At 39.2% G+C, this 144179-nt stretch overlaps 3 protein-coding genes and 1 long non-coding RNA gene across 7 annotated transcripts; 1 reads left to right on the top strand and 3 right to left on the bottom strand.

Moving 5' to 3' along the window:
• Positions 1–10198: 10198 nt before the first annotated feature.
• On the top strand, positions 10199–17434 carry LOC107830555 (proteasome subunit beta type-4). The gene is made up of 7 exons (XM_016658157.2): positions 10199–10338; positions 10415–10479; positions 11566–11642; positions 15131–15260; positions 15390–15549; positions 15714–15899; positions 16991–17434. Exons 2-7 carry the CDS (start codon positions 10418–10420, stop codon positions 17102–17104), a joined length of 729 nt encoding a protein of 242 aa, XP_016513643.1. The 5' UTR covers positions 10199–10338; positions 10415–10417; the 3' UTR covers positions 17105–17434.
• Positions 17435–18621: 1187 nt separating this feature from the next.
• LOC142171388 (uncharacterized) lies at positions 18622–19465 on the bottom strand. Its single transcript, XR_012700952.1, has 2 exons — positions 19167–19465; positions 18622–19076 (listed from the first exon to the last, which is right to left on the bottom strand). It is a non-coding gene; the product is annotated as an uncharacterized LOC142171388 (long non-coding RNA).
• A 49609-nt stretch (positions 19466–69074) lies between these two features.
• On the bottom strand, positions 69075–121708 carry LOC107764785 (elongation factor 1-alpha-like). 4 transcript variants are annotated; one of them, XM_075234076.1, is made up of 3 exons: positions 121553–121641; positions 70311–70785; positions 69075–70232 (listed from the first exon to the last, which is right to left on the bottom strand). In XM_075234076.1, exons 2-3 carry the CDS (start codon positions 70770–70772, stop codon positions 69351–69353), a joined length of 1344 nt encoding a protein of 447 aa, XP_075090177.1. In that variant the 5' UTR covers positions 70773–70785; positions 121553–121641; the 3' UTR covers positions 69075–69350. The 4 variants fall into 4 exon arrangements, with proteins under 4 accessions (XP_075090177.1, XP_016513642.1, XP_075090178.1 ...); XM_016658156.2 differs by lacking the exon at positions 121553–121641 and adding an exon at positions 71642–71775; XM_075234077.1 differs by lacking the exon at positions 121553–121641 and adding an exon at positions 71637–71749.
• A 16513-nt stretch (positions 121709–138221) lies between these two features.
• Positions 138222–138671, bottom strand: LOC142171724 (uncharacterized). Its single transcript, XM_075235418.1, has one exon. It carries the CDS (start codon positions 138669–138671, stop codon positions 138222–138224), a length of 450 nt encoding a protein of 149 aa, XP_075091519.1.
• Between the last annotated feature and the right edge of the window lie 5508 nt (positions 138672–144179).

The following is a 144179-nucleotide window of genomic DNA, read 5'->3' as shown; positions in this document are numbered from 1 at the left end:
TCCGTAGGCTTGATAGTCGAGTGAGTGATTTCGAACTCGAAGTAATTTAGCCCGTAGGCTCAATAGTCGAGTGAGTGATTTCGAACTCGAAGTAATGTAGCTCATAGGCTTAATAGTCGAGTGTGTGCTTTCGAACTAGAAGTAATGTAGCCCGTAGGCTTAAAAGTCGAGTGAGAGTTAGGCTCAATAGTCGAGTGAGTGATTTCGAACTCGAAGTAATGTAGCCCGCAGGCTTAATAGTCAAGTGAGTGATTACGAACTTGAAGTAATGTAGCTCGTAGGCTTAGCAGTCGAGTGAGTGATTTCGAACTTGAAGCAATGTAGCTCGTAGGCTTAATAGTCGAATGAGTGATTTCGAACTCGAAGTAATGTAGCCAGTAAGCTTAATAGTCGAGTGAGTTATTTCGAACTCGAAGTAATGTAGCCCGTAGACTTAATAGTCGAGTGAGTGATTTCGAACTCGAATTAATGTAGCCCGTTGGCTTGATTGTCGAGTGAGTGATTTCGAACTCAAAGTAATGTAGCCCGTAAGCTTAATAGTCAAGTGAGTGGTTTCGAACTCGAAGTAATGTAGCCCGTAGGCTTAATAGTCGAGTGAGTGATTTCGAACTCGAAGTAATGTAGCCCGTAGGCTTAATAGTCGAGTGAGTGATTTCGAACTCGAAGTAATGTATCCCATAGGCTTAAATAGTCGAGTGAGTGATTTTGAACTCGAAGTAATGTAGCCTGTAGGCTTATCAGTCGAGTGAGTGATTTCGAACTGACACAATGTGGCCCGTAGGCTTAATAGTCGAGTGAGTTATTTTGAACTCGAAGTAATGTAGCCTATAGTCTTAATAGTCGAGTGAGTGATTTCGAACTCGAAGTAATGTAGCCCTTAGGCTTAATAGTCGAGTGAGTGATTTCGAACTCGAAGTAATATAACCCGTAGGCTTGATAGTCGAGTGAGTGATTTTGAACTCAAAGTAATGTAGCTCGTAGGCTCAATAGTCGAGTGAGTGATTTCAAACTCGAAGTAATTTAGCCCGTAGGCTTAATAGTCGAGTGAGTGATTTCAAACTCAAAGTAATATAGCCGTAGGCTTAATAGTCGAGTGTGTGATTTCGAACTCGAAGTAATGTGGCACGTAGGCTCAATAGTCAAGTGAGTGATTTCGAACTCGAAGTAATGTAGCCCGTAGGCTTAATAGTTGAGTGAGTGATTTCGAACGAGAAGTAATATGGCCCGTAGGCTTAATAGTCGAGTGAATGATTTCAAACTCGAAGTAATGTGGCTCGTAGGCTCATTAGTCGAGTGAGTGATTTCGAACTCGAAGTAGTGTAGCCCGTAGGCTTAATAGTCGAGTGAGTGATTTAGAACTCGAAGTATTGTGGCCCGTAGGCTCAATAGTCGAGTGAGTGATTTCGAACTCGAAGTAATGTAGCCCGTAGGCTTAATAGTCGAGTGAGTGATTTCGAACTCGAAGTATTATGGCCCGTAGGCTTAATAGTCGAGTGAGTGATTTCAAGCTCGAAGTAATGTAACACATAGGCTCAATAGTCGAGTGAGTGATTTCGAACTTGAAGTAATGCAGCCCATAGGCTTAATAGTCGAGTGAGTGAGTTCGAACTCGAAGCAATGTAGCTCATAGATTTAATAGTCGAGTGAGTGATTTCGAACTCGAAGTAATGTAGCCTGTAGGCTTGATATTCGAGTGAGTGATTTCGAACTCGAAGTAATGTAGCACGTAGGCTTAATAGTCGAGTGAGCGATCTCGAACTCGAAGTAATGTAGCCCGTAGAATTAATAGTCGAGTGAGTGATTTCGAACTCGAAATAATGTGGCCCGTAGGCTTAATAGTTGAGCGAGTGTTGCTCGAACTCATTGATTTTCTTTTGGCATAATAAATCTCGAAATAGGTGAATCTTTCTTGGATATAAGATATCGGTAAATAAGAAGTTTTTTCTTTGTAAGTCTTTATACATGTGTCCATGTTTCGTATCAGGGCTCGGGCCAACTACATGAGCATGGATGGTTTTGACCGTTTGTCTCTTACAATTTTTCCTATCGGAACCCTGTTGTTATTAAGTAACTTTCTTGCATCGAACTTGATATATTTGAGGGCTAATGCCCCCAATATTCGAGGTCGATTGTAAAGAGGCCTCGGATACTGTCGAATTGTTTCTAAGTTAGCACGATCAATTGTTACCTTATTAAAAACCTTGCCGAAAAACCTATTTGGGATAAAACCGATCTAAGGGAAAAAGAGTGCAACGCGTGCTTTCAGACCTAGGGCTTCGTATTGAAGGATCCATCCTAGCTCCTGATCGGACTCCTGCAGGGGTTAGTTTCGAAATATAAACGAATATGGGAGGGTCGTAGCTTAGCAGTAGTATCGTTTTAGGTGCGACGTATTCCAATTGCTTGATAGTTGTTTGACGTTTATAATACCGAGCTTGTAGGACCCTTTTCCGACGTTTTCGATAACCTGATACGGTCCTTCCCAGTTTGGACCTAATTTTCCTTTGTTTGGATTTCGGGTACTGAGGGTGACTTTCCTTAGCACTAAGTCCCCGAGTTTAAAATGGCGAAGCTTGGTTCTTGGATTATAGTATCTTTCGATTCGCTGCTTTTGGGCGGCCAATTGGACGAGAGCAGCTTCTCGTTTTTCATCCGATAATTCGAGGCTAGTGTTCATAGCCTCGTTATTTGACTCTTCTGTTGTATATCGAAACCTGGCACTGGGTTTCCTGACTTCGACTGGAATCAAGGCTTTGGAGCCATATACTAAGGAGAATGGGGTTGCCCCCGTACTAGATTTTGATGTTGTTCGATATGCCCAAAGAAGTTCGGGTAGGATTTCTCTCCATTTTCCCTTAGCGTCGTTCAACCCTTTCTTTAGGTTTTGAATGATAGTTTTATTCGTTGATTTGGCCTGTCTGTTCCCACTGGGGTGATACGGTGTTGATAATATCCTTTTTATTTTATGGTCTTCGAGGAATTTTGTCACTTTGCTGCCGACAAACTGTTTCCTATTGTCACACACTATTTCGGCGGGTATCCCGAATCGACATACGCTATGATCCCAGATAAAGTCTATAACCTCTTTCTCTCTTACTTTCACGAACGCCTGTGCTTCAACCCATTTAGGGAAATAGTCAGTCATAAATAAAATGAACTTAGCTTTACCTGGGGCCGATGGCAAAGGGCCTACAATATCCATTCCCCATTTCATGAATGGCCATGAGGATAGGACTGAGTGAAGTTGCTCTCCGGGCTGATGGATCATTGGTGAAAACCTTTGACATTTGTCACATTTTCGAACAAACTACTTTGCATCTTTGTCCATATTGATCCAATAATACCTTGCCCTGATTATTTTTTGGACTAATGAATCAGCACCAGAGTGATTTCCACAAGTGCCTTGTGTACCTCACGTAGGACATAGTTGGTGTCTCCTGGACCTAAGCATACTGCCAATGGTCCATCGAATGTCCTTCGGTATAACGTTCTATCTGCAATTAATGTGAATCGAGCAGCTTTGGTTCATAGGGCCCTCAAATTTTTAGGGTCCGATTGGAGCTTTCCATTCTTTAAGTATTCAATATACTTATTCCTCTAATCCCATGTTAAGCTTGTAGAATTTATCTCGGCATGACCTTCTTCGATCACAGATCTCGAAAGTTGAACGACAGTCCCCGAGCTTATCTCGCCTTCTTCGACCAATGATCCTAAATTTGCAAGTGCATCGGCCTCACTGTTTTGTTCTCGTGGAACATGCTGTAAAGTCCATTCTTTAAAATGGTGCAAAGTGACCTGCAGTTTTCCAAATACCTTTGCATTCTATCTTCTCGAACTTCGAAGGTTTTGTTTACTTGATTTACCACTAGCAAAGAGTCACACTTGGCTTCAATGACTTCTGTTTCCAAGCTTTTAGCTAGCTCGAGACCTGCAATCATGGCCTCATACTCGGCCCCGTTGTTAGTCAACCTAGTAGTTTTGATAGATTGCCTAATAGTGTTACTCGTGGGTGGCTTTAAAACGATGCCTAGCCATGACCCCTTCACGTTCGAAGCCCCATCCGTAAAAAGGGTCCATACCCCCGATGACATACCCGATTTCAATAAGAGTTCTTTTTCAACTTCGGGTACGAGTGTCGGCGTGAAATCGGCCACGAAGTTCGCTAAAATTTGAGATTTGATGGCCGTACGAGGTTGATATTTGATATCGTACCCACTGAGTTCGATGACCCATTTGGACAATCGACCTGATAGTTCGGGCTTGTGCAAAATATTACGAAGTGGGTAAGTGGTTAATACGCATATGTGGTGACATTGAAAGTACGGTCTTAACTTTCTAGAGACGCTTATCAGTGCAAGTGCCAATTTTTCTAAGTGTGAATATCTGGTTTCCGCTTCTCCTAAGGATTGACTTACATAATAAATGGGAAATTGCGTACCTTGCTCTTCTCGAACTAGGACACCAGTTAAGCAGTGGTGGGCTCGATAGATATCGCTTTAATTCTTCTAATGCCTGTTGGCATTCCGGGGTCCAAGCGAAATCGTTCTTCTTCTTGAGTAGAGAGAAAAATCTATGACTTCGATCTGACGACCTTGAAATGAATCGGCCTAAGGCAACAATCCGTCCCGTTAGCCTCTGTACGACTTTTACACTGTCCACGATGATGATGTCTTCATTGGCCTTGATTTTATCTGGGTTAATTTCGATCCTCCGATTTGATACCATGAAGCCGAGGACCTTGCCCGAACCGACACCGAAAGCACATTTCTCGGGGTTGAGCTTCATGTTGTATTTCCTTAAAATCTCGAATATTTCCTGCAAATGAGCCAAATAGTCCTCTGCGCGCAGGGACTTAAACTAGCATATCATCAATATAAACTTCCATTGATTTACCTATTTGTTCCTCGAACATTTTATTTACTAGGCAGTAACTCCTGCATTTTTTAGCCCGAAGGGCATCACATTATAACAATATGTTCCATACTTGGTGACAAATGAAGTCTTTTTTTGGTCTTCCGGGTACATTTGGATTTGATTATACCCGGAATAGGCATCGAGAAAAGTATGGACCTCGTAGCCGGACGTGGCATCGATCATGCGATCGATGTTAGGTAGTGGAAAAGAATCTTTGGGGCATGCCTTGTTTAAATCCTTGTAATCTACACACATTCTAAGTTTGTTCCCTTTTTTAGGGACTATAATTACATTGCCTAACCATTCTGGATATTTCACCTCCCGAACGGACCATATCTTGAGAAGCTTAGTTACCTCGTCCTTTATGAATGCGTGCTTTACCTCGGACTGGGGTCTTTTTTTTGCTTCACCAATTTGAATCTAGGGTCCAGGCTTAGCCGATGCGTCGTTATATCCGGTGAGATCCCTGTTATATCTAAATGGGATCAAGCAAAACAATCTATGTTATCGATAGGAAATTGAATAAGCCTTTTCCTGAGTTCGGGGGTTAATCCCGTTCCTAGGTATACCTTTCGTTCGGGCAAATGCTCGATTAGTATGACTTGCTCTAATTCTTCAATCGTTGATTGGGTAGCGTCGGAATTATCCTGAAGCACGAAGGATCGAGGGATCCTTTGATCATCATCTTCGTCGATCTTCTGATTTTCTGGTTGGGTTAAAGCTGATATCTGTGATTGCTATTTGGCATCTCGTTCCCCTTTTGAATCTGATCCTTTTATTGACTAAGGTAAGGATATCGGATTCGCTTCCTCTACGGCAAACATTTCTCTTACGGCCGGTTGTTCTTCATATAGTATTTTGACTCCCCTTGATGTTGGGAATTTAAGAACCCGATGTAGGGTCGAAGGTACAGATCTCATGTTGTGGATCCATGGCCTTCCAAAAAGGGAGTTGTACCTCATGTCGCCTTCGATTACGTGGAACTTCATTTCCTGGATGGTCCCGGCCACGTTTATCGGCAGAATTATCTCGCCTTTGGTGGTTTCACATGCCATATTGAATCCGTTTAAATACAGGGTTACAGGTAAGACCTGATCCTATAGACCGAGATGTTCTACAACCTTCAATCTAATGATGTTGGCTGAGCTACCTGGATCAATTAACACACGTTTAACTTTAGTTTTATTCATAAGTACGGATATTACCGCTGCATCGTTATGAGGTTGTATGAATCCTTCTGCATCTTTATCATTGAAGGACAAAGTTCCTATAGGTGCATAATTCTGAGTTCGAGATCTCTTTTCTCTCATAATCGATGTCTTAGTGCGTTTAAGCACCGACCCTTAAGGGGTATCGACGTCGCCGATAATCATGTGGATGACGTGTTGTAGTTCTTCTTGTTCATTTTGTTTGCCGAAATGCCTATTTTTGAAATGGTTCTTCGCCCTGTCGCTTAAAAATTCTCGAAGGTTCCCTTTATTAAATAACCAGGCTACCTCCTCTCTTAGTTGCCTGCAATCCTCCGTTCTGTGGCTATGGGTGCCATGGTATTCACATATTTGATTGGGATTCCTCTTGGCAGGATCGGTCTACATGGGTCGAGGCCATTTAGTGTCTTTGATGCGTCCGATAGCCGACACGATGGCGGATGCATCAATGCTGAAGTTATATTCCGATAACCGAGGCGTTTCCTTAGATCCGGCAGGCCTATCGAACCTATTTCTGTTCATCGGCCACTGGGACCCTTGACCTCGATCACTTCTTTTGTTATTTTGCCCGGGGTTATGTCTCGATTCACTGACTCTGCCGGTTTCCATTATACGGTCGGCATCGATCCCTGATCGGAACTTGTTCTCGATTGATATCCCTTCGAGCAACGGGTTCAGACCCCAACTGATCATCTCAGACTCTAAATTTTGGTGGTACCGATTGTGCACGTCGGCCCAAGTGATAGTTGGGTACTCGATTAGGTTATGCTTCAACCGCCGTGAAGCCGTCGAACTTCGTTCGTTCAAACCTTGAGTGAAAGCCTGAACAGCCCAATCGTTTGTGACTTGGGGTAGATCCATTCGTTCCATTTGAAAACGAGACACGAACTCCCTTAGCATCTCGTTTTTCTTTTGTCTTACCTTGAACAGGTCCGACTTCCTGGTCTCGACTTTTATGGCCTTGGCGTGTGCTTTTACGAAGGAATCCGCAAGCATAGCAAAAGAATCGATAGAATTAGATGGTAAATTATGATACCATATCATTGCTCCCTTTGACAGGGTTTCACCGAATTTCTTCAATAATACGGATTCGATCTCATCATCCTCTAGATCATTCCCTTTGATGGCACATGTGTATGAGGTGACATGTTCTTTGGGGTCGGTAGTTTCGTTATATTGAGGAATCTCGGGCATGCGGAACTTCTTTGGGATCGGTTTAGGAGCCGCGCTTGGGGAGAAAGGCTTTTGTATGAATTTTTTGGAATCTAAGCCCTTCATTATTGGTGGTGCCCCGGGATCTGATCAATCTTGGAGTTGTATGTTTTCACCTTTTTGTCGTTTGCTTAGATCCTCCTTTCTCCCGATTCTATTCGTTTGGTCAGTTCTTCGAACATCTTAGCAATTTCGGGATTAGACCCCGACTCCTGCTCATTTGATTTCACTATAGCTGGTTTCATTGTATGGGCAATTTCTCGGGGTTGACTAGGCTCCGGCCTACTCGGTATCTGGGTTTGACTCTGCAACTGAGCTATTGCTGCCTGTTGTGCTTGCAACATTTCGAAAATCATACGCAAGCTGACGCAGTTTTCCTCGACGTTATGGGTATCTCGAGCTGCAGATCGAGTGCCACCATGAATGCTATTTTCAGGTTCAAAATGTAGGTTCGCCTCAATGGCCACATGCGAATTAATGTCTATCAGCACTTTAATTCGAGCTCCAACGGAGTTGACAGGCGGTCTTTCAGTACTGGGTGTCAAGTTGTTGTTCTCATCTTGAAGACCAACTTCGTTGTCGATATGTAAGGCCATTTGATTGATAGTTAGTCGTTGCTAATCCAAAATCCAAGATACTTTCGGAAATAAGTGCAAAACGATGTGTTTTTGCAGATTCGTATCAAATAACCACTGTTATCCTTAGCTCCACGGTGGGCGCCAAACTGTTTACCCAAAAAATGGATAGAGTTGAATTTGTACGCAATTCTAAGGATATGTGGTATAGCTTAATACAAATCGTAAGGATAAATAGAAATATCAAATACGGATTGCAAATAATGCAAAATAAACAAGGTTGGAAAGAAGATAATTTTTAGGACTAAGCAAGATGAATCCATTTATAAAGTTTAAAAGAATAACTCTTCAATATAGGAGTGTATGGTGCTTGAGTTACAATGTAAGCAAAGAACTGTCCATTTACAAAAATGTAGCCATCCTCTTTATAGTGGAGGATTCTACTTTTAGATATAATTAAAAATATATAGTGGGAGACCCATGATAAATCAACTTTTCCATAATTCCTGCCAGGATTCTCTCCTCTAGTGGGATTGCAACGACTCTTGTCTATGAGCTCGATATTGACTTGAGTTTTCGGTCTTGACTCGAGCTCTCAATCTTGACTTGAGTTCGATTCTGACTCGGATCCTTGTATTGATTCAGGGTCAGTGTTGGTCGGTCTCTGAATCATAAGCTCGATAACTTTACTTTGCATCATAGTTTGACTTGGATTCGAGCTTGATAATAACATCGAGCTCGACATTGATCGGTCCTTTGGGCTCGAAGCTTAGTGACCTGACTTCGGACCTCAACCCGATACTATGAGGATGCTTCTCCGATCCAATATATTACCATTTAAACCAGTTTATACGAAGGACTAACCGATTTTTACCGTATACAGTTCCTCTTAGTTAAGTTTGGTTCTCGAAAGAATTAAGCACATAAATTCTAATATTCTGGATTAAAATAGGGTATATGTTACTATATGCTTTAATTTTTCCATTGTTTGTGTTCGTTACGAGTTACGACTAAGAAACGACCGTGACTACTGCCTCACAATTGGAGGAATATTTAGAGGAGTTTATTTAAAGATTATCCAATTAAAATAATACGTAATAGTAGCATTTGATTAATATTATTATTATTTTATGAATTGACTAATGTTGACAGTATTTTAAAGGTACATTGGGAAGTTTTCTCTTTTAAGTACAGATCGTGGAGTCTAAAGTTGATTATGAGACACTAAACCTTAAAAGCCTTTTAAATTTGAGAATTTTACAGAAATGTTCAAAATAAGTTTAAACTTACCAATATCTTTTTTTTTTTTTGAAAAAGTTTTCCGTCCGGTGTCCGGTACTCATATCGGGGCCTGAATAAATTTGTATTTACGCCGGAAATTTCCACACTGGGGGGTAAAACATTCCCTAACAAAGACAACTTCATACCCAGGGACTCGAACCTCAAACCTCTGGTTAATGATGAAGGAGTATTTACCATTCCACCACAACCTTTGTTGGTAACTTACCAATATTTAAACACTCGTATAAATAAGGATTCTTTCTCTCCAAGAATCACACGCAAAAGATCTCCTTCCATATTTTTAAGCGTGATCAGCAACAATAGACACAATACGGAAAGAAAATTTCAGGGATTAGGTAGCAAACAAGGTGATGAAGTACAAAGGAAAAAAATATACAAGATTCTAAAAACCTAAGAAAAAGGGAACTTTTTTCAACGAGTATGATTGAAATTAATTGAAAACATATAAATGAGTCAAATTACAAAATTTGAGGAAGATTGGAAATGATTTGGATTGATTTGGTATCATCCTAGCTAAAATCGAGTTAAAAAAATTCTTATGCGACACATGTATTATGCTTGTATCTCACACACAGGTATATATGGATATGCATGTAATACATATTTGATACATGTATGATACATATGTGTTACACAAATAAGACAGTATGATACGCATATCAATCTTTTTTTATGTTTCTCTTATACTTAAATTTTCAACTAAAACCACATCAAAACTTCACCAAATCATCCAAAATCTGAGATACAAACTTTTTAAAATGTACCCAATCTATTCCAACAACACCCACTTAAAAGGAAAAAAAATTGATTTTTTTTTACTATAAATAGTTAATTGGCTAATATTGATAATATCTTAAAATTAATTAATTTTGTACTAATTTGCTTGTGGGTTGATATAACTGGTAGTTTCCTTTAAATTTTCTATTCAGGTCCTAAAAACGGCTATTTGTGCAACTTCTCACAACTCTCTTGATTTCGGCCCAAAACCTCAATACATATAAAGTCTGCTAACTTTTCTTGTTCAAAGGGAAAACGGAAGAAAACAAAATTCTCAGTGAAGTTTATAGCTTCGGAGCGATTAAAAAATTGCTGTTATCGATCAAAAATCGAAGAGTTTGACAGTGAACGTAAGATTTCAATCTCCTCGCACATTTCTCTTTCCAATTATTCTAATCTGGCATTGATTAATTAAAATTTTCGCAGTTGATGGAATCTGCACCGGCAAAGTGTAGTTTATTGAGCCCTGAAGCTGATATTCAGAGAACACAGTATGAATTCTCTCTTCTCTCATCTTTGGGCGTGTTATGAAATTGTACAGATCTGATTAGCAAAGTACATTCTGTATTTCTGTTCTTTTTAATTGTAGTTTTTTTTTTGGTTGGGAACTATAGGTTTTTCTAGCTATGGGTGTTTGGAACCAATTTTTTTTAACCGAGAAATCCCGAGGCCAGTGGCGCACGATTCAAAGCTACGTGGATAATGGGCCCGCCCCTGTCATTTTCGACTTGAATTTTTTTCCTCAAAGTGGGAACTTATAATTCACCGAATCTTGCCCATATCTATGGTCTCAGACCTAGATTAGAACATATAGAATTCAAAGAAAAAGTTTGAGATTATGTACTATATATTAAGTGGCATTTGCTGCGGATTTGCCCGTGCACTCTCCACTAATCAGCCTGGGAGATGTTTCTAATAATGTTACGGCTTCCTATTTGATGTGCTTATTCCTTTACAATATAAGCAAAATGAAGGAGCTTCCTTGATTAGTTCCTCGTAAGTGTTTAATAGTGGAACTCAATTGTCCCAGCTGGAAGCTTTTATAACAAAAATTGTACCAGCCAATAGTTGGTAGTTGGGAATGACTTGTTGGATACAGTTTGACAACCGATTAATGAATGACAGTGGATCACTCGTTTAATTCTAGTTTTCCTATTTGATGTGGTAACTAAGAACAGAGTAAAGATTCTTTTTGTTGAAAATCAAGAGACTGTTAGAGAATAGAGGCTGTTAAATATAAATCCCTGAGGTTTACAGAGAAGAGGAGCAAATGATATACTTTGCTAGAACTTATGTACCAAGAATGATGTCAAAGATAAGAAAATGTGGAGGGCTGCAAGAGATTCAGATTATTGACTAGGTTACTATGTGTTGGCTGTGAACAACATGGTTTGAGTTTGTATACAAAACTTTCCTCTTTGCATGGGAAAAAGGTTCAATTTTGTTGTTTTAAAAGTATATTGTACAATACAGCAGCTTGAAGACCTATTTGCATATTTGTGAATTGTCTCTTCTTTTGCTCTTTGCTTTCTGTACTCTGGTTCTTTGCAATTTTAACTTGTGTGCTTCTTGGTTAGGTATCCATATGTGACGGGGACATCAGTTATCGGCATCAAGTACAAGGATGGTGTTCTGTTGGCTGCTGATATGGGAGGTTAGTTTCTAACTTTAGATTTTGTGGATATATTATTTTGAAAATCATTTGGTCTCTGTTTGTTTGTTACTATAATTATATGGTCCAATTGGCCTAATCGTAACTGAAGTCATACGTCTGGCTACACGCCCAAAATATATTATGGAACGGCAACATGATCATCAACATGAAATAACAAAAATATGAATTCCATGTATACATCTAGACCTCCCACAGAAAGTACATGGAACCTCTAAAGGTATACATGAGAACAATGCACGGGACATGTCCCCGGCTCAACAAAAGAATAAAGCCTAATCTAGCTCTCACCGATAAATAAGAATGGAAGCTGAAGGAGAAGATGCCTAGCTCGTACATCAACTCCGTGTGCAACAGTGACTGCAATAATCAACAAGAACAATGTCTGGAGATCTGAGTACAGTTTATGAGTTGTATTCAGCAAGTGTCATTGGCTCCGCCCGATAAGGTTGAAGCAAGACTTGAAAATATGGGTAATGCTAATAAGCAAAACATCATGATTCATGAAACATTTCATAAAACCCATTTATGAAAATCATAAACATATAAACATTTAAAAAACATGATATATGAAAACTGTGCCATTAAGCCGTAAACTTTGTAGACACTGGCATAATCATCACTACGCCATGTGTACATCATGATCGACTACCAACATCCGATCGACAAGGCTGTCTCACCACAATGTTGTATGGTTTCAACGATAAGAGCTAGCACCAATAATACATCCTTTTTGGGATGGTACGAATAGCTGCTAATTTAAAATGGATCTAACTGCTATCTTACACGTGCATGTATAGTTTTTAGATAAACGCCCTTTCCCTAGGAAGCGGATATCCTCTCAGTTACTAAGGTTACTCTCAAAACATACAAATTGAATCATATGACCATATTTAGGTTGGGATTACCTGAATCACGTCATTAGATATGTAATTAGCCCAAATAGTTATTAAGGACATATGGGGCATTACATAGTTTGGCTTTCCTGTATTTCTAGCATTTGGCGTTTCATAGTTGGTATTGTTTATCTAGGAAATGTAAAGAATCTGACTAATATTGATTTATACTCTATCCGTTTCAATTTATGTGAACCTATTTCCTTTTTAGTCCGTGCCAAAAAGAATGGCCCCTTTCCTTATTTGGAAACAATTTATCTTTATGCAATGATTTATAGCCACACAAAATATATATGCCTCATTTTACACCACAAATTCAAAAGTCTTCTATGTTTTCTTAAACTCCGTGCCCAATCAAATGAGTTCAAATAAATTAAAACGGAGGGAGTAATTTATAAGATCCTGTTCCTTTGGAGCAGATGCAGTTCAAGGACTCTAGATATTTGAAATTGCTCAAGCAATAATTCACTCACCAGATCATGGGATCAATAAATGGCTTTCTTGGCAATCTTTGAAAATAAAAGACGTGAAGAAGTGATTCAAGAGAAGCAGAATGGGAATGTCTTCCATATTAATTGTTTAACTAGCAGGTACTAGCTATAGAAGACCTCTCCTCCAAAAGATTATTTTACAATTGATAAGAATGTACCTTGGGCCTAACTCAACCCCAAAAGCTAGCTTATGAGGTGAGGATTGCTCAAGACCATATAAGGAGACCAAGACACCCATTACCTACCGATGTGGGACACAATTCAACACTCCCTCTCACGCCCATGCCTGCAAATTGGAGCGTGGATAATATAAATGGGGGCCCCAACATTGGTAACAATAAATTGGGATGGGCCTGGCTCTGATACCGTGATAAGAATGGACCTTGGGCCTAACACCCCAAAAGCTAGCTTATGAGGTGAGGATTGATCAAGACCATATAAGGAGACCAAGACACCCATTACCCACCGATGTGGGACACAATTCAACAACAATTACATACAAGAATTTTGAGTACTCTGAAATAGCAAAGTACAAGGCAAAATATGAGGGCTTTCATGCGTCCAAGGTGCATCTTAGCATATTCGAAACCCCTTATACATTTTCATCTTAAAAAAATGAACTAATATTTATTGGATCGTATCCACTTCTTCTTCGTTCTTTGCTTTGCTTGCCTAAAGAAATATTATATCAGAAGAAAATCTGTAATGGAGTGACTGTTTACGAAAAAATAATAAATGATTGAAACACATTCCTTTGTAGCATGAACAGTACCTTTAGTGTGATCACCTTGAGCCGTTTTATTTAGTTTATCTCTGGCTTGGAGACTAGTTTTCTGCAGGGTATTTCTCAGCTGTGATTGGTACTATACTATTTCAAGCTTGAGTGATTCATGAATATGAAGTGATTTAACTGCTTTATGTAAAATACATGGCGAAAAAGGTTGCATAATTCATTTCATTGTTATAAGTTGTCATGCCTGGAAGTCGAAACACAGTACATCTAATGAAACATTCACTTAACTTTTACCTTTAAATAAAAAATCAGATCATACTTTTTTCTTTGATAGGTTAAAATCACATAACTATACTTGAACATGGATGCTTCAGGTCTGATATTATTTTGCATCTTGTGTTTATAAGAGAATATCTAGGATTCTTTCACTGCCTCCTCCCAGAAAGTTAGGGGAAAAAGAAGAATGCAAGAAATTGTTGGAGGAAGCCCTTGTGAACGTAGAGAAACTAAACTTTTTTTTGACACTAGGCAGTTTGTGTGTGTTGCATCTGATTTAGATGTATACACTGTCATACTGACTTTACCAAAGAATTGTTATATTTTGGCACTGATACCGGGTGAGCCCTTATGATCGTGAAGAAACTAAGAGGGTGTTTGGATTGGTTTATTTTAAGTACTTATTGGCTTTTAAGCACTTTTCTAGTTTTTGTGGCGTTTGACAATGACTTACTTTTAGGCATGAAAAGTACAAAAATAAGCCAAAAGCCAAAAGTTGGGTATTACCAACTTATGGCTTTTAGCTTTTAACTTATAAGCTACTTTTTAAAAGCCAATCCAAACACCCTCTAAGTATTTTTGGAACTAGACATTTATGCGTCAACGCGTGTGTGTTGCACCTGACTTTGCTGAAGAAAAATGTTATATTTTGTGCTGTTGCCCAGCCTCTAGTATTTTTCTACTCCAACTACAGCTTGTTGAAGTTGTTTGACTTGCAATTTTTAAAGAAAAGAGAAACTAAAGTTTCGGTCGCACTCAAATTAAAAGTTAAGGTCTAAATTGTCGAGACAGTGCCTCATATGTTTCAATATAGTCGGTTCTGGACTGCTTTCAGAAATCAGAACTGCAGCCTTTTCTCCCAGGGGTTAACAGTTTAGATTTACATTGTTAGCAGCTGTACTTAAGACAGTAACGGGAAGTAAGTAGCAAGATAGGAGAATGGCCTTGAAACAGTGTGTTTTGAATCTTTTGATTGGTTTTGTACCTTGCAACTCTGTTTAGTTTAGCTCGTTCATGCTTAAAACTGTATAATATTTCTGAGTTATGTTGGTCATTTCTTTTTGTCCTTTTCAGGTTCCTATGGTTCAACGTTGCGTTACAAGAGTGTGGAGCGATTGAAGTCAGTGGGAAAGCACTCCCTTCTTGGCGCAAGTGGTGAAATTAGTGATTTTCAGGAGATATCGCGGAACCTTGACGAGCTTATGTAAGTTTTTCCCTGTAGAAGTTACTACTGAAGGTTTTAGTTTTGCTGTTGCATGATGAGCTTTGGTTTGCTAGTACTTTCGCTTATATGATTAGTGACTTATGGTACTTGATGCTTCATTAATGCCAGCTTGTATGACAACATGTGGGATGATGGAAACTCCTTGGGTCCCAAAGAAGTGCATAATTATCTAACTCGCATGATGTATAATCGAAGGAACAAGTTCAACCCACTATGGAATTCCCTTGTACTTGGTGGGGTGAAAAATGGGCAGAAGTATCTTGGAACGGTAAAAGCTATTACATTTGTCTTGCTCATTCTCTTCATGCTTTGCCATTGTTAAGTGCTTAGTTATAGATGTTATATCTTTCTTTATTTTCTTCTCATCAAACAAATGTCTTTTCTTTTTATTTCAATTTTCTGATCACCAATATCTTTCCTTTATCTCTTTAGGTTAGTATGATTGGTGTCCATTACGAGGATAATCACGTGGCAACTGGATTTGGAAATCACCTCGCAAAGCCCATTATCCGTGATGAATGGCGCGAAGACTTGAGCTATGAAGAAGGTGTTAAGTTATTGGAGAAATGTATGCGTGTTCTTCTGTATAGGGATAGATCTGCAGTCAACAAGCTTCAGGTATAGCCCTCCTGATAGATATGCATAACTTCTAGGAAGATTTTCTTACCGTAGACTAAGCAGAAGCAGAAGAACTTATATTTTTATCTTCAAAGTTCATAGCATTTTCTTCGAAGCTAATGCCACATGTTGGTAGCGGTGGTTTCAATTCCAAGATGTTGGAAATGCTGCAACTATTGTTAGCTGAAACATGTCAAACGACTCGGAATTGGACGAAACCAGTTTCTATGAGTCACAAATAATGATACGGAGCCAACCATGTGGTCAAATTACCATTTGGACCACATATGCAAAATATGAGGGGCCGGGTTCTTTATTTTTTGTTCTCCTAAAAATGCTATTTATGCATAATGCATTCCAAGGTCGCCCAAATCACGTTGGAATCTAACCAAATTTTGCAGACAAGTCCCAAATAGCTATCCCGAGCTACCAGAAGTCTCGGAAAATGATTCGAACTTCTAAAACTAAAAATGGTCGGGTCATCACAATTTTCTTCGAAGCTAATGCCACATGTTGGTACCGGTGGTTTCTATTCCAAGATGTTGGAAATGTAGGAAAGATGCTGGTTTGCATTAGTCCAAGTACCGGAAATTAGTAAAAACAAACAAAGGTATGAAATGGAGCTTGGTAACTTCAAATATAAAATTAATAGAACTTGCAGCAGATATTGCATTTGGAGTTGAATGTGATGGTAGATGCATGGACTGCCTTAGGTTTTTACTCTTTCATATTCGACTTTTGGTTGATTCCTCCTCTTTAGACTTCCTTTAAGATGGTTCAGTGGGCAGCGGAAGATTGTGATTTCCCTTAATGACTGTGATCCAGCCCAATGACAGATAGGGGGAGAGATGTTTTATCCTATTAGGTTCTTTTAACTTGATTAAAAAAAAATTAGGTTCTTTTAAGCGAAGTTGAAGATTTATGTATTGCCTGATGTAAATTTAGTTTTTCATTGATATCTGGAGTCCTGACTATATAACATTATTCATTACATGTTAACAAGTTTATTGTGTTTGCAAAATAACAAACAAATGACATCTGTGTGCTCGGTGATTGAACTTCCATTTTGTCAATGTTGCATGGACTTGCAGATTGCAAAAATCACGGAAGAGGGAGTGACAATTTCTCAGCCATACTCATTAAAGACTTTCTGGAATTTCTCTGCTTTCCAGAATCCAACTGCTGGTGCGGTGGGATCATGGTAACTAGCTCCTGTACTGTCAAGGTTCGAGGCATGTTGCTGATATCAAAACTCAAATGTGCTGCATAGTTATGGTGGCGATATTGACTGAATCTGTATTGTGGAAATTGTCTTTATGTAACTTAATAGATAAGCCACGCGATGCAGTACGTCCCTCTTATTTTCCCAAATGTTCGCCTCCGTGTACTCTGTTAGCTTTGCAGATTTATTTGGTATGCTATTGTTCACCATCGGTTAAACAAGCGTTTGTATTCGCCCTTTTGTTGTCTTGTTACACAGCAAATGCGCCCTTCTTATCCCATGTTGCTAGATATCTGAACTTTGATAGTTGGCACTGAAATCCTAATTGCTTTCATTTCCTCAAGGGGTAGGTTCTCTCTTATTTTCCATCGTACAGTAAGACAAAGTTGATCAATGTAGCAGGAACCAAGAACACAAATCACAAGTCTAGGATCCTCATGAACTTTGATATATTTTACTGTCCTAAACAACTGGTGATATACTTCATTTACAAACTTGGAAATGAAGTTGGATTCTTAATGTATTTCTTAAGAATCCAGCAAGAAAAGAGATGATATAATATTGGTGCACCAGGATTAAACTGATTGACTACAAAAAATGACAAATAAAAAATTCTGCAGTTGCTCTTCGATACGGTGATTCCTATTTCATCAGTCCTCTCCATGTCCACATAGCTTTAAAACTCTTTCCTCATCTGAATCTTAAAGATGGGATCTTACCCTCACAATGACGCGAATCTAGGATTTTAAATCTATGCATTCAACATGAATTTTTTTAGCAATGAACCCATTAATTTTTTTAAGTTAACTTTATATCTATTACTCCTACTTATTGCAATGTTAGTAATTTTTACATATAACTTTATGCTTCATGTTGAAAGTTGCTTTTTTTCTTTCTGGAAAATGTCACGCATGGATGCAAGGTCGGCTCTACTGCTATGAGTAGTAAGGCTTGTGCCTTAGGCCCTCAAATTTTGGGGGCCCCATTTCATTTTTTAAAAATAATAGGCTTATATGTATTAAAAAAAATAATATTTATTACTTTTAATATTAAAGTAGAGTTTTTAATATAAAAGAAATAATTTTTTTAGATATATAAATAAAGTAATAACTTAACTTACTTAAAAATTGGTAGATGAATAGTGTTCCCGACGTTTCAATTTTTCACATCTTATTCCTTCATTAGATAATGTGTAAAAAATTTATTCTTCGTGTCTTAATTTGTTCAAGTCAATCTTTCTTTTACCCAATTTCTTCATATTTCAGAAACTCCTATATACTTTTTGTCTGCTCTTTAATATTCTTATTCACTTTATTTCTCCAAAATTTCATTACTCACCTTCTTTCTTTAAGATTTCATTAGTTCAAGTGCTCAACAATACTTTTAAACTTTCAATAGTTTTATATTTCTATTGTTCTATAAAATTTTATCTAATATCAACTATATCTTAAAAAAAGATTAAATGAGTTGGCTATATTATCAATTAAAAGGAATTATTAGAAAAACTCGATTATAAAAAAGATTATTAACAACTTGATATCTCAAAAAGTTAGAAAGATAAACTTCAAATAAAAACATAACATATCTTACAGTAACTTTAAAAAAAAAAATTTAGGCCGCATATACTTAGCCGATAACCCTATATTTAAACTCTCCGCCGAGCTCTATTCCGCCTGCATTTCCTGGTGTTATCAAGAGGAAAGTAAAATCTCTCTACTTGCTACCAACATTCGTCGAAAAACTTAGGAATTGTTTGCCTCTCATATAGCTTCCACTGATTGATCAAATCATTCTACAAAATGCATATATACTTACACAAGCTTCTCTTTTTACTTGCTTCTGGGAAACAGGTTCTGTCATCTTGGCAAGAATTGCTTTAAAATTGGAAACCTATACATGTTGCAAATTTTCAATACCCATGTTTCTGTCATTTGCTTCCTGAAAGCTGAAAGAACCTGTTAAAAAACCAAGTAATAGTGTGAGCACAAATATGTGAATTAACTACCAACTATATAGTCTATAAACAAGACAAATAAAGTATCTACTTTTACATTCCACCGTATTATCCACACAGGCCCCTAATTAATTAACTTGATTTATAGTAGCATCTTTTGAGGCTTAATATGCAGGAGTATGATGCTGGCTAAACAATCAAAGCCCCCCTCCAATCTCTTGAGATAGCTAAGTAGGGATGCTCCATTATCCAGCATCATCTCTCCTGCGTAGCAAGCCTTCTCATGCTTCTCATTTCCTATTTTCTTATTCTATTCGAAATTTGTGACTAACTCTATTCTATATCTCTCTCCTTATAAACAAGAAAAATAGGGATGTACTTGTCAATGTCGAACTAGCTACTTGTTCCTTTCTCACGTTCTAAGAGTTATATTATATGTTTTTATCTTTTTATTATGGTAGGGTTCAGATCAGCTTTACTGTACGTCAATTATTCCGCTGGGTAACTTTTACCTTTTACAAAAAAATTATTGGGTAATCTGACCACTAATATTTAGGTAGACTAAAAAGATCCCCTAATTTTATCTCTACTATAATTTGAGTCTTGATCTTTCTATGTCTTTTACTCGCTTCATTAACTACTAATAAAATTCCACTCGTTAACTTTTTCCAATTCTTTCTTTGTGTAAAAAAAGCAGTTCACATTTTATTTCAATTCGAAAGAAATAAAAAAAAAATTATGACATATATACCTTTAAAAAATAATATTTTATTAATATACATAATATAATTTTTTAACAAAAGGTGATCAGGCCCTATGGTGACCATATGGCTTCGCCGCTGGCAACTATATAGATCAATCATCTTCAACCAAACAAACCAAAAATTGGACAGAAGAGAAAATACAGAAAATTGAGAGGAGGAAACCATCTGAAAAGTGGCATTTAATGTTTTCTATGCAACTTGTTGGTTCCCATATAAGTGGCTTGAAATTCATTCTCGTTATGAGCCTCATCTCCTAGGTATGGTGATGTCAATACTCCTGCGTCATTACTCCCTAATTATGAGGTAGAGGACTCTTTTTTCTTCTATTTAAAACATGTATGTATTAGCTTTGGTATTATTAATTTCTTTTATTAGTGTTTTTAATATTAATTATATATCCTATTCAATACTCCTTCTAGTCCATTTTAATTGATTTTTTTGGTAATTTTCTGTGGTCCAGAATATTAATTTTTTCAGTATCAAGAATGAATTAGCTTCTTTTTTTTCAAAGTTGTCATTGAAATAAAGAGTCTAGGAGTATTTGTTATATTTTCAATGAACAAATTAAGATTAATATAGTCAATATTTTTGTTAATTAATGCTAAAATATTGATTCCTTAATTTACGTGAAAACAATCAAAATCAATTAAAGTGGACCGGAGAGAGTAATATCATGGTTTTAATATATGAATAAGCATGTATAAGACATAACTATCCTTTCAAAACCTTTTCCAATGCACGTGGAAGGTATTTTTGTAATCAAATAATTTTTAAAAAGAATTATGCAATGTATATTATTTTAAAATATATCAAATCAGTCAATAAGAAATAATTTTAGCATTGCTAATCTTAACATTACTAATATACCATATTCAGTACTATTCTTATAACAAATTAATGTTTCAACAAGCGGTATAATCTTACTAAGGAGTTTAATTTTTATATATAGATCATAATCAAGTTGCTTGAAAGATAAATGATAATCATGCAATTATCATTCAGAAAAAGTGAGATCATTAGTAATTTAAAAGTTTAAGATAGGTTATCCATTATAATAGATTAGAATATGTTGATAGTGTAATAACTTCGTATACAATCAATATTTAAGTTAAATCTTATACTACTGCACATTGTTGTACCATTACAGTAGTTTATTGATCAGGACTCAGGAGTATCTTATGTTTTTTGTTTTTTTTTATGAGTGATGGGGCCTTAGGTAAGCTGGCCAGCATTCTTGTTTTTGAGAAGTAATTTATAAACACTCGCGTGACAAGTGTTGACATAGTAAATCTTAGGCCCCGTTAGTCCAAAAAAGAAATAATTCCTTTTTTTAATAATTTTTTAAAAATGGGTTTGTCAATTAAATTTTGCAAGTTTTTGAAAAAAATTTGAAATTGAATTTTTCAGAAAACCACTTTTTCAAAATTTTCAGATTTGTTTTTCCCCACTCATAAAACTGTAATATTTTTCAAGTGAAATACATATTCAAACATAATTTCAAATTTCATATATCATTTTTTAACTTAACTCCAAATATTTGTTTTTAAATGTTACTCCATCCATTTCAATTTAGATGAGCTAGTTTGACTTGGCACGAAATTTAAGAAAAAAGAAGAAGACTTTTAAAACTTGTGGTCTTAAAAACTTAAGGGGTAAAAGTTTTGTGGGGCCATGACATTTGTGTGGTTATCGAAACTTTTCATTAAGGGTAAAATTGATAAAATGAAGAGTTTAAAGTTGAATTATTTCCAAATTTAGAAACGTGTTATTTATTTTGGAACAGACCAAAAAGGAAAGTATCTCGTCTAATTTGAAACGATGGAGTATAATTTTTATGTCCAAATCCCTACTTAATAGTATTTGATAATACCTAAATATATATACTCCAGTTAGTGTATTTATGTCCAAACCGTAGCGTCTGGCACCGTCCTTTTCTTTCATAGGTCTGTCAGGCCTTTAAATAGGCAGTTTGACTTCTCTCCTAGTGTGACAAATAATTATTCACCTCATTTAGAAGTATATGTTGTTTGACAAAAAAAAAAAAAAAAATTGGCTCAAATAATTAAATTTATGTGATAATGAGTTAAATCTAGTTAATTATAATATTTTTAGATGCGAATTCCGAAAACGTGACTAGCGTCAAATGGATCTGGGGGAAGAATGACAGCAACATGCAATAACTATTCCAAAAAGTATGAGCAATAATGTAGCATTTAATAGCAATGAATAATAATAAATGACATTTAAGTAAATAGGAGGAGTGATTCACCCAATAAAGGATGAACTAGATGGTTGTTCCTCATAACAATGATAAGTGACAGATAAATCCTAAAATGTTTGAACTATTTTCGGATCCGATGGAAAAATATGGAATAATATGAATGAGAATTTTGATGAAAAGATAATGTTTGTAGCTTAGTAAGAGAAAGAGGGAGAATCTTTTGTCAAAAGTCTGCTCTTACAAAATGAATGTCACATGTCCTATATCATTGTCTTTTTTTCTATTTATATGAGACATTTTCCTAGTAAACCCTAATAGTACAAGTGTAGAGAATATCCACTAGAATATTTTCTTTAATATCCTAATTCAAAAACTAATCATTACAGCTTCATCAACGGTGCTCGACCTCGACCATTGTTGACATCTCGACCACGAGTCTCGCTGCTTCCTGGTCGACCTCGACTAACGATGGCTCGAGGACTCTTTCTTTAGTGTTATCTTATCTTAAATATTCTATGGCAGATTTTGACCCATACAGTTAGTCCCTCCGTTTATTGAGATCGACCTCAGGCATGCTTGATGAGCGGATTCCGTTTATTGCGGTCGAAACGATTGGACAAGCCGATGGGGTCGTGATGATTGGGGCGAGCTGGCAAACGTGGCCCTTTGTGAGCCGCAAACTCTAGAGTTGTGTTGTCCATGAATCAAGGTGACGTCATGCGTCATTATAACTCGTTTTCCCAATGCGTTGATTCGTTTCGCGTGCATCTTTTGGTTGAATCTGCCAACTCGGTTACAGTGCTAGGTAATGATGAATCAATTTCTCGGTTACGATGCTTGAGTTCCTATAAATAGGGGTGTGTGGGTATAATTTCAACATTTACAAAATCCTTGCACAAAAACCCTGTATCTTCTTCTTCCTCTTCCATTGTTGTGCATATGTTCCTTTTGTTCCAACGATCCTTATGGTTCTTAATTCTTCGTTGTTTGATACCTTCCTCTTTTTTGTTGAAAATATGTCTAACATGCCTTCTGGGCCCAGTGAGAGAAGTGATCGGGTCCCTCTGGCGATTCCTCTTCCTCCTCATGCGAAGAACGTTCCCACTGCCGCAGAGGACGAAAGCTTCCCGACTGTGGAAGTGATAGTTCCTCGTAATCCCGATGTCAGGTCTGATTTCTCAAAATTGCCTGAAGCCGAACCCAGAACCTTTAAGTCGGCGATGAAGGAGGCTGATTTGTTAGAGCTCAAGGTGAAGTACGGCCTTCCCGATCACGTCGAATTGATCCCTGCCGGTTGGGATGCGGTGCAGCAACACCGTCCTGCGTATTACGCATTCTATGCCTATCCATTTCACGTCGGCTACACTCTTCCTCTCCTTTCGCTGGCGGATGAATTCTATCGCTTCTACAGCGTTTGCCTGGCTTAACTCGTGCCGTATGTTTACAAGCTCTTAAGGATGCACCAAGTTCGCAGAGTTGGCCGGGGTCGATATCACACTTCGACACCTGATGCACCTGTTCTCTCCTAGCTTTTACAGGGGGATGATGCTGAATCTCCGCCACCGAGGAGGCAAATGCCTGGTGGTGAAGATGGACGACAAGGCTAACCGCCAGTTCTGGCTTAACATTTTCTTTGTTAGAACTAAGGACGTGGTAGCCAACGTCGACGTCTTCCCTGAAGCTTGGAATTGCACTCGTAAGCGCCTCACTCCCTTGCATGTAGGTACTTGGTTTATTTTGCTTAGTTGTGGATTCTGAGCTCTTGTCCTTTTCTTATGCAGCCAAGACCTCGCCTCTTCCTTTATCGAGGACATTTTCGGTTGGGGCGGTCAGCTCCTCCCTCACATCGTGGGGATTCGTGAGTGGTCGGGCTTCTTTAAGAGGTTTGGATCGGCTCCCCCCTCGACTTGTAAGTTACTCTCGTCTTTGTCTTGTTAGTTATTTCTCTTTTGTGGTTTGTTTTGGCTGACTTTCTTATCCTTTTGTACTTCTCTTAATTTCAGCTAGGGGGTCCTCGAGGAGGTCGAGAGCTCCTGCACTTGCGTTCGGTAAGAGGAAAGGTTCTACCTCTTCGGCTCATGCCCCTTCTATGACCGCGACTGATTTTGCTCACTCCTCGGTCCCGCCTGTTGCTACTTTCGCATCAACCCCTTCTTTATCCATATAGACTTCGGCAGCGGAAGCTTCAACTTCTCCCTTATATTATCTCATAGATGAGGAAGAGGGGTTGTTACCAGGTGATGGGGACCTGATGGCCCGTAACACGAGATCAGTGGACGTTGGCGACGGGATTACCCGGGTTGTTGACTCGGTGATGGGTGACTTTACGCTTTGTGAGACAGCGACTATTGTCATTAAAGACGATGTCAGGTCGGCGTCTAAGATTCCGAGGTCGGCGGAGGCCGACGAGGGCGTGTCTCTCCCTTTTTCGAGGACGAAAGCCGAAGGGCCGCCCACTAGGGCTTCTGACACTTCGCGGCAAGAGGGGCCGTCAACTTCGCAGCCAGTTGATGATACTTCTTTGCCGGCTGATGGGAGAGTCAAAGGCATTGCCGAAGATGGCTACGAGACGGGTTCAGACATTGATGTTGCTGACCTGAGGATGATGGAGGAAGGGTTTACCCAGATCGAGGTGAGGCTGGAAGGATCTACGAGGACCATTGTGATCCCCATGGATCGTGATCTATTGAATAATACGGCGAGCGTAGTCCCTACCCTCGGCCCTCTTTGCTCCGACGTGGAGGGTGAAACACTCGAAGAGCTGGACGATGTTACCTTGTCGAGGAGCGTAGCTGGCCTTGCTCTCAGGGTGAGTATTTTAGGGCTTCATTTTTCTGTCTGTTTTTTTTGTTTAGTGCTTTACCTTTGTTAGCTGGGGCGTTCTCATTTTTACTTTCCTTTTTTTTCTTTTTATAACCGCAGGCCATAGTTTTGGAGATTTAAAGCGCCCGAAGGGAGTAGAAGTGTAAGGCAATATTTGAGAGGTTACAACGCAAATACTTTTAGTACTGAGGCAAGACCGGGAGTTTCACAGGCATTTTGGTGAGGGCGGAAATTTGCAGGCACTTCATGATGAATTGAAGGAGAAGGATGACGAGATGGTGAGAGTCATCGAGAAATGTAGTGTCCTTGAGGGGACGTTGAGAAGTAAGGAGGAAGAGCTCGAAGTCAGTAGAGCCGTAGAGGCCCAATGTGGCGACCTTCAGACGCAAGTGATCGAGATGCACATGCAATTGGAAGAGTGTCAGCTACAGATGGAGGTCTTTTATGGCGAAGTCACCGAGAAGCAGAGCGAGCTTGAGAAGGCGGAGTCTTCCCGTTTGGAGGCTCGGAGAAAATCGGAGATGTTAGAGTTGGCGAATACCCGAGCGGGAGATTGACAAGTCTACGACGAAGGCAAAAGAAAATAGATTAGAGAAGAGACCATAGAGCTGGAAAAAGACAACTCCCTCTTCCAGGACCGGGTGGCCGCCTTAGAGGTTGAAAGGGCTCAATTGCTTGCACAACCTTCTTCCTCTCGCACTTCAAATTTCCCAAATTTTCCTCGGGACCTGTACGAGGAATGGATTCATGCTGAAGCTCAGTTGGACGTGTTTCCAGATTTGTATAAGGTGTGGTTTGTTTCTACGGCCGCCCTTGATGATATTCGTGTTGAGGCCCGCAAGGCTCGGGTCGCTTGTGGATATTATCCCGCCATGCCTGAGGCTGGTGATGATGAAGGGGACGGGGGCGTGGACCAGCTTGAAGAGAACACCTGGTACGATGCTGCATACCCTGAGGGTGATGGTGATGGTGAAGATGAGGATTAAGACGGCCCAGGTATTGGCGGTCAGGGCGATGGTGCTGAAGGTCCCGATGGCGGCGACCAATAGCTTTTTCCTTCTTTTTTATTTTGTTGTAAGCTTGTGTATTTTTGTCGGCGACTTCATGAGACTTTGTTAAAAATGTTTAAGTAGGAAATGGAATGGCCATATTGTTTTCTACATCTGTTTCCTTTTATGTGGTTAGTTTTTCTATACTTGCGTGTATCTTGCTTCTTGTTTCTTGTTTGAGCGGGGTCGAACATATTTGAACTTAGTCGTGGCCGAGGGCCGGTAGATGTTAATTCGAACGAAGTCGAATACATCCTGAGTTTAGTTATGGTCGAGGGCCGGTAGGTGTTAGTTCGAGCGAGGTCGAATACATCCTGAATTTAGTTATGACTGAGGGCCGGTAGGTATTAGTTTGAGCGAGGTCAAACATAACCTAAATTAATTATGGCTCAGGGCCGGTAGGTGTTAGTTTAAGAGAAGTCGAACATAACCTAAATTAATTATGGCCGAGGGCCGATAGTTGTTAGTTCGAGCGAGGTCGAACATAACCTAACTTTAAGAGAAATGCGTTGGTAAGTGTAAAGTTTATTGCCTTGACGTTGTTGCATTTGTTACATACTTGGAGAAATTTATAGATTTTGGGTGTTGGTTGGCGTTCCAGTCCCAATCCCGGTCTATCTAGTCCCTTCATTGGTCGATCTGGAGAGTAGTGAGAGGTCGAGCAATGAAATAGTAACCAGGGCTTAGCCTTCGCGTACTTTGACTTGGAGTGTTCCTTTTGTCTCCTCGTTAAAAACCACCTTGAGAAAACCTACCTGGGACAAAACTCAAGTGAGAGGGAAAAAATACGACTAGGGGGACACTCTTTCCTTTAGAAGTTGAAGTATTTGAGGTGGCTGATATTCCAGTTGTTTGGTAGTAGCTTTCCTTCCATTGTTTCTAGCTGAAATGATCCTTTATTTGCTTTTGCTGTGATTTTGTACGGACCGTCCCAATTCGTTCCCAGCTTACCTTCCCTGGGATATTTGCTTGCTTGGGTTTTATCTTTTAGTATGTAGTCTCCGATTTTGAGCGGCTTGACCTTTGCTTTCTTGTTATAATAACGTTCTGCTTGCTGATTTTGGGTGATCCATTTTTGCTTTCAGCAAGTAGGCGACGCGAATCTATGCTTTCTATCTTTCAATCGGATACCAATTGCTTGGATGCATTTGAAAGCCTCGAGATGACTTTAAGAATAAATTGTTTCTAGGTTTGTCTTGTGTTTCCGAAACAAACGGTCCATTTATTGATGGGCGAACGGCGGGGATTGAACCCGTGCATGGCGGATTCACAATCTACTGCCTTGATCCACTTGGCTACATCCTCCCCTACCCCCGCATAGGTTGAAGTCTCTATCTACGATCAGATCCTTTTTGAACTCTTATATTTCGTTCGTCGACTTCATCTAGTTCCTATCGTCAACCTTCGTCGTTGCTTGTGCAGATCTCATGGGATTACTTTAGACTGGTCTCTCCGACCTCGATTGGTATTACTGCTCGGTCCTTTAGACCAAAGAGTAGGGCGTTTCTCCTGTGCTTGTTTTTAGAGTTATTTCGTATGCCCACAATACTTCTGGTAGTACTTCCGGCCACAGTCCCTTGGCATCCTGGAGCTTCTTTTTCATGATGTTTAGTATTGATTTGTTGGAGAACTCTGCTTGCCCGTTTCCCACGGGGCGGTATGGGTTGAGAGTATTCTTTTGATATGCCATTTCTCGAAAAATTCAGAGGTTTTCTTTCTCGTGAACTGGGTTCTGTTATCGCTGCTGATTTCTTTGGGAAGGCCGAACTGATATAGGATATTTCTCCATATAAAAGTGATTACTTCCTGTTCCCGTATTTGGGCGAATGCTCCTGCTTCCACCTACTTAGAGAAATAGTCAGTTAAAACTAAAAGGAATCGTATGTTACCTCGTCCTGCCGGGAGGGGGACTACAATATCCATTCCCCATTTGATGAACGGTTAAGGTGAGGTGACCGAGTGGAGGTGTTCGCCCGCTTGGTGAATCACTGGGGCGTACTTCTGTCATTGCTCGTATATTTTTATGAAGTCTCCGGCCTCCTTTTTCATGGTGGGCTAATAATATCCTGCCCGTATGAGGCATCTGACCAGCGCTCGATTGCTGGAATGAGCCCCACAATGGCTTTCGTGGATCTCCTCAAGGACGCGCTGAGTTTGATTTGGACCAAGGCACTTTGCTAAAGGGCCACCATAGATTCTTTTGTATAGGTCATTGTGGAGGATACTGTATCTGGCTGCTTGCATTCTCAGTTTTCTAGCCTCTTTTTTATCGCCTGCGAGTGTACTATCCTACAAGTATGCGATAATACGATTGATCCAGTCCCAAGTTAAGTTAATGGTTCTTACCTAGACTTGGTCTAGAGAGCAGCTTGCAGATTTTAGTCTGGTATTTTTACCATCTTTGTTCCTTGATTTGGAAATTCCTGTGACTTGGTTGACTACAAGCTGAGAATCACAATGCAGTTTTAACCGTTTTGCCCCATACTTGAGCACTAGTCTCAAACCTGCAATGAAGTTCTATACTCGGGCTTGCTGTTAGTCATGTCCGGGCACCTTATGGACTGGCAAATTACTTCGCCTATTGGGACTTTGAGTATGAATCTTAGTCCGGACCTCGACGCGTTAGACGCGCCATCGGTGTATAAAACCAAGATGTTTTGTGTTTGGGGGGAAGTTCAGAGGGCATCCCTTTCGACTTCAAGCATTATTTTTGCGCTGAAGTCGGCGACGAAGTCAGCGAGCACTTGTGACTTTATCGGCGTTCGCGGCTGGTATGTGATATCGTGCTCGCTGAGCTCAATGGCCCATTTGTCCAGCCTCCCCGACAGCTCGGGTTTATGCAAAATGCTTCTTAGGGGGAAACTTGTGACGACCAAGATGGGGTGGCACTGGAAATATAGTCTAAGCTTTCGTGAAGCTACGACTAAGGCCAAAGCTAGTTTATCGAGGTGCATGTATCTTGTTTCGGCATCGACTAATGTTTTGCTAATGTAATAGATAGGAGATTTCGTACCTTTGTTTTCTCGAATTAGGACAGCGCTCACAGTTACCTCGGATACAACTAGATAAACGAGGAGACGTTCCCTCTTATCGGGTTTTAAAAGCAAGGGCGGCGACGACAAGTATTCCCTTAATTCCCTCAGTGCCTGGACGCACTCCGAAGTCCATTGGAAACCATTGTCTTTCTTGAGTACGTCAAAGAATTTATGGTATCTATCCGATGACCGCGAGTTGAACCTTGATAGGCGGCGATGTGGCCAGTCAATCTTTGGACCTATTTTTTTGTGGTCAAGAGTTCAGGTATCCCTTCAATGGATTTAATTTGGTCAGGGTTGACCTCGATCCCTCGCTGTGATACGAGGAACCCTAGAAAGCTTCCTGAGGCTACGCCAAACGCACACTTCTCCGGGTTCAGTTTCATTCCTTATTGTCTGAGTATGTCGAAAGTCTGTTTCAAATGATTGATATGATCTTCTCCTCTTTTCGATTTGACCAGGATGTCATCTATATATACTTCCATTTTCTTTTCGAGCTTATCCTTGAACATTCTCGTCACCAACCTTTGATAGGTTGCCCCCGTGTTCTTTAGTCCAAAGGGCATGACCCTGTAACAGTACTTTCCTTCGTGGGTGATGAATGTGGTTTTTCCCTAATCCTTCTCTTCCATGAGGATCTGATTATAGCCTAAGTAAGCGTCCAAGAAACTTAGCAGCTCGTATCCGGCTGTGGCATCAATGAGTTGGTCGATGTGAGGTAGCGGGAATAAATCCTTTGGGCATGCTTTGTTCAAGTCTGTGAAGTCTACACACATCCGCCATTTCCCATTATTCTTTTTAACCTTTACCATGTTGGCAACCCATTTGGGGTACTTTGATTCCCTTATGGAACCATTTTCTAACAGTTTTTCCACTTTTTTGCGCAATGCGTCATTGATTACGGAGTTAAATTTACGCCTGACCTGCCTCACCAAGGGGTGGTAGGGGTCGACGTTTAATTTGTGTGTGGCGATCTCGGGGATGCCTGAAATATCTGCATGGCTGAAAGTAAACGAATCCGCGTTAGCTTTTAAGAATTGACTAAATTTACCTAGATCCTAGAGCTTGCAACCGATATAGGCCTTTTTGCTGTGGTCATTGGAGTCTAATTGAACGAGGTCGAGGTCTTCTATGGTCGACCCTGCAGCTTCGACTATGTAGAGATCTTTGATGCCTTCCACGACCTCATTGTGCCCCGACCTCGACATTGCTATTGATCTCATCCAATTTCACTCCTCTATTTGAGGATATGAAAACGGTCGATGCAATAGTAATACCCAACAAGGAGTCGGTGTCGATTTTTTCACAAGGAGCTATGAATGGGTCTTAGGGATATATATTATAGTGCATGAGCTTGAATTATCTCAAATTGCACTTCCACAAACTTTGGTTGTTTCTAGGTTTAATTTTAAACTAAGATTACAAACTCTTAAACTAGGAAATTGTTTTTGGTTGTTTTTCAAATGATATAAAAATCCTAGGGCTCTGACCTTCACCTAGGTGTTCGCCTAATGGGTTGTAAGCCTTAAAGCTTGTTTTATTGGTCGGGGTGTATTATAGCCATCAACACTCAAATACCCACTCAATACCTCTCGGTCAGAGAGTCATTTTTCCCAATTTGGCTTTCTCAAGTCCAAATGGGTATTGAACAAAGTAGTTAATAATAAGCTCAAGTCGGGTTTTACTATCTCTAGATTCAACCCTTTAATTGGGTTTATCAATCTATCAATTGACCCAATACCTTGCTAGCCAAGTTTTTCTAGACTAAGTCTCTCTTTCTCAAGTAGAAACCCAGTTGATTAGGCATGAAATAATGTTTGCAACCATTAAATCTTCAATTAAAAGCAAGAACAAGGCTAGATAATCAACACCCAACCATAAACAAGCAATAAATCAAATACCCATCAAGTTCATACACTAGGGTTGGGTCACAACCTAGTGAAAATCCAGCTACTCATGCTTAAATTAGAAGATAAAGAAGAAGAAGTGATAATTAAAACCATATTAATGACTAAAATGATAATACTAATATTCAAAAAGCTCAAAATAGTTAAAACTAATAAAAAAAGCAAAGTAAACGGCTACTGATGTCAAAAGTTACAAAAGTTGCCTTAAAAAAGTGAAACTATTTTATTTATACAATGCTGGAATTTTCGGACAAAATTTCCCTTTCGGAGGTTCTGCGGCCGCACAATTCTGAACCGCGGCCGCATCTCTCTCTTTCTGCGGTCCGCACATGGCTCTTCTGCGGATCGCACAAATGCAGTTGCGGCCGCACAACTGATATTCTACGGTCGCACAATAATTGTGCGGTCCGCACTTCCTTTTAGCTTGAAATGAGAACTCTATGAACTTCTGATATTGCTTAGCTTCTGCGGCCGCACATTTCATGTGCGGACCGCACTTTGCACTTGTCTCTGATAAGCTTGCCTTCATAATCTGCGGCTGCATATGATATTCTGTTGTCCGCACTTTGAGCTTTTGTGCCTGTTTTTGTTCTTGAGTTCAGATCACTCCTTCATGAGTTGGATTTCAACTTAGCGGCTCATTTTCCAATACTCCTGCAATTAAGCATATTGTATCAGCTTTTGGGAACACAATTAAACACTTTTGGGCTAAAATGAAAGCTAAAAGGCGCTAATAAGTTTTCAAAATCCCCACTTATCAACTTCCCAAACTTAAGCTTTTGCTTGTCCTCAAGCAAATAAGGTAATTCCTACCTCCACAAGTTAAGAGTTATTCCAGCATATCTAAGATGCATCAATCACACATCAATTAGGACCAACAATTACCCACAACACTTATGAATTATCAACAAGACAACAAGTTAAACTTTCATGCATAAATAGTTCTAATGTGACACTTGAGTATCAAGAGTTGACTTTATTCATCAAGGAAGCTCGCTCTTTCATGTAGGTCATTGTGGATCCCAAACTCCTCCTCCTCTACTCTCTATTTGCCTATCTCACTTAAGAATGTAGCACTCAATTCAAAGATTTATGAAAAGTTCGCTCATCTCTCTCAAAAGAATGTCACAAGTACGACTCTAAGTACCATATGCTTGCCCCTCATGTAGATCACCACTAATATAAGTTCACTCAGCTAGAAATCATGTAGGTCTTTTTCGGAATGTAATGAAGGCTTTTGGACTAAGGTTGGATATGTTGGAATAGAACAGGTTCATCTTTCCTTAAGCACTCCATATTCTCTTTTCGGCTCATGCTTTGCCTACTCTTTGAGGCATTTTCTTTTTCCTTAGGGGAACTAGAGAGACTTAGCATCACTCTTTCTTGGTCATGATATTTATTTTCTCCTTCTTTACTTTCTCCATGCTTTGCATCATTACTATTTCTTTGAATCCCTTCGACTCTTCAACTTATTCACTTTCTTTTTGCATTTTTGTTCTTTCTTTCTTTTTTCTTGCCTTTCCTTTTTTTCATTTCTTTTCTCTTTTTGTGCTTTGATACCTTTTTCAAACTTCTCGTCTCTCCCCCAAACTTACATTTTAGCCAATTGTTTCTCAAGAGTGTTAAGGGAAGCTCGGGTGCCAAGAGAGGGTCACTACAAAAACGGGTAAAGGCTTGTAACATGGTTATTAAATGATAAAAGTTTTAGGCTAAAATGGGTTGACTAGGTATAACAACATTGGTGGGTCATGGAAAATTTCAAACGGGTAAAGGAGAGCCTACAATCACTTCTCAAGACAAACAAAACTTAAATTTTCGCATAAAAATACATTCGGGACAAGTTCTAGACCATTTGCACGGGTACTTGGACTTACAACAAAAATATCTCACCTCTCACACAGCTGGATTATTAATGAAAAATAGAGTCGAGGGCCCCCAAGGACCATATTCAAGATTGAAAATCACTATGGCTCGACTAAACTACTCGATGATTGCCTAAGTCAACACAAGAGTCACAAGGTCACTGACTAGAGCTATTTCTTTTTCAAAAACCTTATTTTTAACCATAAGCACATAGTTAAGTGTGTTGGTACCAAGTGAAGCATGTTTGATTCTTCGAGCTTAGCTCAATTATGTTTTTTATTATTACTATTATTCTTACCTAAACACCAAAAACGAACTCAATCCCTTAAGAAGGTTGTCACGCCATCCATCATTGGGAAGAATCACCCGGTTCATACAAAAACTACCTTTGGAAAGAACTGTGGCATTAATAAAATCAAATACTTATTGACCACTAGAAACATAAAAAGAAGCTACAAAATTAAAAAGAAGTTATTAGACTAAACAAGAAGCTATTGAATTAAACATTGACTAATAAGAAAATAAAATAAAGAAGCTACAAAGCATAAATGAATATACATAATGAGAGAGGAAAAGAGAAAATATATACATCAATAGAGAGAGAGAATAATATATACATAATGCAAGGGAAAAAAAATGAAAATGTTATCAGTTATTATAAACCAAATGTCAAATTATCCAAATATCAAATAGACCCCCCCCTCCCCCCCCCTCCCCCGAATAAAAATAAGCATTGTTCTCAATGCTTAACAAAATAAGAATAAAGAAAGGTAAGAGTAAAAAAGACTCCCTATGTGGCCTTGGACATCTCTGTGTCCATAGCAGCATCACCGCCCTCAGTCTCCTCTAACTGGATCTCATCATCCCTGGTTCTGGGAGTAACTGGGTTGGTGAACATATGGTGCATCGCCTCAGCAGTGTCGGCAGCCATGTCTGGCTCCTCAGACTGGCCAGATGGTGCCACTGGAACAAGTGGTGCTACTGGAGCTGCTGATGCTGGTGGGTCTGACCCTATGAGCAAATCGAATGGAAGCTCCCCAGCTGTTGCGATCTTGGTCACCTCTATCCTCAAAGAATACCATGAGAAAGGCTTCTTCGCCCTCACCTTGGTGTCAAAATCTATTGGTTCCACCCCCGCATCTGTAAGGTACTAAGTGATAGTGTTGGGATATGGGTAGGAGGTGTCACCTTGCCTGGGAACCAAGGAAATGTTGACCGACATCACGGTAACCATATTGATTGGGTACCTGGCCATGATCGAGTCAACTAGCACTGCTCGCGAGATTGGTAGATTTGTTTCATTCCGGCATGGGTCTATTCTGCTACACACAAACGTCTGTCATCCCTTTGCCTCAAAATTCAGGGTATTCCGCTGGATTGGGATCCCTGTTGTGATCAATGATGGTGGTGGTCCCGGAGCTGCCAGAAGCTCAGCTAGCCATGGGCGAGCTGCATCGCCCATAGCCAGCTTTTTCAAGTATTGCACTGGCTCTACATCCTCCATTCCTAAGTTGTGTTCAGGGTGGTCTGGTCAAACCTCACTTTCAGATTTCTCACTTTTGTCACTTTGGTTCCCTTTTTTATGTGCGCCACATTGACATAAAATTCCTAGATCAAGTACTCTTTGGGATCTACCACATCTTGAGTGAACCATGTCCACCCTTTCCTCTCTCTGAACTGCCTCAACACTGCTGGGTTGTATTTCTCAAGGTCTTTCAACAAGAACTGACACTCAAGAGTGAGCGATCTCGACGGCCACCACTTTCAAAACCTATTGAATACAGTTAGACTGGCAAACCTATCTTCCCAGATTTCTTTCTTCTTCGATCTATCAAGGCCGATAACTCTGGTATCGCCCCTGGCCATCATCCGGGATATTATCCACATCCACTGTAGTAGCTGGTGCATTGGGGGCATGTGTAGATGAAGGCTCTGAAGCCTGACTGTTCCCTTCCGACCCCTCAGAAGTACTCTCATAAGAGGTATGCTCATTTCTCATTTGGTATCTGTCTTGAGGCTGTTGTGGCTGTGATTGCACAGCAAGCTGCTCTTGCACTGAATTGCCCTCTGATGCTTCGTAAGAAGGGGCATTTGAACTTGATTCGGAGGGCTCCGACTGTCTACCTCGGTCTGCTATGGTTTTCTTACTGCTTACTTTTTGGAGGGTGAGGGGTAAAGTGTTTTTTCCTTTGTCTCTTGAAGGTTCACCCCTCCCCTTTGATGTATCACCACGACCACGTGATCTAACCATATTCTCAAAACAGTAGTAAGAGTCAGTTCTATTTCATATGCAGGTAAGCAGAAAATTTGTAGAACAAAACATGTTACAGGGTGGGGAAGTGTGGTCCGCACAATTACAAGTGCGGCCGCAGGTCTGGTTCTGCGGACCGCACAATTTTGAGTGCGGTCGCACATCTAAAGTGCGGACCGCATATTTTTGAGTGCGGCCACACATTGAAGTCCTTAAAACTGATAACTCTTTAAAGACAGAAAATGCCCCGATCTGCGGCCGCACATACTTTTATACGGCCATGATTGAATTTTTACGGACGCACTTTTTCAAGTGTGGTCCGCACCTTTGCCTAACCAAATGCCCTACGCATGCAATTCTGCGGACCGCACAATTTTATGTGCGGCCGTACATTTCAAAATCAAATCGGGCACAGTGCTTTAGGGTTTCAATTATTATGCACAAATTGGACATGGTAGAAGCAATTAAACATGATAAACCAATTACCCATTCCCCAAATAGCAACTAAGAGTTTACCCAACACAATCTACAACCCACATGGATATGAATTTGACAGATAGTCTAAAATAACTAACAAACTATGAACTAAATTAAGAAAATTGAAAAATTCTAGAGATGATTTGAACATACCAGTGATGAAGTGGTGTTAAGAAAGGATCAACAGTGTTGAATTAAGGGTGAGATGAGTGAATCAGTCGAGTGCACTATTTTTGCCTTTGTTTTAAATTCTCAGAGTTTGTAAAGTTTCAACAGTAGAGTGAATCCTACTATTTATATTTACAGGGTTAGCCAAAAGTTCAAGAGACGAGTGTGGACGCAGAATTTCTTCTGCGGTCTGCACTCTTTTACCTGATGTGCATTTACCCTTTGTTGATCTGTGGTCCGCGAAATTTCTTGTGCGACCGCAAATTCTAGTGCGGACCGCAGATTTCCTTGTGCGGCCGCACAATGGCCATTTCGCTGACAAATAAACTTTAGAGAGTGTGCAATTTTTTCATGTCAAGTTGTGCGGTCCGCACAAGAATTGTGCGGCCGCAGATCCCTTTCTGTTGTGGCGTTCAAAATTATGCGGTCTGCACTTTTGCCATACTTAACCAATTTTCCTAAGCATAGTCCCTGTAAAGCACAATAATTCCTGTAACATACTTCAAAACCAGTTAGCACAAAATAAGACCTATCAAAAGAAGAAGAAAAAGGAGAAATAAACATGTGTTGCCTCCCAAGAAGCGCCTGATTTAACGTCGCGGCATGACGCAGATTACCATAACTTCAAATGAATCACTGCCACCACGTGTCTATCATCAACTTGTCTCAAATAATGCTTCATCCGGTGACCATTGACTCAGAATACCTCATCATTTTTGTTCTTAAAGTCCAATGCACCAAAAGGTGTCATACCCACTATTTCAAAGGGATCACTCCATTTGGATTTCAACTTTAAGGGAAACATCTTCAATCGTGAGTTGAACAACAAAACAAGATCATCTACCTTAAATTCCCTGTTTCGGATGTATTTGTCATGAAGGTACTTCACTTTTTCTTTGTACAAGGAGGAATGGAATGATTTAGCAAACGTTCCTACCAATCTAAAGCTTTTTCCCGTAGAGAGAAGGGAAAATCCTTAGCCTCAAAGCGTCCTCGGAGACATTTGTTTGTTTGCTCCCCCAACACGTATCAACGAACCCCTTCAAATATTTATATGCATTTTGACCCGGTGCACCAGTGAAGAACCCTCGTTGCTTGAGCAAAGTGAGCATCACATTGGTTATTTGAAAGTTGTCTGCCCAAATACGGGGTTGGACTATAGCACTTGCATACCCTTCATTCGGAAACACCCGGTGTGGAGCCACTCGTGGTGGAGGTGGGGGCAGAATGGGCACATTGTTTGTCTTGAGGCGGTCGGCCTAGTCTATTGGCTTGAGGTTCAAGAGGGACCTCATCCATTACATCATCATCAACATCCACATCCCCAACGGCTATGTTTCTGAACTCGTTGTTTGCCATGATTGCACCTACAATACTCACACGTTAGTAACAAGGAAGGAAAAGAAGATATTCCAAAAACACACCTAAATATATAGCTAACACCGTTTTTTAGCTCCCCGGCAACCGCGCCAAAAATTGATCTCGTCCAATTTCACTCCTCTATTTGAGGATATGAAAACGGTCGATAGTAATACCCAACAAGGAGTCGGGGTCGATTTTCCACAGGGAGCTATGAATAGGTCTTAGGGATATATATTATAGTGTATGAGCTTGGATTATCTCAAATTGTACTTTCACAAACTTTGGTTGTTTCTAGGTTTAATTTTAAACTAAGATTACAAACTCTTAAACTAGGAAATTGTTTTTGGTTGTTTTTCAAATGATATAAAAGGCCGTCTATGACCTTCACCTAGGTGTTCGCTTAATGGGTTGTAAGTCTTAAAGCTTATTTTATTGGTCGGGGTGTATTATAGCCATCAACACTCACATACCCACTCAATACCTCTCGGTCAGAGAGTGATTTTTCCCAATTTGGCTTTTTCAAGTCCAAATGGGTATTGAACAAAGCAGTTGATAATAAGCTCAAGTTAGGTTTTACTATCTCTAGATTCAACCCTTTAATTGGGTTTATCAATCTCTCGATTGACCCAATTCCTTGCTAGCCAAGTTTTCCTAGACTAAGTCTCTCTTTCTCAATTAGAGACCAGTAAATTAGGCATGAAATAATGTTTGCAACCTGTTAAATCTTCAATTAAAAGCAAGAACAAAGCTAGATAATCAATACCCAATCATAAACAAGCAATAAATCAAACACCCATCAAGTTCACACACTAGGGTTGGGTCATAACCCTAGTGAAAAACAACTACTCATACTTTAATTAGAAGATAAAGAAGAATAAGTGATAATTAAAACCATATTAATGACTAAAATGATCAAACTAATATTCAAAAAGCTCAAAATAGCTAAAACTAACAAAAAAGTAAAGTAAACGGATGCTGATGTCAAAAGTTACAAAATTTGCCCTAAAAAGTGAAAGTATTCTATTTATATAGTGCTGGAATTTTTGGATAAAATTGCCCTTTCGGAGGTTCTGCGGCCGCATAATTCCATGTGCGGTCTGCACTTTTCTTCAGCTTAGCAGGATTGGACTTTTGACGCAGCATAATTCTGAACCGTGGACGCATCTCTCTCTTTTTGCGGTCCGCACAATTCTGAGTGCGGCCGCACACGACTCTTCTGCGGACCGTACAAATACAGTTGCGGCCACACAACTGATTTTCTGCGGCCGCACAATAATTGTGCGGTCCGCACTTCCTTTTAGCTTGAAATGAGAACTCTCTCAACTTCTGATCTTGCTTAGCAGTTGTGGCCGCACATTTCATGTGCTGACCGCACTTTGCACTTGTCACTGATAAGCTTGCCTTCACAATCTGCAGCTGCAGATGATATTTTGCGGTCCGTACTTTGAGCTTCTATGCCTGTTTTTGTTCTTGAGTTAAGATCACTCCTTTATGAGTTGGATTTCATCTTAGTGGCTAATTTTCCAATACTCCTGTAATTAAGCATATTGTATCAGTTTTCGGGAATACAATTAAACGTTTTTGGGCCAAAACGAAAGCTAAAAGGAGCTAATAAGTAGCCAAAATCCCCACTTATCGGGTATACATCTTTTTCTTTGTCCTTCCTTTGTTGGGAGGTCATGTTGTCTAAAGCATTTCGGTAGCATTCCCAGGATGTACGATGCTCTCCTCGTATGCTGAATATTCCCCATGGAGTTGGGAATTTGATGACTTGGTATAAGCTGGAGGGGACGACTTTCATGGGGTGTATCCACGGTCGTCCCATTATGGCATTGTACGCGGTGTCTTGGTCCATGATGTGGAATGTCATTTGCAGAGTTACGCCGCCGGCCAAAATGAGGAGAGTAATTTCCCCGGATGTCCATTCAACTGCATTGTTAAAACCAATTAGTGTGATGCAGCGCGACACTATCTTATCTTCGAGTCTCATTTTGGCAAGTACTCAGGGATGGATAATGCACGTGCCACTCCCGTCATCAATCATAATACGTTTAACATCACTATCCAAAATTCACTAAGTAATAACGAGAGCGTCATGATGAGGAAAAACCAAATTGTCGGCATCCGACTTCTTGAAGATGATACTTTCTTCGAGTTCGTCATACCGTTCGTGGGTGATGGATCGCTTGAGTTTGTGTGTAGTGGTGAACTTCACGTTGTTGATAGAGGCGTCGTCTCCGATGATCATGTTGATGGCACGGGCTGGTGAGGGTGGTTTGGGTGGACCTTGATGTTCGTGCCCTCTGGAGAAATTGGTTCTTCCCTTATCGTTTAGCAGCTCTTTATGATGTCCTTGACATAGCATATTCATGACCTCCTGCATTAGTGCGATGTAGTCTTCCATTTTGTGCCCTCGTTCCTAGTGGAACTCACACATGGCGTCAGACTTTCTGGTGTTGGGGTCTGATCTCATCTTTGGCGGCCACTTCACTTTTGGTCTGAGCTTCTCCAGGGAGTAGACTATCTCTGTAGGTGACACACAAAAATTGTGAGCAAACAGTAAGGGGGCATACCTATATCGTTAAATGAGTTGTCGTCCTTGATCTAGATGGGCTTTCTTCATAGCGAGTGGATGGGGCGGCAGTCGTCCTGATGTATGGTTGGTGTCATTCCCTGTTAGGTCGTTGGATCGGGTGATCTCTTCTGGCATTGTCTCTTCGATCCTTTCTTGACTCCGCTTGTACTGAGGTTAGCTGATGAGTTAGCCCGTTGAGTTCATCTTCGTGTGCACGGACTTCGGTACAATAAGCATTGTGAATTTCATCCCAAGTGGTTGGAGGGTACTTCATCAACCGGCTTAACAGTTTCCTCGTTGCTCTTGAACCATCCCTGCTCAACCCGTTCTGAAAGGCTGCGACCGCCATCCCTTCGGACACGTTTGGTAAAGTCATCCTTACTCAGTTAAACTGGCGAGGAAGTCCTTCAATCCCTCTCCCACAGATTGTTTGATGGCAAATATGTTGTTCACTCTTGCCTCGGCCTTTTTGGCTCCGGCGTGGGCCGTTACGAACATGTCAGCCATTTCTTCAAAGGTTTCAATGGAGCGTGCTAGTAGCTGCAAATACCATGTTAACGCTCCTCTAATGAGGGTTTTGCCGAACTTTTTCAGCAAAATAGAAGACACCTCGTCCTTGGCGAGGTTGTTGCCTTTTACGACGGTGACGTAATGAGTCACATGATATTCAGGGTCGGTTATGCCTTCATATATCCCGAGGAAAGGCGGAATTTTAAAGGTTTTTGGTATAGCATGTGGGACTGCGTCGTCACTGTATGGTTGTTCGACGAACCAGCCGACATCCCTCTATGGCAACAGCTTGGGGGAGCCCAGTATTTTATCAACCCTTTCCTGGTGTTCTTTCATTTGATCTCGGAGTGCCTTGTTCTCATTCTCCATTTCCTCCATCCTTTTCAAAATGGCTGTGAGGGCATTGTCACCTGCACTATTAATGACATTGTGAGTAATACATGTCGTTGGAGGAAGAGGGAGTTGGTTGAACTGCTCGTCTGCTGGTTGTATATTACAAGTCCTTGCATTTTCTGTAGCCGTGTCCAGGGCGGGCTTGTTGAGGACGCTAGTTAGCGTGTCAATTAGCCATGCTTCGAGGAGCTATTTACAGCTGGGGGCGTCTTCTCTCCCACGGATGTGTAGACTCCCTTATCAAGAGATTTTGTGATGCTACAGTGGGGAGGCGGCGACCCATCTTGCCTAGGGGCGTTGCGTCTTCGCCTGCTGTTTCATAGCTTTCGTTGATGACGTTCATGAGGTTAGTTGGGAGGTCACTTATTATTCTCGTCCTTTCTTCTCGGTTATCTGCCATGTTGGGATTTGTGCACACAAAGAAAGGAGATCTTGTTTTTGCTCTTTTTTTTTTATGTTAGTAACCCATGTTAGTTGTAGATCTAGAAGAACCTAAAAGCTTAACTAAGAAAACCCCACATTTGGCGCCAAATTGTTTGATAAAAAAATATAACCCTTGGTTCAAATAATTAATTTATGTGATAATGGGTTATACCTAGTTAATAATAATATTTCTAGATGCGAATTCCGAAAACGTGACTAGCGTCAAATGGATCTGGTGGAAGAATGACAGCAGCGTGCAATAACTATTCCAAAAAGTATGCGCAATAATATAGCATTTAATAGCGATGAATAACAATAAATGGTATTTAAGTAAATAGGAGGGGTGATTCACCCAATAAATGATGAACTAGATGGTTGCTCCTCCTAACAATGATGAGTGGCAGACAAATCCTAAAATGTTCGAACTATTCTCGGATCTGATGGAAAAGTATGGAATAATATGAATGAGAATTTTGATGAAAAGATAATGTTTGTAGCTTAGCAAGAGAAAGATGGAGAATCTTTTGTCAGAAGTCTGTTCTTACAAAATGAATGTCACATGCCCCATATCATTGTCTTTTTTTCTATTTATATGAGGCATTTTCTTAGTAAATCCTAATAGTACAAGTGCAAAGAATATCCACTTTAAGATCCTATTTCGAAAACTAGCCGTTACAACTTCGTCAACGGTGCTCGACCTCGACCATTGTTGACATCTCGACCACGAGTCTCGCTGCTTCCTGGTCGACCTCGACTAACGATGGCTCGAGGACTCTTTCTTTAGTGTTATCTTATCTTAAATATTCTATGGCAGATTTTGACCCATACAGTTAGTCCCTCCGTTTATTGAGATCGACCTCAGGCATGCTTAATTATTTTTAATATATACCTTGTAATGGCTAATACAAAGTTTGTTAGGAACGATTATTCGATATTTTTTAGTTAATTCGGGTCAACTTAATATATATTTTTATTTAATAATATAAAAATTACATCGTAGATTTAAAGAAACACACGTAATTAGCATTTTAAATAAGGAATCACACCTATATTATAACAACACAAGCAAAATTAATATTTTCACTAGAAAATTATATTTTTTCTGTATATATTACACAAGAAAGATAATATCTTTATTAAGGTAATTGCACCAGAATAAGAAAATTAAAAAAATGACAAGGATAGGCGCTTGTTGTAAAAATTAATTTGTTTTTAAATCTATAACATACTAGTATTAGATATTGAACCTTCTTGTAAAAATCTTAGTTTTCGCCACTACCTACCTCAAGTTATAGGTTATTAGACCTTAGCTATGTTGCTTTTCGGTAATAAAAAGAATACCGCTTTTCAGAAAAATACGAGTGCAAAAAAAAGTTAGAATATTTTTATTTTTCGGTGTGTGCACGGGTTGGGTGGTGGTTTGTGGGGGTAACTGGCTTCTGTACCATGGACCACCATTGTTGAACTTACTGCAGAAATAAGGCCATCCTTTTATAAACTATGCTTTGTCGGCATAAAGCTATTTGATGCAGATATTTTTCAAGAATATAAGGATCAATAGTAGCTTCCGTTAGGGGTGTTCACAAAAACCCCGAAAAATCGAACCAAATCGAAAACCGAATCAAACCGACCGAACAAACCGATACTTTTTAGGTTTGGTTTAGTTTTAATTTTGAATTTTAAAAACCGATCAAATTTGGTTTGATTTTGGTTTAAATTAAAAAATAATAAAAAAAACGAACCAAACCGACTATAGAAGTAGCTATTTAAATTATTATTTACACAATTAGTCGTTTGTATTTTTAGTCCAGTTCTTTGCTATTATAATAATTTAATTCTTTACTTTTACATTCTAGTTTGAATGGTAATTTTCTTTTGCTAAATACAAAAATTTATTTTTTTGTTAAAAATAATCAATTTTTAATTGAGTAATTAAATTATTCATCACTATTTGATCCAATTATCATCAATACATCTTGGTAAATGATAGATTTCTCAAAGAGCAATTGGTTTGGTAATGTTACGTTGAAAATGTAGTAGGCGGAATATGTGTTTGGTAGTGTATGTCTCATATTTAACAAAAAACCCGATAAATAACCGAAAAAATGAAAAAACGACAAAAACCGAATCGATAAAAAACTAATTTAATTGGTTTGGTTTGGTTCCAATATTTAAAGAACCGACTAACTTGGTTTGGTTTCTTTTTAAGAAAAATCGATCCAAATCGAACCATAAACACCCCTACCCTCTGTTATACTATTGATGCAAATATACCCCGACGTTATACAATTAACTTAAATATACCCCTCGTCCGTTAAAATTATCCAATGTGAATACTCAATCCCACATGATACTGAATTATGGTGAGATGAACGCCATGTGGCATTGCACCTCACCTTCCCAACCCATTTTACCCCTCCCTCCCACTTCTTCTCCCACCCCTAGCATCTTCTCCCCCTGCACCTCTCATATGAAATGGTACGTACCAACATAAGCTTAAGAGCATCGAGTTCAAAGAGGATAAGAATTTAAGGACCCCACTAGCCTAAAACTTCAACTCAAATCACTTAAACAGAGGAACTTGACCTACCAATTGTAGGCTCCGGAGTGATAACATATCAACCCACAATAAATCTTTACTATGATTTCTCACACTAGAAGCTGTACATTTACTCATTACCAAGGAAAAATAACCACAAAATTTTAATTCTAAAACAAAACCAAAGTCGAAACGATTTGCCACGAGATTGGATATCAACCAGTAATGTATTTACTATGATTACTCACATAAATCTTTCTATAATTATATGTTTTTACTCTAAAAGAATGAATAACAATTGAATTTATATGCAATTTTAAGGATACGTGAACTAATTCAATACAAGTGATCAATAATGTTAGATAAGCAAATTAAAGATAAAATAAATAGCCAAACCAGTTGTAGTATTGAGTTCGGGCTCAATTGTGAGCATATGCATGTTACAGTGTCCCTAATGAATAATAAATTTTTCCTTTATATAGTAGGAGAGTTTTACCTTAAGTACAATTCTAAGAAGGGTAAAAATCTTCCTCTTTCGCTAATCACTGATCTGCTGCCAATACGGGCCAAGATCCACGTCGTGATATCCGGTTGGGCACGGATATCACAACCCTTTGTTAATCATGTGCGGACGTCTGGTAATGCCTTCCGAAGTCTTGGAGTTCGAACCGGATCTGGGGGGCATAGTCTCGATGACTCTGAGAGCAGGTGTTTTGTTCGGGCCTTGATACGAGAGGCTCCCAACTTCGATTTCGATTCCTTGTAATTACATCCTTGCTTCGTTAGCCCACTGGGAAATTGAGGTACTCATTAGCCCCGGTTTTACCCGTATATAAATAGTCCCCCCGTTTCTCAAAGAGTAGGTTTTCCGAAACGATAGATATTCTTCGGTTCCTTCCTCCGTACGTTACGACAGAAACAACGAAGAAGTCGAAATGTCCCATCAGTCGTGTCGTTCTGACTTCGGACACCTGTCAACCATCGGCTAGTTGCCTCCGAATGCGAAGCGTCGAGAATTTCCCCTATAAAAGCTTATATCCCCTGTTCTTTTTCCACTTTCCGATCAAGCTTCTACCTTCGAATTCCCTAGCTATCACCAACTTCCTTCAAACCTTCATATCTTTATCCTTGATCTTTAAATTCTCATAGTTGTTCTTAGGCTCTTACCCAGATTTTCTTCAAATGTTCATACTCTGTTCTTCAGCCTTCAAACTTGTTCTTTCAAACCTTCGTATTTTTTCTTTAAATTTTCAAACTTTTCCAGATAGCAATGGCTAAAACGTCTAAATCAGTTCCTCAACAGGCTGCCTCTTCCTCTACCCAACCGGCCGCCGGTATAGAGGTGGTTACTCCCGAAAAAGTTATCCTCGAGGCGGCCGCTCCCGAAGTGGCTGCCACCGAGTCGGCTGCCACTGAATCGGCCCCCGAGCCCACCTGTTCAATTATAGACGACTTCAAGGTCGAGAAGCCCTCATTCAAACAGGATCAGGGTGAAGAAGCATCGAGGTCTATATGCTCTGTTACCGAAGATGTCCTTCCCGTGGTCCTAGAGGACTGTAAATGGAAAGGCAAGGACGTAGTAGTCCCCAGAGCCGAGGATGCTATTACTACCCACATGGAGGGGTATTTAAGTTTTTACACTTACCCTTTCACACTGGGCCCTGTAGACCCAGTCATTTTAGATTTTTGCAAGAGATACGAGGTATGCCTGGGGCAAATCCACCCGTTTCTTTGAAGGATCGTAATCCTCCTCTATTATTTTGTGAATAACACCGAGTCTCATCAGTTTACCCTCGACCACCTGCTCCGTCTATAGTGTCCCCAAATTTTCTGAGGGGGACTAATCAAGCTTACTCGACGGGCCAGCAAGGCCCCCTTTTCGAGTATTGACGAAGATCGAGATCGAGGCTAGCAGGGACGCTTCTCTTCGGGTGAAGACCGAAGACTTGATCCCTCCCTAGTTCATGCCATTCCCCAAGAAGTGGAATGCATCTCGTAAGTGTAGCCTTTCCTTAAGTGTCAATTTTTCTTCATTTTCTTTCTCACCATTCGTATTTGTGATGGTGCAACTGTTGCCCGGGTTCAAATGCTGTCTCCCGGCTCAAGGAGTGGATCGAAGGCATCTGTAAGCATATGTCATACTTCGAGCGCTTATGGTGCAAGCTTTAGAAGGGCTGATGGGAGGCCCGTTCTCATGGTAAGGTTCTCCCTCAAATAGTTATTATCGTGCTCTTAACTCACATCATACGGACCTTTCTTCTTTTCGTTGATCCCTCCATTACGGGGCAGCCCGGGGCTGCAGGGGAAAAGAAGAAGAAAACAAAGGCTTCAAGCTTCCCGAGCTCCGAGGTGACTCGTACATCCAAGAAGAGCTCCAGCTCTCGGGTGCCGGATTCTAATTCGCTTCTTCACTCAGGGATAAGTCTGAAGAAGATGATATTTTTGTTGCCCGTGGATCGACCCCTCTCGGGGAGCAGGCCACACCCGAGGGGGCTAGCCGTGAGATCGACCCCCCTTCAACTCAAGGGGTCGAGATGGAGACGGGGGCTGAGACCCATCGAGATGCTAGTTTTTCTCGAAGGAATAGACCAATGTAATAGAAATCATGGGGACGACCTCTTACACCGAGTCCATGCTCGAGGAGGCCGAGGAAGGAAAAGAGAAATCAAGTGAAGGAGTCACGGGGCAGACGACCCCCTTTATTCCTTCTTCGACGGTGTGGATTCGTCTACTTTGGAACCTTTTTCTGGGTTGGGCGACCTGGAAGTCCTGAAGAAGGTTGTATCTTCAGAAGCCGGTGGGCTGAGTTCGAGCCCAAAGTTGGTTAATCAGTTTCCCGCCACGAGTGTGGACCCTGGTCACAAGAAAGCGGTTATTCTTACTGTCCTAGAGGATGCCCGGGTTCTATCTGCTCCGGTGGGAATAACCAGCTAACTCTAATGCCTGGTGACCGAGGAGAACTAGCCAAAAATGAACGAGGTGGATGTGCCGTGTCTTTTCAATGAGGCGCAGCAGGCGCTGAACCGGGTAAGGCATCATTATGTATTTTGAATTTTACTTAGGTTTTGATATCTCTCACGACTTTCACTATTTTGCAGGCCTCGGTACTTCATCATGAGAGATTCCTCCGGTACCGTGTCAAGGTCAATCAGCTCGAGCTCGAGCTCAATAAGCAGGCTCAAAAAACGGATATGTACAAGCTCCATAGCGAGCAACAAGACGGGGACATCAAGGACCTTCGAGCCGAGTTGGATAGGGCTCAGAAGGAAGATTCGACCCTGAGGCAGGAACATGCTGACCTGGTCGAAAAGGTAAAGGTATTTGAGTTTAGAAACGAGGAACTAGTCATGGAGACTGATGGAAAAACCCTGCAGGTACAGCAGAAGATCGACCTGATCGACCAACTCCGAGTTGAAATGAACGAGGTCCAAGCCATGGCTGATAGGTGGAAAAGCAAAATGGACCAGCTGGCTTCGGAGAAGGAAACCACCCAGGCAAAGCTGGCATCGGTAGAGGTTCAACTTCGGGTGGCGAATGCGAAAACTAACAAGCGATCCCAGCTGAACGATGATCTCCGAGCATAACTGAGCTCGACTCTAGTAGAGCAGGACGCCTTCGAAAGATAATACGAAGCAATAAAGTCCAAGTTGGACACAACCTCCAGCGATGCCGAAGAAATGGTGGCCTAGTACAAGGCCAATGTTCAAGCAGTCGAGGCCGCCTGAAGACCAACGTCGAATATATGAGGCGACTATCTTGAAGGGAGACCTTCGAAGAGATCCACACCCAAGGCTTCGACCTGTCGGACGAGATCGAGGAAGCAAAAAGGCTTGAGTCCAAGGCGAAGAAACTTTCCAAGCCCGAAGGTGTAGAAGGCTCTGAGGGTTCCGAGGGATCCGACGGTTCTCGCGATGAATCGGCTCCGGTGAAGATCAGGCATAAATGCCTTAGAACTTTTTAAGTTTTTGTCTTGTGTATATTTTTGTTTATTTTGAGGCCGTTTTTGTTAGGCCTTTGTAAATACATTCCGGAATATATAAAATTTCCCTTTCTATCAATTTTGAATCTCTACTTTTTTAGCATCTTTTCAAAATTTCTATTCTTGCAAATATTTCTAATGCCTTAGCATAGAATCAAATGTAGTAATAAGTCGTTCATTTTTTGGAGGTCCGAGCAGAGCCTGACTTCGACGAAACTTTATTTGCTCGAGGCTTTGAAAACTCTGAGTGATCGAAAGTTTTCCTAAGATGCTTAAGTGATTTTAGACGATGCTTTTGCCGAGGGTAACATTTTAGCAGGTTTTGAATTTTTATGAAGGCCTTATTCTTTGATTACGAGCTTTGGACGTCTCCGAGCCGTATTTTAGGGTGACCGTAGCCTTTTGTGTTTAGGAACTACCTAATAGATTTTGTGCTACCGAGATTTGGTAGCCCGAGTTGCCCAAACTTATTTCGGACGATAATCCCCGAGTAGGGGTAGCCCTTAGGCTCGATAGTCCCCGAATAGGGGTAGACCTTAGGCTCTATGTTTTAAGAGGCAAAAATACATAATAACAAGGTGGAAACTTTCTCTCATTTCGGTGTGTAAAGTACATGATCGAAAACATGTAAAAACTTGTATTATGGCTAAGGTTGCCTGCGTGGGCACAGTTCACTTGACCGTTTGGCCCGTACAATAAATCCTAACCACCGATACTAAGTTGTTCAAGTACAAAGTTTCCTTATTTCCTTGTTAAGAACCTTAACCCGAGGGTGATAGCCCCCAGTATTCGAGGTCGATCTTGAGAGGGCTCTGATACTGTTGATGCGACCATTGACTCCTATTTAAAACCGGTCTTCAAATCTATTTTAGCATTATTTACTATTGCCTCGTTAATAACCTTGCCCGAAAGCCCATTTGGGACAAAACCGGTTCAAGGAAAAAAGAGTGCAACGCGTGCTTTCAGACCTAATAGTCACATTCTCTTTTGTTTTTTACCTACAAGTGTTAGCCCGATTCATAATATTATAAAAAAGTAAATGAGATCGTACCTTAACAGTAGTACAACTTTAGGTGCATCACGTTCCAGTTATTCGGTAGTTGTGTGTTGTTTCCTACTTCAAGTTTGTATGAGCCTTTGTCAGTAACTCTGATGACTCGATATGGTCCTTCCCAATTGGTCCCAAATTCTCCTCATTCGGGTTTCGGGTATGCATAGTTACTTCTCTTAACATTAAGTCCCCGATCTTGAAATATCAGAGGTTGGACCTACGGTTGTAATATCTTTCTATCCGATATTTCTGGGCGGCCAACCGAACTAGGGCGGTCTCACGCCTTTCATCCAATAGTTCCAGGCTCGTGATCATGGCCTCACCGTTCAATTCTTTGGTCGCATATCAAAACCTGTTGCTCGAGTCTCCCACTTCGACTGGTATTAGGGCTTCATCACAGTTAACCAATGAAAACGAGGTGGCCCCGGTACTAGATTTTAAAGTTGTACGGTATGCCCACAAGACTTCGGACAGAATTTCCTTCCATTTCCTTTTGGCATCGGTCAACCTCTTTTACAGCTTTTGGAGTATGATCTTATTTATAGACTTTTCTTATCCATTCCCACTAGGGTGATAGGGTGTTGATAGTATCTTTTTAATCTTATGGTCTTCGAAAAACTTATTCACCTTGCTGCCGATGAATTGCTTCCCATTATCACACAAGATCTCGACTGGTATCCCGAACCGGCATTTTACGTGTTCTCAAATGAAGTCAATGACTTTTTTCTTGGACTTTCTCGAATGCTTGAGCTTCGACCCATTTAGAAAAATAATCGATCATAAACAGTATGAATTGAGCCTTACCAGGTGCCCACGGCAGGAGACCGACGATGTCTATTCCCTATTTCTTGAACGGCCATGGGGACAAGACCAAATAAAGTATCTCTCTGGGTTGATGAATCATCGGTGCATATCTTTGACAGCCGTCACATCTTTGTACAAAGTGCTTTGTATCTTTCTCCATGTCGATCTAGTAATAGTCGGCCCTGATTATCTTCTGAACCAAAGATTCCGCCCCTGAATAGTTTTCGCAGGTGCCTTCATGAACTTCTCTCAAGACATATAAGGTATCTCCCGGCCCCAAGCATATGGAGAGTAGGCCATCGAATTTTCTTCTGAACAGAGTCCCTTCGGACAGGCTAAACCTGGCCTCCTTCATGCGCAGAGCTCTCGATTCTTTAGGATCCGAGGGCAATTTTCCAGTCTTCAAATAGTATATGTATTTGTTCTTCCAATCCCAAGTTAAACTTGTTGAGTTTATTTCGGCATGGCCCTCTTCTACTACCGATTTAATGAGTTGCACGACTATTCCTGAGTCGAATTCATCGTCATCGACCAATGGCCCCAAGTTAACCAGAGTATCGGGCTCGCTATTTTGATCTCGGGGCACGTGCTGTAAGGTCCATTACTTGAATCAATGCAGTATTACCTATAATTTGTTTAAATACCTTTGCATTCATTCCTTTTTTACTTCGAACATCCCATTGACTCGATTTAGTACAAGGAGGAAATCACACTTATCTTCGACCACCTTGGCCCAAGGATTTTAGCCAATTCGAGACCATCAATAATGGCCTCATACTCAGCCTCATTGTTAGTCAATTTCATAGTTCTAATAGACTGTCTAACTACATTACCAGTAGGTGGCTTTAATACGATGCCAAGTCCGAACCCCTTTGCATTCAAAGCACCGTCAGTAAAGTGGGTCTAGATTCCCGAGAAAGTCCCCGAGGTTAATAACAATTCCTTTTCGCCTTCGGGTATTAAGGCTGGCGTAAAGTCCGCCACGAATTTTGTCAAAATTTGTGATTTGATGGAGGGTCGGGGACGGTATTCGATACCGTACCCGCTAATTTCTACGGCCCATTTGGCCAATCGACCCGAGAGCTCGAGTTTGTGCATAACGCTCCTTAGTGGATAAGAGGTTACGACACATATGGGGTGGCATTAAAAGTATGGTTTCTAGCAAATCGATCGCCAATTATTCCAAGTAAGGATACCTCGTTTCGGCCTCGCCTAGAGTTCTACTAACATAGTAAATGGTAAATTGCGTACCTTCCTCTTCTCGGACTAAGACCCCACTTACTGCCACCTCGGATACCACCAAGTAAAGGTACAGCTGCTCATCTGCCTTTGGAGTATGGAGCAAGGGTGGACTCAAAAGGTACCACTTGTGTTCTTCCAAAGCTTGTTGGCACTCCGGGGTCCAAGAAAAGTTATTATTCTTCTTTATAGAGAGAATAACCGATGGCTTTTATTAGAGAACCTCGATATGAATCGGCCCAGGGCGGTGATGAGTTCGGTTAGTCTCTGAATAGCCTTGACACTGTCCACTACGGTGATATTTTCTATAGTTTTGATTTTATCGGGATTGATACTGATCCCTCAGTTGGACACCATGAACCCAAGCAATTTTCTGGATCCGACCCCGAATGCGCATTTCTCGGGTTTCAGGTTCATATTTTATCTCTTCAGTATGTCAAAGGTTTCCTGCAATTGTTTCAAATGGTCCTCTGCTCGCAGGGACTTAACTAACATGTCATCAATATAAACTTTCCTTGATTTTCCTATATGTTCTTCGAACATCCAGTTTACGAGGAGTTGATAAATAGCACCGGCATTCTTTAGTCCGAACGACATTACATTATAATAATAAGTGCCAAATTTAGTGATGACAGAAGTTTTTTCTTGATTGCTCAGGTCCATCCGAATTTGGTTGTATCGTGAATAAGCGTCGAGAAAGATGAGTATCTTGTGCTCGGTCGTCGCATCGATCATGCGATCGATGTTAGGCAAAGGAAAAGAGTCCTTAGGTCATGCCTTGTTCTAGTCTTTGTAATCTATACACATTCTTAATTTGTTTCCCTTTTTAGGCATTGCCACTATGTTATCTAACCAGTCCGGGTATTTAACTTCCCGAATGGAACATATTTTAAGGAGTTTAGATACCTCATCTTTGATGAAGGCATTCTTGACTTCAAACTGAGGCCTCCTCTTCTGTTTAACCGGGTGGAACTTCATATCCAAACTCAGCTTGTGAGTGGTTATCTCCGGCGGGATCCCTGTCATATAAAGATGGGACCAGGAAAAACAAGATATGTTAGTTTTAAGGAAACTAATAAGTTCTTTCCTGAACTCGGGGGTCAACCCCGTGCTCAGGTATACCTTTTGATTCGGCAGGTGTTCGGTCAATATAACCTGGTCCAGTTCTTCGACCATAGATTTGGTGGCGTCGGTATCATCAGGAGCTATGAACGATCTAGGAACGTCATAATCATCTTCCTCATCGGCTTCCCATATCTCCGGTCCGACCGGGATCGTCATCGGTGATTGCTATTTAACTTCGGCCTTTCTGGCCAGCTCCCTACTTTTTTACGTCCAAACGGCGGGTACTGGGAGTACTTCATCGACTGCGAACATTTTCTTTGTGGCCGACTACTCTTCGTATACTGTCTTGATCCCTCCCGGTGTAAGGAACCCATAGTCTTCTGAATTGAGTATTGTATCTCATATCCCCTTCGATCACATAGAATTTTGTTTCCTGAATGGTCCCGGCGGTGTTCACTGGTATCTCCCTTTTAGTAGTTTCACATGCCATGTTAAATCCGTTCAACACCCGGACTGCTGGCACTATTTGTTCTTGTATACCCAACTGCTCTACGACCCTCGATCTGATGATGTTGGCTGAGCTACCTGGATCAATCAACACATGTTTAACTCGAGAATTATTTATAAGTACAGATATTACCAGTGCATCATTACGCGGTTGTACGATTCCTTCGGTGTCCTCAGTCTTGAACAAAATAGTTCCCTCCGGGATATATCTCGGGTTCATTTTTCCCTTGTGATTAACACCTTAGTGCGCTTTAGCATTGGTCCCTGGGGGAGTCGACTCCTCCAATGATCATATTGATGATGTGTTGAGGTTCCTCTTGTTCGGTCTGTTTGTTGGAGTCCCTGTTCCTGAAGTGATTTTTGGCTCGATCACTCAGAAATTCCTGGAGATACTAGTTATTGAATAACCGGGCCACTTCTTCTCTTAACTGTCGGCAATCCTCGGTTCTATGGACATGAGTGCCATGATACTTACACATCAAGTTAGGGTCTCTTTGGGTAGGGTCGAACTGCAATGGTCGTGGCCACTTGGTATCTTTGATGCACTCGATGGCAGATACGATGCTGGTAGCATCGACATATCGACATTGAAGTTATATTCTGATAACCTTGGTGCCTCACTGGCCCCGAATGGACTATCAAATCCATTTTTGTTCATGAGTCCCCGGCTATTGTGGCCTCGATCGCTCCTCTTCTTGTTTCTTGTAGGGTTACGCCCAAATCCGCTACTCTCTTAGACCTATCATTAGTTCTGATGGGATAAACGGACCTAGGGGGCCCGAGATGATCGTCCTCGACTCTAATTTTTTACTGTACCTGTTATGGACGTCGGCCCAAGTTACCGTCGGGTACTCTATCGAATTTTATTTTAACTGCTACGAATCCAAGGAGCTTCGGGGGTTAAGTCCTTGAGTGAATGCCTAAACGGCCCAATTATCTGCAACCGGAGGCAAGTCTATCTGTTCCATTTGAAACCTCGATACGAACTCTCTGAGCATTTCATTATCTCTTTGTTTTACCTTGAAAAGGTCTGATTTTCTGGTCTCGACCTTGATGGCCCCGGCATGCGCTTTTACAAAGGCATCTGCAAGCATAGCAAATGAATTAATAGAATTTGGGGGTAAGTTGTGATACCATATCATCTCTCCCTTTGACAGGGTCTCTCCGAATGTTTTTAACAAAACTGACTCGATCTCGTCATCTTCTATGTCATTTCCCTTGATGGCACACGTATAGGAGGTCACGTGCTTGTTTGGATTCGTGGTTTCGTTATACTTCAAAATATCGGACATACGAAACTTCTTCGAGATTGGCTTCGGTGTCGCGTTTGGAGGAAAAGGCTTTTGGACAAATTTCTTAGAGTCCAGGCCTTTCAATATCGGGGGCGCTCCTAGAATTTAATCAACTCTGAAGTTATAAGTCTCCACTTTTTAGTCGTTGGCCTCAATTATCTTCTCCCCCGATTCCACCCGCTTTGTCAGTTCCTCAAGCATTCTTATTTTTTCAGGGTTGGTTCCGGGCTCAGCTTCACCCGGCCTTTATGTGACTTGCTCATTTCTTCGGGTGTTTTCCTGGGATGGTTCAAGCTCAACTCTGTTAGGGGCGCGACTTTGATTGTCCAGATGTGTTATCGAAGATCACCCCAGATTGAGCTTGTCACTTTCACCTTCGGTCGTACCTCGAGTCATTGGTCGGGCTCCTCCGCGAATGTTGTTCTCAGTGTCGGTTGGCAGGTTGGCGTCGATGGCCACATGTGAGTTGACATCAATCGTGTAACGACCCGGTCGGTCATTTTAAAAATTTAAGCTTCGTTCGGCGGCACAAGGTGTTGAACAACTTCATATTATGTGTATTCACTTGCGTACGTGGTTGAATTCAGTTACCGGATGATCCTGAGTGATTTGGGACACTTAGTCCCTAAAAAAGAAGCTTAAGTCTTAGAATTTTGACTGTAGTCGAAACTGTGTGAAGACGACTCCGGAATGGAATTTCGTCGGTTCCGTTAGATCCGTTGGGTAATTTTGGACTTAGGAGCATGTCCGGACTGTGAATTTGAGGTATGTAGCTGATTTAGGCTTGAAATGGCAAAAGTTACATTTTTGGAGATTTTGACTGGAAGTGGACCTTTTGATATCGGGGTCGAAATGCGATTCCGAGAATTGGAACAGCTTCGTTATGTTATTTGGGACTTGCCTGCAAAATTTGACGTCATTCCGGGTTTGTTAGATTAGTTTCGGCACGAGTTTTCAAAGTTGGAAGTTTTGGAAGTTCATAAGTTTGATTCGTGGTGCGATTTGTATTTTTGGCATTGTCTGATGTGATTTGAGACCTCGGGCGAGTCTGTGTTAGGTTATGGGACTTGTTGGTATGTTTAGATAGGGCCTCGGGTGAGTTTCGGATGGGCTATGGGTCATTTCCCCCTATTTTGAACTGTTGTCATCTAGTTTCCTTCATCACGTTCGCGTCCTTTCCTTCTCGTTCGCGTAGTGTTATTTTGGAGGGTGAAATATTTCCTCTTCACGTTCGCAGTCACCCTCTCGCGTTCGCGAAGTTCTGCCACCCCCTTCTTCGCGTTCGCATTCCCTATCTCGCGTTCGCGAAGTGCAAACCAAGTCCTAGGTACTGGTGATCATTTTCCTCTTCGTGTTCGTGTACTACTTCACGCGTTCGCGAAGAGCAGTCATTGGGCCATCATATTTTTCCTCTCCGCGTTCGCGAACGTGTTGTCGCATTCGCGAAGAACAACTGGGCAGCTTTTGTTTTCCTTCTTCGCAAACGCGTCCCTTTCTCCGCGTTCGCGGTGCACAAAACACCTGGGCAGAATATAAAGTCCTCTATTCCGAGGGTTTGCCATTTTCACCATTTTTTGGAGTTCTAGAGCTCGGTTTTGAGCGATTCTTTGTGGGTTTTTCAAGCAAATCGATTGGGTAAGTGTTCTTCACCTAGAATTTATTATATTCCGTGATTTTATCTTTGTGTTTTATCATTTAATTTGTGTTTTGAGTTGAGAAAAATGTTGGTTTTTGAAGAAAATTTCCAAAATGAAAAATCATGATTTGAGGGACGAAATGGTATCAGAATTTGATAATTTTTATATGATTGGACTCATATCAGAATGAGTGTTCGGGTTTTGTAAAATTTGTTGGGTTCCGAGGTGCGGGCCCGGAGGTCGACTTTTGGACCGATTTTTAGATTTTGATAAAGATTGAGACTTTATAATCCGGAATAGTCTCTTATGAGTTTTATTTGTGCTTTGAAGTTATTTTGATTAGATTTGAGCCGCCCGGAGGTCATTTCATCCGAGAAGTTCATTTTTGAGTATCGGTCTGTCTTCTTTGAGGTAAGTATCTTGCCTAACCTTGTGTGGGAGATTTTTCCCTTAGGATTTGAGTCTTCTATGTTGATTGTAGTCCATGTACGCGAGGTGACGAGTGCGTGCTCGGACTTATTTGTGAAAAGTTGGCCTTTTAGGATTTTTAGGTCCTTATATTCACCGAATATGGAGTTGTTCTTGATATGATTAAGTTCCTATTTACTAGTTTCAACTCTACATGCTTTAATTAGAATTAATCGTTCTCGGGATTTAATCTTATTGCATATTTGACTCTTATTTGACTTAACTGAAGATTTTACCTCCTCTATTGTCATGCTATCTTTTTATAACTGCTTATCTTTAATTGAAATTATTATTTTTCATTATATAATTATTTAGTCTTAATTGGAGTTATGATTATCTTCCGCTGCTTATCCTTACTTGAATTGTTGAATATTCCTCGTAATTGCTCAACCTCAAAAGGAGTATAGATAACCTATATCTTAGTTGACTTGCCATTATTTGGAACTATTTGACTCGTGTTGGCTTCTTATTGTTGACTTGAATATTGTGGAATAGTTGCTATATTTTTATTTTGTTTTTCCTTGTTAAGTTGTTCTCCTTGTGCCTAGCATTCTTTACTGTGGTTATTCCTTGTGAATGAGTTCTACCGTTCTTGTGATTTAAATTCTTGAGTTGATTTTCTCGTCGTACTTTGCATTTCTGTCATTGTTGCTTTTGTACTCGTTGTGGTGATGTACGAGGTTTCTGTTGTGTTATAGTTGTTATCTCTGTTGTTTGCGCTGCATATTTAAATTGGGACTACGGACTATTCCGGGAGATCCCCCAGCACTGTATATTTATTTTGGGACTACGGACGTATTTCAGGAGATCCCCCAGCACTGCATATTTATTTTGGGACTACGGACGTATTCCGGGAGATTCCCCTCCCCTCCCTCCCCCGTACTGCATAATTAATTCGGGACTACGGGACGGTATCCCGGTAGATTTCTCCTGTGATTATATCTGTGTTCGGAGCTGCTAATCTTTCATGCTTAGGTGTCACAGGGTGACTTATATTCGAAGGATATTACTTGAAAAGTTTATATTTGAAAGGTTTTATCTTGAAAGAACTATGTTTGAAAGATATTTATTTGAAGGAAGTATATTTCAAAAATAATTTCTTATTGAAAAGGATTATATTCTAAAGACCTCAATTTAAAAACTTACGGGTGAAAGTTTACACTTGAAGGATTTGACTAATTTATTGGGGTTGTTGGCTGAGACCTGATGTGAAAACTATTGCAGCTGCTGAGTTACTACTTGCCTTTACTGTATTGTGATTTTTGGATTTGGGTTGTGTTTTCGTTCATTCTTCTGTGACTTATTCTGGTGTTCCGCTGTTACTTCCTGTTTTTCCTTCCTTATCGTCGTTGCTATGTCGTTAGCCATATCGCGGGGTCCTTAGATAGATGTCATGTTCTGTCATCCCTATACTTATGCGTGTTCAGTTTATTAGACCAGTGGGTGTCTTGACTAGTCCTCGTCACTACTTCACCGAAGTTAGTCTTGATACTTATTGGGCACCGCTGTGGTGTGCTCATGCTACTCTTCTGCATAATTTTTTTTATTTTTGTGCAGACCCAGGTATTTGTTCGTTAGCTAGCTGTGTGGACTGTCGCTGCGGAGACTCGAGATAAACCTGTCGCTGCGTTCGCAGGTTTTGGAGTCACCTTCAAATTTTTGTTTTGCACTGTTTATTCTTATTTTTGGACAGTTGTATTTAGAAGTTTTCTAGCAAACACTCTGTAGAGCTTATGAATTGTACTACTGGTTTTGGAAATTGCAAGAGATTTCTATTTAACTTGTTAGATGTTATTTAAATAATGTTGTTTCAATTAATGTTAGGCTTACCTAGTCCCTAAGACTAGGTGCCATCACGATACCAAACAGAGGAAAAATTGGGTCGTGACAGATCGAGTTTGCAACCGGGACTCTGTTGGGATCAACAAGAGGCACCTCGTTGCTAGGTACTATATTGTTGTTTTCGCCATGCTGGCCAGACTCAGCATCAACGTTCAAGTGAGCAGACTGAGAGTTTGACATTCTTAGGTAGGTCTGAAATTAAAATCTCAAAGAACAAGCATAAAATATATTGTGTTATGGAAATTTATATCAAACTACCACTATTATCCTTAGCCCCACGGTGGGCGCCAAACTGTTTACCTTAAAAGAATGGATAACAATTAAATTTATACGTTATTTTAAGGATACGTAGACTAATTTAATACAAGTGATCAATAACGTTAGATAAGAAAATTAAAGATAGAATAAACAACCAAACTAGTAGTAGTATTGAGTTCGGGCTCGGTTATGAGCTTAACAATTAGCCTGCCTTCGGTTCGGAGCCAAACACTTATGAAAAATATGTACGAAAAGTTATGAACAAGAATAAGAACCTTTGAATAGCTTAGAAACAGAGAAAATAAGTTTATATTGCCTTGATATACATGTTACAGAGTGTTTATTGAATAATAAACTTCCTCTTTATATAGTAGGAGAGTATTACCATAAGTACAATTCTAAGATAGGTAAAATTCTTCCTTTCAGTAATCACTAATCTGCTGCCGATACGGGCCGAGATCCACGTCGTGATATCCGATCGGACACGGATATCACGGCCATTTGTTAATCGTGTGCGGGCATCTGGTAATACTTTCCGAGGTCTTGGAGCTCGAACCGGATTCGGGGGGCATGGTCTTGATGGCTCCGAAGGCAGGTGTTTTATTCGGGCCTCGATACGAGAGGCTCCCAGCTTCGATTTCGATTCTTTATAGTTACATCCTTGCTTCGTTTGCCCCATCGAAAAATCGGGGTGCTCATTAGCCCCGATTTTACCACTATACAATATGAAGTGGACTATTGTTGGAATATAAAGCAAGATATAAGCAAAGGAATAAATGAGATATGAATATACTGCTCATGATATTTTATTCAATAATCAAAGCCATATTTATACAAGAATTTATAACTGAAAAGCTCTAAAGAACAGCAGAAAATCAACTGCAGATTATCCCTAACAGCTATATTCTAACAAATAGTAACAGAGAGATAAGATTCTCCTAACAGTTATAGACTTATTTATCTCAACAACTTCCTTGCTTTGAGCATATTATAAACTTCAGCAGTTATACAAAATTTCCAGCTATTGAGACAGTAATTTCAACACTTCTCCTTGACTCAAGAGCAGCAACACCAACTTTTTCTCTAAGAAATTCAAATCTGGATCTAGGTAGAGCCTTAGTTAAAATATCAGCGATCTGAAATTCGCTTTTGCAATATAGTAAAGCTACCTCTCCATTCTTCTGCACTGCTCTTAAGAAATAAAGCTTGATTTTGAAATGTTTTGTTTTCCCATGGAACACAAGATTACTTGCAATAGAAATTGCAACTTGATTATCAGCAAAGATTTCACTGCTCTTCTTTTGCTTCGTGTATAGATCTGTCAGCAGTTTCCTAACCCAAAGAGCTTGATTCACAGCTGATGCAACTGCAACATACTCTGATTCAGCTGTAGATTAAGCAACTACATCTTGCTTCTTTGAACACCAAGAGAATGCACCAGAACCAAAACTGAAACAATAACCTGAAGTGCTTCTCATATCATCTAAGCAGCCAGCCCAATCGCTATCAGAATATCCATGAAACTAAAAGTCTAAGGCTCTTTTGAACATGATGCCAAAATTAACAGTACCTTTAACATATCTAATAACACGTTTAGCTGCTTGAAAATGAATTTCACTGGCACAGTGCATATACCTCGAAAGTAAACTCACAGAATGAACAATATCTGGCCTCGTTGCAGTCAAGTACATCATGCAACCTATCAAGCTCCTATAAAGTCCTTCATCAATCTTTTTAGCTCCATCTTCTTTGCAAAACTTCTCCTTTTGATTTATAGGAGTTTTCATAGGCTTGCAATCCTCCATTTTGAACTTTTTCAGAATTTCTTTGGCATATTTCTGCTGACATATAAAAATCTAATTTTATTTTTGCTGAACTTCCATCCCAAGGAAGTAGAACATCTCACCAAGGTCTGTCATCTCAAAGACCTCCTTCATTTCAGTTAAGGCCGTCAAGTGGGCTGGTCCAGGCCCGAGACCGGTCTGGGACCGCGATCCAAACGGGCCAAACGGCTAAACGGGCCAGGACCGTTTGGTCCGATTTTAGCGGGCCTGGTCCGGTCTCGTGGGCCGGTCCTATGATTGGGCCCGTCAGGCTCGGGACCGTTTGGCCCGCCAGGGCCCGGGACCGTACCGAAACTAGCCCGGTCCCTTAGCTGGCCTAGCGGGCCCAACGGCTATTTGTTTTTTAAAACAAAACCGTTGGACTGTCAAAAATAGTCGTTGGGCTGTCAAAAATAGCCGTTGGCTATTTATGATATAGTCATTTAACCCCTCAACTTTGTTTTAATCCCAAACTTTTTATAATTACACTTTTTTCCTATTTTCAACTATAAATACCCCATCATTATTTTAGTTTTCTTACAAAATCATCAATCTATCACAATCTCTCTCTAATTTACTTCTATAATTGCTACTATTGCTTACTTTATTGTTACAATTTGTAAAACAATTGTGAAGTTGGTGAATTGAAGTCTTCAACGATAATCAATTTCCAACAAGTTGTTCGTCAATTCGGTAAACTCGTTCCAACTCTTAAGTTTTAATATTATAATTTTGTTTGTTTTATTTACTTTGCTTGATTAATTAAGATGGCTTATTCCTTAAAAAATATGTTTAGTAAAAATAAGGGAAAATCGAAGAGTCGTGAATCTAGTAGCCAATATGTTCCTCCTCCACTTCCCCCGGCTCCCCGACCCAAACACGTTACCCGTCCTACACCTCCTATTCTTGATAGCGATAATAGTTTATTACAATTTAACGAGAGTCAATTTTTCCATAATATTGCACCCGGTGAACAATTAAACCATGAATATATGAATGTTCTTTATGGTAATCCAACTATTGATGAAAATGATGATGAAGAAATAGATTTTGATGAAATGCAACCGGATGATGATACACCCACTAGTCCTGCTCCTGAAGTTAACCCAACTAATAATAATCTAGATGATCCCCCGTCTAACCCTCCTATTAGTGCCCCTACTTTTTTTAGACAACCTCCTAAACGGGCAGAAATATCTCTTGTTTGGCAATTTTTTACTCAACTAAGAGAAAAAAATAGGGCTAAGTGTAAAACTTGTGGCAAAGAGTTAGTTTTTCAATATGTTGGAAGTCGGGGGGGACGGGAAGTTTGACTAGACACATATTGCTACACCCTCAAGATAAAGCTAGATATTTTCGTATGAAAGCTTTGGCTGAGGAGACAAGTGCACCTAGTCAGGCTGACCTTAGTACCGGGTCAAATCAATTTAAAGTGAATCCCGACGGCTCCTTTAATATTTTGGAATGGTAGAAGGACAAAGCAAAACACTTTTCGATTCTTTCAAGGATGGCCCTAGATATTTTAACTATTCAAGCTTCAACAGTGGCATCAGAGAGCGCTTTCAGTCAAGCAAGACTTCAACTCGGTGATTATAGAGCGTCTATGAGGGAGAACTTGGAAAAATCAGTACTTTTCAGAGATTGGATCCGTTCGGAAAGAAGAAATTTTGGACTTGCTGAATCACAACCAGAGGTAGACGAAGCTTACGAAGAAATGCTAGCTGAACTTGCGGAGGATGATGCTTCGCCTGGAAGCGGTGATGAGCAAGCTTCATTTCCGCCACCACCAACGGAAATTCCTCCGGACCTTGAAGGATTTATGAAATTTGTAAGAGATACCATATAAATTAATATGTAACTTGTATTTTGGCACATCTTGATTAGTTTTTTTTTCTTCTCAATGGTGGTATTAGCACCTTGTTGTGCTCATTCCATAGGGGGGAGGAAGACTAAGAAGATATTGCCATAATTTTTAATGCTATAATAAAAATATAACGCATTGATTTGAATATCTCTTTACAATATTTTTGTTCTTTTATATATCTTAAGCTATACATATAGTATAATATAGTATAGTATAGTATAGTATATTTTTTTTTATAGAAGTTAGAGAAAAAAAATAGTAATAAAGATATATAAGCTATATTCGATTTATATACTATATATACATCTTAAAATATATATATACTATATTATATATACATAGTATACATCTTAAAATATACTATATATACATCTTAAGATATACTATATATATATATAGTATAGTATAGTAGATCTTAAGATATATATACATTATATCTTAAGATCTACTATACTATACTATATATATATAGTATATCTTAAGATGTATATATAGTATATTTTAAGATGTATACTATGTATATATAATATAGTATATATATATATATATTTTAAGATGTATATATAGTATATAAATCGAATATAGCTTATATATCTTTATTACTATTTTTTTCTCTAACTTCTATAAAAAAAAGTAAAAATAGAAAGTTTCTGTTGGGCCCATTTAGGCCCGTTTGGGCCTGTTTAGGCCCACTTAACCCGGACCCGTTAGTTCGTGGTCCCGGTCCCTAGCCGGTTCCAGCAATAAGCCCACGAAGCCCAGGACCGTTTAGGACCGGACCGCATAGGACCGGCCCACTTAGGACCGGGCCCGCGAAGCCCACTTAAGACCGGGCTCGGCCCACTTGTCACCCCTAATTTCAGTCTTAAACTGACTGATTAAGTCGGAACTGCTACCTGTAACTAATAAATCATCAACATATAAAGAGATAATAGTTTAATATATTTCTTCCTTACGGATATACAGTGTGGACTCACTCAAACTTTTCTAAAAGCCTAAACTGGGAAGATGAGCATCAATCCTACTATACCAAGCTCTAGGAGCTTGCTTCAAACCATATAATGCCTTTTTTAATAGATATACCTTGTCTTATTTACCTTTCACAGAAAAACCTTCAGGTTGTTCTACAAAGATTTATTCTTCAAGGTGACCATTGAGGAAAGCGAATTTCACATCAAGTTGGTGGATCTTCCATCTATGTTGAGCTGATAAAGCTAGTAGCATTCTCATTGTATCCCAGCGAGAAACAGGAGCGAACGTTTCTGACAAATTCACTCCAAACATTTGCGCATACCCTTTCACAACTAGTCTGGCCTTGTATTTGTTTACGGAACCATCAGGGTTGAGCTTGGTTCTATAAACCCACTTGACTCCAATAGCTTTCTTATGTTATGGTCTATCCACCAACTCCCATGTGTTGTTCTTTTCTATCATTTTCAGTTCCCCCGGCATTGCATTCCTCCATTTCTCATCTTTGGCAGCTTCTGGAAATCCTGCATATTCTAAAATAGCAACATTACACCTTTGATATATATCAGAAAGTGGTCTTGTGCCTCGGACAGGTACATCATCAACATCTTCATCTAGAAACTCTAGATTTTTCTTTTTTTCACCATCTTTCTAGTTCCAGGTGTCATTCTCCAAGAACTTGACATCCATGCTAACAACAACTTTGTCATTTTGAGGTTGATAGATCCTGTAAGATTTTGAGATGTTGTTGTATCCTACAAAAATTCTAGGTTCAGCCTTTTTATCTAGTTTATATCTTTCCACCTGAGGTACATAAGAGAAACAAAGACAACCAAAAACTTTCAGATTTGTTAGCATAGGTTTGTAACCAAACCAAGCCTCAAAGGGTGTCTTCTTCTGCAAAGCTTTGGTTGGCAATCTATTTAGCAAAAATACTGCAGTATTTGCAGCTTCTGCCCAAAATTTCTTAGGTAATTCTTTTTCATGGAGTAAACACCTTGCCATTTCCATTAAGGTCCTATTTTTCCTCTCTACTACTCTATTTTCTTGAGGAGTGTATGGTGTCGTTAGCTGATGCTCAATTCCTACTTCATCACAAAACTTGTTAAACTATTCCGAAGTATACTCAGTTCCATTATTTGTTCTTACCATCTGAATTTTGTAGCCACTCTGATTTTCCACCAAAGCCTTATATTTTCAAAATACACCAGCAACCGCAGATTTAAAATTCAAAAAATAGATCCAACAATATCTGGTGCAATCATCAATAAAGGCAATGTAGTACTTACTGCCATTCAAAGATGGTATTTTTTGAGGTCCACCTACATCTGTGTGAATAAGTTACAGCTTCTGTTTTGCCCTCCAAGATGACTTCTGAAAAGGAAGCCTAGTTTGTTTTCCATACTGGCAAGCTTCACAAGCAGGTAGATTTTTCTCAATGTTAGGAAGGCCTTCTGCTAGGTGATTTTCTTTCATGAAAAGTATTGCATCATGATGGAAATGTCCAAGTCTTTTGTGCCATAGTTCTGAGTTATTGGCTAACTGGACAACTGCGGCTTGTTCCTCCTCCAGCAGGTTCAAGGAAAAGCTTTTGCCTCTCATCTTGACCTTGAACAACTCCTTGTTATCAGCATCCTTGATCAAACACGTTTTATCTTCAAACAACAACTTGAAACCATTTTCAAGTAGGTGCCCAACGCTTAAGAGGTTTCGATCAAGATCGGGAACAAAAAGAACATTAGTTGTAAGTTTCAAACTTGTAAGGCTTTCAATTGCGACGGTTCCTCTGCCTTTCGCATCGAGTAATTCTCCATTTCTAATCCTGACTTTGCCAATAACAGCGATCTATCTCTCGAAATAGCTCTTGATCATTGGTCATATTATTTGTGCATCCGCTATCAATTAACCAGCTTTCAGAACTGTTGTTGCTAGCAAAACAAGTTGCTACAAATAACTGTTCTTCTTGATGTTGATTTGTAGCGGCATTGGCTTCCTCATGTTGTGGTTGTGACTTGCATACCCTCTCGACATGGCCTAGTTGACCACATTTGTTGCACTTGACATCTGGTCTCCACCAACATTTTTGTTAAAGATGATTTGTCTTTTTTACAATGAGGGCAGGGTAGATGAGCTCCTCCCTGATTGTTATTGTTATTGCTTGGCCTTTGCTTCTTGTTCTTCTTTCTGCCTTTGTTTGAATCATTGTTCTGTGATTTAGCTTGAAAATCTCCTTCAACAGAACTTTCCTTCCTCATGATTCTCCTTTGCTACAATGCGTGCAAATCTTTAACAAGTTCTGCCAAGGTGATACTTGACAGATCTTTGGAATTCTCTAAAGAAGAGATCGTGGCTTCATATTTCACAAGCAGTGTTACAAGAATTTTTTGAACAATTCTTTCATCATTAAATTCCTTACCAAACAATCTCACCTTGTTGGCTATGTCGAGCAGTTGGTCTGAATAATCCTTTATAGTTTCTGATTCTTTCATTTTCTTCATTTCAAATTCTCGAATTAGATTCATCACTTGCATATTCTGCACTCTTTCATTTCCTTTGTATTCTTCTTTGAGATACTCACAAATTGTTGTTGCAGACTGCATTTACATAATTCTGGTTAGAATTGAAGGTGATACTGTAGAGAAAATATATGCTTTGGCTTTGGCTTTCCTTGTCTTTTTCTCCTTGTGAATTTTTATCTGATTAATTGTTGGATTATTTCCAAGATGAGGTACTTCGTAGTCCTCTTCTACTGCTTCCCAGAGAGCCAGTGTTTCAAGATGAACTGTCATTCTAATTGCCCAAGCTTGATAATTCTCACCATTGAAGACTGCTGGAATTAAGAAGCTCGATTCAGAATCCATTTTCTATAAATTGTTTAAGATAAAAGTTTAAAGAATGTATTGTGATGTGCTTTGGGTGGAAGAATTGGTATTTGGTTCACTCTCTGCTCACAAGTCCCTCAAGATGGAAATGAGATATGAATATACTGCTCATGATATTTATTCAATAATCAAAGCCAATACAAGAATTTATAAAGAAAAGCAGAAAAATCAGCTGCAGATCATCCGTAACAGCTATATCCTAACAAATAGCAACAGAAAGATAAGATTTTGCTAACAACAGTTATAGGCTTATTTATCTCAACAACTTCCTTGCTTTGAGCAGATTTTAAACTTCAGCAGTTATGCAAAATTTCCAGCTGTTGAGGCAGTAATTTCAACAACTATGGAGACCATATTTCCTTTGTAAAAGGGGACTGTGAAAAGGAAGATGATTTAGTACTAGTACTTTAACTAGAAAAGAAAAGAAAAGAAAAGAGGACATTGAATCCTCCAAAGAGTTAATCTGATTAGTTAGTTATTAACTGACCATAGAACGCTATTTTGGGTTTTTATTATAGGAAGTGCATAAAAGAAATGACTTCTGTATGTCTAACACAGCTTTAAAGATCTATATAAAGTGTGAAAGCCATTATCAGTTGATACCTCACCCTCGACCTTCATATGGGAAAGAAAACAATAATTCATTCCCACAGTGGCAACTATAAATATATCTTTTCATAGACTTCTTTTTTCACCTGGGCAGTAAGTAAATGATACCTCTCACTTCTGAAGAATCTTATAAAGCAAAATAATTTGAATCCTTGGTCAAATTATGGGCATAAAACTGAAGTTTTGAATCTTGCTTCGGCTCAAAAAAAGCAAAAATTAAAAAAAAAAATGTCACGTGGCGTCCATCTCACCAGAATTCAATGGCACTTGATATTGGATGTCCACCTTGGACAATACTAATGGAAGAGGGATATATTTAAGCCACTTGTATAACGTCAGGGGTATATTTGCACGGATAATATAACGCAGGGTAATATTGATCATTTTCTCACAGTAAATAAACTTAGGTCTATTGCACATTAAACTTTCAAATTTACAATCTCTCTCAAAACTTGTGATAACACGTTTTTATCGGATTAAATCCCGAGTTACTCTGGCTTCGAGACAAAATGTTCTAAAATGTGCTTAACGTCTTGAGACGCTTGTTTTTTTGAGTTTAAGTTTTATATACTGACGATACAAATACATTTATACAATTATATTATTTTATCAAATAATTATATTTAAATCTCTATAATAAGCTCTAATTGGTAACATGATAAGGATGATAACTAACATACAATTACAGGTAAATTTTCAATGATATATAACGTAATCTTATGTTTTTAAAGTGTTCAAACATTAACTTCTCCAAAGAACTCGAGAAACTTTTCAAAAACAACAGTTAAAACACCATATTCTTAGCACTCGTTTGGCTATATATTTTGGCTATTTTTTTCAATTTTTTTTTGAAAACATTGCATGGAATATGATCAGTTTTTTAAAAGAATTTGAATTTTTTTTTTCAAGTTCCCAAAAACTGATTTATGGCAGTTTTTGGGTGGAAGTTTTTCTTCCACTTACAAAACTTCAATTTTTTTTCTAAATAAAATGCATGTTCAAACACAACTCAACTTTCAAAAATTATTTTTCAACACAACTTCAAAAATTCTTTTTCCAAGTTTCAATCAAATTTATGTCCAAACACTAGTTTAGTGATTAAGGTTAAAGCCGCGAAGTGCAGTAATAGCCACTTTTAAGCCCACTATTTAAAATATATCCACAATTTATAATGTATGTGAAGATTAGGCAATTCACCTAAACTTAGGACTATATCGTGAATTTTTGAGTTGCTAATTTGAAATTCAGGATTAAGTGTCCTGAATTTCTGAACTACTAATTTAAAATTCAGAAAATAAAATCGAACTTTTGGACACATTTTCGAGCTTTAGGACACGATGTCCTGAAGTTTGAACTTTGAGGTTTAAACTCTAGGATACGGTGTCCTGAAGTTTGAGCGAAATTGGCTAATATTTAAATACATTATAAATTATGGATATATTTTAAATAAAGTGCTTAAAAGTCACTAACTAGTGTCATTTCCACCGGAATTAATTCTCTAGATGGTCATTCAACTTATGTGAATATTCCGCCAAAGTCATTTTTGTTTAGTTTAGGACTACAAAGTCACCAAACTATTATTTTTTCACTTAGAAAATAAAGAACACTTATTTGGTATGCCATGTCATATTTTTATTTATAATGATAAAACTCATTTAACCTAGGTCCCTTGTATCCATTTATTCCACCCGATGAGAAAACGGGTCATCTAAACCAAGTATTTGAAACTTAAAAATCCAAAATTAAATTATAATACATACTCTATTCGTTAAGCATGGTTAAGTGGAAAAAAATTTACAAGGAAGAGACATTTTAAAATTCATCGACCGGGCATATTTTTTCCAAATATTTTGTCCCCCAATACACAATTTTGCACAACAGGATATATGCATGTACACTCGAAAAAATTATTAATCTGAATTCAATCTCTACGTTTGTGTTTTTTAAGGTGAAAAAGAAAGAGTAATATGAGGGAAAGTAGAAAATTTATTTGTATACATCAAAATGCCAATATATGAATCATTTCGTTGTGATAGATACATGCAATAACAGAATCGTTAATTGGATAACTAGTTAATTATCAGGCATAGCAATTCGAAAAATACTTATCCGTGCATAGTTTTTATATTCTTAGTATTTTAAACTTAAAAGTCCCATATTAAAGTCCCATAGAGATATTTTAAAATTCATAGAGTGGACATGAGGGAAAGTAAAAGAGAGGGTATTATATTTCAAAGTAGACTTGTTTTCTTATCGGGGGGGATAAATGGATCTAATGGACATGGGTTAAATGAATTTTATCATTAAGTATTTTTTACTATGTCATAACATGCTAAATGAGTGTTCTTTATTTTTTGAGTCAAAAAGTAATAGTTGGGTGACTTTGTTGTCCTAAATCAAATAAAAATAACTTTGGTGGGATATTTCTATAAGTTGAGTGACCTCGTAAAAGCTATAACACTGGATAAATATCAGTTTTTCATGCTACTCTATGCTCGTCACACTTGAAACTTCTTGTAGTAAAATATAAGGGTACAATAGGATCATTTTGGAAATAATTTGGTAAAAATGACAAAGTTAAAACCAATGAAAAGGACGTGTTGCCCCACCCCTTTATCCAATCCAAAGAAAAGGAAAGGTTGTAACATCTGCTTTTAAAGCTGTACTTCCCCTCTTGTCTAATCTCCATCCATAGCATTTCACTTTTTCTTCTGGGCGGCCTTGGTGAATTTTGAATTAACAACTACTTGTGTGTGTCCTTTTTTGTTCAATCAAGAAAATGCAACTATCTACAAAAAAAAAACTCTCAATCCAACTGTGCCTCAGTATGAGCATTGTTCAACTATCTTATCCTCAAAGTTTTAAAATTTTATGACTAAGCAAGAATTCGCCACGACTTATATTCTAGTATACAAGTCTTTATCACTTAAAACTGTTCTGTCAAAAAAGGTATGCACTTAAAACAAACTTCACGTATTATCACTAAATAGTTCAACTTCCAGTAAATTTTCTTAACCAAAAAAATAATTTTGTCCTTGGCAAATTACTGAACAAAATTTTCACTTTGTAAGCAACAACAAAAGATAAACCCTACAAAGAAAAGAAAGACAGAGAACGAAACATCAACTACTTACTTTGACAAAGGTAACAAAACCTGGAAGTATTTGCCAAGGAGAATGATTAGGTAATAATTCATCATAGTATGGGACAATTCTACTCGGAAAAACAGTCCAACAAAGTTGAATCTAATGCAAAAACAATTATGATTCTCCTATGGCAATTTAGGAGAATCATAATAAGCTCACAATCTTTATACTATATCAGCAACATTAAGATAAATAAACTGCTGCTAACAAATGACAGACACGAAGGCCCTACTATTAAATAATATTGAGGAGAACAGCCAAAAGTGACATGTTGCGAAACGAAATATGAGAAGGGAACAGGAATACGAAGAAAAGCTGCTCAAAAATTACTCCACTATCCTCAAAAGAGGCTAGAGAACCATGACAATAGCTTCTTGAGCCATATCCAGCACTGGTTAAATGTCCAAAACAAAATTGGAAAAAACTGAAGCAAATAAACAAAACTAGTTCATCCAAACAGAATCCCATCAAAGCACAACCTCACTTCTTCTTCTGAGCAGCTTTGGTGACCTTGGCACCGGTTGGGTCCTTCTTGTCGACATTCTTGATGACACCAACAGCAACAGTCTGACGCATGTCCCTCACAGCGAAACGACCCAATGGTGGGTACTCGGAGAAGGTCTCAACAACCATAGGCTTGGTAGGAATCATCTTAACCATACCAGCATCACCATTCTTCAAGAACTTAGGCTCCTTCTCAAGTTCCTTACCAGAACGTCTGTCAATCTTGGTCAAGATCTCAGCGAACTTGACAGCAATGTGGGAAGTGTGGCAGTCGAGAACTGGTGCATATCCATTTCCGATCTGACCAGGATGGTTCATGATGATGACCTGGGAGGTGAAACTGGCAGCCCCTTTGGCTGGGTCATCCTTGGAGTTTGAGGCAACATAACCACGCTTGAGATCCTTAACAGCAACATTCTTAACATTGAACCCAACATTGTCACCAGGGAGTGCCTCCTGGAGAGCTTCGTGATGCATCTCTACAGACTTGACTTCAGTTGTCAGACCAGTAGGCCCAAAGGTCACGAGCATACCAGGCTTGAGGACACCTGTTTCAACACGACCAACAGGGACGGTACCAATACCACCAATCTTGTAAACGTCCTGAAGTGGAAGACGTAGGGGTTTGTCTGTGGGCCTCTTGGGCTCATTAATCTGGTCAAGAGCCTCAAGGAGGGTTGGCCCCTTGTACCAGTCAAGGTTGGTAGACCTCTCAATCATATTGTCCCCCTCGAAACCAGAGATGGGGACAAAGGGAATCTTGTCAGGGTTGTAACCAACCTTCTTGAGATAGGAAGAAACTTCCTTCACAATTTCATCATACCTAGCCTTGGAGTACTTTGGGGTGGTAGCATCCATCTGCCAAAAATAACAGAATTAGCATGGCATGAAATGTTTAAAATAATAATTAATTATAAGCTATCGAAAAAAGTAAACCTTGTTGCAGCAGCAAATCATTTGCTTGACACCAAGGGTGAAAGCAAGCAATGCGTGCTCACGGGTCTGACCATCCTTGGAAATACCAGCTTCAAAACCACCAGTGGTAGAGTCAATAATAAGAACAGCACAATCAGCCTGGGAAGTACCAGTGATCATGTTCTTGATAAAGTCCCTGTGTCCAGGGGCATCAATCACAGTGCAGTAGTACTTAGTGGTCTCAAACTTCCACAAGGCAATATCAATGGTGATACCACGCTCACGTTCAGCCTTAAGCTTGTCAAGCACCCAGGCATACTTGAATGACCTCTTGTTCATCTCAGCAGCTTCCTTCTCGAACCTCTCAATAACACGCTTGTCAATACCACCAAGCTTGTAGATCAAATGGCCAGTGGTGGTCGACTTTCCAGAGTCGACGTGGCCAATGACCACAATGTTGATGTGAACCTTCTCTTTACCCATGATTCCTTAAAAACTGAAGATCATCACAAGAACAGAAAACCAAGAATTAAATTTTGATAGTCATTGAAACCAAAATAATTTCTACAAAGACACAAACTTTCAATTAGACTCTTGTCTAATGGTTCTCTTTGAAATATGTGAAACTTAACTCTAGACCATGTAATACGTAAATTTTGGGGGTGGAATGAGGGACTACGAAGATATTTATCTTTTGGTGTTTGATTAACCAAAAACATTTCCAAGGAAAAGATGTTCCAGGAATGTAACTTCCATAGACAGAATTCATTTTCCTTTTCAACAATCAGCCATCAATCTGGACATCTATAAATTTTCATCAAAACGATACTATCAATCTTTCACAAATTCTTAGCAAAAAGTTCAGTTACAAATCAAACACGGAATAAAAAGGAAAACATTTTCTATCATACCAAACATACCAGAACCTATAGAGTTTCTAATAGTCATAGATTCATTATTCAATTGACTTCCAAGTGTACATATCATAAAAATCCGTTTTAAAAATTCATCAATAGATCAAAATCTAAGTGTAGCAAATCAAATCGAATTAACAAATAAAAAAAATAAATCGTATAGGCTGCAACCAATTAGTAGAACAGTTGAAATCTAATATACAAAAACAAAAGGACAATACCACATAGACGAGATTAAAAAAGGGAAGAAAAAGTTATGATATCAATTAATTAGTAAATAAAAACAAATAAATCTCATAATTCAAACTCAAGTAAAATCAATTCACAAGGTAATTAGATTGTGTTTTTCAACAAATCACTGACAAAACACCAACTAGAATACAATTGATTTGTATGAATATATATAAATAATAGGCAGAAAAATAGAACAGACCTAACCTTAAAAAGACGAGAGAGCTTCGCTAAAACCCTGGCTGCGCAGAATAAAAGAAGCGAAGCGTTAGGGTTTTAGAAATGCACCGAGTGATGTTTTTAAAGCTCAGAAACCGTACCCGGGTTGGGCTTCTTGGGCCCCCACTGAATTAGATTTAACTAAGGCCAACTTGTGCTGCCCCTTAAACTTGGCTCCAGTTTTTATTTTGACACTTTAACTAAGGGCGGTACCTATTGAACACTCCAACTTATTTAAAAGTATATTTATTAAACACCTCACTTACTGCCAGTCAAAAAAATAAAGTGTGTGTTAGTCACACGCGAATGCGGTGGCAAAGTGACGAATGAGACAAAGACACGTCGCATTTGGGTCCAAATAATCTTAAGGAAAAAAAAAATTTTATTTCCACATAAAATCCCCTCCCCCACCTAAGTAGTTCCATCGTCTCTCCGCCCTCATCTTCCCAGCTCCTCCTCATTCACCATTCATTGTTAGGCAATCCTCACCTGTGTACAGATAAAAACTACTCAATCACTTTCGACCGTAACTACCATCAACATTGTCTTCACCAAAAATTATGCTTAATTTGATACTTGGACGAGGCAGAAAGATAAGAGGACTCACTCGAATATACTGATGTTTTCCCCAAATTTATGGTTCCCTTTCCCTTTGAGAACGTAAATAAATATCCCAAGCTTTTCTCAAATTTCTTGGGTTTCCTCTCTTTTTTTTCTTTTTTCTTTTCCTTTATGGGTTTTAATTATTTTATGATTTAAGTTTTTTTTGTTAACAAAAATTCAAAATCTTATTTTTTGATTGAAATTTAAGAAAAATTCAAGTTCCAATGACTTTTATTGAGGGGAAGAATGTGAATTGTTTAAATAGTTGTGTATACTTTTGATTCCTCTGTTTATGTTTGACGAAATTGAAGAATTTGAAAGGGAGGTTTTTGTTTTGTGTTAATGGTAATTTTTTCTGTGCATGAGATTTTTGGGTGAAGGTGAGGTAAGACGATTGTCGAGTTTTGGTGAAACTGGTGGTGCAGCTGTATGTGTTTTGTGTTGTTGAAGATAGTTCTGATTTTTGTAAGGAAAGATAGAGACATTGAAGCTGGTGGTTATGGCGTTTTGGGTTCACGCTACCGGTGGTTCACAGTGTTATGTCGTGGAGTTGGTGAGGTCCTTTCGGATTAAAAATGTGTTTTCAAATAATTAAAAAAAGAAAAAAATATGGTTTGGTATGAGTTCACTCGCTTTGAGAAAGTGAGAAATACTTGTTTTTGTCATGGCATACTTTGTGTTTAATAGGCACACTTTCAAATAAGTTGGAGTGCTCAATAGGTACTGGCCTTAGTTGAAGTGTCAAAATGGAAACTGGAGCCAAGTTTAATGGGTCGCACAGGTATTTGGCCTTTACGTAAATATACTTATCTTTTCTCTAATTATCAGGGCAACATTTGTTAGATTTTGAGTTCTGGCCAAAATGTATACAAAAAGTAAATAAAAGGGGTAGGAAAGACACGTTTATTTTGTGAGAAGCCCTGAATTTTAGAGATAACTAATTTTATAGGTTATTTGCTTAGCCTTAAACTACAAAAGAAACTTTCTTATAAGGAAAGTACATATTTAATGCATGATGAAAATAAAAATTACCTTCTCAATTCTTTAGTCATACTGTAAAGTACCATAAAATAAAATATTACTAAAAGAAAACAAGCATACTGAGAAAGAACCTATGTTTAAGCAACCTATTTCAAGTATTAGTATGGCTTGTTTATCTCAACACCAGATAATATATTTTACTCAATGGGATATATATGAAATATGAATAAAATTAAACTACCAGGTTGGTATTCTCTTGTTTCTCTCCTTATCCAAGCTGGTATTTTTTTTAATTTCGGAACGACCCTTTGCCCATATACCTTTCGCTACATCTGGAAGCGTAGAAAAAACAGTGCAGACATCAAAAACTTCAGCTTACACACTAAGTTAAAAAGTATGCTATGAAAATCTTACATAAGAATGAAATCAAATATAATAAAGAGTAAGCAACTTGGATTCATTTATGGCAAATGAAAAGAGTAAAGGAACAAAGATGATGAAAAATAGTAGCTTCTGAAAAAGTTAAAGTCCCAACATAATTGGATCAAGGAAGATTTCAGTTACCAGTTCGTCCTCAAATGGTAAAGCTTTAAATCAGAATTAAGCATCATTTCAAGAATTCAAACAACCCATCATTCTGCTTGGTGAATGGACTTAAGGAGTATCAAGTTGCCTACATCATATAGTGTTTGAGTTTGTAAAGCACATCTAAATTGTAATATGAAACCTTAAGAGTTTGTTTGGAAAGCCATCTAAAAATTGAATTTTAATGTAACTAGGTGTAATTTTACAATTTGACGTGTTTGTCTAGCATTACTTGGTCGGCGTGGTAATTACACTGTGCAATTACGCAATCACTTTTTTTTTATTTTAAAATTTTAAAATATATTTTTCTTTGTACATTATTTATCTTTTATTTTTCTACCTTTACTTTTTGTGATTTCATGTAATTGCTCGTATATTTTATTTCTTATTTGTTTTATTTTTTTATTTTACGTAACTGCGTTATTGTTCTAGTTTTTGAAACTACACCCCCTAATATTAGAAATAATGAGTCATTAATAAACTTGCCATATAATGAGTGATGTCCTTAAAGTACAATTTCGTTGTTGAATGAGGTTATAAACTTATTATGTTTCCTAATTTTAAGTTGTATTGGAACTTATTTTTATTATTGCGGTTTTTGACATATGTTAGACTTTTTTTTGGATTTTAAAATTGTGTTATATTTTGTTAATTCACATTGCATGTTGTTCATTTTTTTATTAGAATTCATAGATTAGTTTTGTCAAATATTTGAATAATGTTATGATATTATATTTATAAATATTAATTTATTTTATCAAACATGCATTCCATGATGCTCTTACAAAACATATTTATTTAGGCCACCTCACCAACTCTCTCAAGGATCTCAAAAGAGCCAATATACCTAGGGCTCAACTTGCCCTTCTTCCCGAACCTCATCACACCCTTCATGGGTGAAATCCGCAACAAAACTCTCTCTCCTACCATAAATGCTACATCACGAGGCCTCCGATTAGCGCAACTCTTCTGTCTAGACTGAGCTGTACGAAGACGATCCTGAATCAACTTGACTTTATCAAAGGCATCCCAAACCAAATCAGTGTCCAACAACCTAGCCTCTCCCGGCTCAAACCAACCAATTGGAGAATGATATTGTCTCCCATATAAGGCCTCATAAGGAGCCATTTGAATACTCGATTGGTAGTTGTTGTTGTAGGCAAACTCTGCAAGAGACAATAACTGATCCCAAGAATCCCAGAAATCCATAACACAAGCACGAAGCATATCCTCTAAGATCTGAATGGTGTGCTCGGATTGCCCGTCCATCTGGGGGTGAAATGATGTACTCAACTCAACCCGGTGCCTAACTCGTATTGCACGGCCCTCCAAAAATGTGTGTGAACTGCATGCCTCGATCGAAGATAATGGACATCGGCACACCGTAGAGACGAATAATCTCACGAATATAGATCAGAGCCAACTGCTCAGAAGAATAGATAGTCACCACTAGAATAAAATGAGCCGACTTGGTCAACCTGTCCACAATCACCCATGTTGCGCGTCAAATTTCTTCAAAGTCTGTGGGAGCCCAACAATGAAATCCATGGTAACACGCTCCCACTTCCACTCGAGAATCTTAACTCTCTGAAACAAACTGCCTGACCTCTACTGCCCGTACTTCACCTGCTGACAGTTCAGGCACCAAGCCACACACGCCACTATATCTTTCTTGATTCTCCTCCACCAATAATGTTATCTCAAATCCTAATACATCTTAGCGGCACCCGGATGAATGGAGTACCGCGAACTATGGGCCTCCTCAAGAATCAACTCATGCAACCCATCCATATTGGGCACACATAACCGGCACTGCATCCGCAACACCTCGTCATCTCCAATAGAAACCACATTGGCATCGCCATGATGTACCGTGTCCTTAAGGAAGACCGAGAAACCACGCAAGCAAGAACCTGACTAGGCTCCGAAATATCTAATCTAACAAATTGATGGGCCAAAGCCTGAACATCCATGGCTAGGGGCCTCTCAGTTGCCGGTAATATGCCAAACTACCCAAACTCTCTGCCTTTCTACTCAAGGCATCGGCCACCACATTGGAAATCGAAAGTTCAAAAGTTCATTGAGTTCGATTTGAGGTGCGATTCATCATTTAAATATTATTATGCGTATTTTGAGGCCTCGAGTAGGTCCGTGTTATTTCATGGGACTTGTTGGTATATTTGGACGGGGTCCCGAGGGGCTCGAATGAGTTTCGGATGAGGTTCATATCATTTTTGTCGTATGTTGCATTTGGTGAATGAGGCTGGATCTGGGCAAAGTCTGGTATGGTTGCACCTGCAAACTACTGGGCGCATGTGTGAGAGTCGCGGGTATAAGGAATGAGGCATAGAAGCGGAACTGGAGGGCTGGCACTGTGGTCGCAGCAGCGAGAAGATTGGCGCACCTGCGACACCACATGTGCGATGAATTGGAGTGCAGACGCGACGAGCTTCGCAAGAGCGAAATGGTTTTATCGCAGGTGAGAGGGGTACTAGGACAAGCTGCTTTCGCATAAGCGAAGAATTTTTCCACATAAGTGAACGTCGCAGAAGCGACCTACTATCCGCAAATACGAACAATGTTGGGCAGAATGCTTTAAGTTTGAGGGTTTGATATTTTTTTACCTATTTTTGGATTTTTGGAGCTCGGTTTGGGTGGCTTGGGAGAGAAAATTCATCATGTGGATTGGGGTAAGCATTCTTAACTCGTTTGTGATTATATTTCACGAATTAATCTTCATTTTTGGTAATTGAATTGTGAATTTTAAAGAGAAAATTGGGGTTTTTTTGTCTAAATTCATAAAGTGAATTTTTGAGTTTTGAACATCGATTCGGAGTTGGATTTGAGTGAAACTAGTATGGTTGGACTCGTAATTGAATAGCTTGTCGGATTTTGTGAGTTTTGTTGGATTTCGAGGTGCGGGCCTAGGTTTAACTTTTTGGTTGACTTTGGGCTTTTGATTAAAGATTTGACCTTTATAATTTGAATTTTTTTCTTAGGCATTATTTGATGTATTTGAGTTGGTTTTGGCTAGTTTCGAGCCGTTCGGAGGTCGGTTGGCGCGGGATGGCATGTTGGAGTATCGTTTGGCTTGTTCGATATTGGATTTGGCTTGTTCGAAGTAAGTAACACTTCTAAACTTGGTGTTGAGGGTATGAACCCCTGAATACATGTGATATGTATTTGGTGTTGAGGTGACGCACATGTAGGTGACAGGCGTGTGGGCGTGCACCGTGTGTATTGTGACTCGGTTATTTCTATGGTACTATGTAGTTACCTAATCTTATTTGTATCCATGAAATCTCTACGTGCTAAAGTAATTGAGCTGTGATCCATGTTAGAAACCATGTTTAGGCTTCATACATTATTCTGTCGGGACCCACTGAGGTCATATCTGTTGTGAGTTATTTGCTTAAATTGCAGTTACATACTCAGTCATACTCGTTCATTTGCATATCATATCTCAGTCTCTGTTGCTATTTATTGATACATCATATCATCATTTTGGGCTGATTTTCATGACATTGTGAGCCCGAGAGACTGGAGAGATTGGTGACTGAGTGAGGCCGAGGGCCTGATTGTGAGAATAATTATGGGATCGGGTTGCACGTCGTAGCAGGATTTATTATTCTTGGGGTTAGATCTGCCCTGTATTATTGATTCATGATGAGATCGGCTTGCACGTTGCAACATGTTTTATTTATTCATGCCATGATTGGCTTATTATAGCGCTTGGGCAGGATATGCCCCTCTGGAGTCTGCACACCCACAGTGAGCACAGTTACTATTGATTTATTTATGCTGGATCTACCCTGTACAGTGCTGAGTTACTGAGAGTGGTAAGGCTTGGATCTGCCATGTTCAGTGCTAAGTGACTGAGTGTGTTGAGCGATTGAGCGTGATGAGTGAAAAGTATGAGATAGTGAGATTGAGTACTCTGAGAGTATGCATATGGTTTTATCACTGAGTTGCATTGCATTCAACATGCGCACTTGACATACATGCATAGAGATGCATTTTCCTCATGATGTACAGTATTGCGTCATTCATGACTTCACATACACATTGACATGTAGGCATAGAGATGTATTTTCCCCATGCCATTTGAAAATGAAACATTTACTTATTGAAAGTTTTGGGAAAAATCACAAGTTTACAAACTTACTCATATTTTGGTGATTTCGGTAAAAGATTTTGGTTTTCACTGATATACTTGAAAAGCATGCCTATTTTTCGGAACTGTGAACGAGCTGAGCATTATATCTCTTATTTCTTTTATTACTTTTATTATGTTGTTACGAACTATTGTTGGCTATTAGTGTTGGACTCTAACCTTTGTTCCATATTGTCACTACTTTTAACCTAAGGTTATGTTTATTACTTATTGAGTGCATGAGGTCAGTTGTACTCATACTATACTTCTGCACCTTGCGTGCAGATGTTGGATGATGATGTTGCTGTGTACGGCGGGAGCTGGATTTGAAGATGTACCTGCCTCCCGGTCATAGCTGCCTCTTGATCTTTGTAGCTTTAGAATTTTAATTTGTTTATGTATATTTCAAACAGATGATGTACTTTATTTCATACCAGCTTTGTAAATTCTAAATCTTAAAAGCTCATAATTTGTACTATCAGTTCTTGGAAATTATTGTATAAAAGCAATTGTAGTTTCATTTCTTTTCTTAAAAAATCTTAATTAAATTGGATAGTTATTAATTGGCTTACCTGACAGGTTTGGTTAGGTGCCATAATGACTAGGTGGATTTTGTGTCGTGATAAGTTAGTATCAGAGAGACAAAATAGTGATATCATATTCTTTCAACAACTCTAACCACCTCAACTGTCGCAAATTAAGATCTTTCTGCTTGGATAGATGTTGGAGACTCCGATGGTCGGTATAGACCTCGCATGGGACATCGTATAGATAATACCTCCAATTCTTCAATGCATGAACAATAGCTACCTATTCCAAGTCATGGACCAAATAATTCTTCTCATGTACCTTCAAATGCCAAGACGCATAGGCAATCACCCTACCGTCTTGCATCAACACTGCGCCAAGCCCAACACGCGATGCGTCACAATACATAGTGTAAGACCCCGAACCCGTAGGCAACACCAACACTAGGACTGTAGTCAATGCAATCTTGATCTTTTGAAAGTTCGCCTCAAACTCCTTAGACCATTTGAAATGAGCACCTTTCTGGGTCAGTCTAGTCAAAGATGCTATAATGGATAAGAAACCCTCTACCAAACAATGATAATATTCGGCCAAACCAAGGAAACTCCGAATCTCAGTAGCTGAAGACAGTCAAGGCCAACTCTAAACTGCCTCAATCTTCTTGTGATCTACTTTGATTCCCTCACTAGATACCACATGACCCAAAAACGCCACCGAATCAAGCCATAATTCACACTTAGAGAATTTTGCGTACAACTTCTTCTCCCTCAAGATTTGGGGCACGATCCTCAGTTGATGCTCATGATCCTCCCGAATGCGGGAGTACACCAAGATGTCATCGATAAACACAATGGCAAATGAGTCAAGATATGGCTGGAATACGATGTTTATCAGGTGCATAAATATTGTTGGGGTGTTGGTCAACCCAAATGACATCACTAGAAACTCATAATGACCATATCGAGTCCTGAAGGAAATCTTCTGCATATTCGGATCCTGAATCTTCAGCTGATGATACCCTGACCTCAAATCAATCTTCGAGAACACTCTAGCACCCTAAAGCTGGTCAAATAAGTCATCAATGCTAGGTAATGGGTACTTATTCTTCCCTGTAACCTTGTTCAACTGCCTATAATCAATACGCATCCGCATCGAGCCATTCTTCTTCTTTACAAACAGAATCAGAGCACCCCAAGGTGACACACCAGGCTGGATGAAACCCTTATCAAGCAACTTTTGCAGTTGTTCATTTAACTCATTCAACTCCACTGGTGCCATACGATATGGTGGAATAGAAATGAGTTGAGTGACAGGCACCAGGCCAATACCAAAATCGATATCTCTATCGGGGGGCATGCGTGGAAGATCCGTTGGGAATACATCTGGGGAGTCTCTCACTATAGGAACTGACTCAACGGTGGGAGTGTCAGTATTGACATCCCTCACAAAGGCTAGATATGCATCACACCCTTTCTCAACCATCCGTTGCGCCTTCAGAAAGGGCACAACTTTACTAGGAATGTAATCCAATGTACCCATCCACTCTAACCGCGGCAAACCTGGCATAGCCAATGTCACAGTCTTGGCGTGACAATCCAAAATAGCATGATGGGGAGACAACCAGTTCATGCCCAAGATCACATCAAAGCCTACCATATTGAGTAATATTAGATCAACTCTGGTCTCAAAACCACCAATAACAAATAAACATGACCGGTAAACACGGTCCACAATAATAAAATCTCCCACATGTATGGACACATATACAGGAAAACTCACACGAGATATATCCAAATACGAGGCAAAGTAAGATGACATATATGAATAAATAGAGCCTGGATCAAATAATATTGATGCATCTCTATGACAAACCGGAACAATATCTGTGATAATTGCGTCTGATGCGACCGTCTTCGTCCTACCCAGAAAAGCATAAAATCTGGCCTGGCCTCCCCCTCTATGGAAACCTCTACCCGCTTGCCTCCATATCTAGCTAGTTGGGCGGGTGGAGTGGCAATTGGAGCAGCAACTATGGCTTGTGAAGTCTGTGGACCCTGTGGAATACGTGGAGCATGTGTGGTCTATGGAGTTGCACCCCTCCTGGGTCGGGGTAGTCCCTCACCATATGTCTAGTATCCCCACAATCAAAATAAGCTCTCGGTGGGAATGGCTGCTGAAACTGACCCTGGCCTGGTCAAGCTAGACTGACCACTAAAGGCACCCCATGTAGGAGGTGCACTAGAAATGGCTGAGCAAAATGGGTAACCTGGGACTTAGAATAGCAGGAGCACCGCTAGTAACTGAAAGTGTTGCATGAACTGGGCGGCTCACATAGCCTCTGCCGTGATGAGCTGCAACTGGAGCACGTGCACCACTATATCCTCACAAGTCTCGAGGCCTTTTGGCCTCCTCGTCCTCTCTCTCATAGCCCCTCATATCCTCCAACATCCGCGTAATCTCTACCACCTATTGATACAGAGTATCCATCTCCAACTCTCGATCCATGCTGAATCTAATACCATAGTTAAGCCCTCGATGAATTTGTAGACTCGCTCTCTGACTGTAGAAACCAAAGTAGGTATATGTCGGGATAACTCACTGAATCTGATAGCATACTCTGACACTGTCATAGTCCCCTGGCGCAGCTGTTGAAACTCTGTGCGCCATTCATCCTGAAGGGTCTAGGAACAAACTCTCTCAAAAATATCTCTAAAAATTGAGCCCAAGTGAGTTGGGATACATCAGCTGGTCTACCCTCCTCTAACCCTTCCACTACTGATACGCTGCTTCTGAGAGCTGAAATATGGTAAAAGCGACTCTGTTCACCTCCACAATACCCATGGTGTGGAGAATACGGTCGCATTTCTCTAGAAACCCCTATAGTTCCTCGGTAGTTGCGCTACTAAAAGTAGGAGGATCATACTTCTTGAGCCTCTCAAGCCTCATTTTCTCCTCCTCAGAAGCCGTTGGCCTAATCTCAGGCTGAACTGGAATAACTGGTTGTGCTGGCATGACACCCAAGACCTGATCAATATGGACCCGCTGCTCTGGAGTGTAGGCCGCGGGAGTCTGAGCTCCTCCTCCAACCTGATATGTGGCTGGTGCAAGGGGAATCAATCCCGCCTGAGCTAGAGTGCACAACATGCTCAAGAACTATGCTATGGTCTCCTGAAGTCCAGGGGCAACAACAGGCGTCTCGGGTTCCTGTCCCCCAACCGGAGCTAGTGGTGGCTCCTCAGTTGCTGCTCGGGCAGGTGCTCTGGCTGCACCATGTGCCCCTCTTTGGCCTCTACCCCGTCTACGTTCTCGCGCGGCTCTAGCAAGGGAGCGTGTGTCTGATCATCAGATCCAGCAGTGCGTGTCCTCACTACATATGAGAGAATAAAAAGACAAAGACTCAGATTTTGAAATCAACAAATTCGCACGATAAGGAATCAAAGAAGTGGAATTTCGTAGTAGTTTTGTAGCGTCTCGAAAATAAGTACAGACGTCTCCGTACCGATCCACAAGACTCTAATAAGCTTTCTTATGACTCGTAACACCTATAAACCTAGAGCTCTGATACCAACTTGTCAGGACCTCAATCTCCCACCTTAGGATATCGTGATGACACTTAGTCTTTAAGACTAGGTAAGCCTAACATACATTGAAAAATAACAGAAATAATAATAAAACCTCAATTTAACCATTAAACTATCATAATAAAACTCAACAGTACAACTGTGAACAACTCCCCAAAACATGGTGGAACCGAGTCATAAGCTCTACAAGAATGTACTAATAGTCTCGGACTACAATACTGTTTTAGGACAAGAAATAAACAATAGAATATCTAAAAGCATAAGGTGACTTCGGGGCCTGCGAATGTCGGGTAGGTATATCTTGAAGTCTCCAAAAGTAACTAATCAATCACTGGCTTCCAGCACAGGCAGATGTACCTGGATCTGCATAAAATATGCAGAAGCAGAGTATGAGTATACCACAACAGTACCTAGTAAATATCAAGCCTAACCTCGGTAGAGTAATGACAAGGCCAGGTCAAGACACCTACTAGGAGAAAAGAAACTAAACAGAGTATAGCGTAGTCTAAATATGGGAAAACAAGGAAGTAAATGGCAAGTAAACAATTCAATAATATAAGCTAACAACGGAGATTTAAGAAGTAAAGGCAACTAGGAGTAAACATATGATGAAACAAAAAGAAGGCAATACGAATTTAATGAAAGTCATGTTGACAAATACCAACAATTATAATTCAATTACCAACATCAAACACCACTCGCAACCTGTCTACGGAGCCTCTAAGTACAACTGAAGAGTAATATGAAAATACCAGCAATAAGGCCCCGACTATACCTCAAAACACAGTACAAAGATACATGACCCCGAAATGAAGGGGGTTCACCAAGTCAGCTGAAGAGAGTGTACCGCTATCACAGATCATTACTTCTGCTATGAAACCACCTGCATCCATTAAAGATGCAGTGCCCCCGGCAAAAGGGATGTTATTACTATCGAATAGTACTAGTATGTAAAGCTAAAAGTCCTCTTTCAAAATAGAATGACCATATAAGAAAAGGAAATCCATAGAAACAACAAGTCACAATCAACTATATCCAAATGCCCAATTGAAACATAACAATTTTCAAAATACGAAAATAATATATATTTTTGGTTAGGAGATCATTAGCACCGATATACCACCATCTTTGTTAGCACGGAGTCCGATCACGCCCGATCGACTAGGCTATCTCCCCACGAACAATGTGGTTTGACATGTGATGCGAAAGAAAGTTGTTATCAAGAGTAGTACCACCATGTACGCAACATAGCGTCCGATCTCCACCCGATCAGCTAGGCCGCCTTCCCACATATGCTGTGTGGGTTGACTTTTCCAATTCATAGCTATTACCAGTTTCATCCCACTTAAGGAAAATAATCACAATTTCATCAATATTTCAATTTCATTCCAAATAAGGGGAATAATCACAATCCACCCCTACACCGGCACGTGTAGTTTCAGGTGTGGGACTTATGACCCACCCTTCCTCGGTTTTGCTAATGATACTCCCAAAAATATTTTTATTAATTGATTTGCACACAAAGGTAATATAAATACATATGTACTCACCTCAACCTCTTTCACATTGTATAAATGCTCACTAGTATTTCTAGTCACTCACAACAATAATATTTCTTTGGCTCATTTGGCCATTCACAAGATTCTTTATTCTTGGCATGGTGGCCATATTTCATGTTCCGTACTTTCACATCTTTCAATTTCAAAGTTCACCATCAAATATCAACATATAGAATATTTCAACAATCATATACCTCAAATTTATTAGTAATGGAAACTTTAAACACAAAAAGGTTTCTTCCCAAAGAATGGGGCATACCGACCAGCAATAGAAACACACATCAAAATCATAAACAATCAATACACCATTTATTCTTGCAATACTCTTTCCCAAAATGACAATATACAATTTCAACTCCCGAGTATGTGAGAACTCGAGCCACACTAGATATATTTGTAAAGCAAAGCATTAGTTAAAACAACCACTTATGGGCATTAATTGAGTACAAAAGCTTTTAGGCAATTCTATTTTCGAAATCATTTTTAAACAGTTGAGTCAAGGCTCATTTCATTGGTACCACTAGCCACAATTATAACTTAAATTCTTGGTACATTGGCCACACTCTATATCCCTAATTCACTTATTTCATCTTGGGCAAATATATAGACGACCCCTTAAACTTGGCTCCAGTTTCCATTTTGACAGCTTAATTTAGTGTTTTTTCTATTGAACACTTTAATTCTATTTTGGTGTATACCATTTAAACACAACGCATGTACGGCCAAAGGAGCGTTATGTCCATACATGATAAACGCGTGAATATTATTAATATTTGCTTATATGGATATTCCAACGGTAAAAATAAAACCCACCCGTTAGCCCCACTTTAAAACACCCGATTTTCCCATTTTTTCTTTCAAGAATGCCCTAATTCCTCTTTCATCTTCTTCCCTTGAAAATTCGCCATTTTCCCCTTCTATTGAAGCTTAGGTGCCCAAGCTTGAATCTTGATCTGATTTCTTCCTCATCTTTCTCATTTATCAGTTCCATGTCTCAAAAATCAATAACTTCTCGCAATGGAATGGAAATTTGCCACTGTAGATTTAATGTGCCACTGACTATATCATGGTCATCTGCAAACCCAGGTCATCGATTTTATGGTTGTAAATTGGTAAGTCGATCGTATTATTTTTGTTAGACCCTTGAATTTCTTAATAAAGAAATCTGTTTTAAATTTTTTTGGCCGCATTTCTTTTTGAATTTTGTAGGGTCGAGGTGGCTACAAATATTTTAGATGGCATGATGATGAAATGCCTGATCAAGCTAAGAGGGTTATACAAGGTCTGTTGAAGAGAGTCGAAAGAACTGAGAAAATAGTTGCGCGGTTGAAGTGGTTATTTATTGTGGTGGTGGTGCTATTTCTATGGATTTGGCTTTGGTGATGCTGGTGGTTTGAAGAACAATGTAGTATTTTTATGATATGCTGGTGCTAATAGTATTGTAGTTGCTGCTATTAGTTCAAGAAAAATGTAGTATGTTGGAAGTAGGTACTAGGAATTTGGCCTTTTGTTAATGTACACTATCTTGTTATGAATGAAATGGAAATGACCAATTTTTAATGCAAATTTAAGTTCAGTTGCACTTCCATAATGTGTTATGAATGAAATGCAAATTCATATTCATGAATTGAAAACATAACTGCCTAAACATTCCATTGCATAATGTGATGGACTAGCATTACATCCAAGCTAAAAAATAGAGCATTGTTTTGGTCTACAAATTACAAAAAACAAAGCATTGTTTTCCCAAACATATAACTGCCCAAACTAGTAAACTCTAATAGAGCATAATTGCCCAAACAAAAAACTGGTAGTGACATCTTAGATAACATAAATAAAAACTGGTCCGCTTCATAGTGTAGATGCAGCTGAACTTGTTTGACTTGAAGAACCTTTTTTCCTTGTTGCACTCATTTGCCGAAGTTGTGACCTTGTCACTGCATTTCTTCCTTTAAACTTCAATCCGGGGGGCTTAAATCCAATGTCTATGTTAGTTGCAGATGTATCCTTGAATGCCCCAGCTGATATGACTCTCTCAGATGATATACCAGGCTGTAAAATACGATGAATTAGGAAAAAACAGAACAATTCCAGCCCACAAAACTGCATTATAATAAACTATACACCCTTACATTTAGGATAATAGTTCCAGTCATAGTGTTAGTGAAAATCTCAAAACCAGTATGCCTTGGCCTTTTATGTACAATAGTTGTTGCATTAGCCGAGCCTCCTCCTAGTGTAGTTCCTCTTCCTTTTCCCCTACCTAGTCCATGGCATCTTCTTCCTCTTCCTCTACCAAGCCCAGTTGATTGGTTGTTGCTTTGTCTCTTGACAACACTTGTATCCTCACATAAAGAGGATGGATTGCTTTGTTGAGATGGTATTTCTTGAGATGATCTTGGTGGAGGTGGTGGCATATTTTGACTTTGTTGAGTAGCACTTCTTGGAACATGCTGACAGAAGTAAAAGAAAAGAATATCAGAATTACAAAAAAGAATGTAAAAGACATAATTACAAATATCAGAACTTACCCCTTTCCTGCATCCAGATTTGTTGTATCCTGTTTGTTGGAAGTTTGAACAAGTCATCTTTACCCCTTTCTTTGATAGTTTACCATGCTTTTTTCCTGGTTCATCCTTGGCTTTTCTCCTACATCTCTTTGGTCTACCTGGCATAGGTTTAGGTTCTGGAGGCTCTATAGATGGATTTGTTGAATCCGACCGCATCTTCATATTGGGAATTAGTTGAATGAAATGCTGGTAAGCTTTAAGGAAAGTTTCCTTCCTATACCAGTGGGCAACATAATCATCTGGGTCCATTTCTCTATCATAGAATGCACATACTGCATGTTGACATGGAATGCCCCTCAACATCCATGATCTACAAGTACATGTCATGGTCCTAAAATCAACAATGAATCTGTATACACCTTCATCAACTTCAAACCCATGTTCTGCATTTCACATAACCTTACACCCCCTAGAAAGGGCTTTGTTCTCTTCCAGTATCATCCTAACCATTGGTGCAATGTCAGTAACCCAAGTCTCAGCAAACTTCCTCATTTTAATGGTCTTATTCATAATTTTATGTCTAATTTCTTACAACATAGTTATAACAGACTTGTGCCTAGGACCTACTATCCAAGAATTAAATGTTTCACACATGTTATTCCCAATGACATCACACTTTGAATCTTCTCTAAAGTATGCCCTACACCAATACTCTTTATCATACTTCAACAAGTCTTCACATATCTTATAACCAAGCTTATTCATTGCTTCCAGTTCTTCCTTGAAATTTACTTCATAAGATACTTTGGCACATCTCCAGAATTGTTTCCACCTTTCTTCACCTCTCCAGTTCTTGGACCAGTTAGACCAAATGTGTCTAGCACACATTCTGTGTTCTGTCATTGGTAGTAATTCCCTTATAGTTGGTACTAGTCCCTACAAAAAATAGTAATAACTGTTAGTGGACAGTATATATAAAGCAGGAAAAAGAAAAATTAAAAGTTGATTGTAGCTTTACCTTTTGCTTGCATACAATTCCCAGTTACACTTGACTCTTTTACAATTAAATCTAACCATATCCTTTTCATTAGGCCTAATTGTTAGTTGCACTTTGTTCTCCACATCATATGAGGCTACTGCTTTTCTAAACTATACAGCATTTTCAAATACCATACCAAGCTCAAAATAGCAAGGTAACAGTCAGGGTCAAACCTTACCTTTTTACTTCTCCTTCTAGGAGGTAAGTCAATACCCATTTCAGCTAAAACATCTAACTCATTTGTGCTATCATCACTTCCAATATCAGAACTAGTGTAGTAGTCTCCATCCCCTCCTAATTTTCCAGCAAACCTATCCTCCTTAGATGGTCTTCCAATATCCTCAAAGCCTTTATCTATTCCAGCTTCTCCCAGAATAATCTCTTCAGTTGGAGTAGGTTTCTTTCTTTGTTTCTTCTGCTTTTTCTTCTTTCTTCTTTCATGCCTTAATGAAGTGAGCTCTTCATTAACATCACTATCATCTTCATCAGGAATGTTATCTAATTCAGACTCACTACTTGATAGATTTGATGCCAAACTAGCATCTATGTTTGTTGTTTCTTCAGCCCCTTGTAAATTCTCACTTGCAACCCCAACATCAACTAGATTTTCCTGAGGCACAGATGTGTTATCTGCAACACTTTCTTGGAAATTTATATCCTCTGAAACAATAGATGTTTCCCTAGCCTCTTTATTTAATGTATTTTCACTTGGTTCAACAACTTCTGGCCCACATAAAAGGCCACATGGGAAAGTCTCATCAAGCAACACAGGCTCATTAACTACATGCTTAATATACAAATCTAAATGATCAAGATGATTAAGGTGACAAACTATATTATACAGTTGTTCATCATTTTCAATCAAGACAAAGTCATTAGATTTAGGATTAATTAAATAAAAACCCTCTACCTCAGCATAACCCATATCCTTTATGTAGGACAGAAGCTCAAAAAGAGAAAAGTGGTCCTTGTCTATCATGCGACCATCCTCACCCCTCTCTCCTACATATCTCGGGACATGATCCCTTGACAATATGTCCACCATGGTGAAATCGACAAGAATATATTCGTCTGCAGACATGTCTAGACCCTCGAAACTTCAGTCACGACCAGCCAGTTACGACCAACTTCACTCACCACCACAGTCAAAAGAAGCAAATGATTACCCGTATTAGTAATATAATGGCCAAATAGCTGACAGATAGTTGAATCTAACTCAAAATTGATGAATATTCCACCGGGAATCCATCTCAATGTACTTTATTAGGGTTTATTAGGCTAAAGAAAAGGGATTTTGGGTGGAAGATCGATTAAGTGAGGCGAGGTATGTGGGTAAGGTAAAAACGGGGTTTTTTATCTGACCTGGATAAATAAACACGTGTCAGACTATTATTGGTATATTATTCCACGTGGAAAGCATTTAAAAACACGCGCTTAAGTTTTTACAGCCCGGTCATGCATTGTGTTTAAATGGTATAGTACAAAGTACAGTTAAAGTGTTCAATAGGAAAATAGCTAAGTTAAGGTGTCAAAATGGAAACTGGAGCCAAGTTTAAAGGGCCGTACACCTATTTGGCCTTTCATCTTCAAACATCTTTATAGATTATCAACCACAAGACATTTTCAATCAAGACTTTAGGTACATATATGAACAATTTAGAGTCTTAAGTACATTGAGTTTTTCTCACCCAATTGGTATACTAGTTTTCATTTAAAACACGACTCAAAGTCATAACATTTTAATACGCAAACCATACTTTGAACATATATCTTTCGACATAAGGCTCATTCGGAATAGTCAAATTTGTAGGAGATAACCCGGAATATAGAAATTAGAAATCTTGAGCCAACCATACTTGAACTTACGGGAACATTATGGAATTCGATTCTAAGAGAGAAAGTTTAGCCAACATACCTTGTTCGAGCTTTTCTTAAGTTACTACAATGCCCCAACACTTCTAGCAATAACAATCTATAAGAAGATAGTGAAAATCGGTTAATAATTAGAAGGATTTCTATTATGTAACTCTCTTAGGAATTTTGTCAAACACCTAACATGCGAAGTAGATCACAAGGCTCTACAATGTAGATCCTTTCATTCCTCATCCAATTTCAACAAGAAACTATCCAAAATAGTTCATTAACCCCACATACTACAACTTTGTGTCACATGCATGGCCTATTTCCAACCCCACAATATATTTGAACTCATAACCTCTTGTATGAAAGCTTAGAAGTAGGACTTACTAGGATGAATGATAATCTAGTGATTGACTTCCTTGATTCTTGAAGATTGGTGCAAGATTGGATGATTGGGAGGTTAGGTTTTCTCATTCTCTCTCTAAAATGATCTCACATCTCTCTAGACTCACCAGAAAATCGTCCCAAATAGCCCCAAGGGCTATTTATTAAAATGGGGCCGGGTTATAAAAAAACCCAGAAATTGCACAGCCGCGCCGCATGGGGCGGCGCGGGACACGGCGCGGCAGTGACAAATGTGCCCAGAAATGATTTTGGAAAGTGTTCTGGAAATCCCCACAGGCGCGCCGCATGGGGCCCCGTGGTAGTGTCACATTCTGCCAGCGTTTGGTAATTTGGTCATAACTTCTTGTATGAGTGTCCAAATGACGAACGGTTTGAAGTGTTAGAAACTAGGCTCGAAGATATTTCATTTGATAGGTTGTTCATCACATAACTCCTTATATATGTACATATGATCATCCAAATGTTGGTCTTGTGCGTACTCATTTGGAACTTTAGTCTATTATGTAATTTTCCAACTTGACTTAGACTTAGGCCTCTCTTTATACCCCACATCCCTTATAATATGCCTCGTACACTTATTATCATATCCAATTGATATCCATTATATTAATAGTCCTCGTCTGCACACAAAATAATATAATTAGCACACGTCAACTTTCTTAATAGCGCTTAAGTAATTCAAAACTTTTTGGGGTGCTACAGTTGGCTTTCACGAACGCAGCTGGAGGACCGCAAACGCGAAGGGCATGGGCTGTTGGGCATTGCGAACGCAAGACTTAGGTCATGAATGCGTAGAGGTAGGAGCTGGGCTGAGCTAGCTTGGCCTTCGCGATCCCGAGGCCTTTTCCGCGATCACGAAGAAGGACGGGCCTAGGCAAACTTGAATTTAATGCAGGACTTAGCTCTCTTTCTCTTATTTCCACTTGAGTTGGCCGAATTTAGGGAGATATTTTGAGGGTATTTTCATCAAGTAACACAAGGTAAGTGAATTCTATCTACTTTTGAGTTAAATACATGGATTATGAATAGATTTAACATGGAAATAAGTGGAAATTGTGGGATTGTTTTGGAAACCTAAGGTTTGGTAAAAATAGGATTTGACCGCAAAATTGATAACGGAATTGAGAATAAATTACATATTTGAGTTTGTAACATCATGGGTAATATTTATCTTCCAAAGTTTTTGTAATCCGGGCATGTGGGCCCACGAGTAGCTTTTATGGACATTCTAAATTTGGTTGGAAAATCACTTTAATAGTTAAATTATGAGCTTTTGAGTATATATTGATTAGTTTATACGGCTTTTGACAAGTTTCGGATTACTCAGCATCGTTTAGGGTCAACTAATGAGGTCTTAGAGCCGAGTAGTGAGCTTGGAAGCGAGGTAAGTGTCTTACCTAACCGTGCAAAAGGGAATTATTCCCTTATGTGTATTGATTGTTGTGTGCTACTTATTGTGGGAGCTACGTACGCACGAGGTGATGAGAGTCCGTACGTAGCTATATTCATGTTATGTCCGGGTAAACTTAGATTCACATCGCCCTGACATTGTTGTAAATTATTCTAATAGAATCGGGTCGTTCGTCTCGGCAGTATTATAAATTACTCTTATGAGATCGGGTCGTTCGCCTCGGCAGTATGGTAACACTACTCTTATGGGATCAGGTTGTTCGCCTCGACATTATTGTAAATTACTCTTATGATATCAAGTCGTTCGCCTTGATAGACTCATGCTTAATACTTGAGAATTGATTCGGTACTGATATCAACTAAGTTCGTGCCTTCAAGGCCGGTTATGACATTTTAGTGAATTCATATTGATCCATGTTTGGAAATTTACAATTAAAGTTTATATGTTTCATTGCTACTTGTTGTACTTCATACATGTCTACTTTATGTATTTTATTATTTGACCACTAGTAAGTGTCAAGTTGATCCCTCGTCACTACTTCTTCGAGGTTAGACTAGATACTTACTAGGTACGCGTCGATTTACGTACTCACGCTACACTTCTGTACTGATTGTACAGGTACGTACTTCCAGTGATCACATGGGCGCATAGACGCATTTCCACGGAGACTTAGTGGTAAGCTGCTTGCCTTGCTTTGATCTGCAGCATACAAATACTCCCTCTACCTTATTTATTGCTTTTGTGTATTTTATTTCAGACAGTAGTTGTAGTAGTTTTGTATATTCCCTAGATTGCTCATGCACTTGTGACACCGGATTTTGGGAGCTTCTAGTGGACTTTCACAGTTGTACTTGTTGTTACTATCATATTACTTTATGTACTATTCGTACCCATTATTTTTGGTAAAGCCAGTGCATATGTTTCCACGAGTTTCATGTTTAGTTCCTATTTAATTAATGAAAATTCTAAGTTTAAAGGCTAAATGAGATAATTAAATTGAAGGTTCACCATTGGCTTACCTAACCACATCGTTGGGCGCCATCGCAATCTATTATGGGATTTGGGTCATGACAGTTTTAGTATCAGAGCACTAGGTTCACTTAGGTCTCACGAGTGATGAGTAGGCCTAGTAGAGTCTTGCGGGTCGGTACGGAGGCGTTCGTACTTATCTTCGAGAGGCTATAGGGTATTTGGACACTCCTCTTTCTTCATATCCTATCGTGCAGGTGATGTTGTGCTAAGTATCTTTCTCTTATTCTCTCACAGATGGTGAGAACGCGCGCTACGGCAGTACCCGACAGCAGATGGGTTGCTCCCATAACTTCTGTTAGAGGATGAGAGCATCATAGGGTTACTCATGTGGTACCACCAGTGGATCCGGTGGAGGATCCTATTATTGAGGGACAAGATGAGCTTCCTATAGCAGAGCCGGCCGCAACGGCTTTCATGACCGCACCGGGCTTTCAAGAGGTCATGGGCCGTATGCTGCAGTTCATGGATTCTATGACCCAGACTAAGTTATTTCCAGCAGATCCAGCCATATCTCAGGCGGGTGGGGGAGCAGTGATAAGTGGGGATTTTGACTACCTATTAGCGTCTTTTAACTTTTGTTTTAGTCTAAACGCATTGAATTATACTCCCGGAAATAATAAAATTATATAAAATTACAGGAATGCTGGAAGTTGGGCTCCCGAGATGAAATCCGACTCAAAGAGGAGTAGTCCAAGCACAAGGAAACAAAGGGCACAGAAGCACACAATGTGCGGTCCGCAGAAGGAATTATGCGGCCGCAGAAGAAATTACGGACCGCATAATTCCACTGAGGTCGCAAATAAAGAGGGAAAATTGAGTAGACATTTGTGCAAATTGCAGACCGCACATGAATTGTGCGGCCGCAAAAGCTGGGCTAGGATTAAAGATCAGAGAGTACGTATATTTCTAAGTCCCGAATCTCTTTGAATTGCGGACCGCACAAGAATTATGCGGCCGCAGAATAAGTGCCTTGCGACCGCAGAATAAGTGCCTTACGACCGCAAACCTAATTTTGCGGACCACATAAGATTGGCTTGCGACCGCATACCTAATTGTGCGTACCGCAAAAGATTGTCTCGCGGCCACAGTTCAGAAATATGCGGCTGTAAAACTTCACTTCCTATCAAGACGAAGAAATATGCGGACCGCACGTGGAATTGTGCGGTCGCAGAACCTTTCGAGGGGCATTTTTGTCCGAAATTTTCAGAGTTGTATAAATAGAAGAGTTTCACGAAATTAGGTCAAGTTTGAACATCAACAATTACTGTAGCCGTTTTTCTTTGCCATTTTTGGAAGTTTACTTAGCTTTGGTGTATTTTACAATAGATTAAATTATTTTAAGCTATCATTATGAGTTTAATTAGTCATTCTTCTTCATTTTCTTCAAATCAAAGTATGAGTAGCTAGATATTTACTAGAGTTGTGACCCAACCCTAGTGTGTCAACTTTATGGGTATTTAATTTAGTGTTTGTTTATGATTGAGTGTTTATTATTTAGCTTAGTTCATGCTTTAATATGAGGAATTAATGGTTTTAAATATTAGTTCATGCCTATTTGACTTAGTCTCTTCTTGAGAAAAAGAGACATGATCTTGGATAACTTGGCTAACAAGGAATTGGGTCAATTGAGAGATTGATTTACCTAGTCTATGATAACTTGGCTAACAAGAAATTGGGTCAATTGGGTCAATTGAGTAGCTAGACTTGAGCTTTTATCAACTGTTTTGTGTGATACCCATTTGGTCTTGAGAAAGCCAAATTGGGCAAAACCACCCTCTGACCGATAGGTATTAAGTAGGTAATTTAGAGTTGATAGCTATAATACACCCCACTCAACAGAACAAGCATTAAAGTCTTTTTCCCATTAGGCAAACACCTAGGTGATGGTCATAGCCCTAAGCTTTTTATCAATTTGGAAAAACCACAAAAATAGTTATCTCTAGTTTTCTTTCTTTATTTTGCAATCAATAGAGTAAAAATTAGAAATAGAAAACCAATCTTTTTGTGGAAGTGCAATCTCGTAATTTAATCACGCACATTGAAATATATACCCCCTAACTCCCATCTTAGCTCCCTATGGATTCGACCCCGACTCTTAGTTAGTTGAGTTTCTATAATTGCAAATGACTGTTTCATACTTCTTTTGAGGTGTGCAATTGGACGAGATCAATTTTTGGCATCGTTACCAGGGAGTTAAAAACGGTGTTAGCTATATATTTGGGTGTGTTTTTATAATATCTTCTTTTCCTTTCGTGTTACTAACTTGTTTAAGAAATCGCAGGTACAACCATGGGAAACAATGAGCTCAAAAATATTGCTTTGGTAATGTGGACATTGAGGATGACCAAGTGGATGAGGTTCCTCTTGAACCTCAAGCCAATAGAATAGGCCGAGTGCCTCATGACAATGTGCTCGTTCCACCCCCACCTCCACCACTAGCGTCTCCACACCGGATGTTATCCAATGAAGGATATGCAAGTGCAATAGTCTCTCCCCGTATTAGGGCGGACAACTTTCAAATCACCAACGTGATGATCACTTTGCTAGAGCAACGAGGTTTCTTCACCGGTGCTCCAATTCAAAATACATACAAACATTTGAAGTGGTTTGTGGAAACTTGTTGGGGGAGCAAACAAACAAATGTCTCTGATGATGCATTTAGGCTAAGGCTTTTTCCCTTCTCTCTATGGGGGAAAGCTTTAGATTGGTTTGAACGTTTGCCGAACCATTCCATTCACACTTAGGATAAGTCGGCGGAAAAGTTTATTTCTAAGTTCTTCTCTCCGGGGTACATGGCTACACTTCGGGATGAGATTTTTACATTTAAGCAAGAGCCAAATGAACCACTACACGAGATATGGAAATGCTATCATACAATGGTTAAGGAATGTCCTAACAACGAGATGACGGAGAACATGATTCAACAAACTTTATATCGTGAGATCAACACAACTAACCAATGTATAGTGAATCAACTTGCCGGTGGGAATTTCATAACTACGCCTTATGCGGAGGCGTGTGAGATTTTAGATGAAATGGCGGAAACATCATCGGCATGGCAATCTCGGGCTAATGTTCCATAAGGTGATCCCAATACGATCCACCTTCACAAAGAGTTGCATGACCATGGGCAAGTCGTTGCCGAATTAACCACCACCATGAATTAACTAGCAAAGGCTCAACTTCAACAAGTGAAACATCCTAAGCAAGTCAATGCCATAGAGGGAGTGAACATGATGATGAACAAAAGAAGAACAAAGGGTCCACAAGTGAAACATCGGGTGGTTAATTTTGTGCAAGAGGATAGTAGTTTTGATCAAGATGACTCTTACAATGACCAAGAAGAGGAGGTACAATATGTGGACAACTTTCAAGGGCAACGAAATAATTTCCAAGGCCCAAACCAACAACAATGGCGACCTCAAAACAATCAAGGAAATTAGAATTCTAACAACCAAGGAAATTGGAATGGTGGAAATAATCAAGGGAATTGGAATAACAATAATCAAGAAAATTGGGGGGGGGGGTAACAATCAAGGCGGATGGAACAATAATCAAGGCAATCGGGGGTCGGATTTTCAAAGGCCCCCGATGCATCAACAACCGAACAACTCACCTCCTTATCCTTCCCATGGTCCTAGTTATTCAACCAATGAGATGGGGCGTATTGAGAACATGTTCAAGCAAATGATGGAAAAGAATGCCGATTCGGATGCCCAACTTGCCTCACACAACACATCGATCCGCAACTTAGAAGTTCAAATGTGGTAAATCTTTCAAGCTCTAAATTCTCGTCCTAAGGGGGCACTACCAAGTGAAACGGTGGTGAACCCAAAGGGTGGGAACAACACGCGGACTTCCATGGTCATTACTACAAGAAGTGGAAAAGGTGAGAATGCACCCACCTCAAGTCAAAGGCAACTTGTGGATGATGAGCAAGTGGTACAAGGAGAAGAGGTCCCGAACAATGTAGTGCAAACAAATGATGAAGTTCGGATTAATATTGATGATAGTGTGGAAGAGACTCAATAGGAGATGGACCCGTCTAGGGATCATGTGATTGACATACTAGAACCGATAGTGCAAAAGGCTAAGGCATCATTGCCTAAGCCTCTACCTCCATATCCTCAAAGACTTGCCAAACAAAATGGTGAGAATCAATTCAAAAAGCTCATTCAAATGATGAATAATCTCTCAATTAATGTGCCATTAGTTGAAGCTTTGGAACAAATGCCCGGTTATGCAAAGTTTATGAAGGATCTTGTGAAAAAGAAGCCGTCAGTAAATTTTGAAACTATCAAGGTCACTCATCAAGTGAGTGCAATTGTGCACTCAATGGCTCTTAAATTGGAAGATCCTGGCGCTTTCACAATTCCTTGTATAATTGGAAGTGTCGAGTTTGCTAAAGCTCTTTGTGATCTTGGGGAAAGTATCAATTTGATGCTATATTTGATTTTCAAGACCCTGGGAATTGGGCAACCAAGACCCACCTCTATGATATTGCATATGGCCGATCATACCATGAAGTGACCTTTGGGAGTGATTGAAGATGTCTTGGTTTATGTTGATAAATTCATTCTTCTGGCGGATTTTGTCATTCTAGATTGTGAAGTTGATTATAAGGTGTAGATTATTCTTGGAATACCTTTCCTTGCTACGGGGAAGGCTCTTTGTTATGTTGAAGCCGGTGAACTCACCTTCCGAGTGAGTGATGAAAAAGTGATTTTCCATGTGTGTAAATCCATGCGGCAACCAAATAGCAATGAGGTGTATTCTTTTATTGACTCGGTGTCCAATGTTATTGTTGATGATACAAGTGCCACAATCAATGTTGGTGATATGTTGGAGACCGTCTTGCTCAACTTTGATGATGACGAGATGGATGGCTTCATGAAATGTGTGAACTCTTTGCAAGGAATGGGGTCGTACAATTACGCACCCCAGAAACTATCTTTGGATCTTGAAAATAGAAAAACTCCTCCTACAAAGCCTTCCATTGAAGAGCCTCCTACCTTGGATTTGAAGCCATTGCCTTCATATCTTCGGTATGAATATTTTGGCCCTTGTTCTACTTTACCGATTATTCTTTCCTCTAGTTTGACTAATGTGCAGGTGATTCGACATTGGCAGTGCTACAAAAGAGAAAGAAGGTTATTGGGTGGACATTGGTGCATATTGGAGGGATAAGCCCCGCATTTTGCATGCATAAGATCAACTTGGAGGAAGATGCCAAACCATCTATTGAACATCAAAGGAGACTCAATGAGGCTATGCAAGAAGTTGTAAAAAAATGATTATCAAGTGGTTGGATGCCGGGGTTGTCTACCCCATTTTTGATAGTTCGTGAACTTCTCCGATTGAATGTGTCCCAAAGAAGGGGGTATGACGGTGGTCACCAATGATAAGAATGAGTTTATTTCTACAAGAACGGTGACCGGTTGGAGAGTGTGTATGAACTATCGCAAGCTCAACAAAGTCACAAGGAAGGATCATTTTTCACTTCCCTTCCTAGACCAAATGCTTGATAGGTTGGCCGGTCATATTTTCTATTGCTTTCTTGATGGGTATTCAGAATACAATCAAATCCTTATTGCTCCAGAGGATCAATAGAAAATAACATTTACATGTCCCTATGCTACTTTCGCCTTCAAGCGAATGCCATTTGGTTTGTGCAACACACCGACGACTTTTCAAAGGTGTATGATGTCTATCTTCACGAACATGGTGGAGGACTACCTTGAAGTTGTCATGGAAAACTTCTCGGTGGTTGGGTATTCCTTTAATGATTGTCTTGCTAATTTAGATAAAGTGTTGGCAATTTGGTGCTCAATTGGGAGAAGTGTCATTTCATGGCCGAGGAAGGCATTGTCCTTGGCCACAACATCTCAAAGAATGAAATTAAAGTTGACAAAGCAAAGATTGAAGTGATTTCTAAACTTCCACCGCTAACTTTGGTGAAAGGTGTGCGGAGTTTCTTAGGCCACGTGGGGTTTTACCGGCGTTTCATCAAAGATTTCTCTAAGGTGGTGAACATGTTGTGCAAGCTTCTTGAGAAAGATGCTAAGTTTAACTTCAATGATGATTGCATGAGAGCCTTTGAATTGTTAAAGTTCAAGTTGATAACCACTCCCATCATCACCGCTCTAAATTTGAATGTCCCCTTTAAACTCATGTGTGATGCTAGTGGCATAGCGGTTGTGGTTGTTTTGGGGCAACAAATCAACAAAATTTTTTATCCGGTCTACTATGCTAGTAAGACCATGAATGGTGTACAAGTCAACTATACCATCACGGAGAAAGAGCTCCTTGCCATTGTGTTTGCAATTAAGAAATTCAGCCCGTACTTGATGGGTGCGAAAGTTATTGTTTACACGGATCATGCGACACTTCGTTATCTTATGAGCAAAAAATATTTCAAATCTCGGTTGATGAGATGGGTGCTTTTGTTACAAGAGTTTGATATTGACATCCAAGATAGAAAAGGGAGTGAAAATCAAGTGGCAAACCACTTGTCTCGTTTGGAGGAGGAGGGGAGGCCGCATGATGACCTTGAAATCAATAAATCCTTCCCCGATGATCAACTCTTGGCTATTTCAATGAAGGAGGTGCCATAGTTTGCGGATCTAGCAAATTTCCTTGTATGTGGAATCATCCCGGATGAGTTCTCTTCAAACCAAAGGAAGAACCTTAAACGGGATTGTCAAGATTATTATTGGGATGAACCATACCTTTTCCGGATTTGCAAAAATGGGGTGATTAGAAGATGTGTACCGGAAGAAGAACAAGGTGAAATTCTTGGGGCTTGTCTTTCTTTGCCAGATGGTGGTCACCATGGTGGAGCAAGAACGACGGCCAAAGTGCTAAGTTGCAGTTTCTATTGGCACACTCTTTACAAGGATGCAAGTGATGAAGTCAAAAGATATGATGAATGTCAACGGGCCGGTGGAATCTTGAAGAAAAATGAAATGCCTCTCACTACCATTTTGGAGATTGATATCTTTGATGTGTGGGGTATTGACTTCATGGGTCCTTTTGTGAGTTCTTATGGAAATACCTACATCTTGGTCGCGGTTGATTATATGTCTAAATGGGTTGAGACCATTGCTCTACCCAATAATGAGGCGAGAAGTGTGGTGGCGATTTTGAAGAAGAATATTTTCACAAGGTTTGATACTCCGCAGGCTATCATAAGCGATGGGGGTCGCATTTTTGCAATAAGGCTTTCGACACTTTACTTAGCAAGTATGGTGTTACTCATAAAGTTACGACTCCTTATCATCCATAAGCAATCGGTCAAGTCGAAGTCTCTAACTGGGAGATAAAGAGTATTTTGTCTAAAACAGTGAATGCTAACCGAGCGGATTGGTCCAAGAAGCTTAATGATGCATTATGGGCTTATCGAACGACTTACAAAACACATATCAGAATGTCTCCATTCCAGTTGGTATTCGGCAAAGCTTGTCATCTTCCGGTGGAACTTGAGCACAAAGCCATGTGGGCTCTAAAGAATTTGAATCTTGATTGGGATGTAGCCGCTAACTTGAGGGTTGCACATTTGAATGAATTGTATGAGTTCCGGTATCATGCTTATGCAAGTTTGTCCTTGTAAAAAGAAAAGATGAAATATCTTCACTCCGTCGTCCGAATTATAGTCTGGAGAAGCGTCCTCAGCGGCGGACCGGGCCCAAGTCCCCTGAAGGGGGTGACAAATACATTTGTAACAAAGAGTTCAAGGAGGGCGATCTCGTATTGTTGTTCAACTCGAGGTTGATGATGTTTCTCGGAAAGATAAAGTCTAAACGGAGTGGTTCTTTTGAAATTGTGGGTGTGACACCTTTTGGTGCATTGGACTTGAAGAACAAAAATAATGAGGTATTCCGAGTTAATGGTCACCGGGTGAAGCACTATTTGGGAAAAGTTAGAGATGGCCATGTCATGGCGGTGATTCATTTCAACTAATGGTATTCTGCGTCGTGCCGCGACATTAAATCAGGCGCTTCTTGGGAGGCAACCCATGTTTTTTTTCATTTCTTTTCTTCTTTTGTAGTTAGGTGTTATTTTTGTGCTAACTTGATTTGAAGTGTGCTGCAAGGATGAGTATACTTTATAGGAATTGTGGACAGAAATCTGGTTAAGTGTTGAAAGAATTGCGAACCGTAGTTGCATTATGCGGACCACACAATTATGGTTGCTACAGCAAAAGTGCCCTGCAGTCGCATAATTAACTTGCGGATCGCACAACTGGAATATGGAAAATGACAACTCTCTGAAGTTGGTATGTCGGAAAAATAGTCGATCTGCGGCTGCAACAGAAAATCTGCAGTTCGCAATAAGGGATCTGTGATCGCACACAAAAATCTACGGACCGTAGACAAAATGATGTTTAAGCTTACCAGGTAATAGAGTGCGGTCCGTAATTGAAATTCTGCGGCCGCACTCACTCTTCTTTCCCTTAGAGAATCGATACGTATAAATAGGGGGTAGGGTTACTATAACCCTTTTCCCTCTCTGAGCAAAAACAATCACATACTCTTTTGAAGTTTCTTGCTGAGTCTACCTGTGCATTCATACAACATCTTTGATCAATCACTCATCACACACACTTATTTGGTATGCTTCACAATCTTGTTAATCTTTTTCTTTTAACTTTTAGATTTTTAGTCAAATTTTAGGCCATTTGTCTGTAGAATTTAACTGTACAACCATGTGGGGGTAAATATGTAGTGGGTTATCTAATACTTGCTTATTGGGGATGGGAAAAACGTGTTTTCATGCTTGTACGTTGTTTCCATGTCACAATTTGTGCAAAAATAAAAATAAAAATTGCAAGCACTAGAAGAAAGTACTGACATATTCGTAATTGTTTGAAATCTGCGGCTGCACAAGACATTGTGCGGTCCGCAGAAGTTGAGTGTAGGGTAACTCTAGGTATGAATGGGTCGGCGGCCGCAAGGAAAATTGTGCAGACCGCAAAAATTCCATTGTGACCGTAAAACAACTATTTCATTGTCTTCAGAGAAGTATGCATATTTGTGATCCAATGTGCAGTCGCAAGACAAAATGTGTGATCCGCAGAAAAGAGGTTGCGACCGCTCATCAGTCAATTCTCTATCATCAGAGAGTTGGCATAATTTTGGTTTATGAGTTGCGGCTGCAATGAAAAATGTGTGAACCATACTTCACATCTGCAGCCCCAAGAGAGAATTGTGCTGTCCGCAAGGCCCAATCTGCGGCAGCAAGGAAAAATGTGTGGACCGCAGATTCCTATCCTACAAGCAGGTTTCAATTGTGTTCCTCACTGTGTCTTCTAGTGTGTCCTTACTTATCTCATTGTATGTCTGAACTTAAATTGCAACTAATAATCGCCTTTGCTTGGTAAAGAAAATGGGACGAGGCAAGAGACCCTTACCTAGTGCCCAACAACATGAAATCAGAAAAAAGACAGCAGTTGGGAAAGAGAGAGGTGCAGATCTCTCTGAGACAAGTTCATACGCCCCGTCTAGGGACGTATCAAAGGGAAACTCAGCCTATGTTCAGGAACAACCGGTAGTATAGTCCAGGCCGTTAGGGAGATTTCAACTGAGGGATGAGCCGTCATCATCACAGAGCACTTCCGAGGGTTCAGAAAGTGCTAGTCAGGATTCTGAGCCTTCCACTACACTTATCCCTGAGGTACCGAAGACATCAATTTAGGACAACCCCGATGGTGATAGAGGGTGAGATGCTACAGTTACTGACCTCGAAAGGACAGTGAGGTCGCTTACTCTTGAGCGACAATTTTAGTTGAAGGATTTGGAGAAATACAACCCAGGAGTGCTAAGACAGTTCAAGGAATGCAAGGGGTGGATGTGGTTCACCCAGAGCGTAGTGGATGCCAAGAAACATCTTGTCCTGGAATTCTATGCCAATGTGAAGTATATTAAGAAGGGGACAAAGGTAACCAAAGTGCGTAACCTTAAAGTGAGAACGTACTTGGGTTTCGAAGATGTCGAGTCAACAGAATATTTAGAGAAGTATGCAATGGGAGATGAGGCCCGACCATGGTTAGCAGAGATTCTAGCAGCTCCTGAGGACCTGGGCCACCACTGCCATGGATCACAGCAGGGGTTCCTATTCACATGAGCACTTTGAGCTTTGAGGCAAAGGGGTGGCAAACCTTTGTCTGCAGCAGACGGGACCCGATCCAGAATAAGACATATCTCCTGATTCCTAGGGCGGTTCTAGTTGCTTCTATCATGGTCCGGTACCTCATCAATATGGGTGCCGTGATGTTGGCCAACATCTTTGTGATCGCCCGACAGGATGATTCTTCCTACCCGTATCCCAACACCATCACAGAGTATCTCATGGATGTATGGGTGGAGCCGAGGGATTTTATACAAAGGTGAGGCCGAATAAGCCTTTCTCCTGGTACTCACTTATGGATTCTAGCAACCTGAATAAAAAGGGTCGACCGTCTATCACCATAGGCCAGTCTGATGATCCAGTTGTGGTAGTTACGGAGGGAGTTGATGTCCCAGCTACTTCGGCCGAGCCTTTCTCTAGTGCCGCAGTTATGCCTCCACTATTATCCATAGTCCCTTCTTCAGCTCCTGACATAGTCTCCACTTCGGCTTTGAAGCTGGTGCTCATGCCTACTGCTCCACTTTCTGTGCTGCGAGTCTCCCAGACATTAGCGACCCTCAACAACTGGATGAGACAACCATTGTAAATATGTCTGACCTATCCAGTACTGTTGTAGCACAGTCTTCAGTTCAGGCACCTCAGATTCCCCCGACCATTGAGGAGACACTGAAGAAGCTCCTAGAGAACTAGAACACCATCATGGCTACCCTGGTACAGCAAGGGTCAGTGATCGAAGAGCTGGGAAAAAAAGTAAAGAAAATGATAAAGTCCTAGGCTAGAAAGAAATCAGTGGAAAAGCTCGGGAGATAGGTTACAAAGCTTGTTGCAGCCGGAGATATTCCGTTTGACATGTTGATTGACCCACACCCTTCAGACCCAGATCCTGCAGCGCCATCAGCACCGGTGGCACCAGCTGGCCAGTCTGAGAAGCCAGACTCTGCTGCTGAGACAGTACGCCAGATGTTCACCAACCCAGTCATACCCAGAGCTGAGGATGATGAGATCCAGTTAGATGATACTGAGGGCGGTGACATTGCTGGGGACACAGAGATGTCCAAGGAGCCATAGGTAGTTTTCTTCACTCTTTCCCTTCCTTTACTCTTATTTTGTTAAGCATTGGGGACAATGCCTATTTTTATTTAGAGGGTGGATCTTATTTGATGATTCTAAGACATTTGCCTTGTAATAACTTGATACTATTTTCTTCTTTTTGTTCTTCTCTCATTATGTATATATCTTTTCTTTCTCCCTCATTATGTATATTCGTTATGATTTCGATAATTTTTGCTTTGTAGTTTTTATGTTTGTTTTCTTATTAGGTAGTGTTTAATTTAGTAGCTTCTTTTTGAATTAGTAGCTTCTTTTTGATTTAGTAGCTTCTTTTTATGTTTCAGTAGATAATAAGCCTTTGGTTTTCTTAATGCCACGGTTCTTTCCAAAGGTAGTTATTGTGTGAACCGGGTGACTCATCCCAACGATGGATGGCATGACAACCTTCTTAAGGGAATGAGTCTGTTTTGTGTTTAGGTAATAATAGTAGTAGTAATGAATAAAAATACCTAATTGAGTTATGCTCGAAGAGTCAATTGTGCTTCATTTGGTACCAACACACTTAACTACATGCTTATGGTTAAAAATAAGGTTTTTGAAAGAAATAGCTATAGTTAGTGACTTTGTGACTCTTGTGTTGATTTTGAAAACCATCGAGTGGTTTAATTGAACCATAGTGATTTTCAAACTTGAATGTGGTCGTTGTAGGCCCTCAACTCTATCCTCTTTAACAATCCAGTTGCGTGAGAGGTGAGTTGCTTTATTGTTAGTCCAAGTACCCGTGTGAAAGGTCTAAAACTTGCCCCAAATGTGTTTCAAGGCGAAATTCTAAGTTTTGCTTGGGTTGAGAAGTGATTGTAGGCTTTCCTTGACCCCTGTGAGTTTTCTATTGCCTACCAATGATGTCATCCCTAATCAACCTCTTCAAGCCTTTAGCCTTTCTCATTTGAAAACCATGTTACAAGCCTTTACTCGTTCTATTGTGACCCTTTCTTGGTACCCGAGCTTTCCTAAACACTCATGTGAATCAAATGGCTAAAAATGTAAGTTTGGGGGAGAGACGAGGAAATTGAAAAAGGTATCAAGGCACAAAAAGAGAAAAAGAAATGATGAGAAGAAAAGGCAAAGAAAAGAAGAGAACAAAAAGAAAAATGCAACAAAATGAATAAGTAGAAGAGTTGAAGGGATTCAAAGAAAGGAAATGATCCCAAACATGGAGAAATATGAATGTAATGATCAAGAAGGAGTGATGTTAAGTCTCTCTAGCCCCCCAAGGAAAAGAAAGTGCCTCAAGGAATTGACAAAGTATGAGCCGAGAAATGAATGATGGAGTGCTTAAGGAAGGTGTAACCACTTACCCACATTGTATCAAACCCTAATACAAAAGCCTTCATTACATCCCGAAAGAAGTCCTACTTGATTTTGAGCCGAGTGAGCTTACATTAGTGGAGATCTACATGAGGGGCAAGCCTATAGTACTTGAAGTTTTACTTGCGACATTTTTTTGAGAGAGATGAGTGAACCTTTCATAAATCTTTGTATTGATTGCTAAATTTCTTAAGTGAGCTAGGCAAACGGAGAGTAGAGGAGGAAGAGTTTAGAATGCACAATGACCTACATGATAGAGAAAGAGTCCTTGATGAGTAAAATCAACTTTTGATGCTCAAATGTCACTTTAGAACTATATGTGCATAAATGTTTAACTCGTCGCCTTGTTGATAATACATAAGTAGTGTGGGTAATTGTTGGTCCCAACTGATGTGTGGATGGCTCACCTTCAACTTGCTGAAATGACCCTTAACTTTTGGAGGTGGAAATTAATTTACTTTCTTGAGGACAAGCAAAGACTTAAGTTTGGGGGAGTTGATAAGTGGAAATTTTGACTACTTATTAGCGCCTTTTAACTTTTGTTTTGGTCTAAAATCATTGAATTATGCTCTCGGGACTAATAAAATTGTACAAAATCGCAGAAATGCTGGAAGTTGGGCTCCCGAGATGAAATTTGACTCAAACAGGAGTAGTCCAAGCACAAGGAAACAAAGGGCACAGAAGCATACAATGTGCAGTCCACAAAAGGAATTCTGCGGCCGCAGAAGAAATTGTGGACCACAAAATTCCACCCGCAACCGCAAACAAAGAAGGAAAACTTAGCAGATATTTGTGCAAATTGTGGACCGCACATGAATTGTGCGGTCGCAAAAGCTGGGCTAGGATTCAAGATCAGAGAGTATGCAAATTTCCAAGTCCTGAGTCTCTGTGAATTGCGGACCGCACAAGAATTGTGCGGCCGCAGACCTACTTATATGGACCGCAGAAGATTGGTTTGCGACCGCAGACCTAATTGTGCGGACCACAGAAGATTGCCTCGTGGCCGCAGTTTAAAAATGTGCGGCTGCAGAACTCCACTTCCTGTCAAGATGAAGAAATCTGCGGATTGCACGTGGAATTGTGCGGTCGCAGAACCTCCAAGGGGGGCATTTTTATCCGAAATTTTTAGACTTGTATAAATTGAAGAGTTTCACGAAATTAGGTCAAGTTTGAACATCAACAATTACTGTAGTCGTTTTTCTTTACCATTTTCGGAAGTTTACTTAGCTTTGGTGTATTTTACAATAGATTAAATAATTTTAAGCTATCATTATGAGTTTAATTAGTCATTCTTCTTCATTTTCTTCAAATCAAAGTATGAGTAGCTAGATATTTACTAGGGTTATGACCCAACCCTAGTGTGTCAACCTTATGGATATTTAATTTAGTACTTGTTTATGATTGGGTGTTTATTATTTAGCTTAGTTCACGCTTTAATTTGAGGAATTGATGGTTGCAAACATTAGTTCATGCCTATTTGACTTAGTCTTCTCTTGAGAAAGAGAGACATAATCTAGGATAATTTGGCTAACAAGGAATTAGGTCAATTGAGAGATTGATTTACCCAATTAAAAGGTTCAACCTAGAGATAGTAATAACCCGACTTGAGCTTTTATCAAATGTTTTGTGTGATACCCATTTGGTCTTGAGAAAGCCAAATTGGGCAAAATCACTCTTTGACCGAGAGGTATTGAGTGGGTAATTTAGAGTTGATAGCTATAATACACCCCAGTCAACAGAACAAACATTAAAGTCTTTTTCCCATTAGGCAAACACCTAGGTAATGATCACAACCCTAGACTTTTTATCAATTTGGAAAAAAACCAAAAAATAGTTATCTCTAGTTTTCTTTCGATATTTTGTAATCAATAGAGTAAAAATTAGAAATAGAAAACCAATCTTTTTGTGGAAGTGCAACCTCGATAATTTAATCACGCACATTGAAATATATACCCCCTAACTCCCATCTTAGCTCTTTGTTGATTTGACCTCGACTCTTAGTTGGGTTTCTATAATTGCTAACGATCGTTTCATACTTCTTTTGAGGTATGCAATTGGACGCGATCAAGCAGAGACCCCTACCACTCTTGCTCTAGGGCATGCTGTTGCCGTTTATCAGACCTCAGGTGCACTATCTACAGGTGGGGCTCAACTGGTTGCTGCAGTTAGACCAGAGACCGGATCGATTGCAACCGTTGAGGAGCAGAAGCGGTTGGACAGGTGGACTAGGATTCATCCTCCAGTCTTTGGTGGTGAATGGTCACAAGACCCACAAAATTTCATTGACTGTTGCAAGGAGAGGCTGCGTAATATGGGAGTATTGAAGTCCAACGAGGTGGACTTTACCACCTTTCATCTAGAGAGCAAGACCCACAAATGGTGGCAGACATACCTCCTAAGAAGGACAACATGTTCATCTTCCTTGACTTGGGACCAGTTCACACATCTTTTCTTGGAGAAATATATTCTACCTTCAGAGAGAGAAGAGCTTTAGGGTCAGTTCGAGTGGCTCCGACAGGGTCATATGTCTGTGGCTGACTATGAGGCGATATTCACTGACATGTCTCGTCATGTGGCTAGTATAATCCCCACGGATGCAGAGAGGGTGCAGAGGTTTATTTTAGGTCTGCACCCTAAGATTTAGGTTTCTATGGCCCGCGAGGCCGAGATGGGAACTTTATTCCTAAAGGTTTTGGATATAGCTCGGAGGATCGAGCGTATCCGCAACCACATCAGAGAGTTTGTACCGAGGATAAGAGTTCTCGGCATTTTGGCGGATTTTGTGGCACCCTGTCTGGGGGCGGGGTTCAGTTCATGAGGGGCCAGTCTAGCAGTTATGACTGGGACTGGGGCTATAATATAATATTGACCATGTATATTTGATTTCCTTAATTTATGACTCAGACTGAGGCTAGAATAAAATATTGACTGATTCTCTTACGTTGGAAATTGTGGAATATTTGATTAACAGTAGATCTTTGTCTTCCCAATTCGTATGTATTTTCGCGAGTGAGATAATTTCTTTATTCTAATGGGATTGGGCCGTTCGTCGCGATAGTGTTGTAAATAATTCTAATAGGATCAGACTATTTGCCTCGACAGTGTTATAAATTACTCTTATGGGATCGAGTCATTCGCCCCGACAATATGGTAACACTACTCTTACCGGATCAGGTCGTTTGCCTCGGCAATACTGTGTATCGCTATTCCTATGGGATTAGGTCGTTCGCCTCGGCAGACTCGTGCCTAATACTTGAGGTTTGATTTGGTATTGATATCAGTTGAGTTCGTGCCTAGGCCGGTTATGACATTTTGGTGATTTCATATTGATCCATGTTTGGACATTTACTATTAAAGTTTATTTGTTTCGTTGCTACTTGTTGTACTTCATACATGTCTACTTTATGTATTTTATTATTTGACCACTGGTAAGTGTCAAGTCGATCCCTCGTCACTGCTTCTTCGAGGTTAGACTAGATACTTACTAGGTACGCATTGATTTACATACCCACGCTACACATATGTACTGATTGTGCATGTACGGAGACAGGTACTTCCAGTGGTCGCGCTCGCATTTCCACGAAAACTTAGTGGTGAACTGCTTGCCTTGCTTCGATCTGCAGCATACGAATTCTCCCTCTACCTTATTTATTGTTTCTGTCTATTTTATTTTAGACAGTAGTTGTAGTAATTTTATATATTCTCTAGATTACTCATGCACTTGTGACATCGGGTTTTGGGGGCTTCTAGTAGACTTTCACAGTTGTACTTGTTGTTACTATCATATTACTTTATGTACTATTCGTACCCGTTATTTTTGGTAAAGTAGTGCATATGTTTCCATGAGTTTCATGTTAAGTTCCTATTTAATTAATGAAAATTTTAAGTTTAAAAGCTAAATGGGATAATTAAATTGGAATCACATCATTGGGCGCCATTATGACCTATTATGGGATTTGGGTCGTGACAAAACAACACGATGTCATAGTCTATAATGAAATTAGAGAAGGATTCTTGTTCATATGGGCAAACAATTATAAGAAAACTAAACAATTTGCCAATTAAGCCCAAACTACTTAAAGTACCTTAAAGAAAGCTTCCCAAATCCGATTTTTTTTTTTTGTGTATTTGAAGACCCACCATTATTGAGCTTGAAGCTCTTGAATCTGAAATTTCATTTTAAAGATCTATTGTTTGATTTAAGGTGGGTATTATAAAATATTGCTTATAGTACCTTTGATAAGTTCATACTTAAATTTAGTCGCATTTGGAGATAATTTGAGGTGATTGAGAGCGAATATTTTAGCTGAAAATCAAAGAAGAATCAAGTAATCCAACAATATATGTCTACGATATACAATATACTATAATAGTATATAGCTATACTACAACAATATACTATGATAGTATACAATATTTTGCAAAGGTATATTGTAATAATGTGCAATATTCTGCAATAGTATACTGTAATGGTATATAAAATACTACAATCAATGGCGGAGCTACAGTGCTCCAAGGGTGGTCAGGCGAACACGTTTCGCAAAAATATTACACTATGTATATAAGTAAAATGATGTTATATTTTAATATGGATAATAGCATGCATACCCTTGATACAACTAGGTGAAGTAGCCTAGTGCAAAATGTACTATTGATCCTATGTTCGAATCTCAATGCAAGCATGTTTACAGCACATTTATTATATAATATCATTTTTCAAGAAACATTATATAACTTTCAGATCCATCGTTCTTTTTCAAAAGTAGAGTAGAAGTGTGTTTTGTACCCAAATCTCAACCAACTTTTGACTTTATTTTTCTTTTCTAATTTTTTAATAAACAAATATTAAAAGTCATTATTTAATTAAAATCTATTTAATAAAAAATCCTAAAATCTCTCTGCAAGACCTAAACCTAACTTTGTCAACATAGAAAAAGGGGAAACAATGAGTAGAAACAAAAGATCCTCATTTTCTTCTCTCCATGCTAGCATGTTGCGTTAACATTGTCGGATGTCAGTGAAACCGTAAAAACTTGCACTCTAACCTCTGAATCTGCTTCAATTTCAGGTTATATCTCTTCTGCCTTTCTCTCTTTTTTTTCTTTATTTTGGCTCAATTTGTGAACTGAATTTTATTGTTTGAGTCTTTAGAGATTAAAATTTTGCTAAATATTTCTAAATCTTTGAAATGATTTATAACTAGAATAAAATAATTGATACTTAGATAACCCGACTCATAATTCCTAAACATATATTTATTCTTTAAATAAGAAAATAAGAAAAAATAAATAGGTGGATGTGTATACAAATTTGGGACATAGTTTGAATTTTCAGATTTTGATTTTCAAGTTTAGTTTTTTTGACTTGTATAGTGTTACAGTGAGTACTTAAAGTGCTTTTTAATAGATGTTCTTCCTATTTCTAATAAGTGTGACGTACTTGACTATTATTTCAGTTTAATTTAAAGTTTTAATGGACTTGAAAATTTTGTTTTAGCAAAGTATCAAAAACAAGTTTGACATCTCAAAATCAACCTAATCGAGAAGAAACTATAGACAAATCATAAATATTGTTGCATTCTGCTAAGAGATAAAAACTTAATTTAAATGCTCTAAATCGTGCTCCAGCTGAAAGAACTCCAATTTTGAATTATCATCCAAACCATCGTGATGAAATAAGGACGGAATACCTTGAAATTGATCCTTTTCAACTTTGAAATCATGGCTTCCCTCAATTTGACTTTTCATGATCAAAGCGTTGTTTTGTTTCTAAATGGTTTTATGATTATGGTGACTGGTTGGAGTATAGTGTGAGTACAGATGCAACATATTATTTACCTTATTATTTATTTAAAGGTGATAATATTCATCAAAGTGGATGTGATATATTTTTAAGTAAAGGATTTTAGAAATTGGCATAAGATCAAAGACAACTTCTCAAAATATATTGGTGGGCCGAGTAGTGTTCATAATCAAGCAAAAAGAATTATGAAGATCTAATGCAACAATAATAGTCCAGTCATGCTGCATTTGACAAGCAATCTGATAAAATGAAACATAAATATTGGTTTCCCTTAAATGCTTCAATTGATGTGGTAAGACTTCTCTTGAATCAAGGAATGACGCTCCGTGGTCACGATAAAAGTGAATCGTCATTGAACAGGGGTAACTTTCTTGAAGTTCTTTCATGATACCGAGATAGATGTGAAAAGATTAAGACTTTTGTGTTGTAAAATGCTCCAAAAATAATAAAATAACTTCTCCATACATTCAAAAAGAAATTGTGACCGCATGTAAGATAGAAATAATTAAGGCTATAATAGAGAATCTAAATGGTGATTACTTTTCTCTACTAGTTTATGAATCTTCTGACGTGTCACGAAAAAATCAAATGGCTATTGTTTTAAGATATGTTGATAGAAAAGGAAAAGCATTTATTGAACTTGTTCATGTTCCTGGTACTAGTGTTTTATCTCTGAAGAAAGCAAATTTTTACGTACTTGCTCATTATTCATTAAGTTTATCTTCTGTACGCGGACAATGCTATGACGAGGCAAGAAATATGCAAGGTGATATCAATGGTCTTAAAATATTGATTAAACAATAAAGTGGATTGGCTCATTCTATTTATTGTTTTTCCCACCAACTTCAATTAACTTTTGTGGTGGTTTCAAAAATGTGTGTTCAAGTGGGAGAACTTGTGTTATTAGTTTCAAATATTCTGAATGTATTGGAAGCTTCTTTTAAATGTATGGATGAACTTCGAGAATCTCAACAAGAAAAACTCCAAGCGATATTAGATATGGGTGAGCTAGAAACAAGCAGAGGCCCGAATCAAGAGTTTGGTCTTATTAGAGCCGGTGATACTCGTTGGGGATCTTACTATAAGCCGTTTAAAAATTGTATACTTTTGTTTGACTCTATTATTGATGTACTTAATACTCTTGTTGAAAATGCAAATACTTTAGATGGAAGAGCTAAGTAGCAGGATATCTTAGAAGATTTCAGACGTTTAAGGTTGCTTTCATATTGCATTTTATGGAAGATATTTTAAGAATCACATATGATCTTAACATATCGCTCCAGAAAAAGAAGCAGGATATTGCTAATGCCATGATACTTGTTGAAGTAGCAAAAAGAAAACTTCAGACGTTAAGAGTTGATGGATGGGATCCACTTAAAGATAAGGTATCTACGTTTTGTATCAAGCATGATATTCTGATATCCAATTTTGATGAGCCATATGCTAAATCTGGAATATCACGACGTAAAAACTCGAACAAGATATTCTTTTACTGTTATACCCCACATTTTCGTATATGAAATCACGCCATAAATAAATTGATGAGAGCTCGGAAATAAGATGTTACATCCCGTATTCTTTTTGTACGCCAATATTTCGTCGTAAGTTAATCGACGTAAGCTCGAGAACGAGATTATTTTGGGATTATAAGTATTATGCTATTTCAAACAAGTGATGAGAATATTCATGAAGGAGAGAGGGTAAGCAAATCGAAAAAAAATGAAATTCCTCGAAATTTGACAATTTGGGATAAAATACGATCCGAGATATAATACCCAGTATTTATAGACTAGTGCCATACAAGATACCATATGATCATGATAGTATGATATATAAAGTGTATTAAAAAGGAGTAGTATTTTAGATAATTTGATATAATTCTTAATTATGTGGATAATTGATTAATTATTGATTAATTATTGATTAACTAATTAATTAAGAATTAGTGGGTGATTAATTAAGGCTTTTAGATAAAGCCAATAACGTGGGAAGCTTTAATTAAGCCCAAGGTGGCTAACTATTTGGGAGGCTAGGTGGCAGCATGTGGGAAGCTTTAATTAAAGCCTAAGGTAACTAACTATTTGTGAGGCTAGGTGGCACTTAGAGGGAATCTTGACTAAAGCCATAAAAGACTCAATTCACAAAAATATGGAGAAGGCAACATGAGTACTTCAACAAAAACCATGAAATACCTCTCTGATTCAACAAAAATCGTGAGATTTGGATAAAATTCACAAAAGAGAGATATTTATCTTCATAGTAACGTAACTAGCTTCAGCAAGAGATTCATACGAAACTTCTTAGCATTACTAATAGTAATGGGATTTTGCGATTCTAGGGAGTACGGTGCAATCTTTTTCAAGAATATCATACGGATTTTTCCTTACTCCAGGTATATTAAGGCTATCCTTTCTTTCCTTTTGGCATTATCTATACGAAACGAGCAAATACATAATTTTCATAAATGACTCTATTCATAAAAATATTAGGGGTGTCTATATTCTTGATTCCCCATGTGAATTATTACTATATCTTCAGTTCATGGGTCTCAGACAAATACGTATTTGATAAAATTTATCCGACAGGCATATTATTTTAATGACATTCCGAAAAAATCTTATTAACGTATTTCTTAAGGCATATTATTTTTATGATATTCTGAGAAAATATTATTAATGTATTATACATATACATTGACCCATGACCAGATGGCGTTATATACGCATATATATGTATATTATATGTATATGGAATATGGGAAAAGGTTACAACGTTATATACGCATCACCACCTGATCAGCTGGTATACGTTGATGATTTGCCCATAGTGACCGAGATGATATGATGGGATGCTCTCAGAAGCTTGATGATGTTATGAACACATATACCTATGCATGGTATGACATTCATACGCACATGCATGACGATATAAAAAAATAAAATGATTCACAGAGTTATGCAGGCGTACATGTCGAGTCTTTTACTCCATGTTTTTTTCATATCTATTATTTACTGATTATCATTCCTTACATACTCGGTACATTATTTGTATTGACGTCCCTTTTGCCTAGGGACGCTGCGTTTCATGCCCGCAGGTCTCGATAGACAGGTCGAGAGTCCTCCAAGTAGGCGATCAGCTCAGCAGAAGATATTGGTGCACTCCATTTGCTCCGGAGTTGCTTGTTTGGTCAGTATAATTTAGATGTGTATGGTTTAGTATGGCGGAACTCTGTCCCGACCTTTATGACAATTATGTACTCTTAGAAGCTTGTAGACATATGTCGTGTAAGTGAAAGATTGTACAACCTTGTCGACCTATGTTTTAAATTTATAAATGATCATGTTGGTCTATTAGGCCCATATGTCACGTGTATATGATGAAGTAATAAGAAATATACGTTACGTTGGTACTCGGTTGAGTAAGGTACCGGGTGTCCATCGCGGCCCATCGGTTTGGGTTGTGACAACATTATTATCGTGTGGATGTGTTTTATAAGATTATTGATTAGCAGCTTCAAGAACTTAACAACCGTTTCAATGAGGTAACAAGTAATTTGTTTCATAGATTAGCTTGCCTGAATCCAGTTGATTCATTTTATAGTTTTGACATCAGAAAGATAGTTAGAATGGTTAAATCATATCCTGATGACTTTGATGAATTTAAATTGGGTGTCCTTGAGAATCAACTTGCTAATATATTGCTTATGTACGTGGTATTGATCAAATGTTCTCCAATTTAGGTGAACTTGGTGAACTTTCAAAAAAGCTAGTTGAGAAAAAGAAGAATATTACTTATCCTCTTGTATTTTGCTTAGTGAAACTTGCTTTGCTTCTTTTAGTTGCCACTGCAACCGTTGAAAAAACTTTTTCTGCAATGAAGTTTATCAAGAATGACTTGCGGAATCGAATGGATGATGAATTTTTAGACGGTTGAGTAGTGCCTTACGTAGAAAAAAAATTATTTCGTACTATTTCTATTGAGTCTGTTATAAAAATATTTCAAGAGATGAGACCTCGTAGAGTACAATTATAATAATATATTTGAATTGTTCTTTCACTAGTTGATTCCTTTATATTGATTCTAATTTATACATAGGTTAATTCTGTTAATGTGTTTATGATTTAGCTAAATATTGTATAATTTATTTTAAAAAATTTTGGTGCACCCATTTTTCGAAAAAAAATTTATTTACTTATCCAAAGGTAGAAATGCGCGTAAAATAGATCCTTGTGATTCGATCCTTTTTCAGACTTTACGTATAGCTGAAACTTAGTGCACCAGACTGCCTTATTTTAAGAAAAAATTACGCTCAAATACAATTGACACAATGATGCTACCAAAATTGGCCCGTATTTTTAAATGCTACCAAAACTAGCCCACATTGTATATGTAAAAATTATTTCACTCTTTAACCCTAGTTGCTAACAAGAAAAAACAAAAGATAAAAAGACTTTCACTCTTTTACCTCTTCTTCTTCGCTGCCCCCTCACTCTTTCCATCATTTCTCCACCACAACTCCTTATCTTTTCATTTCCGTCACTCCCTATTCCTATCTTCTCTGCCACACCTCACCAGTTGTATCCCTTGAATTTGGATTGTAGTTTTAGATCTAAAAACGCCATTTTCGTCAAAGCTCAAAGCTCCATGATTATTCAGGGATATCCCTGTGCATTAAACACGACTGTGTGAAGAATTTTGGACGGAAAATTTTCGAGTCTACTGATGGGTTATCTAAAAAATCGACTCGAATGTTTTGAATTTTTTAATTCGAATAACATTGTGAATTCGTGAGGCAAATTTTTTGGTGTTAAAATAGAGGTATGGTGATGGACATAAGGTGTTTTCTAGTGTAAATTTTCTATAACTGGTATTTATATACACTTATACAATATTGTATAATTATGTATAATTGTGTATTGATATGTATAAGTATGTATATTTGTGTATTATGTTATATAACTATAATTTTTTCAGTGTACAAGGATGTCTATATATATTGTTAGTTAATAAATGGCCTCCAATGGAAGTTTGATACTTTCTTCTCTTCTTCTTCTAGTTTTTCTTATATACATTAGTATTATATATTCATATACAAGTTTATACAAAGTTATATATCATTATACATAATATACGGCACATGTACAATTAAAACTAAAATTAAAATGTTTGTGTTATTTCTTACTTTTTCTCGAAAAATCTTTGTATAAAATCGATTTCTTTGTTGATTTTTCTGCCAAATCACAAACTTGCCACAAATCTTTTCGAGTTTTCCTCAAGAATTGTAGATGTTTCTACTGCTTCCATTTCTACACAATTTTTTATTAAGAAATACAAGTTCAAATATAAAAGTCCCCTACGTATTTTCAGAAAGTAAATGCCACCATTGAAGTTGATTGTTTCAATTGGAATCTGTGCGAAGCCCGGGAATTTATGAAGAAGGAATAATAATAGTAGTTGGTGGTGTACAAAAAGCTTTTTTCGGACCTTGGCCTATTATTTTTTGGCTATAAATTTGTAAATTTGTGATTGGGCTACCTAAATGTATATGTAATTCTCTCTTTTTAAATCCAAAGGTTAACACCCTCTACAATAATATACTCCGACTGCTATTTATTGAATTATCTGGTTAATTGTACAAAACTAAAATCATGGTTATAATCCGGACGTAGTTGATGATAATTAAAGAAAAATAAAATTTGTCCACCATTGAAGAGGCTTTGAAGCTTGGGTTTGGGAATAGAAAGCTCAATATAGTTGTTTGGATTTTGATTTGGACGAGTATTATTAAAATTTGTTGTAAATGCTTGTAAGAATTAGAAGCTGAAGTTTAAGATCATTTCAAACTGATGTGATGTGGTTTTGGTAGCTTCTTGAGCGTGTTTCAACTTTAACAGGTTAGCAGCCTTAGGGGTCGTTTGGTACGCGAATTAACTTAGAATGAGGTGGAATAATATAATCCCAAGTTTAATGGGATAAGGTGAGATATCCTATATTAAGATTGGGATTAAATTTATACCATGTTTGGTTAACGGTATAAATTTATAATACTGCCAACCAAACATGATATAAATTTAATTTCACACCTTATCCCACCTTATCTTGCGTACCAAACGACCCCTTAGGACCTTGTTTGGTGCAACTTTCAGCCTTTTAAAGCTTAAAATATGTAATTATTATAAATATTTAATGGATAGAATTCTTAATAGGTAGATCAAAATAATTATTTTGATTCCTATAAGTATTCTTGATTTTATCCCTTTGAATTATTTATATTGGGCTGGAACTCATGCTCAAAAGTAATCACCGTCGAAGTCCACGTAGAAATACAAATGATAGTAAATTAGGAATTAACTTCAAAGAGAATCTCGCAATAAGAGGATAGAAAAGGGCAGCCCGGTGCACTGAGCTCCTACTATGCGCGAGGTCCGGGGAAGGGCCGGACCACAAAGATCTATTGTACGCAACATTACCCTGCATTTTTGCAAGATGTTGTTTCCACATCTCGAACCCGTGACCTCCTAGTCACATGGCAACAACTTTACCAGTTACGCCAAGCCTCCCCTTCAAAGTGGATAGGCTGCCTGCCAAAATTGTTAGAAGCAATATAATTGATACTCATGAAGAAATTAAGCAATAATGTAATTCAAACTTATTCTCTGAGAAAAGAAGGATTATTTACTCAATGTAAGTGAAAAAGACAGAGAAAATAGATAGATAAAAATGGCTGTCCTCAGGTTATAAAAAACTTTCTACTTGTATTCAATGTGGTCTTTGCACCTAACATTTTTTTCTTCAACATAATAGTAATATTGGAAGACTAAAAGGTATATTAATGGGGCAGGAGTATTTACGTTAATTCAAGACTCGTGTATCATTAAAATTCCTTGTCGCACTTTTAAAATGAAAAAAGTTTCTTCCCTTCCATCGGAATGCAGTTCTCAGAGAGGTGTTTGGTATGATAATCTTGAGAGTGATAATACATGGTGTTGGTATTCCCCTTGGTGTTGGATATCGTAAGTTCATACACTCACTCTTAAACACCCAACCCAAGAAAAACATGTTTAAGATAAATTGTTAGTACGATGAACTCAGATATCAAACTAGCAGATAATGGTGATCTCCCTACTTAGGATTTGGGCAAAGAATAATTAGAGCTTAAATATGAACCCACCATTGGACGTCACCTATTTTAACAAATAACATATCTTCAACAAACGAATTGTACAAGACATTTACTTGTTGGTTTGTAGATGAAAATGTGTTTGGACATCAGTTTTCAAAACATATTTAATATGAAACATAACTTATACTAACAAGTTCTAAAAACTATCACAAATACCCAACAATACCATTATCAAGAACATTCATTATATTATCGCAAATCATAGTTCTGAACATAAATAAATTTGATACAAAATTATCATTTTTATAATAAATTACATGATACACTATCAGGTGACCGAGAAGACGAAGCAACATTGTTACAAAATAATAAATGGTGGGCTATTTTATAAAATATAAAAGTTTAGAGTAATTTTTAAAAAATATAATAGTGATATTTTGGCCAAAAACCAGCTATGGGATTTGGGATTTTACAAAAATATAGGCAAAATCTATGGCCAAACATGTGTTTGCCAAATAAAATCCAAATTTATTTTGGCAAAATCTATGGCCAAACAGGTACTTAATCTTAATTCACAGAAGGCAAAGAGTAGAAAATTTTAAAAAGCTCAAATTAAGTACTCTAGGCAACATAAATAGCAAAAATCCTGAGCTGCCGTATAAAACCAAGGCACCTCCTCAACACAATGAAGACAGACTCGAAGTCACGCTCACCACCGCCTGTCAAGTACCCAGTTCTGAGAACAGCTACCTGACATACAAGGCAGAGAACCAGAACCTAAAAGCAAAGACAAAACTATAACAGAACTAAATAAAACAGAGTCTACATAACACACTTGACGATAATAGATAGCATTTCACTTTTTCTTCTGGGCGGCCTTGGTGAATTTTGAATTAACAACTACTTGTGTGTGTCCTTTTTTGTTCAATCAAGAAAATGCAACTATCTACAAAAAAAAAACTCTCAATCCAACTGTGCCTCAGTATGAGCATTGTTCAACTATCTTATCCTCAAAGTTTTAAAATTTTATGACTAAGCAAGAATTCGCCACGACTTATATTCTAGTATACAAGTCTTTATCACTTAAAACTGTTCTGTCAAAAACAAACTTCACGTATTATCACTAAATAGTTCAACTTCCAGTAAATTTTCTTAACCAAAAAAATAATTTTGTCCTTAGCAAATTACTGAACAAAATTCACTTTGTAAGCAACAACAAAAGATAAACCCTACAAAGAAAAGAAAGACAGAACGAAACATTAACTACTACTTCCTTTGACAAAGGTAACAAAACCTGGAAGTTTTGCCAAGGCGAATGATTAGGTAATAATCCATCAGAGTATGAGACGATTCTACCGGGGAAAAAAGTCCAACAAAGTTGAATCTACTGCAAAAACAATTATGATTCTCCTATGGAGATTTAGGAGAATCATAATAAGCTCACAATCTTTATACTATATCAGCAACATTAAGATATATAAGCTGCTGCTGCTAAAAAAAGACAGACACACGAAGGCCCTACTATTAAATAAGATTGAGGAGAACAGACAAAAGTGACATGTGATATAAAACTTGCTCACAAAATTAAACAAGTTCATTAATTAACCGACTAAAGCTCGTCATAAAATGTGATATAAAACCAGGCAAAGAAATAACCACCAAAGAGCTATTGTCATTGCCCATCAAGCAATTTGGCTCGGGACCAAATTGCTCAATTACTCCACTATCCTCAAAAGAGGCTAGAGAACCATGACAATAGCTTCTTGCGCCATATCCAGCACTGGTTAAATGTCCAAAACAAAATTGGAAAAAACTGAAGCAAATAAACAAAACTAGTTCATCCAAGCAGAATCCCATCAAAAGCACAACCTCACTTCTTCTTCTGAGCAGCTTTGGTCACCTTGGCACCGGTTGGGTCCTTCTTGTCGACATTCTTGATGACACCAACAGCAACAGTCTGACGCATGTCCCTCACAGCAAAACGACCCAATGGTGGGTACTCAGAGAAGGTCTCAACAACCATAGGCTTGGTAGGAATCATCTTAACCATACCAGCATCGCCATTCTTCAAGAACTTAGGCTCCTTCTCAAGTTCCTTACCAGAACGTCTGTCGATCTTGGTCAAGATCTCAGCGAACTTGACAGCAATGTGGGAAGTGTGGCAGTCGAGAACTGGTGCATATCCATTTCCAATCTGACCAGGATGGTTCATGATGATGACCTGGGAGGTGAAACTGGCAGCCCCTTTGGCTGGGTCATCCTTGGAGTTTGAGGCAACATAACCACGCTTGAGATCCTTAACAGCAACATTCTTAACATTGAACCCAACATTGTCACCAGGGAGTGCCTCCTGGAGAGCTTCGTGGTGCATCTCTACAGACTTGACTTCAGTTGTCAGACCAGTAGGCCCAAAGGTCACAAGCATACCAGGCTTGAGGACACCTGTTTCAACACGACCAACAGGGACTGTACCAATACCACCAATCTTGTAAACGTCCTGAAGTGGAAGACGTAGGGGTTTGTCTGTGGGCCTCTTGGGCTCATTAATCTGGTCAAGAGCCTCAAGGAGGGTTGGCCCCTTGTACCAGTCAAGGTTGGTAGACCTCTCAATCATATTGTCCCCCTCGAAACCAGAGATGGGGACAAAGGGAATCTTGTCAGGGTTGTAACCAACCTTCTTGAGGTAGGAAGAAACTTCCTTCACAATTTCATCATACCTAGCCTTGGAGTACTTGGGGGTGGTAGCATCCATCTGCACAAGGCACAAAACAACAGATTTAGCAAAACATGTCATGCTTCTTGTTAAAATAGTAATCAATATCAAACTATTGATAAAAGTAAAACCTTGTTGCAGCAGCAAATCATTTGCTTGACACCAAGGGTGAAAGCAAGCAATGCATGCTCACGGGTCTGACCATCCTTGGAAATACCAGCTTCAAAACCACCAGTGGTGGAGTCAATAATAAGAACAGCACAATCAGCCTGGGAAGTACCAGTGATCATGTTCTTGATAAAGTCCCTGTGTCCGGGGGCATCAATCACAGTGCAGTAGTACTTGGTGGTCTCAAACTTCCACAAGGCAATATCAATGGTGATACCACGCTCACGTTCAGCCTTAAGCTTGTCAAGCACCCAGGCATACTTGAATGACCTCTTGTTCATCTCAGCAGCTTCCTTCTCGAACCTCTCAATAACACGCTTGTCAATACCACCAAGCTTGTAGATCAAGTGACCAGTGGTGGTCGACTTTCCAGAGTCGACGTGGCCAATGACCACAATGTTGATGTGAACCTTCTCTTTACCCATGATTCCTTAGAAACTGAAGATCATCACAAGAACAGAAAACCAAGAATTAAATTTTGATAGCCATAGAGACCAAAATAATTTCTACAAAGAAACAAACATTCAATTAGACTCTTGGCTGTTCTCTTTGTTATTGAAATATGTGAAACTTAATCTAGACCACGTAATACGTAAATTTTGGGGGTGGTATGAGGGACCATGAAGAAATTTATCTTTTGCTGTTTGATTAAGAGGGAACATTTTCAAAGGAAAGGATGTTCCAGGAATGTATTCCATAGACAGAATTCATTTTCCTTTTCAACTATTCTTACTGTTACTCCACATCACTTCAACAAAACAATCAGCCATTATCAACAATCTGGACGTCTATACTATCAACCTTTCACAACTTCTTAGCAAAATAGTTCAGTTACAAATCAAACAAATAATAAAAAGGAAAACTTTTCTATCATACCAAACGTACTACAGTATATAGTTTCCAATAGCCGCAGATTCATAATTCAATTGACTTTCAAGTATATATATTATAAATAACTTCTTTTAAACCATCAACAGATCTGAATCCATGTGTAGCAAATCAAATCGAATTTACCAATTATAAATTCACATAATATTAGTTCAAATCTAATATACAAAAACAAAAAGACAATACCACAACACGAAATTAAGAAATGGAAGCACTATAAACATCAACTTACATAGTTATTATATCAATTAACTAGTAAACAAAAACAAATAAATCTCATAATTCAAACATAAGAAAAAACTTCACAAGGTAATTAGACTGTTTTCAATAAATCACTGACAAAACACAAATTAGAATACAATTGATTTGTATGACTATATATAAATAATAGCCAGAAAAATAGAACAGATCTAACCTTTAGAAGACGAAAAGAAAGGACGAGAGAGCTTCGCTAAAACCCTGGCTGCGCAGAACAAATGAAGCGAAGCGTTAGGGTTTGAGAAATGCACCGAGTGACGTTATTATATCTCAGAAACCGGGTTGGGCTTTTTGGGCCCCCACTGTATTAGATTTCCGTAAATATGCTCATCTTTTCTCTATTTATCCGAATAAAGTTTGTAGTACAAAACCAGAAGGGCAAAATTTATTAGATTTTGAGTTCTGGCCAAAATCTATTTCTATATATCTATATCTATCTATCTATCTATATTATTATAAAGCACGAATAATTTATGCTAAATATTAGATGATTAAAATATCCTCGAAACTTTGATAGACTTTTATGCCCTTAATATTTTGAGTTAAAGGTGAATATAATTGTAATATTCCAAATATATTACCCAAGAATAGAATTCTTTCCAGATTAAAACTCCACATACGACGACATCAAATTCCTACTCTATCAATACCTAGAACTGTTAAAACAACTACAACGGGTAAAGTTAGAAATAATTATGAATTTGGATAAACTTAATATACTTGTCACGATAAACAACTTGAATAAAAACTAATATGAAATATTATTACATTCTTTAACCGACTTATAATAAAACTAATATTAATTTTCATAAAGGAATATAAATACTAAATTTATATTCTGAAAATTAAGTCCCTATGACTAATTTTCGAAATTTGGGATTTATTAAAAAAATAACATAAATTAATTTAAATTTTATTTAGGCCATTAGCACAAAATAAAACTAAACAAGACATATGAAAGTGGGCTTTTAGCCCAATGTCTTAAGTCTGCCAGCACACAAAAAGAATAGACCAATTTTAAGTGGACCCTGAGCCCATGACATCTAAGTAGCCGCTTAAAACCCATTCACTAGTTCTGTGTGCGGGCCTAATTTTGAACCTTTTTTTTAATTATTAAATTAGTAAATCAAATTAAAAAGAGAAAACCCTAGTCTTCTTCTTCTATTTTGTTTCACAACCGCCACTTTGAAAGAGAAAGAGACCATTGTTTCCTCTCTTCTTTACCTCTCTATGCCATGGTCACCAGAGCACCAAGCGCCGAGATTCCCCCCTTCCCCCCCCCCCCCCCCACTTTTTTTTGAAGTTTTGAAAAGAAGAACCGACTATCTTCTTGATAAAAAAAATTAAACACTGGTTTGAAACATTAATTCAAACTTGTGTATGAACTTTATTTACCTAATTGCACACAGATTAAAAAAAACGATACATAGATTCAAATTTACACAAAAAAAGAACTGACATCTATGTTTTTATTTATTTATTTCTTTATCAGATCCGAAAAGTTATTTCATTGAACTGATAAAAAAATATAATACAACAGATTAAGCAATCAATTGTACAGAGAACGTTCAAAATTATACATATACACGATGTTCTAGATTCACACATAAATTTAGAAATATATATATATATATCCGGACGAGAAAATCAGCTTATGGCTATGATACCAATGTAGAAAAACGCGATAATCTAAACATATTAGATAGCGCGTAAAACGAGAACTTACTTGTTCGCGTAACGAAAGCGGAAAAAATGGATGAACCGTGACTGGACTTATTGGTCGGCGGTGGTTGTCACGGTGTATTGGAGCAACCCCCAATTTCACAGTTTAAACCCTTGTTTGGATTGAGAGAAAGAGAGAACGCGTGGAAAAATACTGCTCAGACTATATCTTTAGTGTACACAGTAAGTATACTTATATAGGGGTTATTAGGGTTACAGTAATTACTAAAATTATTGTGTTTTACTCTAGTGGGCCCTAAGAGCACCCCTTATGAGTGGACTATATTTCCTACAAATACTAATAAAAAGAAGAAACATATTTTCTGATTTTGTGAAAGTAAAAGGGTCTAATTACACGAGAATGCGGAAGCTAGTACTATAAAATTTGCAACATCACAAACAAAGGATGAAAAACGTAAGCTCCAGTAAAAAAAAAAAAAACATCATGTAAGAGTCGTTAGTCGAAGTTAGAACGCGATGATATGCTTACTTGTATAGGACTTTGGGAGAACTCTCTAGATATTTTTATTGTTTAATAAAAGGTAATATGCCAAGAGAAAATTAAAGATGATCATACTAGAGATCAATATCACTATTCGACAGTGGCATAAAATAAATTAAACAAAAGCGAGAGAGATATTAATCACACCAGTATGTACGAATTTGTAACGATCCGGCCGGTCGTTTTATGTATTGTAGATTCGTTTCCCTACTTATTGCCTCTTCTATTTCATTTGTGGCTATGTGTCTTGCTAGGGTGATTAGGTCATTTCCAGGAAAGTTTCGTAGTGAATTGGGACACTTAGTCCTAAAGTTGGAAGCTTAAGTTGGAAGAGTTGACCGGAATTTGACTTTTATGTAGGCGACTTAAGAATGATGTTTGATGATTTCAATAGCTCCGTATGGTGATTTTGGACTTAGGCGTATGTCCGGATATGGATTTGGAGGTTCGTAAGTTGATTTGATGCTTTTTGGTGAAAGTTGGAAAGTCGAAGGTTTGGAAGATTGAGAGGTTTCACCGAGATTTGATTTTGTCGATATTGAGTTCGATTTTTAGTTATGGGAATTGGAATAGGTATGTTGTGTCATTTAGGACTAGTGTGCAAAATTTGAGATCATTCGGAGTTGATTTGATATGGTTTAACATGAGTTTTAGAAGCTGAAAGTTCATTAGTTTCATTAGGCTTGAATTGGAGTGCGATTCATGGTTTTGATATTGTTTGATGTGATTTGAGGCTCCAAGTAAATCTGTATTGTGCTTTAGGACTTGTTGGTGTGTTTGGATGGGATCCCGGGGGACTCCAGTGTAGTTCAGATTGAGTTCGGACTCATTTTGAACATAGAGAAATTGTTGAAGGAAATCTGTCTTCTGGTATTTTTGAACTTACGGTGGGATTGGCCGCAGGTGCGGCCTCTTGTGTATAGATGCGAGGTAGGCTTAGCTGGGGGAATGGTCACAGATGCGTAAAGTATTCCGCAGAAGAAAATGCGCTTATGCGAGTGAGGGTTTGCAAGAGAAGAGTTTGGCTGGAGCTGGGAGGAGCGCATGTGCGAGGTATTTTCCGATCGATGATCAGCAGAAGCGGATGGACAGATGGACTAGGATTCACCCCTACCTTTGGGGATGAGCGGTCAGAGGACACCCTGGATTTCATTGACCGGTGCAAGGATAGACTCCGGAATATGGGTATATTGGATTCCATCAGGGTGGACTTCACCACTTTCAGTTTGAGGGCAAGGCCCATAGATAGCAGCATGCTTATCTTCTTAGGAGGCCAATAGGTTCACCTCCCTTGATATGGGATCGATTTACACATCTGTTCTTGGAGAAGTATATACCACCTTCAGAGAGGTAGGAGCTTCGAGGTCAGTTTGAGTGACTCCGTCAGGGTCACATGTCTGTCGCCGACTATGAGGCCAGATTCACTGACTTGTCTCGCCATGCAACCATTATACTTCCCACAGATGCAGAGAGGGTGCGGAGATTCATTGCAGGTCTGAACCTTGAGATTCAAGTACCTATGGTCCTAGAGGCAGAGATGGGGACTTTTTTTCTTCAGGTTGTGGATATAGCTCGGAGGATCGAGAGAATTCGCAACCGCAGTGGAGAATTTGCACAGAGGGACAAGCGGCCCCGGCAGTTTGGAGAATTCAGTGGCGCCCCACCTGGGGGCAGAGGTCAGTTCATGAGGGGTCAGCCCAGCAGGCCCATGCAGTCATCACCACTTCCTGCTTAGAGTGGTCCAGCACGACCCTATTTCAGTGCCATTCCAGAGAGTACTTACAGCCCGCCAGCTATTCAGGGTTCCTCCAGCGGGTATTCATGCCATGAGGGTAAGAATTCAGGTTAGCAGTCCACCATTCCGAGGGGTTGTTTCGAGTGCAGGGATTTTGGCCACGTGAAGAGGTTTTGTCCTAGACTTCGGGGCAAGGCTGAGCAACAGGACTATTGGCCGATGATTACCGCGCCAGCTGCCGCACGATTCGTCCAGTCGCCTAGAGGCGGAGGGCAAGTAGGTAGTGGTCGTCCTAGAGGTGGAGGCCAACCTGGTGGCACTCCAGCTAGGTTCTATTCCTTTCCAGCCAAACCAGATGCAGTGGCCTCAGATGCCGTGATCACAGGTATTATTTCTGTCTGTGGTAGGCATGCTACTGTACTATTTAATCCAGGATCTACGTATTCATATGTTTCATCTCTGTTTGCTCATTTTCTGGGTGTTCCCCGCGAGTCCTTAGGTACTCCTTTATATGTATCCATGCTAGTAGGCGATTCACTTGTTGTGGATCGGATTTACCTGACTTGTATCGTGACTTTTTGTGGTTTTGAGACTGGAGCGAATCTTCTATTGCTTGATATGACCAACTTTGAGGTCATCCTAGGCATGGACTGGTTGTTTCCATATCATGATGTCCTTGATTACCATGCCAAAACTGTTACCTTGGCGATACCACAGTTGCCTAGATTGGAGTGGAAATATTCATCTGTCAGTGCATCTAGTCGGGTTATCTCTTTCCTGAAACCTCGACACATGGTCGAGAAGGTTTGTTTGGCTTATCTAGCTTATGCTCAGGATAGTGCTTCAGAGAATCTGACGATTGATTCAGTGCCTGTGGTACTGGAGTTCTTCGATGTGTTTCCTTCTAAATCTACCAGGCATGCCACCAGATCGTGATATCGATTTCTGTATTTATTTGGCTCTAGGTACCCATCCTATCTCTATTCCACCGTACCTCATGGCTCCGAAAGAGTTGAAGGAGTTGAAGGAACAACTTGAGGAGTTGTTAGCGAAGGGGTTCGTCAAATCGAGTGTGTCGCATTGGGGTGCACCGGTGTTGTTCGTGAAGAAGAAGGATGGGACTATACGGTTATGCATTGATTACTGCTAGTTGAATAAAGTTACCATTAAGAACAAGTGTCCATTGCCGTGTATTGATGATTTGTTTGACTAGTTGCATGGTGCTAGGGTATTCTCTAAGATCGACTTGAGGTCGGGGTATCATCAGTTGAAGATCCGTACTTTGGATGTTCCGAAGATGGCCTTCCAGACTAGATATGGTCGCTATGAGTTTTTAGTGATGTCCTTCGGCTTGACTAACGCCTCGGCGTCGTTTATGGATTTGATGAACAGAGTGTTTAGGTCATATCTTTATTCTTTTATCATTGTCTTCATCGATGACATATTGATTTACTCGCGTAGTATGGAGGAGCACGAGCAACATTTGAGAGTTGTGCTTCAAACCTTACGGGAATAGAAGTTATATGCTAGGTTCTCCAAGTGCGAGTTCTGGTTAGATTCTGTGGCATTCTTGGGGCATGTTGTATCAGGCGAGGGTATTAAGGTAGATCCTAGGAAGATCGAGGCAGTACAGAGTTGGCCTCGTCCTACCACAGCAATCGAGATCATAAGCTTTTTGGGGTTAGCAGGTTATTATCGCCGGTTTGTGGATGGCTTCTTATCTATTGCAGGACCTTTGACTAGATTGACCCAGAAGGGTACTCCGTTCAGATGGTCCGATGGTTGTGAGGCGATCTTTCAGAAGCTTAAGACCGCATTGACTACAACATCGGTGTTAATGCTGCTTTCCGGTTCAGGGATGTATACTGTATATTGCGACATTTCACGCGTTGGTCTGGGTTGTGTATTGATGCAGGAGGGGCGAGTTATTACATATGCTTCACGTTAGCTGAAGTCCCACGAGAAGAATTACCCCATATATGATTTGGAGTTGGCTGCGATAGTTCATGCTCTCAAGATCTGGAGGCATTACCTTTATGGGGTGTCCTATGAGGTTTACACCGATCATCGTAGATTGCAACATTTGTTCAAGCAGATGGATCTCAATTTGAGGCAGCACAGGTGGCTTGAGTTACTAAAGGACTGATATTATCATACTTTATCTTCCGGGCAAGGCGAATATGGTTGCGGATGCCTTGAGGAGAAAGGCTGAGAGTATTGGGAGTTTGACATTCATTTCAGCAGAGGAGAGGCCATTGGCTTTAGATATTCAGTCCTTAGCTAATAGACTTGTGAGGTTGGATATTTCTGAGCCTAGTCAAGTTCTTGCGTGTGTAGTGGCTCAGTCTTCATTACTTGAGCAGATCAAGGATCGCACTTGTTGGTTCTCAGAGAGACGGTACTACAGGGTGGTGCCAAGGAGGTTACTATCGGTGAGGATGAGGTTCTGCGGCTCTAGGGTCGCCTATGTGTTCCTAATATTGATGGCTTGAGGGAGAAGATTCTAGATGAGGCACACAATTCTCAGTATTCTATTCATCCAGGTTCTATGAAAATGTATCGACCTCAGGCAGCATTATTGGTGGCGACGGATGAAGAAGGACACATTTGAGCGAGGTGCCTAAATTGCCAGCAGGTTAAGTATGAGTACCAGAGGCCAGGTGGCCAACTTAGCAGATGGTTATACCTGAGTGAAAATGGGAGCATATTACTATGGACTTTGTAGTTGGGTTGCCACGGACTTTGAGGAAGTTTGATGCAGTTTGGGTCTTTATCGACAGGTTGACCAAGTCGGCACACTTTATTTCGGTTATGACTACATATTCTTTAGAGAAATTGGCCCAGATTTACATTCAGAAGATTGTTCTATTGCATGGTGTACCTGTTTCCATCATTTCAGATAGAGGCCCTTAGTTCACTTCGTATTTCTGGAGAGCAGTTCAGAGCGAGTTGGGTACCCAGGTAGAGCTCAGCACAACTTTTCATCCGCAGACCGACAGACAGTCGGAATGGACAGTTCAGATTCTGGAGGATATGCTTAGAGCATGTGTCATAGACTTTGGAGGGCAGTGAGATAGATTCTTACCCTTGGCCGAGTTTTCTTACAACAACAGTTATCAGTCCAACATCGAGATGGCTCGATTTGAGGCTTTATATGGTCGGCGATGTCGTTCGCCCATCGGATAGTTTGAGCCCGGCGAGGCTAAGTTATATGGCACTGATTTAGTGAAGGATGCCTTGGAGAAGGTAAAGTTGATTCAGGAGCGACTTCGCACAACACAGTCCAGGCAGAAGAGTTAGTGGATCAAAAGGCGCGTGATCTATCATTTATGGTGGATGAGAAGGTTCTCTTGAAAGTTTCGCCGATGAAGGGGATCATGAGATTTGTGAAGAAGGGCAAGTTGAGCCCACGGTTTATTGGCCCATTTGAGGTGTTGCGGCGGGTTGGGGAGGTTGCTTATGAGCTTTCTTTGCCTCCCAGTCTATCGGGAGTTCATCCGGTCTTCCATGTGTCTATGTTACGGAGGTATCATGCCAACATGTCGCACGTGATAGATTATTGCACGATTCAGCTAGATGAGAGTTTGGGTTGTGAAGAGGAGCCAGTTGCCATTATAGACAGGTAGGTTCACCAGTTGAGGTCCAAGAAGATTGTTGCGGTGAAGGTCCAGTGGAGGGGTCAACTAGTTGAGGAAGCGACTTGGGAGGCCGAGGAGGACATGAGGAGCAGATACCCGTACTTATTCAGCACTCCAGGTATGATTCTAGACCCGTTAAAGGAAAGAACATTTGTTTAAGAGGTGAAAAATATAACGACCCGACCAGTCGTTTTACTTTCTGAATCCCCGTTCCCCTAATTAAGACTCGTCATATGTCCTTTTACGATTTTATAACTTGCGGGGATGGTTGGTTTAGGTTTGGAAGGGTTCGGGTTGAAATCGAAACACTTAGTTCCTTAATAGGGGCCTAAGGTGGCCAAGTATGACTTGAGTTAACATTTTAAGTAAACGACCTCAGAACCGGGATTTGAAGGTTCCAATAGGTTTGTATGATGATTTTGGACTTGGAAGCGTGTTCAAATGTTGATTCGGAGGTCCGTAGATCGTTTCGACTTGAATTGGCGAAAGTTAGAAAGTTAAAGGTTTGGAAAGTTGAGAAGTCTGACCGGGAGTTTTCTTTATTGATATCGAGGTCAGATTTTGATTTTGAAAGTTGAAATAGGTATGCTATGCCATTTATGACTTGTACGCAAAATTTGGCGTCATTCCGAGTTAATTTGTTAGGAATCGGACGTGCGGATGTATTTATGGAAGTTCTTGAGTTTTATGATTGAATTTATGCGTTTTGGCATCCGATTTGTGATTTTAGAGGTTGTTTTTATGATTTGATCGTGCGAGCGAGTTAGTGTTATGTTTCAGGCTGGTTTGTGTGATTGGACAGGGTCTAGGGGGCGTTTCGGATGTGTTTACGTTGTGTCACGCTCTTATTTGATGTTTCACCGTTATTTTCTTGGGTATAAATGATACTATATTGAGAAAATGACTTTTGATTTGTGATTTGATTAAACCATTAGATCTGTATCGTAATTACGGAGTCATAGCAACAAGAATCATCAAATTCCAATATTGTATGAGAGAGTTATGCCCATTTTCCAGTCAGAAAAGATTGCTGGTGTTGTTGATGCTCAGGTACTGCAATTGCGAACATTCTTTGCAATTGCGAAGATTGTAGATTTTTGCCTTGATTTGAAATTGCGAACATTTGTTCGCAATTGCAAAGCTTGCTAGTTCACAATTGCGAACATTTGTTCGCAATTGCGAAGCATATAGATTTTTTCCTTGATTCGCAATTGCGAATATTTTTTCACAATTGCGAAGTTTGTAAATTTTTCTTTGGTTAGTAATTACGAACACTTGTCCACAATTGTGAGGGTTCACAAATGTGAAACCTATGTCGCAAATGCGATATTTGCTTAAAAGGGCTGGGAGACGGGATTCTGGAGACATTCTCTCATTTTTGAAACCCTAGGCTCGGTGGAGGACGATTTTGAAGAGGGATTTTCATCTACAATCTTTGGGTAAGTGATTTTGTTCAATTTCCAACTATTTTACATGATTATACATGGGATTTAACATCAAAATTAGGAGAATCAAAGTGAAATTTTAAGAAACTTTAGTTATGTTTTTGGAAATGAGAATTTGAGTGTTGAGAGTCGATCTGAACTCGGACTTTTAAATAAAATGCATGTATGAACTCGTGAGGTTATGAGTAACATTTATTTACATATATTTCCGGAATCCGGGCATGTGTGCCCCGGGGCAAAATTTTAGAATCATCCAATTTGGGTTGGGTAATTACTCTAATAACTAAATTATGAACTTTTGATTATATATTGATTAAATTATGCAATATTTGACCAGTTTCATATTGTTCGACATCGATTTGGGGCTTTTAGAGTTGACTACTAGACCGGAAGTGAGCTTGGAAACGAGGTAAGTCTCTTGCCTAACCTTGTAAGAGGGAACTCATCCCCTTAGGTATATCTTGTTGTGTATTACTTGTGTAGGGATTTACGTACGCACTGTTTGACAAGAGTCCGTACGTAGCTATATTTCATGAGGTGTCCAAGTAGACTTAGATCCACATCATGCCTTTAATTGTACTATTTTGTTTATTATGCATATTAATTGTCTTGAATAGAGATGAGACTAGGGATTTAAAAGTTTCAATTATTGACTTAGCCTTCTTATTTTGGAAAATGGAGGAATACTTAATAACTATGAAAAATCCATGTCCTCGCGCGTCGTAAGTACTTCTGCGAGCGAGGTAAACTTCTCTACTCTAATAGGATCGGACCATTTTCCTTGGCAGTATAGTAACACCACTCTTATAGGATCGGGTCATTCGCCCCGGCAGTATGATTGTCGCGCCCCTTTTCTCGTGAAAGCGGGTTTCAACGTGTGACAACTCTTTTAAATGAGGTATTAAAAGAAAAGAGTCGCCACCTAACGGTTTAAGGTGTGTTAGGGCACCTATTTGCAAGTAACTATGTTTTGACTAGTCAACGTCACCAAAGATCGGGTAAGGGCTAAAATTACCTCGAAGAAAAGGTGTTAGGCACTCTTCAAGGTCCACAACCGTGGGTCCCGACCGAACTTTAAACTATGTGGATTGTGTAATTAGGCTAGGTGATCAAATAAATAAAGAGAAATTAGAAGTTGAAAAGTCTTATTAAAACATATGAGGATCGGTACAAATCTTAGTATGACTATAAGGATACAACTACATTGGTCTATATTAAACGACTAAGTATGGGTGTCAAGTATGTAAAGAAAGGGGGGTCCTAGGTTTCTTTAGCCTAAAGGATCACCCCATGCAACATAAATAATACTTCGCAACTTCCTTTAGGTAGGAGTTGCTCATATTATTCAACGAGCATAGACTATTACCTCTAGCTACCCGATTACTATGTTGAAGTTATTTACCTAAAAGCTTTCTAATTCAATTCTAAGTCATACCCTATGTGTGCGCTACCCGTCCCATGCCTATGGTCCAGGAGGCTTTGGACCTACTATTTGGGTGGTTCTAGAATTTATTTAGGTTGCTCAAAAAATAATAAAACTAAGTGATATTCAAAACAGATAGGACTTCACATAAAGACAATTAAAGGCCCAAGTTAGCCTCCACACATAACAACAAATGCACGATGGCAGATTTATGGTTATATAGTAGACGATTTCAAAATTAAAACATATTTGGGTTGTTAAATCCTATAGGCATGGTTCTTATGTGATTCTGATTAATATTATCCAGACAGTATTGCGACGTATAGGCCAGTTAAAGCATCACAAGTCTTATAGGCATGATTTCTAATTGTTTATGCGATGAGGCAGTGAAGCGATATGAGTTACCAGATTACTAGTGCTGATTTTATAAGCATGCTTCTTAGGCAAGCGTCAATGTCCTATAGGCATGGTTTCTAATAGTTGAGATATGTTTTATATAATTATCTCTACAGGCATGTCGTCTAAGTATGATAATAACAAAATGACTGATTAATTGATTAGAATCTATAGTCATGATAACTAAAGGAGCAGCGCACTAAAAGCAATAGAAGTAATTAATTGATCGATTAATTGAAAACCTATAGACATGGTATATAGATGGGCAGTAACAAACATGTGTTATTCATCCTATAGACATGTTGTCTAAGTGTTGAATAGAAGACATGGAAACAATGCAGCAATTATTTGAGTTGATATATTTTGACAAGTTAAATGAAGAGTGTGTGTGTGAGTCCTATACACATGATTTCTATTGATGTGCAGAAATCGAGCAAGTTTAACAAAATAACACAGAAAGCACTTAGACCCTATAGACATGTTTTCTATTGATGTGCAGAAATAGAGCAAGTTTAACAAAATAGCACATAAAGCACTTAGACCCTATAGGCATATTTTCTATTGATGTGCATAAATAGAGCAAGTTTAACAAAATAGCACATACAACACTTAGACTCTATAGGCATATTTTTTACCCTTTCATGCAAATATTGGAATACCCCAGCCCCCTTTTATTAACTTCCCTATCATTCGTCTTTACAAGTTATTACAAACCATATTAAATGATTGTAGACCCAAACATGAATACATAATAACCCAGCAACACATCTGGGCCTTCAAACAGGCTTAGAACTTCATATGGGCTGCAGGTCAAAATTCCAAATGGAGACAGCGCATCCCAGACTTTCAGTACCACGACAGGTCCAACATACCAGGCTCAAATAAATGACTTACTTTACCCAAATGGATGCCAAGTTCAGCCATACAAGCGACAAACTATTTATAGAATTAACTGGACATCTTAGACACTTAATCCTTAAAGCTATAGCTAACAACATCCCTAGTTAAGACATATAAATAGGACTAGGCTAGATTGAAGGCACACAAGATACATATGAGGCAAGTTGAGGCTTGTAATTCCAGAAAGAAAGCTTAAGATTGACAGAATTGACCACTATAGGATAATGAACCATTCCAAAAAGAGTTGCAAAGTAAAGCATGATCCAAAATTAGCCTAAAGGACTTCAGACATAAGAGCTTTACATGAAGGTCTAGCAGAATCAAGGATAGGAACAAGTGAAATAGTAGTCTACACATAGAAATTCTAACATGGAGCCTAGTGAGCATAACAAATAGACTAGTGGACATAGTCTACAATGGTTGACAAACAAACATATAGGAAGACTTAACATGCTGAGCATCAGTCGTAATACCAAAGTTCAGAAACATTGCCAAAATTAACAGGATAGGTAAGCATTAAGACTTAGACTAGTTGAACATATATAAAGAAAAGGCTATGTACTGAAGTCTTTAGGCAATATTTGAGGAACACAAACTTGAACAAATATACTATGCTTTACAATTAGTAAGGAAACATGTCATGCTGGTTCAGAAGTTCAAGTAATACTAGCATTTAATAGTTACATGCATAGATCAACCATAAAGAAATTAACAAAATATACAGGAATGACACAATAGGAAATAATGCATTAGGACAGATTATGGGTGTGAACTAATCTATCATAAGAATCTGAAACAAGCAGGGAGAAGAACTCATGACAAGAAGCAGAATAACATTCAGCCATACACAAACATACTAAGCTAAGCAGGCTTAATACAATATGAAACTTAGAGCTTTAGGCAAGTTCTGATGCTAGAAAACATAATGCTACTGGATAACTTCAAAGCAAAGAGGACCATAAACATTGTAGCATATTGGTTCATCAAAGTTTGAGTGACATAGATATACAGAGCATGAACACAAACGCAGAAAAAATTGAAATTGCGAGAGTCAAAAGTAATTACCAGTTCCAAATTAACGAGCAAACAAATGAGAAGAGTAATTTTCAAAGGTAATTCAATTAACAGTAACAAAGAGCAGAAGAATCCCCAAATTTCCAGTGCGTCAGAGTTTTCAAGGGTTTCGACTAAACCCCGGGCAGTGCTCGCACGGAGAAATAACACAATCGAATTTGAATGGCCTCAACTTTCAGCTGTCCAAGGTCTCAGATTTTAGAGAATAAAGATTGAGAATGAAAGAATAATAATGATTAAGTCCCCCCCAAAAGGGAATTGGAAGGGGTTTATATAGCATCAAAATTAGGTACCCAGCAAGGAAAGACAGTAAATTAAACACAAATAAGGAAAACATAGCATGCAAAAATCAATTAGAATTAGTTTTAGGGAAAAATCCGGAAAACCCTAGTTTAGACGAAGAACAAAAATGGCAAAATATCTCAAAGGTTTGGAGATGGTTGCTTGATTTAGGACCATATACTTTCCAAATATAGGCAAGTATTATGTGATACCAACACCATATAAATAACAGAGAGATCAAACATATATGGAAGGAAAATCGTGGGGAGATTCCATATTAGAACTGGAATTGGGGAAGATTTGAAAAGGTGACTGTTAGGGTTTGAGAGGAGAAGAAGAGAGTACACATGATTTTAGGGCGACGGTTTAAGGGAAATGGGTTAGGGTTTCGGGGGTTGTCTAATTAAAAGGGCATGGTGATTGTAGACCGTTGATCTTGAGAGATCAACGGTCAAGATCAAGGAATAGGCAGGGCAGGTCGTCCAACGGGTCACGACCGGGTTATTTTAAAGAGGGTCGTTTGGTTTGGACTGGGGCGTCATTGGGCTGAGGTGTGGGTATTTAGGCTATTGAATTGGTCCGGAATTGGCTCTAAATTTGGGCTATAAATTAAATACACGAAATTATTTAAATAAAAATAATTAATAAGTAATAAAATATTACTTATGCAATAAAATGATTGAAAATAATATCTTAACATTGTAAAAAAAATATAAAAATGCTATTTTAGCGTGAATAATGTAATAATTGTAATTATACATAGCATATAGGCTATTATTGTAAAATTATGTAAATAGCTTAAAAATACAAATGTAATTATGTGAAATAAAGTAAAAAATATTATAAAAAATATATATATGGGTGTAAATAATAAATTTGGATAATTTAGTCATCACAAAATAATTTAAGGGATAATTAATAAATATTTGAATAATTTAAATACAGGAAAATCAATTTTAAAGCTTTAAAAATTATAGAAAAATTATAAAAAATACTTATATGACTCTTATAAATTAAATAATGATGCAAAATTCTATTTTGAAAGTATATATACTATTTGAAAAAATATGAGGGCAAAATTGGATATCAACAACTGCCCCTCTTTACCCGGGAAGGATAAATGAGTTGTCAGATTAAGAAAATGATGACCAATTTTGTCCGAAGTGAGTGAGGAATGATGTACTTTGAAAAATGGAGGCCGAACCCTGGTTCTTGAGTTGCCTACATATCCCTGATTTTACGGGAATCAGGTCGTGTGTAGTTCTGGATCCAACGACGAACAAAACTGATGTAGTTATTATAGGATTGGTCGTATGTTTTGAAAAGGTTCTTTTTTGGGTAGGATAGTGTTGTAAGTAATGGATAATTTTAGGTGGAGTCATGAATGCGAGTTTGGACGTTACGGGTGTATCACAAGGCAGATATTTGATTGGTTATAGAGTAAAAGGTAGTCAATTACTGGTCGTCGGTTACGTTTGAAGGTAGTCAAAGGATGTGACCGTTGTGAATGGAAACCGGAGCGAAGATTGCTCCTGTTTATAAAACGGTTACCTTTCAAGTTACCTGCAAAACTTAAAACACAGTGCATGTGAATATATATAGGTTATTGCAAAAATTTAAACATGATGCAAATTCCCTTTGGACCATGAAGGTTGTCCTTGGACGATGAGGATGATGTCCTTGGACTATGACGTCCTGGGCCATGAAGCGTATGGTAAGGGATTCGCAAGCCATGAAATGGTGTCCTCGGGCCATGAGGATGGTGCCTCTAGACTATGGCGCCTTTGAATAATGATGCGCAGTTTCGAGAGATCCTTAGGCCATGGAATGGTGTCTTCAGGCTATGAGGATGGTGCCTTCGGACTATGACGCCTTCGGACAATGTGGCAGTATTTTAGCCCATGAGATGCAAAGATATGATTGTTTGATAGAGGAAATAGGTGATGCTTAGTTATATGCGAGGACGAGACAAGACAAGGCTTAGTATTCTATGAGATGAGAGCAGTGCTTAGCCCTATACGAAGGCGGGAGATGGTGTTTAACCTTATGAAGTGTAGCAGAGACAATGTTTAGTCTCATGCAAAGAGAGGCAATGTTTAGTCGTATGCAAGGTGAGGGCAGTGCCTAGTCCTATGCAAAGAGTGGAGACAATGCTTAGTCTCATGCAAGGAAAGGAGACAGTGCTTAGTCCCTGGTAAGGAAAGGCAATGCTTAGCCTTATGCGATAATGGAGGCAATGCTTAGCCTCATACAAGGAAAAGAGACAATGCTTAGTCTCTGGCAAGGAAAGGCAATGCTTAGCCTTATGTAATAATAGAGGCAATGCTTAGCCTCATGTAAGGAATGGAGACAGTGTTTAGCCTTATGCGAAGAAAGGCGATGCTTAGCCTTATGCAAAGTGAGGGCAGTGCCTAGCCCTATGCAAGGAGTGGAGACAATGCTTAGTCTCATGTAAGGAGAGGTAATGTTTAGCCTTATGCAATGGTGGAGACAATGCTTAGTCTCATGCAAGGAGAGGCAATGTTTAGCCTTATGCAATGGTAAGGGAAGTGTTTAGCCTTATGCAAAGAATGGAGACAACGCTTAGTCTCGTGCAAGGAGAAGCAATGTTTAGCCTTATGAAATGGTGATGGAAGTTTTTAGCCATATGCAATGGTGGAGACAATCCTTAGTCTCATGCAAGGAGATGCAATGTTTAGCCTTATGCAATGGTGAGGGTAATGTTTAGCCCTATGCAATGGTGGAGACAATGCTTAGTCTCATGCAAGGAGAGACAATGTTTAGCCTTATGCAATGGCGAGAGCAGTGTTTAGCCCTATGCAAAGAGTGAAGACAATGCTTAGTCTCATGCAAGGAGTGGAGACAGTGTTTAGTCTCATGTAAAGAAAGGCAATGCTTAGCCTTATGTAAAGAATGAAGACATTGCTTAGTCTCATGCAAAGAAGGCAGTGTTTAGCCTTGTGTGATGATGATGGCAGTGCTTATCCCTATACAAGAAAAGAAACGAATAGTTGTGAGAGAGTAAAGTATTTCTTAGCTTGACGTGTTTGCGTTTGGAAACTTTGTTGTTATGAATATAGAGATTTTGCTGTGTGTACGTATTTGCAAATATTCCTGTTATGTTTATTGTGCCTGCATTCAAAGAAGAATTGTGAGTTTTGTGGGGGAACGGTTGGTTCGTTCTCTCAATTTCCTTGCTTTGCCTTTTGCCTTGAGACCCTTATTGAGTTACCCTAGGTAACGTCTGGCTGCCATAAAAACAAATTTTCAAAAAATATGCATGCATTTGACAAATTATTATTTTCAGAAATGTAGTTGTTTGAAATGCACGAGATCAAATAATTTGGATGCACTGATGACTGTGACGCATTTCGAGACATCACAACCTCCTTACTTTAGAATTTTGAGGGTCAACCTCAAAGTTCTGCCTCAGTTTAAGTGTATACTTCTGACAACACATTCCTTGGCTGTTCCAAACATGATGAAATCGGACAAACTCGCGATCTTGCCCCAGTTTCTGATCATGGGAGAAATGAAGATTTTAGTAGGATGTGACCGAACCCACAGGGCTGCCTATGTATCCCATGTTAAATGGGAATTAGGTCAAGCGTAGTTCAGTTACATCAAATAGAAAATACAAACAATCTTAAACATAGTATCTCTTGACTGCGTCTGAATTGATAGGTTACGACCAAATTTCTCTGTCCATTTATGCATGTATAAGTGCTCCTCCTGTCAATACTCGGTGAATCATGTAAGGGCCCTTCCAGTTGGGTGAGAACTTCCCCTTGGCTTCATCCTGATGCGGGAAGATTCGCTTTAGCACAAATTGCCCTGATGCGAATTGCCTTGGCCTGACCTTTTTGTTGAAATATCTCGCCATTCTGTTCCAGTATAGTTTACCGTGGCACACCGCATTCATTCTTTTTCCGTCAATAAGAGCTAGTTGTTCATACCGGCTTCGTACCCATTTTGCATCGCTGAGCTCAGCTTCTTGTATGATTCTTAAAGAAGGAATTTCCACTTCGGTGGGAATAACGACTTCAATACAATAAACCAGTAGGTAGGGAGTTGCCCTAGTTGATGTGCGGACTGTGGTACGATATCCAAGTAAAGCAAATGGCAGCTTCTCATGCCATTTTTTGTAATTGTCCACCATTTTCCTAAATATCTTCTTGATGTTCTTGTTGGAGACTTATACGGCTCCATTCATTTGCGGCATGTATGCATGGAGTTCCTATGCTTGATCTTGAATGTTTCACCCATGGCTTTCATCAAATCGCTATTGAGATTGGCGGCATTGTCAGTAATGATTGACTCCGATACTCCAAATCGACAAACAGTGCGGTCCCGAACAAAATCCGCTACAACCTTCTTAGTTACAGCTTTATAAGATACAATTTCAACTCATTTGTGAATTAGTCTATGGCCACCTGAATGAACCTATGCCCGTTTGAAGCAGCGGGTTCGATTGCGCCGATGACATCCATACCCTAAGCGGAGAAAGGACATGGTGAACTTGTTGCATTGAGTTCATTGGGTGGTACTCGTATCATGTCAGCATGTATCTGGCATTGGTGACACTTCTGAATATACTTGATGCAGTCTGTTTCCATAGTCATCCAGAAATACCCTGCTCTTAGTATCTTCTTGGCTAAGATGAAACCATTCATGTGCGATCCGCAGGTTCCGGCATGTATTTCCTCGAGCAATCTGGATGCCTCCTTGGTATCGACACACCATAGTAATCCCAGGTCAGGAGTCCTTCTATATAGAATTCCTCCGCTTTGAAAGAAATGGTTGGCTAATCTTTGATGCGTGCGCTTCTGGGTATGGGTAACAGTCTCTGGGTATTCTCCCTTTTCCAGGTACTTCTTGATATCGTGGATCCACGAATTTTCGTTAGTCTTTTATTCATGAGCACAATAAGCTGGCTGCTTATGAATTTCTATTGGGATAAGATCAATGAAATTCTTGTTTGGGTGTTATATCATGGAAGACAAAGTGGCTAACACATTTGCAAACTCATTCTGGATCCTCAGAACATGTTTGAATTCTATCTTTGCGAACCTCTTGGTCAGCTCTTGTACACAGTGAAAATATGGCAATATTTTGGTGTTCTTCGTAGCCCATTCCCCTAGAACTTGATGTACCAAAAGATCTAAATCTCCGATTACCAGCAACTCTTGAACGTTCATGTCAATGGACAACCCGAGTCCCAAGATGCAGGCCTCATACTCCTCCATATTGTTGGTGCATGGAAACCTGAGTTTTGCAGATACCGGATAGTGTTGGCCGATTTCTGATACTAAGACAACTCTGATACCTACTCCTTTGAAGTTTGCTGCTCCGTCGAAGAACATCCTCCAACCATCATATGCCTCGGTGATATCTTCTCCTACAAATGATACCTCATCGTCGGGAAAATATATTTTTAATGGTTCATATTCTCCGTCTACGGGATTTTCTGCCAGATGATCCGCCAATGCTTGCCCTTTAACCGCCTTTTGAGTTACATAGACGATGTCGAACTCACTCAGCAATATCTGCCACTTTGCTAACTTACCCATAGGCATGGGTTTCTGAAAGATGTATTTTAGCGGGTCCATCCTTGATATGAGATATGTAGTGTATGCACAGAAATAATGTCTCAACTTCTGAGCTATCCATGTCAAAGAACAACAGGTGCATTCCAACAAAGAGTACCGGGCTTCATAAGGCGTGAATTTCTTGCTCAGATAATATATCGCCTTCTCATTTCTTCTAGTTTTATCATGTTGTCCCAAAACGCAACTAAAAGCCCCATCTAATACAGAAAAATATAGCAACAGAGGTCTTTTCGGTTCTAGCGGGACCAGAACAAGCGGTTTAGATAAATACTCCTTGATTTTGTCGAAGGCCTTCTGGCATTATTCAGTCCATCTTGTTGCATCTTTCCTCAGCATTCTGAAGATTGGCTCACGTATCACGGTTGATTGTGCTACGAAGTGGCTGATGTAATTGAGTCGCCCTAAAACACTCATCATATCTTTCTTATTTTTCGGAGGTGGCAAGTCTTGGATAGCTTTGACTTTTGATGGGTCTAACTCAATCCCTCGGTGACTGACGATGAATCCTAACAACTTTCCAGAAAGGACTCTGAGGGAACATTTTGCAGGATTCAACTTCAAATTGTATTTTCGAAGCCGGGCGAAAAATTTCTTCAAGTCTGCTATGTGATATGAACTCCTTTTAGATTTAGTGATAACGTCATCTACGTATACCTCTATTTCCTTGGGTATCATGTCGTAGAAGATGATTGTCATGTCTCTCATGTAGGTGGCTCCAACATTCTTCAGACCAAACAACATCATTTTGTAACAGTATATCCCCCATGGTGTGATGAAGGCTATCTTTTCGACATCCTCTTCATCCATTCAGATTTGATGGTATCCTGTGAAGCAATCCACAAAAGATTGGAGCTCATGCTTGGCACTGTAGTCAATCAGTATGTGTATGTTGGACAACAAGAAATCATCTTTGGGACTTGCTCTGTTTAGATCTCGATAATCGACACATACTCTAACTTTCCCATCTTTCTTCGGAACTGCACGATGTTGGCCAACTAAGTCAGATATTCGACCACTCGAAAAACCTTGGCTTTGATTTGCTTGGTGAGCTCTTCTTTTATCTTCAAATTTATATCTGGTTTGATCTTTCTAAGCTTCTGCTTTACCGGTGGACACATGAGATTATTGGGTAGCTTGTGAGCCACTATGGATGTGCTTAAACCAGTCATATCGTCGTAGGACCATGCAAATTTTTAGGAATCTGATATACTCTTCCTTCTCTGACGGTGATAGATGAATACTTATACGTGTTTCGTTGACCGTTTCGAAATCCCCTAAGTTAATGGCCTCAGTTTCCTCCAAATTAGACTTGGGTTTATTTTCAAAGTTTTCTACTTCTCTGATGATTTCCTCAGGTATTATATCATCTTCCAGATCCTCTAAATCATTATCCTTATATTGCATTATCTCATTATACATCATAGTCGTAGGTTCATCGGGATAGGTAATAATAATATTGAAAAGAAAATATAAATATAATAATAAATACGAAAAGCAGTAATGCATTAATAAAATCTTAAAAATGTCAACAAGTGCAGCTCGATGGCTCGATCAATTATTTCAATACAAAATACTGAAAATGTCTCAAATGCTCAAAACTATTTTTTTAAAGTAATTCATGCATATTTTGCCAGGCTACCCAGGAACTCAACGGGCCCGGGATGGTGTAGCGGTACAGTTCTTGAGAACAACTCCTTTCTCCATGGTTTGAATGGTAAGGTCTTCCCCTCCTTGTCCTCAACTATTGCACTGCAGTCCATATCTTCTTTATCTAGAAATAACTTCCTTATGCCAGCTAAAACTTCATCTTCCTCAGAACCCCATATCATGTCAACTTGATGGAATGTCTGGTACAGAGGTAGTATCAGTTGTTCTAATAAATAATAAGGAGCATGCCACGGTGGTGACCAATCCTGGTATTCCTGCCATGTGTATTCATATCCGAGCCCAAAAGTCATGATATGATGCTGTGGTTGTACGAGTTTGGTGATCCATTGAAGATTTTTGCTGAGACCCTTATCGGGTTCATATCCTATCCATAGCAGTATGCTTTCTATCTTGTTGCTCCACCATCGGTCCTTTTCAATTGCGTTGACTCGTTTAATGCGATGGTATATTTCTCCACCCAGCTTCTTTCTGTTTTCGATGACCGGTACAGTCTGATTGGTGTAGATGGGGTTACTTCCATCTCCATGGATGATCACCTCCTGATGATACCACTCAAATTTCATAGCCTGATGCAGAGTCGAAGCCACTGCCCTGGCGACATGTATCCAGGGTCATCCCAACAATAGATTGTAGGTAGCAGATATGTCCAGCACTTGGAACTCGACATCAAACCAAGTCAGGCCCATCTGTAGATTGAGGTTGATTTCTCCAATGGTGGCTCTATGAGATCCATCAAATGCCTTCACATTCATGCTTCCCATCCGTATCTCGTGTATGCCTTTACATAGTCTCTTTAGGGTAGTCAATGGGCATATGTTGAGACTTGAACCTCCATCTATCAAGTCCCTGGCGATGAACTTATCCTCAAATTGCATCGTGATGTGTAACGCCCTGTTGTGACTCAGCCCTTCTGGTGGTAATTCATCTTCATGAAAACTGATTTTGTGGCTCTCCAATATCTGTCTGACCATGTTAGCCATCTCCCACTAGTGATGTTGGTGGGTACATAAGCTTCACTCAATGCCTTCATTAAAGCGTTCCTATGTGTGTCTTAGTTTTGCAGTAGTGATAAGATTGATATCTAAGCGGGAGTCTTGTTCAAATGGTCAACAACGGAATACTCCCTCGCTTGTACCTTTCTCCAAAGGTCGTCAGGGTCGGTCTCGACAACAGGAAGCTTAGGTGCAGCTTCCTTACTTGTTTCTCCCAGATTCTCAGGTGTATAAACTCTGCCAGTTCTAGTCATACCTTGTGCCGCACCTGTTTCCTCCAGTTTTGCTTTTCCCTTTCTCCTTGCTTCCGCAACATAGTCCCATGGGATGGTATCAGACTTGTAAGATAGTGTGGGAGCTACCATCATAGTGAATGGTGTAGTTATATCGACTTCAAACGGTGCCTGGGTATGTAGCACAACTGGTGTGAGGGTGACCAGAGATGTTTTAGGAGCATCTCCCTCTCGAATGAGTCCGATGGACCCTTCCTGATCCCATTCTTTATCAATTTCTATCACATTCACTCCTTCACCTCTATGATCTGGGAGAGGATTGTTACAAACATTTGGTGTAGCTTTCTTAGCCTGTATGACCTTAGTGTAGATCAGTGTCTGAATCTAGTCTTTCAACGTGCGGTACTCATCGATGGTATGACCCTTCATGCCTTAATGATAGGCACATGTTTTGTTGGGGTTAATCCATTGGGAAGAATTTTCCATAATAACAGCAGGGATAAGAGTAACATAACCAGCGACCTTTAGTCTCTCGTACAGTTGGTCTATGAGTTCAGCAATTGGGGTATATTGTCTAGGCGGTCTGCAGTCGAAATTTAGTAGTGTCTTCTGGTAATTTTAGCGGGCGGGTGGTGGTGAATGGTAATATGCAGGTTGAGTATTATAGGCATGGGTAGATGGTAGCATGCTATTGGTATGTAAGGGGGTGAGGGTTGGTATGTGGGTGGAGGTGTTTGGTTTGTGAGAGAATTTAGGACCCCGGGCTACCATCATGGTACCTACTTCTTTCTTCTTCGAACTACCTCCTGATTGCAAAGCTTTATTCGTGGACTGTAGTGACTCGAAATTGGTCACCATCCCATTATTAATCCCTTCTTCTATTCTTTCTCCTAACTTGATGATGTCGGAAAATTTGTGATTTTCAATAAACCATTAACCTTTCATAATACTGCGGGTCTTGAGCCCTGACAAAGAACTTGTTCATTTGTTCTTCTTCAAGTGCTAGCCTTACTTTCGCGGCTTTTGATCTCCAACGAGTAGCATACTCACGGAAGGTTTCTATCGGCTTCTTCTTAAGGTTTTGAATATAGAAAACATCTGGTGTATTTTCCGTGTTGAACCTGAATCTATCTATGAAATTTGGCGCCATACTTATCCAACTAAC

This window comes from Nicotiana tabacum, chromosome 17 (genome assembly GCF_000715075.1).
Source record: "Nicotiana tabacum cultivar K326 chromosome 17, ASM71507v2, whole genome shotgun sequence".
NCBI lineage: Eukaryota > Viridiplantae > Streptophyta > Magnoliopsida > Solanales > Solanaceae > Nicotiana > Nicotiana tabacum.
Note: the sequence above shows the minus strand (reverse complement) of the source record. Positions and strands in the feature narration are given on the sequence as shown.

Coding starts and splice junctions, on each gene's coding strand:
- LOC107830555 (XM_016658157.2), top strand. CDS start 10,418: ATGGAATCTGCACCGGCAAAGTGTAGTTTATTGAGCCCTGAAGCTGAT. Junction 15,261..15,389: donor CGGAACCTTGACGAGCTTAT/GTAAGTTTTTCC, acceptor CATTAATGCCAG/CTTGTATGACAACATGTGGG. Junction 15,900..16,990: donor CTGCAGTCAACAAGCTTCAG/GTATAGCCCTCC, acceptor ATGGACTTGCAG/ATTGCAAAAATCACGGAAGA.
- LOC107764785 (XM_075234075.1), bottom strand. CDS start 120,674: ATGGGTAAAGAGAAGGTTCACATCAACATTGTGGTCATTGGCCACGTC. Junction 120,121..120,212: donor TGATTTGCTGCTGCAACAAG/GTTTTACTTTTA, acceptor TGCCTTGTGCAG/ATGGATGCTACCACCCCCAA.
- LOC142171724 (XM_075235418.1), bottom strand. CDS start 138,671: ATGGTGGACAATTACAAAAAATGGCATGAGAAGCTGCCATTTGCTTTA.